Source organism: Henckelia pumila, chromosome 1 (genome assembly GCF_033568475.1).
Source record: "Henckelia pumila isolate YLH828 chromosome 1, ASM3356847v2, whole genome shotgun sequence".
Lineage (NCBI taxonomy): Eukaryota > Viridiplantae > Streptophyta > Magnoliopsida > Lamiales > Gesneriaceae > Henckelia > Henckelia pumila.
The window spans coordinates 98,571,609-98,707,659 of NC_133120.1; the positions used below are offsets into that span (position 1 = coordinate 98,571,609).

The 136,051-nt window shown below is 36.7% G+C and overlaps 8 protein-coding genes, 1 long non-coding RNA gene and 1 other non-coding gene across 16 annotated transcripts; 7 read left to right on the forward strand and 3 right to left on the reverse strand.

Moving 5' to 3' along the window:
- Positions 1–8,409: 8,409 nt before the first annotated feature.
- LOC140889533 (thiamine thiazole synthase 2, chloroplastic-like) lies at positions 8,410–9,688 on the forward strand. The gene is made up of 2 exons (XM_073297250.1): positions 8,410–9,368; positions 9,471–9,688. Exons 1-2 carry the CDS (start codon positions 8,472–8,474, stop codon positions 9,627–9,629), a joined length of 1,056 nt encoding a protein of 351 aa, XP_073153351.1. The 5' UTR covers positions 8,410–8,471; the 3' UTR covers positions 9,630–9,688.
- A 7,448-nt stretch (positions 9,689–17,136) lies between these two features.
- On the forward strand, positions 17,137–20,470 carry LOC140875717 (CRIB domain-containing protein RIC1-like). 2 transcript variants are annotated; one of them, XM_073279486.1, is made up of 6 exons: positions 17,137–17,382; positions 17,476–17,576; positions 18,069–18,229; positions 18,608–18,705; positions 18,803–18,887; positions 20,021–20,470. In XM_073279486.1, exons 3-6 carry the CDS (start codon positions 18,169–18,171, stop codon positions 20,242–20,244), a joined length of 468 nt encoding a protein of 155 aa, XP_073135587.1. In that variant the 5' UTR covers positions 17,137–17,382; positions 17,476–17,576; positions 18,069–18,168; the 3' UTR covers positions 20,245–20,470. The 2 variants fall into 2 exon arrangements, with proteins under 2 accessions (XP_073135587.1, XP_073135589.1); XM_073279488.1 differs by having other exon boundaries at positions 17,137–17,378.
- Positions 20,471–28,951: 8,481 nt separating this feature from the next.
- On the forward strand, positions 28,952–34,034 carry LOC140884514 (homeobox-leucine zipper protein MERISTEM L1-like). 3 transcript variants are annotated; one of them, XM_073291298.1, is made up of 13 exons: positions 28,952–29,245; positions 29,336–29,430; positions 30,176–30,426; positions 30,498–30,615; positions 30,715–30,903; positions 31,064–31,507; positions 31,610–31,711; positions 31,864–32,064; positions 32,154–32,328; positions 32,529–32,800; positions 32,900–32,995; positions 33,088–33,475; positions 33,717–34,034. In XM_073291298.1, exons 3-12 carry the CDS (start codon positions 30,194–30,196, stop codon positions 33,454–33,456), a joined length of 2,199 nt encoding a protein of 732 aa, XP_073147399.1. In that variant the 5' UTR covers positions 28,952–29,245; positions 29,336–29,430; positions 30,176–30,193; the 3' UTR covers positions 33,457–33,475; positions 33,717–34,034. The 3 variants fall into 3 exon arrangements, with proteins under 3 accessions (XP_073147399.1, XP_073147392.1, XP_073147407.1); XM_073291291.1 differs by having other exon boundaries at positions 29,336–29,425; XM_073291306.1 differs by lacking the exons at positions 28,952–29,245; positions 29,336–29,430 and adding an exon at positions 29,760–29,784.
- An 18,976-nt stretch (positions 34,035–53,010) lies between these two features.
- Positions 53,011–56,075, reverse strand: LOC140881785 (vacuolar protein sorting-associated protein 28 homolog 2-like). 3 transcript variants are annotated; one of them, XM_073287378.1, is made up of 3 exons: positions 55,917–56,059; positions 55,255–55,804; positions 53,011–53,909 (listed from the first exon to the last, which is right to left on the reverse strand). In XM_073287378.1, the coding sequence occupies exon 3, from the start codon at positions 53,826–53,828 to the stop codon at positions 53,199–53,201; it is 630 nt and encodes a 209-aa protein (XP_073143479.1). In that variant the 5' UTR covers positions 53,829–53,909; positions 55,255–55,804; positions 55,917–56,059; the 3' UTR covers positions 53,011–53,198. The 3 variants fall into 3 exon arrangements, with proteins under 3 accessions (XP_073143479.1, XP_073143487.1, XP_073143470.1); XM_073287386.1 differs by having other exon boundaries at positions 55,781–55,804; positions 55,917–56,050; XM_073287369.1 differs by lacking the exon at positions 55,255–55,804 and having other exon boundaries at positions 55,917–56,075.
- Positions 56,076–58,018: 1,943 nt separating this feature from the next.
- LOC140874485 (phospholipase A I) lies at positions 58,019–65,994 on the forward strand. Its single transcript, XM_073277780.1, has 18 exons — positions 58,019–59,013; positions 59,470–59,617; positions 59,751–59,829; positions 59,938–60,091; positions 60,188–60,397; positions 60,476–60,721; positions 60,807–60,969; positions 61,054–61,314; positions 61,427–61,548; positions 61,819–61,980; positions 62,087–62,279; positions 62,371–62,507; positions 63,094–63,232; positions 63,462–63,653; positions 63,770–64,247; positions 64,341–64,557; positions 64,634–64,723; positions 65,293–65,994. The coding sequence occupies exons 1-18, from the start codon at positions 58,336–58,338 to the stop codon at positions 65,737–65,739; spliced, it is 4,116 nt and encodes a 1,371-aa protein (XP_073133881.1). The 5' UTR covers positions 58,019–58,335; the 3' UTR covers positions 65,740–65,994.
- Positions 65,995–68,372: 2,378 nt separating this feature from the next.
- On the reverse strand, positions 68,373–70,727 carry LOC140874948 (uncharacterized). Of its 2 annotated transcripts, none has more exons than XR_012148265.1 (3): positions 69,801–70,590; positions 69,509–69,721; positions 68,373–69,404 (listed from the first exon to the last, which is right to left on the reverse strand). It is a non-coding gene; the product is annotated as an uncharacterized lncRNA (long non-coding RNA). The 2 variants fall into 2 exon arrangements; XR_012148264.1 differs by adding an exon at positions 70,604–70,727 and having other exon boundaries at positions 68,374–69,404; positions 69,509–70,525.
- On the reverse strand, positions 70,576–70,647 carry TRNAW-CCA (transfer RNA tryptophan (anticodon CCA)). Its single transcript has one exon. It is a non-coding gene; the product is annotated as a tRNA-Trp (tRNA).
- Positions 70,728–86,736: 16,009 nt separating the features above from the next.
- On the forward strand, positions 86,737–100,679 carry LOC140870345 (uncharacterized). Its single transcript, XM_073273003.1, has 3 exons — positions 86,737–87,358; positions 94,313–96,540; positions 100,020–100,679. The coding sequence occupies exons 1-3, from the start codon at positions 86,737–86,739 to the stop codon at positions 100,677–100,679; spliced, it is 3,510 nt and encodes a 1,169-aa protein (XP_073129104.1).
- Positions 100,680–126,227: 25,548 nt separating this feature from the next.
- Positions 126,228–130,862, forward strand: LOC140876378 (polyadenylate-binding protein RBP45-like). Its single transcript, XM_073280335.1, has 7 exons — positions 126,228–126,655; positions 127,286–127,751; positions 129,370–129,425; positions 129,514–129,644; positions 129,739–129,835; positions 129,918–130,075; positions 130,544–130,862. The coding sequence occupies exons 1-6, from the start codon at positions 126,356–126,358 to the stop codon at positions 130,068–130,070; spliced, it is 1,203 nt and encodes a 400-aa protein (XP_073136436.1). The 5' UTR covers positions 126,228–126,355; the 3' UTR covers positions 130,071–130,075; positions 130,544–130,862.
- Positions 130,863–132,248: 1,386 nt separating this feature from the next.
- On the forward strand, positions 132,249–134,986 carry LOC140887806 (iron-sulfur cluster assembly SufBD family protein ABCI8, chloroplastic). The gene is made up of 2 exons (XM_073295300.1): positions 132,249–133,743; positions 134,550–134,986. The coding sequence occupies exons 1-2, from the start codon at positions 132,334–132,336 to the stop codon at positions 134,766–134,768; spliced, it is 1,629 nt and encodes a 542-aa protein (XP_073151401.1). The 5' UTR covers positions 132,249–132,333; the 3' UTR covers positions 134,769–134,986.
- The last annotated feature ends 1,065 nt before the right edge of the window (positions 134,987–136,051 follow it).

The window sequence follows — 136,051 nt, forward strand, 5'->3', positions numbered from 1 at the left end:
TTATTAACAAAAAAAATTAAAAATAATGTATTTTTATATTAAAAATATTACAATAAAATAAATTCATTTCAATTCAAAAATATTATAAACTCAAATTATAGGTAATTATTAATTTTTAATATAAAAATATAATTATATATTATTTAGTTTACATATATATTTTATATTTTTTTTACGGGACAGGTCTGGGATTGGTTTAGCCAAAACCAAGACCCGTCCCTTATCTAGGAATGACATACCGTACCGTAAAGAAAATTGCATACCGTATATTGTATCGAAAATTATGGTATAAAAAATGTATATCGATACCGTACCAAAAATTTCGGTATACCAAAAATCGGTATACCGAAATTTTCGATACTTAATAGCATATCGATTATATCGAAATTTTACGGTATACCGATATACCGTTTTATACCGAAAAAAATTATTATATTTTTTAAAAAAATTAAATTTATTGTTTATAAATATTATATATTTTTATTTTTTAAAAATAATTTTCGGTATTTCGGTATACCGTTATATACCGAAATTTTGAAATGTCATACCGTTACCGTACCGAAAAATTCGGCATCGATACAGTACCGTATACCGAAAATTCGGTAAATTCGGTATTTTTTCGGTACGATATCTTCGGTATTTCGACATTTCGATATTTTTTCCCATCTCTACCTTTATCCTCTTGGGAACCCGCTAATCCGGATCTAAAACCGTCTCAACGGGACGAATTTAGTACGAGATCGGGCTTAGACCCGACCCATTGTCATCTCTATTTATTAAAGTTCATATTGAACCCAAGTTTATCCTACATATATATATTGTATCTTTTAATTATTATTAATAATAATTACCTCTCCGGGATTCTCAAAAGAAAATAAAAATTACATCAATGGATCGGACCTGATGAGGGGTTTTTTTCAAATTTAATTTTTTTAAAAAATTAAATTGCAAAATTAATGTAAAATGTGGAGGATTGCAACTTTTTCTTTTTTTAAAATTTTTTTAAAATTAATTATATAATTAATTTTTTAAGGGAATTATATAATTAATTTTATGTATTAATAATAGTGAAGTATGGTAATTTGTTTATCTAAAAAAATATGGTAATTTGTTTATCAGCATATCAAATTTTTTATTTTATGTTGCCAATTTGGGTTTTTTTTTAATTTTAATTTTTTAAAATCTAATTTCAAAATTAATATAAAAGACGAAGGATTTTAAAAATACTACAATCCTCTGTCATTAAAAGCGAGTTTTTTATATCTTGTGTTTTTAATTAATTATATAATTAATAAATTTTTATAACAGTCTTATTTATGTATTAATAATATGGTAATTTTGTTTATCAATATGTCAAAAATACAAGTTCGAATTAACTGTCTATTTATGAAGCCTAAGTACCTTCACAAATCAAACGAATAATAAATAAATCAACAATGTGTTAACCAAATTTATATTTAAAAATACAATTTATATTAAAAATACATGATATAAAATAGATGTAATCAAAATATGTTTATTTAAGTAACCAAATATTTTTATAAATTGATCAGAAATAAATTAATTTTATCAATTTAATTTTTTAATTTATAAATACTTTATTTTTGTCTTCTTAATAATTTTTTGTAATTAATTATTAAAATTTCAACATAAATTAAAATTCTGACATGTTGATAAACAAAATTACCATATTATTAATACATAAATAAGAATGTTATAAAAATTTATTAATTATATAATTAATTAAAAACACAAGATATAAAAAAACTCGCTTTTAATGACAGAGGATTGTTGTATTTTTTAAATCCTTCGTCTTTTACATTAATTTTGAAATTAAATTTTAAAAAATTAAAATTTAAAAAAAACCCAAATTGGCAACATAAAATAAAAAATTTGATATGCTGATAAACAAATTACCATATTTTTTTGAGATAAACAAATTACCATATTATTAATACATAAAATTAATTATATAATTCACTTAAACATTAATTATATAATTAATTTTAAAAAATTTAAAAAGAAAAAGAAAAAATTGGTATGGGGACTTGCATGTCGCAAGTCCCCATAAGTGCTGACAGCGGACACAGCGTCCGCTGTCAGCACAAGCGGAAAATGCAGCGTCCGCTGTTCATAGTGGAGGATTGCAGTATTTATGCAATCCTCCACATTTTACATTAATTTTGTAATTTAATTTTTTAAAAAATTTAAATTTGAAAAAAACTCACCTGATGAGGCTTCTGCCTCAGTCGGGATATAAAGGGCCCACAAATTATATAGGTTACTAGTTATATAAAGTGGTCCAAATTCTTGGCCCAGTAATATAAACAACCCATTTAGAAATCTTAAAAGTTATACTCTCTCCGTCCCATACATATTGTCCTTTTTGAATTTTCACACAGATTAAGAAAAATGTATTGGAAAAACAAATTTTATATAAACTTTCTATTTTATCTCTATTCAATATATTAAAAAATAATTGCACAATTTTCAAGATGTAATTAATAGGGATATAAGTAAAGAAGTATAAAAAATATTACTAAATATGATATATGACTATATATTTGGGACAAACAAAAAAAGAAAAGTGAACAATATAATTGGGACGGAGGGAGTATTTCTGATTTGAAAATTGAAATATCGTAAATCACGCAAGGAATGGAATGTTTCAAGGATGTTGGTTCATTTTCAGTCCTATAACTTGTATAGTGTTTTCATTTTGATCATTTAACTTATATTTTATTTCATTTTTTATCATTTTATGACCGATAAAAAATGATCAAAAATGAAAGTAACTATAAGTTAAAAGACCAAAAATGAAAACAATGCAAATTACATGATTAAAGTCTAAAGATGAAAATTCACCATCAGATGACCTAATATGAAAAAAAAAATTATGCAAGTTACAGGATTTAAAATGCAAATTCACCGTTAGGAACAAAATTAAAAAAAATTGCAAATAACAAGATAAAAAAATGCAATTCTACCAGTTTTATTTTGAATTGAATAAATTAATATATTATATCATTATAATGTTTATTTTATATGAGTTCATTTATCCCTGGCATACAGAAAAGTGTTAAATTCTCGTGTAAACTTTCTTTACATATATAGAATTTACAGATAAGAATATTTTGTAGAAAATAGTTTAATTAATTTCAATGATTTATATAAATATATTCCATGACAATTTAAATTAATATACAAATTATTTGAGATCGAAATGATATAATCATTAATGTGTTTTTGCTATTATGCAAAATGATGATTATTTGGAACTACAAATTGTTGAAATTTTCAATAACAATGATATGTGACAATATGAGCAAATTTTAACAAATATCTAAAAATATTTCAAGCGGATTATGAAAAAATATTTGCACTTGTCATGAATGCACATTTTGACTGTGATATATATATATAGAGAGAGAGAGACATCCTCGAAGAATTTGATGCTCAAAATATTATTTTTGCCAACTTGAAGAAGAATAAAATATATTTGGTCTTAAAGTACCATATGGTAAAATCATCATCTGAATCAATTTTGGCAAACAATCACACAAGATTAAAATATTAAAAGTTAATAATTTCAAGTGATGCATGCAGAGGGGGATCAATCAAAGTTGTACTCTTTTCTCTTGTTTATGATTTTTCTCACATGATTTTTCATAACAAAGTTTTTAATGAGACAATTAACAAGTATCGCGAGATGTCGTACTCTTTTTCCTTCATTAGGATTTTGTCTCATTGGGTTTTTCCCGATAAGGTTTTAACGAGGCGTGTTTATCGTCGGGAATACATCCAAAGAAAGTATATGTTGTTGTATTTTTTTTTCTTCGTTCAGATTTTTCCTACGAAATTTTACTGTCAAAGTTTAATGAGGCAGCACTCGAGTCTTGATGAAGTTCCCAAACATACATCTTGCCAAATGGAGATTTTGAAGAATCGATTGCTTGTGCAAATAATTATCTAAGGGTGTAGTGTTATAAATATATTATTATTGTAGATGATTATCTTATTAAAGATATGTGATCAAGATAAATATGTAAAAATAATATTTGTAAAGATTTGTATCTTGTAATATTTCCTTATCAATATGGGTGATTGAGTTCAATAAAATTTGCACCTGAGTCATATGAATTCTCTTTTCTATCATAAATTTTCTCTACTCATCTCTCTATTTCTATTATGATTTATAACAGTTTCATCGTATTATTCTTCTAGATTTTAAACCATTTTTCAAAATTATATTAATTGGTTTATTTGTTTTCAGTTTTCTAAATATTCATAATTTTCTTCTAACGATATATTGATAAATTATTGATTTAATAATATGGTTCAAGTTAGGATTTGTAACGCCCGAAATTATTTAATTTTAATCCGAGAATAATTAATTTGGGAATATTTGGAGTTTTGATTTAAATTCTAATATTCTTAAATTGATTAGGATTGAAAATTGAATCAATGAGAAGCTGAGGACCAAATTGCAATTTTTGAATAGTTGAGGGGCTAAAGTGCAAATTCCATTACACTTATCAGAATTTGGTTGAAGATTCAGCATGTACACGTGTGGTTCACCACTTCTTCATCAAAGTATTCAGAAAACAAGAAAGGAAACCGAGAGCAAAGATTTTCATATTTCAATCTTCATCTTCAAATTCACATATCTTGAGCTACGGACATCCGATTTCGATTTCGAAAGATGTTTTGGAATCCTCTCGACAAGACCTTCGATTTGATGTAAGTTTCTTCTTTGCTCATCAAGGTTGGAGAAGTCGAATTTGACAGATATCAGATATTGATATGAAGTGTTGTTGTTAAGCTTCGATCTTTTGTGTTCTTGAGATTGGATTGAAGATTGATTGTTATATCTTGTTCTTATGATCTCCAGCTATGATTCGATTGTTTTACCTGCTGTTATCTTGAAGATTATGTTGGTTTTGAATCGTATATAGCTGTTATTGGTATTGAGATGTTCGGAATCGCCGAAATAATACCGATATGCCGTCGAACTCTTGATTTGAAGTGATTTGCTATTGTTTTTGGATTCCGGAGTTGCTGAACTATTGATTGATGATTCCTTGATTGTTATGCTATTGTTTCAGTGCATAAATAGAGTATATAAACTCAAGAAGTCTACTCCGAAACCGATAGAAGATAGAACAAGGTTGGTAGAGTTTGCTTTGAAGTCTTGTTGAAGTTTGGATTGAATTTGAGCAGATTTTGAGATGAGTTTGACGATTGATTTTGTACAGAGTTGGACAAGCTAGACGACATTCTATACATCACGTTTGAAAGGTAAAAGTGGACTATTATTTGATTGGGAATACAACTCGAGATGGTTTGTATCGAGTTCCCCTAAATCACATACTTGTTTGATTATTTGCTCTTATGTATTTTACTTTGAGTTATTGAATAAGTATTGATATAATGAATGCCTTGATGATGATATATACGTTGCATTCATCTTGAAAACTTAGTCTTTGATTTTGAAATGAACGGAAACGTTCGAATAGACGATTTGAGGAATTGTATATGTATGGCCTGGGTGTTTGTTTTAGCCTAGCGTCTGATTTGCATATATGATTGCTTCAAAGTCTAGAGAAGAAAGATAAGTAACCCCACCTCGATCGGGAGAGTCGATGGATTAGTTATGATATCTACTTCTCGGGATCCCAACTGATGAATGATGAGACGAGCCTTGTTTTGAAAACATGCATTGTATTTACTTTTATATCATGATCTTGATATATGTCGTTATGCATGTTTAGTTGCTTTTACTGGAAAATCTATTTCTCACCGGAGTTATCCGGCTATTTGTTGGGTTGTATGTGTCATGACGATAGGCGGAAGTGGATCCGGGCAAAAGCGGAATTGAAGAACAAGGGATGAGAGATTAGCGTGATGATCCGGTATAGAACTGAAGTTGCTGTCTTTTATGTTTAGAATAAGAGTTAAGGCTTTGAATTAGTAGACTTGAACTTTAGTTAAAGTGTTGATAGTTGATCTTGTACAAACACTTGAAATGGATGTTCTACTCTTGCCTTGAGTTGTTAATGTATATATATGTTGTTGACTTGATATGATTTATATACCAGGATGATGCTTTCGGGAGTTGATACAACCTGTTTAGAACTTGATTCTTACTTTATGCATGTTTTAGTAGATTAAAGGTTCAAGTTGGACAACAAGTTTTAAAGCTGGTTTTGAGCTGCGTTTTGTGGGCAGGAAACTGCCCAGGGCCGCGCCCGAGCTGCAGAAAACAGCAGCCCGAGCGCAGCCAGGGCAGTTGGCTACTGTTTTGACACCAACAGGGTGCGCCCGAGCGGCGCATTTCAGCCGCTCGAGCGCAGCCCATTAAAAAAAAAAAATTCCAGCTTTGAATGCTTGGTGTTAGCTTATCTTTACTTCATGATCTTGGATTAATTTTGTGAATTTGAGAGATTAAGAACCGGGTCGTCACAGGATTGAAAAAAATATCATTTTAGAGAGATTATTAATTTATTGGGTACTCTTTAGGGAGATTTTACTATAGTCAACCTGAATGAATTGAAAAAAGAGATATTGATATTTTTCATTTGATATTTTAGTTTATAATATTCTATGATACCGTTTGGTATCATGGATGGAATTAACTATCATGAATAAAAATATGATAAGATATGGATAAACAAGACATAGATATGAATAATATATTGTTTTGTATGTTTTTTATTTTGTAGGATTATTATGTTTATTCTTTTAATTACCATAGTCAATTTCACATAATTTCACTTATATGACACTTATCCTCCACTAATACCATGAGTTAAGAGGTATTTGTCATCAAACCTACATCTAATGTTATACCGGGCCATGAGATATCATTGGGTTAACAAAAAAATGAGAGAAACATTAGATGAGTAAATATTTGTGTCTCATCCCACTTTCATCTCATATACCAAACGGTACCTATATGTTTTGTTTTAAAACATATTTCATAAAAAAAGAAAGTGTTTTAGGAATGACCCTGAATCCGAGTAGAGTCATCAAAGTAAATTGAGTCTATCGGGTCATCTCATCTCTTGCATGAACGAGATGGATTGATAATTTCTCAATCCGTTCAAATGGACAACTCATCCTGTCAAAACTAAAAACAAGACGAGATGAATTAGTAATTTCCCAACTCACTCCAGCAAAGGATAGATTTTGACAAATTATTAGACCGTTCTGTCTCGTTGAACCATTTTGACGGAGCGAAAAACTATTAAACTATTATATTGATGAATCAATGATGCAAAAAACCGCGGTCAATAAGAAACAAAAAACGCAAGTTGAGCATCTTAATTTAATAATAACAGTTGCATATGATAGTGATATTTTATTTAGATATATATACAATAAAAAAATCAATTTGTTTTTGTATTATTAACATATACTACTAAAAGTTAATTTTAGATTTTCCTCCAAAAAAACAAAAAGGTTAATTTTAGATTGCGAGCTCATAAATATCAGCTTTCGAGGTTCGGACATTTTTTCGAGTGCATCAAAAATTTTAAAATTGATAGGGTTCAATTTCCTCAAAAAAACAAAAAACAAAAAACAAAAAAATTGTTCAATTTCCTCAAATCGAACCGACTTATCTTGCGTCGGTGTTTAAATAATTTATTAGTAGCCAAATGTCAGATATTTTTCCATTCTCCATATATATATATATATATATATATATATATGTATGTGCACACTTAAAAAAAATTATATAAAATCATCTTTATGAGTCAATTTTTTTTTTATGTGTATTTGACCTATAGAAAATATTATTTTTTTGTGTCAAAAATATTAATTTTTAATATAGATGATGAGATCGACTCATTTTATGGATATATATATGCAAGATTGTTTCATTGTGACATACTCTTGTTACATTATTTTACTTGTTTTTTTAGTGTATGATTTATAGTCAAGAACTGAGCCAAAACATGAGACATAAAATAAAGGTTATATGATTTGACATGTAAAAGTATTGGGTAATGTTATATGTTTACAAAGTGTTATACGTTGGGTTACACATTAGATTTAAAATTAAATGATTAGCCCTGCATTTTATTTGAATTTTTTTAAAAAAAAAATGCATATAGGATAATCATGTAATTTCAAATGCAATATGTAATTCAACGAATAACATATATGTACATGAAACATTACTAAAAAATATGCAAGGAAAGAAAGTAGAAAACATTAGTAGAAGAAAGCAAAATCATATCTTTGATTTTTATTGGGATATAATAATTATGAATATCTGAAATATATTATAGTCCCAACAATTCTCCATCGTTCAAATTCTATCTTATTAACAACTCGAAAGATCTTCAGATATTTCCTCGCTTTTTGCTCTCCTTATTTATATACAAATTTTCCTCCCAATTATTATCCCACTCTCCACTGACTCTACACACCCAATAATCTTCTCTCCGGAGATTTCACTTTCATCAATGGCGGCCATGGCCACAACCATCACCACTTCCATCTCTAAATCCTCCTCCTTCTTCGACAACAAATCCACCTTCTATGGCTCCCCAATCACCCAACGCGCCGCTCAGCCCTTTAAATCCGCCGCACAGAACTCTCCGATCACCATGTCCGCCGTTCCGTACAACCTCGACAGCTTCACCTTCCAACCCATCAAAGAATCCATCGTTTCCCGTGAAATGACTCGCCGCTACATGATGGATATGATCACCTACGCCGACACCGACGTCGTCATCGTCGGCGCCGGATCCGCCGGTCTCTCCTGCGCGTACGAGCTGAGCAAGAACCCCGACATCAACATCGCCATAATCGAGCAATCGGTCAGCCCCGGCGGCGGTGCGTGGCTGGGGGGACAGCTCTTCTCCGCCATGGTCGTCCGCAAGCCGGCGCACAAGTTCCTCGACGAACTCGAGATCGAGTACGATGAGGCGGACGACTACGTGGTGATCAAGCACGCGGCCCTCTTCACCTCCACCATCATGAGCAAGCTGCTGGCCAAGCCCAACGTGAAGCTGTTCAACGCCGTGGCGGCGGAGGACCTGATCGTGAAGGGAGGCAGAGTGGGCGGCGTGGTGACGAACTGGGCTCTGGTTTCGATGAACCACGACACGCAGTCGTGCATGGACCCGAACGTGATGGAGGCGAAAGTGGTGGTGAGCTCCTGCGGCCACGACGGACCCTTCGGTGCGACGGGAGTGAAGCGGCTGAAGAGCATCGGAATGATCGACAGCGTGCCCGGAATGAAAGCCCTCGACATGAACGCCGCCGAAGACGCCATTGTCAAGCTCACCAGAGAGATCGTGCCTGGAATGATCGTCACCGGCATGGAAGTCGCAGAAATCGACGGATCTCCGAGAATGGTAAACTAATTCTCCTCCCAAATCGACTCGTCCCCCAACAACTTTCAAATCCATATATATAATACAATAGATTGATTCTTAAATAATCTTGATTTGGTGCAGGGTCCAACATTCGGGGCGATGATGATTTCGGGGCAGAAAGCAGCGCACTTGGCATTAAGGGCATTGGGACTGCCAAATGCATTGGATGCCGATTACAGCTCTGTCAAATCTGAATTCGTTCTGGCATCTCTCGAATCTGATGAAATTGTTGATGCGTAGATTTGCAGTTTTAAATTAAATAAATTGATGAATAAAAATTGAATGAATTTGGTGATCGATTCGATGGTGTATGGGTTTGTTTTGCTTGGGAAATATCCATCTTTCTTGGTTTTTGCCCATTTGCTGGTGTCTGATCTTCAATTTTCATTTGTTAATTAGATTTGTCTTCCCTTATCATTTATTTATCACCCTCGATTATCACTGGAGTACAAAAGATACTCTTTGTTTTTTTTGCCTGAAGAAAAACAAACTATTGATTAGATGAATCAATAGTAGCTATACATCTATGGACTAAGATGAGTAAACTCTTTCAATTCAAGAAAGACGAAACAAATTGTGCTCAACAATGAGTTACAGAGATTGTTTTCTTTTGTGTGTTAGAGATACTAGGAAGTTTTTATGAGTTTTTTTCTTAGCAAAAATGCACAAAATTTCAAAATTACTAATATTACTTTATTAATAGACGCATAAGCCTTGTGTTTGTGAACTAATTGTAACGCACAATGAGAAAATGAAAAATCATTATGTCAAATGTATAAAACTCTGCCCCTCTTGGTTTTGGATTTTAGGTCAACAAACTTTGTCAAAAGTATAATTTTAATTTTGTGTAATCAAGTCGGATTGAATTCAGTTTATAAATGAAGCACAAGTTGTATTACATATTTACATGGCATAGATAAAAATGGTGTGTGTATATATATTGGACCACTAACAATTATTGCCTAAAACCAGGCCGAAAGATTTCACTAAGGAAAGCCCAAATCTTTAAATGTCCAGTGAAACCATATCTGAGCCTCTTATCCTTATCTATACTCTATATACACTATACTATTATTAGTGACCGCAGCACACGTTTTGTGTGTGCAATATAATATATATTAATGACCGTGATATATGATTTTTACGTGTTTGATAATTTGATATATAAAATAGAGATAAGTTGTAAAACAATTTTGTAAATAATTTAATAGGAATTGATAAATGATGATTTTTTTTTTTAAAAAAAAGATAAAGATAAAAGGAAATAAGGTTGTTAGAAAAAAGAGAGTATAATTTAGTCATTTAAGATCTAACATAAAATAGATGTGTGTTAAATTTAAGGGTAAAATAGAAAAAAAAAATTGGTGTGATTTTGTCACGCCTCGGGTCCAAGCCCGCGCCTGCGCGACTACGCACAATGAGCCCTTATAGCAACTACTTAATATTCGTTCTCGCTTTACGAAAATGATTAACTCAAGTTGCTATAGAAGTCCATTGTAGTTCATTATAAATTAATTTTAAATCTTTGATTTTTTCACATGTGGGACAGATGTATCACAATTACCCCTCCTTCAACTCCTTCAGAATGCGACGTCCTCGTCGCGACCTGATCCCTCGATCCACCAGCACCAAAAATCTAGAGGTGGCTCATACGGGTTCAAGAGGTGGCTTCCATCATATAGCACTTTGCCCAGCAGGTTCAAGAGGTGGCTCACACGGACGTAGTACTTTGCCCCGCATAGCAATTATTTCCTTGGGTCATCCAGTTGGTGACCGTCTCTGATATCATTCTGTCACGCCTCGGGCCCAGGCCCGCGACTGCACACATGAGCCCCTATAGCAACTATAGTATTCATTCTCGTTTTACGAAAATGATTAACTCAAGTTGCTATAGAAGTCCATTGTAACTCATTATAAACTCATTTTAAATCCTTGATTTTTCTCATGTGGGACAGAAATATCATAGATTTGACACACCAAAATCGGTTAGTCTAAAAGGTTAAACTATTATAACATATTATAAATATAAAAGTTGAGTGTCATGTGCTTTATAGTAACTCTTTTGGTGTATTATGAGTCTTATCTGAAACATCCTAGAACTTCTAGTGATTTTTTTTTTTTTTAAATAACTCTCTAACTATAAAATAATAAATATAAATATATATATGCCCATACATATATATATTGTACTTTAAGAAAATACTTTACTTAATTTAAAATACATATACACAATAAATACAATAAAAAGTACTCGCATGCAATTAAATACTTAAAATTAATTACTAAATAATCATTCATAAGATTGCCATAATAAAATTCCTAAATAATATTTCTTTCACCAAGATTAATGAAAACTTAGAAAATAAATACTTAAATCTAAAATCCATGCAGGTACGGAAAATCTATAATAATAAAACATATGCGGAAATAAATGTTCTAGTCTCAACATAAAATTCATCTTAGAGCAATGGTCACGGGTTCTAGCCGCTGGATACTCATACGCCCTCGCCGCCAGTCGGAAACACATTAACTTCATTAATATTCTGCTCACCTGCACCATTTAAATCTAGTGAGCCTAGAGGCTCAGCACGTTCTATCCTTATATAACAAAATGAAACCACACACAAGCACACATCATATAAAATACGTGAATATAAATATACGTGCATGATCTTAAAAATATATGCATATAGACATGAATAAATAATTATAATGCTTCATCATCATGCTAAACATAAACATCACATTTAATAAATCTCATAAAATGTCTTATCATAATTTCTTAGTTCTCAACAGGTCGTATCCATGTCGGTGGCATCATACTGAGCGATTGATCAATCTATAAACCAACGTACGCGGCGGTGGGGTTTCCACCTCTGTGCTGCCACTTCACCAGCCCTCTCAGCTGGATCCATAAGCTCATCATACTTATACATCATTAGGAAGGTCACCGGGCCCAGGTATCCCGGCCTCCAACCACATCACTTTCCACCTTCACTTCAACTTCCATAAAAATATTTTTTTCTTAACATGCAATTAAACTTATCATAAAAATTGTTACATAATGCATGAACATAAAAATTCTCATTTATTTCTTTATTTTCATGAAAATTTGTCCGTAAATATATATTTAATTTATTTTCTTAAAAATCAAACTTATATATTTAATAAAATGCATGCATGAATTAAATATATATTTACGGATGTTTATTTTTCCATGGACTTGTTCGAGCTGCTGACCACTTAACTTAAACTCATCAATTTCTAGACTGACTCAAAAACCCAAAAGCCCAACCTAAACTGGCCCATTAAGTTTCATGGCCCCCAGGCCCATGAAAAACTAATGGGCTCACTTAAAAACGTAATTTAAGTTCATTAACTAATTAACTTAAAATTAAAATTAATAAAGTTAATAATTAACCGTTAACTTATAAATTAGACCGCTAAAATTTCTCAACCCGACACACTTGGCCCAATAATTCTCATGGATCACACGGCCCATGACAAATTAGAGGGCTCGCCTCATTATTTATTAAAGCCCATTAAATTAGTCCAAGTAATTAATCAACCCAACCCATTAATTTACTAGCTTAAACTCTTAATTAATTAAAATAAAATACTCATGATAATAAAAATCTAGACCCGGACTAAAAATATTTGACCCATCATTTTAGACCCGAACCGGACCCGGATCCAAGGACCCAAGCCCGGCCCAAGAACACCCCAAACCCACGGCCCACTCACCCAAGACCCAACGTGACCTCCCATTCTCCCCTCTTAACTCCTCACGGCCGAGCTCCCCTTTCCCCCTTGCTACAACCCAGCTCCGGCCACCCCTGGCCGGAGCGCCGCCGGCAGGACCTCCCCAGGGTCTTGCCGGTCCACCTAGACCAAGCCAAACCCAACCTCAATCTAAGCAAGAACCCAGCCGTCCCCTACTTCCCGGACCTGCTGCACAGATTGCACAGCCACGCCCCTTAGCCTTTTCTGCCCCGCTCCGGCCACCACCGGCCGGAGCTCCGACCCGTGAACCATCCCATGATTTCGGGGTGACCCTAGGACCAAGCCTGGCTCGAGCCCAGATCCTGCAAGAAGAGACCGAACCCCTTCTTCCCCTTACCATCCTGCACGCACGGCTCCCGTACCAGCGGCTCTTAATCCCGAGTCCGGCCCGTTCAGACTCTTTCCACCCACATCAACTGACCCTATGGGACCCTATGACGACCCCAATACATACACCAGCAGCTTCGATTTGTCCATGAATCAAAAACGACGTGAAACGTGAAACTCATGCAGAAAACGTGAAACCCATGCATGATCTTGTAAGATTTTTCATTCAAGCATAATATACATGAATCAACATATCAATCAGATAAAAATCAGTGTACTACGATTTAAACGGTGAGCAAGTAGGGAATCGAAACGTGCCTTGAGAATTATTTAGACGAAACGACGTAAACGACACGTATCGGGCCCGCCGGGACGAACGGATCTTCCAAAAACTCCAAAAACTTTTAACGATCGGCTATGGGGTGGGTTTTCTGTTGAAGGAACGATGAAGGGAGTGGGAGAAGATTGAGGAGGCGGCTAGCAAGAAAACGTGAATGGAGGTAGGAGGATTAGGGTAGATTTTTAAGATAATCTAGGTTTAATAAATAAATAGATAATTAGGATAATTAAATACTCAAATTTTAAATTTTAAAAAAATACATTCTAATTTGCTAAAACTAAGTAAATCCCGAAATTATAAATAATTGGATTTTTAAAGCTTAATAAAAGTCATTAAAATGACTTATTTTGGGTAAAAACGGACATATAAATATACATATATATAAATACCATAATTTTCTTAAAATCTTACCTTAAAATAATATTTTAAGGCTCCTAAAAATCTCATAAAATATTTTGGGTGAAAACTAACATCTCGTCCGTCCACGGTCCCGCCTACGCGATCATAAAATAAGATTTCTCAAATAAATTCATAAATCACATCAAACAGATTTAAATGCCGAAAGAAATTATTTAAAACATGCAAATAAATCACATAATTTAAATAATCATTCATAAAAATAATTTAACACATTTTTACATTATTTTAAAATTATTAAATTCCCTAATTATGCATGCGGATTTACGTGACGAATTTTTAGGCGTTACATTATCACATGTCAAAAATCAGCATCCAATTTCACTTTTTTTGTCCACCTTTTTTCGGATCAGAATCCCCTATTGTGGGGATCCCACATTAGGGGGTGCTGACAGCACACCTCTCCATTTTTTTTTTTTTCTTTTTCGTTTGTTTTTGTTTTTCAAATATTTCTATTGTTTTTAATATTTTAAATTACATCAACGTGTTTCTTTTTCTTTCTTTTTTTTATTTTTTTAAAACAAAATTGGCTTTTATTATTTTCTAATCTATCCAATTTTATTTTTTTTAAAAAAATATATTTTGTTATATGAGAAAGATTTTTACTTTTCATTTTTACTGGTTTTCTTTTGCCTCCTATTTTTTTTCTCCCTATTTCTGCATGATCAACTCAACTGTTTATTTTGTCTTTTTAATTTAAGTTTTTAAAAATTTTTAATAGAGAATGATGTTCGAATATATAAGGTTCGATTTTTTTATCTTTTATTTGTCTGATTTTCTTCTAATTGTTTGGCTGCTGATTTTTTATTAATAAAATGTTATGTTAAAAATTACTAGATAAATTTTGATAAATATATTGTCAAATTGCACTTCTTATTTTAAATATTTGTTCTAATTAGATAATTTTAAATATGAATTAATTAAATTATTAAATAATTTTTTAAAAATACTCTAAAGTAAAATGTCATTTCATGATTGTACTATACGATCATTTTAATAATAAACAATTATGTAAATTCGACAATTAATTGTTATCTGGATTGAAAGACAATAATATTTTGCTCAATCTATTAATAAAATATATTATAACCTTATTTCATGGAGTGTCGAGAATCTCGTCGGGATCATGTTTTATTATCGATCTCTCTCTCGATATTAATTGGAACGGAAAAAATCCCAAAAACTCGGGTAAAAAAAATATCGGATTGAGATTTTTTCGGAACGAGGATGTGATCAGATTCGGTAAGGGTCAGTATTTCAAAAATATTTGTCACACTTACAATATTTTTAAAAAGAAATAACATTGGATAAATTAGAAATAATAAAAGCCAATTTTGAATAGTGGAGATTTTACGTAATATAATTGTAAATGATGTCCGAAATTTATGGAGAGCAAGCTTGTCCATAGCAAAGTTCTAATATTTTACTCTCTTGCTACACTATCTCATTAAAGTAGAACTTCAGTGAAATCTAACTTAAATTTACAATTATGTTTATATCGTATCATTTTAAGTGAATGTTTTTTTGTTTAATAATTTTTTAAATAAATTTAATTATATTATTAAGGGATTTTTTTTACATATTTTAATTCTATTAAGAAAATGATATTAAATTATATTTTAAGTTTTTATAATTTTTTTATATAAAAATAATGACGTTTATTTGTATGTGCTCAAGTGCTAATTGATAATATCTACAAAAGATATAAATTACAAATTAAAAATAAAGATGTCGGGGAGTGAGAGGGAGAGAGGGAACATTTTAGGAATTCCACAATTAATATTTGTATTGATAAGATGAATGCATTGCTTTCTATATTTAAGTTTAAATAATTAATGCTATGCCGTAAATATGGCAAACTTAATTCGAGCCACATGTAATATAATAAAGGGGAGATTTTGAAAAATGACATTGGTCAACCAAATTTTTTGATTTATGACCTTCTTTCAAAAAAAAATTTGCAAAATGACCTTCAAATACAAAGAAAATGCAAAAACAAAATAAAAAAAAAATTAAGAAGGTTATATTTCCAAATCATGGTCAAACGGAAGTTATTTAGTTAAATAAATCCTATAATAAAGCATATTAGAAATTTTGATGGGAGAGCACAAGTCATCTTTCACAGCTAATTCATCACTGTCTAGTGCTTTTGTTAATACCAAAATTCATCAAGAAATAATTCAAGAAAGAATTTATATGACTAGGTTTTCAATCTTTATTGAATATATATTTTATTTTATGGAACTTAAATCCAAATTATCTCATTCTATATTTCGCAAATCTAATGAATAAATTTTGAACCCCGATTTAACTTGAGTTTTAAAACTTCTATCCAAATTAGTTCATTCTTAGAGAGTTAGAGTACTTTCAAGCTGGGCGCTGGCTACAAAATTATACCTCGAACGCAGCATTTTAATCTGCAATCTACGAGGTACAAAAACGTGCTTCCAACAATGAAACAAATCTTATAATGTATTATTATATTATTAGCAATAATAGGACTGCATAGCTGGCATATGCGCTGTATTTCTATATATGCGATATCGAAGAATATTTTTTTGGTTTATTTATTATTATTGAATTGAATTCAATTTTCTTAATGATAATAATGTTCGCTGTGGTTTAACAATTTTCTTAATAGAAAATCTAACAACTAAGAAATGATTATTGCGGTGGATGTACTATTCTTGGTAATGACTATACTCGAAAATCTACATATCATACATATAGTATCATAATTTATATATAAACCCAAAATTTTAACGCAATAACATGTAAATCACGTATAAATCCCGTATTTCATAAATCATGGAGAATTACTGTCATTTGATTATACTTGCTCGATGTATTATCATTGTCTCTGGTTTTGCGATAATTTTTTGATCTGCAAAATTTCTCTTTCCCCGTCTCCTTCAATTCAACCCCCACCCATTTTGAGGGAGATTCGGTGGTGCTCTTTCTCTCTCTCTCTTCTTATTCTTCATCGGTTTCTTGTTTCTCTCTCCTTTCCATCCCCTCCAAACAACCCCTTGATGCATATCACAGTTGAATCTCGCCGCTGAAATTACCAAGAATCCACATTTTCTTGCGTTTTCATTACATACCCGTATCCTTTTTTGTGTGTGTGTATGTGTGTGTGTGTGTAAATCCTCGTTTTTTTTTAATTGAATTTGGCCTGAAACTGCATGCATGCTTATCAAGATATGCATATGTCTACAGTATTGGAAGAGTTATGGGGATTGTGAGCAGGAGGAGAGGAGAAGAAGCTTCCCTGTTGAATCTCCTTTCTCCCTGTGTCATTTCTGTTGCTTGATCATAAGGTACATGTTTTATTTCATGATCCTGTTCTGTTTTTCATTCGGTAAACTGAAAACAACAAATCATATTGCATGTATATTATGCAATCATTTTATGTTTATGTTCATCAAATTCTTGATTTTTAATGTTGAAAGGTGAATCTTTTGTTTGTTAACATAATGACGACGGCATACGAAGATTACAGTTTGATTTGTGAATGTAAAACTTGGATTTGCTTCTTGTGAAAAATGTTCATAATGCGAGAATGCAATCTGGGCGAGTTTTGGGGGGGGGGGGGGGGGTTGGGTTGGTGGGGTGGGGTGGGTTTGAATTAATCTATTTGGGAGCAAATTTAGCCTTTCTTTAAGAAGATGGAGTGCCGATTTCCAAAAAGCTAATCTCTTGTGCACTTTGATGTGAAATCCATTTCTTTTTTTGCTCTTTCAAATTTCTAGATGAGAAGAAATGGGGAATGATTGTTTATGATCCCGCGATGCGTTTGCTTTTGTCAATAGGCAAAGGAACAGTTCTTGCATTTGGTGGTTCTTTCTTCTGCATTGTGCTCCATATCTTTAAAGAGAGCAGCTTTGTTGGAGGAGTTTCACACTGAACATTATGGGAACAAAAATTAAAGGGATTTACAAAGGATTCAAATATGGCCTTTCTCAAATCTTTGGTATGCCCCCCCAAATCCTTTTGTGCATATTCTTTCAAATATTTTCTACACATCTTGTGTTGGTTGAATTTTGCTTACAATTTCCATAGTCGAGGTGGACCCGGTAGAGAAAGGGGGAATGAGCTAGGGTCACTCGACTCACTCCTAAGTAAAACAAAATTTGATCTTTATTCATAGGCTGATGTGTTTCGATCACTGAAGAAATCGTCACCTGGCCTTCCCTCATATACCCTGGATATGTGTGGGTTCGAGTTGGAAGGCTTTGCATTTCAACTTGCTAATAGTTAGAGCTATTGGATCTTTTTGCCACTAAGACCTATGTTTTGTGATTTTTCTCATAATTTAACAAAAAAACAACATGGTTTATTGGTTTTGAAGTTGTGAAGGAGCGGGAGATTGAGATCGGGTACCCCACAGACGTTAAGCATGTGGCACACATTGGGTGGGATGGCCCTTCTGGGAATGCACCTACTTGGGTATGTTGATCCGTTGATTTGGTCTTGTTCGCTCGTGCGTAGCTTTCTATTCCGAATTGAAAAGCTTTGACTCGTTTGTTTGTTTGTCGATCTGTAGATGAATGAATTCAGGACTGTGCCTGATTTCACGACAACGTCGATTGGTAATTCGGGATCTGCACTTTCTCCATGGTCATCTCAAGGTTAGTTGTTGACACTAAGTGCTCTTGTATGGTTTCTTTAAATACAAGATTGAGTTGTTTGAGTAATTACATGTAGTGTTCCATAATTCAAGAAACGAGCACAGTTGATCTGTAGATCTATTCATCAAGAACAGAGTCCCTGTTCTAGCATGAATAAGAATATATCACGGGTTGCACTTCTGAATGGAAAATGATAAAATTGTCCTATGTATTTGTTGTACTTCTAGTCTTATTTATTTTTTTTTAACAAGAAAGATGAAGTTAAAAAAGATTCTTTTACTGAGCTTTTTGGCTGATTGTTCACGAGATGTTTTAATATTGATAGGTTCTGTCAAAGCTTTGGCCATTGAATTTCTCCTTTTTTTTTCCATTGGCCAAGCATATGGGACGAACCACTTGGCCTTTTTAAACATAAAACTATAGATGTCCCACTTTTTACAAGAGCGAGTTTGGGATTTAGTGGTATTCTAATATGATCAGAACAGAAGGTTTATAAGTTATAACTCCTGCAAGCTCTACTGTTTTTATATCTGGTTCAATCGGTTCGTGGATCTTAGTTAATGGCTTGTCGCATCGGGCGCACGACCAACATTTGTACACCTTGAAACTCCCTTGAGCCTTTCCAACACGACATGCTACTAATTCCTTTGATCTGGCCTAAGATTTGTATCGGCTACCATGTCGAATTATGTGGGGGATGATCTATTCTATGCATATTTCGAAGTGAGATTAATTTGGACCAAGTACTCTTGTGATGGATTCTTTATTCATTTATAAGAGAATGTTTGTAATCACTAAAAAAAAAAGTGATTGTTAGCTTTTGACTTAAAAAAATATTTTTGTGTGTTTCTTAAATCTAGATTATGTGTTAGCTTATGTTTAACTTAATTGAAATCCAAAAGCTATTCATATGGTGATTATGATTCTCCAAAAGTGATTCTAACAAGAAGGTCATTGCTAAAATCATTCTAATCACTTATTTATCAAACACTACCAAACCTTGATTTTTAGATTTTCACATTTATTTCCAAACACTACCAACTTTTGATTTTTCTTAACTTTTTTATAATCTATAAATTAATCACTTTTACAAAATCACAATCTATTGCAAACACTCCTTAATTTGTGGACAGATTATGGAGAATCCGGGAGGCAGCAATCAGGTTTCGAGGCGTTAAAAGAACCGTCCGCGGAACTGCCTGGCATCAAGAAAAAGCAGAAACGGAAGAAATCAAAATCTACTTCATCGCCAAAGTCTAGTTCATCTCATTCGTCGAGAACATCGAGAGCAGCAAAATCGAAATCCAAACTCGTGGGAGAAGGCGGCACAAAACCAGTTAACATGGAAGTTGCGTAGGTACTTACTTGAAGCAAATTCAAGAATCTGAATCGAAACAAGAATCCTCGTGCCAACCGAATGTCGTTCCGATGCTACGAAAGTATGTAGAAACTTTGTGTATTAATGTAGCAGAGTGCGTTGTGAAGATGATCTGAGATCAGACTCAAATTTTTATCTTTTTTTTTTTTTTTTTTTCAAATTTAATTATATGTTTGTGTTGTTTCCTTCGAGGAAAGGCCATGTAAAGAGGTAACAGTTGTTAGTTTTGGCTTGCTTCAGTTATTACATTTCGTTATTATCGTATGATCAATGAGGATAGAAATTATGCATAAATCGTAATATTAATTTGGTTCTAACATTTAACAAATAATTAGGGTGATCAAGGTGCGTTTTTTAGGCTTTTTGAAAAAATAATTAAACCGAATTTTCCTTTGTGATACGGTTATATATATTTTTTAATTGCAGATTTACTTTACATATAAAATTGGCTTCGCAGTTTCAAGGGGTTGCTGGCCGTTTACGGTTTAAATTCAAGGGTTGTGGGCGGGTGGTTTACGGTTTTTTTATAGTTTTTTTAAATGAGAAGTAGAATGAGAAAATTAAAAAAATATTCAAATTATTTAAAATAATAGTATAAGAAAAATAATAAATAACGTCTTTAACCACACATAATACAAAATATAATTATATAAAATAGATCAAATAAAAAATCAAAATGTTAAAATAGATGCTTTAAGATTCATTTCTAGTCATGATTATCAAAATGTTAAAATAGGTGCTTTAAGATTTATTTCCAGTCATGATTATAAACCATTTTGAATAATGTTTGTTGTATTAATAAAGAAAGAAAGAATGAAAGAATGAATGAAGGCAAAATATTGGAGGGTAGCAAAGAAATTTAACGGAGAGCAAGTTATAAATAAAAAAATATCGTTAATAACATTATTTAAAATAACTATACAAAAAAAAGCGGTGCAGGTGGTTTTGGGTAAAAATAATAACCGCACCATGGTGGCGGTGCGGTTTCATTATTTTTTTTAAAAATCTGCAGTTATATTAAAAAAAATAAAAAAAACTTGTTACGTTGCAGTGCGATATGGTATGGTCGGTTCGGACGGTTCTTGAAATTTTTTGATCAGACCTAATAAAAATAAGGGGATAAAAAATTAAAAATATAAATAATTGAGAGAAAAATGAAACTAAAAATATTTGGAATATGAGAGAATGGTTTTGAAATGGTTGTGGGCCTGAACATGATGATTTGAGTTATGGACTGTTGAATAGAATTGGGCTAGTAACTTGAACTGGTCAAAATTAATGGGCCGTGTACAGAAGCTATTTCAATCCCAAATAAAAATCTTGTAAATAAATGCTTTTTAAATTTTATCTCATATTTTACCTGTCGCCTGCAATCTGCAATCTGCATGTTGATTTAATCATACAAGTCTCTTTTGCATGCTTTTTGTGTGTTTTATATAGTTGGAATATTTATCATAAACACCATAATTTCTGTTATTCTCATGTTAATGATTTTTTTAATATAAAAGTTTAAAGTTATAGCTAAATATATGCATTTTTGAATTAAAAAATTTAAATATATATATATATATATATATGATTGCAAATTAATTAAAGTAGATTTTAAATTCTGTGATAAAAAAATTTTCACATGTCAACAAAATAAGTTGATTGCCCAAGATTTTTTAAAAAGGGTTGGACCGATGGAGTAAAAGAACAAAGGAATTAGCTTGCACCAAAAAAGGAAGTTGTTACATCAATCTTTAAATGGTGATATATATTGAGACAATGACGAAGATGTCTCACGTTATACTTTATTATGTCATCCAACCTGAAAATGGAAAAATAATTGCATGAACTAGCTAATTTGGTTATGGGGATATTTGGCATTGAAGTAACAACAATGTTGTAGGCTAAAGGATGGTGAGTTGTTTGACTTTACTCATGAATGTGGACCACGAGATTATGAAATAACTGCCTTTCACAAATTGAATATATCTTATTATAATAATAATAATAATAATTATATTAGTGTTAACTATATAATGATAATTTTATAAAAATTAATATATCAAAAATAATAATAATAATAATAATAATAATAATAATAATAATAATAATAATTAACAACACATAAATAACTATTATTTTGATATATGTAGTTAAAATATGATTTTATTATTCAAAATAATTTAATTCCATTATTTTTTTTTTCATTTTTACTGGTATCAATAGTTGGAATGAAATTTAACAACCATTTCATTCTTTCATTCCAAAGTTGATTTAATTTCATTCCTATCTTATTCATTTTCAACGTACCAATCATGCCCTTAGAGTTACTCAATTCAAAAAATAAACAAAACATCAATCCGTAAAAAAACAAAACAAAAAAAAACATTCTTATTCGGTAGTGAGTTCAATTTCCAACAAGGTGGGTTGTTAAATATTCCCTCCGTCCCAATTATATTGTCCACGTTTTCTTTTTTGTTTGTCCCAAATATATAGTCATATACCATATTTATAATATTTTTTTACACTTCTTTACTAATATACCCCTATTAACTACACCTTGAAAATTGTGCAATCATTTTTTAATACATTAAATAGGGATAAAATAGGAAGTTCATATAAATTTTGCTTTCCCAATACATTTTTCTTAATCTATGTGAAAATCCAAAGAGGACAATATATATGGGATGGAGGGAGTAGTATTTTTCCTCCTCATTTGTGTGTGTGTATATATATAGACCTGGCCACGGTCCGGGTCCGGGTTGGCATTTAGCCAACCCTTAACCAGACCGGCTATGGCCGGTTCCGGTCCGGGTTGGTGAACCGGCGGTTTCGGTCTGGGTCCGGGTTCGGTTAAACGCCGGTTTAGGGTCCGGGTTAACCCGTGAAATTTTTAAAAAAAATATATTGCAACGCTCCAGCACTGATTTTGCAGCGCTGGGGCGCTGCCCCTTCGAATTAAATTCGAAGGGGCAAGACCCCAACTCCGCAAGTGAGCAACTTCAATTTTTTTTTTAATTTTTAAACAAATGTTTAATAATACATATTCTTTAAATAATCTCAATCAAATATTTCATATCTCCATAATAAAAATCTATTACATTTATTAAATAAATAATATATTAGAATTTCAACATCTTATGACTTATATTACAAATCTATTACATTTTATTCTACTTCACTCGCATTTTCTCCCGTCGTAGTTCCGGATGTTCATTCGGTATCATCTTGGTCTTCTTCATCACTTTGAATATGTTGTGTTCGAGTAGCGGCTTTTGACCAATCATTGAGCAAACATTGGGCTTCCAAATTTTTCGGCCTTAAGCTAGAACGTCTCTCGTTCAATGTATTTCCTCCAATACTAAATGCTTGCTCCACTGCAACTGTTGAAACCGGACAAGCTAGAATTTCTTTTGCCATTATAGCCAAAATTTGATATATTTGTGTTTTTTGCGACCACCATCTCAAAATGTCGAAGTTTTTCTCATTTGTATCACTAAAATCAAAAATAGTGGTAAAATAATTCTTAAGTTCCTGACTGGAACTTGAGGATCCTCGTGGACGTTTCGTCCGTTTCCTTAATAAAAGTTGTGCTTTAGTAAGTTTAGAAGTAACATTACTAGTTGCAGTGGATTGTGTTTCATGTGAAACAATTTGTCCACCATATTTGATGTTATATTCATTATAAATATCAAGTAAATGAGTTTTAATATTAAACAAAATCAATGAGATAGAAGGAATCGTTTCCGCAATATGCTCCAAAGATTCATAATATAATGTTAACATGTCGCTTAAGCAATCTAATTTAAGTCTAGGATCTAAAACAAAAGCACATAAAAAAATTTCAGGAATGAGCAAAAAATATTTTTCCCATTTTTCTTTCATGACGAGAATACATTGAGATAAATCACTATCATTAGATTTAACATGTTAATGAAAAATACAAGCAATGTTGCAACAATGTGTTAAAACTAAATGTGAAGTAGGGTAATAAACACCGGATAATTGGTCACTAGCATCTAGGGGTGTTCACGGTTCGGATAACCGCCCGATACGAACCGAAACCGAAAATTCGGTTCGGTTTTCGGTTTTCGGATTTCTGGATTTTTGGTTTTTCGGTTCGGTTCGGTTTTTTTTCGCGGTTAACCGAATCGAACCGAAAAACCGTTATTTTTTTTTGTTTTTTTTTGTTTTTTTTTGTTTTTGAATTTGAATTTTTTTACCAATCAATTAATATGTATATCAATATTGTGTGCTCATAAAATTAATTTTATTGAAAAATTGAAATAACAAAAGTCATCCTTCGTTCTTTTTTTAAAAAAACATAAATGTTTTAATTAGTTATCTAATTATTCAAACATACTTGAATTGTGGATTCAACTTGAAAAATGTATTGGTTTAGTAATTTGAAAAAATATTGATTTTTGAAATAGAAATAATTAAAAATTAATGAAGTTATTTTATTATATTATATATACACATATTTGCATTATATATTACATTATTTTTATAAATTCAAAAATTATTATTATTGAAATTAAAAACGTTAGCAATTTTTTTTGTTTTAAATGCAGTTATTTTCAAATATATTTTTCGAAGTATTAAATCACAAATATTTGATTTAACCATTAATTTTTTCCAAAAAATTATTCGAATAACTAAAAATATTTAGTTTTTTTTTTAAAAAATTATTTTAATATTTTTTTCAAAAAACCGATTTTTAGAAAAAAAAAAGTTCAAAAATTTTTTTATTTTTAAAAACCGAAAAACCGAACTGAAAAACCAAAATAATTTCGGTTAAAAACCGAACCGAACCGCCCAGTTCGGTTCGGTTTTCGGTTTGGTTTTTCGGTGAACCGAAATTTTGGTTTAACCGAAATTTCGGTTCGGTTCGGTCCAAACCGCCCAAATGAACACCCCTACTAGCATCATTAAAAACTTTTAAAATTTCACAAATACTAGTGCATATGTTCCATTAATTTGAAAACAAATAAATATCACGAGCTTGAACAAATTGATGAAAAATTGTACATAATAAATCTTTATATTCAAAAGAGGATAATAACAATTTATATGTTGAATTCCAACGAGTTGGAACATCTCGTGCAAACCGCTTAGGCTTCCTACCATTTACTCTACAAAAATTTCCTCATTGCTTCATAACTTGAGGATGCGTCCATAAATAATGAATAGCGTTCCTAATTGGTTGAATATGTATGCCTAAAATTTTTAGCCCGTCTTGAACACACAAATTTAAAATATGACATGTGCATCTAATATGAAAAAATTTGTCACATAGTGATGGTTTACATATTTCAATAAGCTCACTAATACTAGAAGTATTTGCACTAGCATTATCAAAATACATTGAAAAAACTTTGGTAGTTAGACCTATTTTTCTAAAATAACAAATATAAGTTGCGAAATATTTTGTGTCGTGTGTGATTCGTTGAAACATCTATATGCAAGCAACCTTTTTTGAATGTTCCAATCATTATCAATCCAATGACATGTAATACCCATATATGAACAACCTTTTGCCAATGATCACTCCAAATATCGGAACACAAAGAAACTTTATTATTCAAACTATAAAATTCCTTAATTAATTCTTTCTTTTGATCAACGACTAACTTTTTCATTGTGCGTTTGAGACTATTCTTGGAATACGTCTAATAGAAGGATTTGCACTTGTAGAAAGCCAATTTTTAAAAGATAATTTATCGCTAAAACTAAAAGAAAGTTGTTCAACCGCACAAAATTTAGCCGTTTCTTCTCTAAATCTAGCTTCGTTATATTTAAATAGTTGAGATTCATTACCCGATTGAGAAGAGAATGCCGGAATTTGAGTTTGACCACGATCAATACCAATTTCCATCAGATGATTTTTATCGATATGCCGCGTCAAAGTTTTATAACCACCTCCTTGTTTAAATTTGTAACATTTTGAACAATATTTGCATTTGGCTTGCAAATCACCGGAGGGAAGCGTCACCTTGTCGAAATGTTTGGTGAAGATATCGGATGTTGGGCGAGACACCGCTCGAGTTTGTCTTTGAGAGGCCGCTGGATCGTTCATACTTTCTTGACTTGCATGATGACGTGGTGGTGGTGGTTGTTCAATTTGTTGTCTTTGTTGCGCCTCTTGTCGAATTTCTTGAATTTCATCATCGGAATATTCAAGATCAAAGTCATCGACATTGAATTGAGGATACTCGACCTCGGGTGGTATGATGCTCTTTTCCTTTGTCACCCCTACGACTTGATCCCGCTCCAGACATTTGTAATTGTATAAATATGAAAATAAATCAACAATTGACAATAAACCAATAATCGAAACATGATATTTTTGATAATTTAAGAAACTAAACGGAATTGAGAATAGAGAGAATGAAGAGAGAATTGTGTAAACAAAATGAAATGAGGTTGGGGATATTTATAGATAAAATCATAAAAAGTAGGTTTAAAAAAAAAATAAATCCGGTAGATCCGGCGGGTCGGCCGGGTTTCAACGGCCACGAAATTGTGGCCGTTGAGTGATCCAACGGCCACTTGCTAGTGGTCTTTGGATCATCTGGGCGCCCCCATGGGCGCCACGTGTCCTACCCGCCGGGTTGGACGGTTCCAACCCGGCGGGTCAGACCCGTTCAACCCGGCGGGTCCAACCCGCCGGGTTGACGGGTTTTCCTTTGGAAAACCGGGACCGGACCGCCTAGTGGCCGGTCCAGTCCCGGTTCCGGGTTGGACCCGTTGACCACGGGCCGGTTTTGGGCCGGGTCTGGGCCCAACCCGGCCCTTGGCCAGGTCTATATATATATATAATTAAAATGTTCAGCTAAACATGATCGTATGGAAATCGTGAAATGTCATTAGGGGTGAGAAAAATACCAAATTTTCGTATTCCGAGGTTGATGTTGAACTGAAAAATAAATCGAATTTACTAAATTTTTGGCATACCGAAAATATATAAAAATTTAAAAACATATAATAGTTTTAAATATATATATATATATATAAATGTAAAAAAAAATTATGAGGTTTTTTTTGGGTATGAAACGGTATATATATCGACATCCTACCGAAATTTTGATATACCGTAAAATTTTGATATAATCGGTATGCTAGTTATATGTATAGAAAATTTCGGTATGATATTGGTATAAAAACTTTTATACCATAATTTTCGATACGATATATAATTTTGGATGTTCAGCTGAAAATCTTTACTTTTAAAAAAAATTGGATGTCAACTCAGTTAGCATCCATATTACCAGTACATTGTACACTAGTATCCAGGGTAACAAAACTGTCGATATAAATTGATGTACAAAATGGGTGCCAACTGCCTTGTCCATGATTGACTAGGGTAAATTAACCTTAATTTCTTCAGTGGTGATTTGTGAAGACAAAGATATTTATCATTTTTATCCTAGAATTTTTAAGACATGTTATTAAATTAAATTGGAATTATTTCTCCAACTGATTTTTTTTTTTTAAAAAACTAAATATAAGGGGGTTGAAATTTAATTAAAAGATAATAAAAATAAAATCTACATGGTAATTAATTGAAGTCAAGCTTATAATATTTTTCAAAAAAACTGTATACTATTTATATTTATTATTGGATCATAAGATCGATAAATGTTGGGTTAAGCGTAGTGAGATAATTGCTAGGAAATTAGCCAGATGGGTTACAAAATTTCTTGATGCTTTAATAGTGAGCTATATATATACTGATATACTATTTCAGTATTTTGTTGATAAAATAAGGATGCAATGAATTTGAAAGGGTGGAAGCATTTATGGTAAAGGTGAAGAAGAATCGTGATACATACTTTTTAGATATTACATTAAATGCGTGTGTACAGTGCCTTTTATGTTTATCAGGTGATTGATTTAACTTTCAACTTTGGCAAAGTTATGATTTTACCAATCGAAATTATTATACACTACTGGGAAAAAACAAACAGGATCACAGAATATATAAATAGATACATTCAAATTACTGTAGTTAACATGTGTATTTATACACATGGGCCATGATAAAAAACAAGAGAAATCGTTCCATAAATGTAAATTACATTTAATATCAGCAAATCAAGATTTCAGATACCATCATAGACCACACAAAAAAAACAAAGTATATTCATGGTCGTGAATGCTAAATTGTTCCATCATCACTTCCAAAACATAAACGATCAAAACTCGAAGATCCAAAAATCCATTCCGATCGATGTCTCAATCAACTTGAAGTACACCCCTTTAAGAGCTAAGATGATGATGTTTTTGTTATAATTAGGCCTCGAGCTAGCTAGAAATCTAAATCTCTAATAACTAACATGTCATGGCATGAACAACTTTTTGTTTTGAGTTAGTTTTGAATCATGCTAAAGATACGTTCAATATATTATGAGACATCGATATTTAGTTTAATCTAAGCATATGAGAGAATTTTTATTGATGAGATTTCGACAACAAATGAAATTTATTGGACCTTAAAAAGATTAGAACCGATGGAGCGGCTCGACCGTTCAGAATCCCATGCAGGAAATTTGAACAACCCGGCCCATCCCACATGGCCCGCCCGCCGTTAATGCAATTTGCATTAACTCTATTTCTGCCATCGCTTCTCCACCTGTTTCTCTTCTTCTTCTTCCTTCTCCTTCTCTTTCTCACCACCAATTATTCAGAGCTTTCTCGTTAAATTTGATATGTCGCTTATCATGTCTTTTCTTCTTCCTCCTCCCATTCTTCAATCCATGTATACTTTCACATGATCCCATCCGTTATCAATTCTTAAATAAAGGTTCTTGCAAGAAACCAAAGTAGCATCATACTATATATCAATCTACTTCACAATCCAAATGCTTCTTTAATTTCCCGGCATTATTCCTTTTACTTGAAATAATAAAAAGATCCCCACTTCTTCTATATCCCTTCCCCGAACTTGATTCTGTAAAGGGTTCGTTTTCCCCGTCACAGTTTCTTGAACGTAAGTTTCTGCTGTGAAAATGTTAATTAAGCTTCATTTTCTGTTGCTGAGGTTTTAACATAATTATTTATTCTTTTTGTTGGCATGCAGAGAGAAAAGATTTGAGATTTACTCCACCAAGTTTGTGGTGAAAAAACACGGCGGTGTACTGAAAGAGTGCCATTATATTTCAGATTTTGTGTAAGGTTTTTTTTTTTTTTTTTGGAAAAAAATTGTATAATTTTAGTCTTTCGGCATGTCGGGACCAGGAAATTAAACAAATGTCTTGTTTGGAGAAATCAAAGTTAATGCAGATTAAGATACTGCCAGATCAGCAATCACTTTCAACCCAACGTACTATATATCTCCAAGAAACCAAAAAAGTGGAGAAAAAAAATAAAAAAACTAGCCAAAGCCATTTCATGAGTGAGCCAGTGAGCAATTTTTTAGGGTTTCTTGGTTGAGATGTGGATCCGAATTTTCAGGCCAGTGAGAAAAACGCCACCATTCTTGGGCAGAAGAGAAGGTTCCATGAATTCTGGTTTTCAGAATTAATTAAAGTACTAAATCATGACTTCTCTGGTGTACTACATTAAATTCATTTATCCACCCTTCATTTCAACGTGCAACTAGCACGAACATCGCCATTTATTATCTTTAATGAACACTTATGGCGACTATCAAATTAAATTTTATATCACGTCAATTAGATTTTCTATATTATATTTTTTTGTCATGAGTAAACCGTCAACAAGTCTTTGGTTTCATGTTTTAAACTCCTTCGGAGATCTTATCATGAGATAGACCATTCTTTTTACTTTTCTTTTAACGGATCATGTATATATATATATATATATTCTTCGTACGTGTTCTCATTGTAATTCTTTTACATTTCAGTTTCAAGACTTGAGCTTTTATATATCTATATTTCTCTGCGTACGTGGATTACAGGGTAAGTAGTAGTTGAAGATGTTTCCGCAAAACATGTTTGACGGGCACCAATTTTTACTGGACATGGAGCACAAAACACCAGAAAATGATCAAATGGACGACTTAATCCGAGGTGATGATCTGAATGAAACAAAATCTGGCACTAATATCATGGAAACTCCGGGCTCCATTGATGATCAAGACCCCAGCGAAAGACCCAAGAAGAAGCGGTACCATCGCCACACGCAGCATCAAATCCAAGAAATGGAATTGTTAGTACTACACTTGCCTTAATATCAACACATTTGTGAAAAGATTCTTCATTTTTTGAACATTGTAACAGATATTTCAAGGAATGCCCGCATCCTGATGACAAGCAAAGAAAGGAACTTGGCCGGAGATTAACGCTGGAGCCTCTGCAAGTGAAGTTTTGGTTCCAAAACAAGCGCACCCAGATGAAGGTGCATGAAGAGATCTCTGTTTCTTTGCTCAACTTGTTTTGAAGCTTTGTTTGATGTAGTTAATTTCACTGACGATGAATAAATATTGACATTGTGCAGGCTCAACATGAACGCCATGAGAACACGAGTCTGAAAACCGAGAATGATAAGCTTCGCGCAGAGAACTTACAATACAAGGAAGCTCTCAGTAATGCTACTTGTCCCAACTGTGGGGGACCTTCTGCCATTGGAGAAATGTCCTTTGATGAGCAGCAACTCAGGATAGAAAATAGCCGCTTGAGAGAAGAGGTAACTGCAAGAGGACTTAGGCAGTGTTTGGTAGAGTTCGTAGGAACCACTTAATTCTAAGCGTGTTTCCTAGAAACTTTCCCAAATATTACCTTAATCAATCGTCGGTATCTTGTAAAAATATGATTGAGTAATGGCTATATATGTATTTCGTTTCCAGATTGATAGGATATTCGGGATAGCTGCAAAGTATGTAGGCAAACCTATGCTCACATCTCCTCATCTTCCTGAAGGAGCGGCTCGTTCGCTTGATCTTGGAACAGGGAGTTTCGTGCCACAAGCAGGAAATATTGCTGGAGAGCTTTTTGGAGCTCCGGACCTTCTTAGGTCGATTTCTGGCCCTACCGAAGCCGACAAGCCGGTGATCATCGAGCTGGCAGTGGCAGCTATGGAGGAACTCATACGAATGGCGCAAACTGGAGAGCCCTTGTGGGTTCGGAGTGCTGAGACGGGTTCTGTTCAGATTTTGAATGAAGATGAATATATTCGAACTTTTCCTCGTGGGATTGGACCAAAGCCATTGGGAATGAAATCCGAAGCCTCCCGGGAGTCGTCTGTCGTCATTATGAACCATGTTAATCTAGTGGAGATCTTGATGGATGTGGTATGTTCATTTCGCTAGCTCATTATATAAAGCTTGTCTTGGATTCATTTGAAAAACCGAATATATAATCGATTATTCAATGCGATGTAACTGTAATTGTAGAATCAATGGTCGAGTGTGTTCTCCAGCATTGTTTCCAGAGCAACGACCGTGGAAGTATTATCTACCGGCGTTGCAGGCAACTATAATGGAGCTCTTCAAGTGGTATATATATATTTTTTTATAGTATTTGATTATTTCATACATCAAAATTAAGTTCACTGAATGATATATGGTGACCGGATTCTTGCTGAAGTAGTTCATATACTGCAGCTAGCTAATTGTTTTACTGATATGTTCTCATGTTGTGATTTCAGATGACAGCCGAGTTCCAGGTCCCGTCTCCATTAGTTCCAACCCGCGAAATCTATTTCGTCAGATACTGCAAACAACATACGGAAGGCATTTGGGCTGTTGTTGATGTTTCTTTAGACAACCTCAGAGCTACATCTATAACAAGATGTAGAAGAAGGCCATCAGGTTGTTTTATTCAAGAACTTCCCAATGGTTACTCCAAGGTATTAAACCATATTCAGATCTTACCCTGATTCTAGCCCGAATAGTCCTACTCGGGTTCGTAAAATTGTATCTAACCTTAATATGTCAGGTTACATGGGTTGAAAATGTGGAGGTGGATGACAGATCTGTTCATAGTATCTATAAACCTCTAGTTGAATCAGGAATGGCATTCGGGGCAAGACGATGGGTAGCAACACTTGACCGACAATGTGAACGATTAGCAAGTGCAATGGCAAACAACATCGCAGCTGGTGACATTGGAGGTAAATTATAAGGTACTGTTTGCAACCTAAAAAAGTAAGTGATTATGAAGATTCTCTTAACAAATTTGCTAAGAGAATCTCCATAATCACTTATTTGTAGAGGTTGCAAACACTACCTAATTATGCTTTGATTATTAATTTAATGTCCTTTTTCGCAACACTGGTCTAGAAAAGAAAAGCTAAATGAAATTATCATGAAGTGATATCGTCCCCCGGGGGTAGAAAGAGCATGCTGAATCTGGCTGAAAGAATGGTGATGAGTTTCTGCACCGGTGTTGGTGCTTCAACCGCGCATACATGGACTACTCTTTCTGGAAGCGGTGCCGATGATGTTAGAGTCATGACTCGAAAAAGCACGGATGAGCCCGGCAGGCCGCCTGGAATTGTGCTGAGTGCCGCAACTTCATTCTGGCTTCCAGTTTCACCAAAGAGAGTTTTTGATTTCTTGAGGGATGAGAATTCGAGAAGTGAGGTATACATGAAAGGTTCCATCAAGCATTGAACATTGTTTGGTATGAATATTTAACTTGTCTGATTTTGTATCTTGTGCTTCATGTATGATAAATTAAAGTGGGATATTCTTTCGAATGGCGGCCTCGTTCAAGAAATGGCACATATTGCCAATGGTCGTGATCCTGGAAACTCCGTTTCTTTACTCCGTGTTAATGTAAGTTTTTAATTAGTTCCATTACCTTGGAAAGTTTGATTTGCCTGTTATTATTTAAATCAAGGCCATCACATTTTAATATAATAATGCAGAGTGCAAATTCAAGCCAAAGCAACATGCTGATCCTACAGGAGAGTTGCACAGATTCGACGGGCTCATATGTCATTTATGCACCAGTCGACATTGTGGCCATGAACGTCGTCTTAAGCGGTGGGGACCCGGATTATGTTGCCCTCTTGCCATCGGGCTTTGCTATACTTCCCGACGGGCCGAATACTCATCAGGCAGGAGGAGGCCTGGAGATTGGTACCGGCGGATCTTTACTGACGGTCGCATTTCAGATATTGGTTGATTCGGTCCCGACCGCGAAGCTTTCGTTAGGATCCGTGGCAACGGTCAATAGCCTGATCAAGTGCACTATTGAAAGGATAAAAGACGCTGTTCTAGGCGACGGTGCATGAGTACTCAAAATCATCACAGGTAAAAATTGTAAATACACTTTATGTTTCATGCATGCATGTGAGTTTGTTTTGGACTTGATAACTCACTACTAGCTCAGATATGATCATATCGTAGATATCAGTTAATTATCTAAACAACTCTGATTAATTAAAACGAAGTTTAATTTGCTGTATTTATCATATTATAAAATGATTATCCGAAGTTGCTATTATCAGCTACAAAACCCATTCCCCATTCGTAACATCTTTAATTATTACAGCTCCATTGTCTCATTTTGTTGCTGCGGTAGTTGACGCCTCCATGCATGAATGGGAATAACAGACGATATTGAAATGTGGTGTTGTCTTGTCTGAAAAGGTTTCTCCATGCCTGAAAGGTTAACGGGTTCGGGTATTGACTGAAGGATCCACAAATAAACAATTATGGAGAAAACCTTTGTTTTGCCGTAAAGTTACTTGACTAGTTAGCTATAGAGGTTTATTTTCTTGTACTACTTGTATGTTGTCAGTAATATTGTAATAAATTGCATTGTATTTTGTAAGAAATTAAATATGATTCAGTAAATTATAATAATTTATTCATGAATTCGGTTACTTTCATGTTGAGTTTTGATTTAGTTTGTTACGGTGGAGCGAGGTTTTTAATTTAAGTTTTTTGACCTTTTCTTCTTGGATCATGCTACGACTGACTACCTGTACAATGAAGCTTAACATTAGGTTATAAAGTGTATTTAAAATTACAAAATTATACTAAATGCATTTTTGAAAGATTTTTTCCAAATTAAGCGTAGGAATAATTTTGTAATTTCAATTACAATGTAACCCAATTTGTAAGCCTTATTGTACATATAGCATTATCATTCCTTTTTTATGGTGTTGATTATTTTATTTTGAAAATTAAGTCACTTGACTACTGATCAATTGAACCCAATTTAATGATAAAAAAAATGGAGAGGGGTTGTAATTTAAATATAAAATAAAAGATATATTAATTTAATTCATAACAAAAATTTCTAACCACTGCCTAAACGTCTGTTGTATTTGGCTCTCTGTCCCTGCTCAACAAAATTTTTAAAAATCGGCTCTTGTAATCTATAATGACGACAGTAGGGGCAGGGCGGGATGGGTTTGTCATCTTCTTCATCACTATATCCATCTCCGTCCTTGAATTATATCTCCGCTCCCGCCCCAATTCTTGTCCATTACTCGATTCTATCTAACCGGAGAATCCTCATTCCCAATCACTACTCAGGGATAAATCTCCATCTTTGTCTTAAAAACCAATTGAGTTGGCCAAATAATCTAAAGTGATTAATCTCAAGCGAGTTTCAAAAACAAAACTCTGATGGGCGATAAGAGGAAACAAAGATTGGATTAATGGATTCCCATATAATAATGATATAAATCACAAGTTTCCTATCTGCTTTGTAAACTGTGTCAGAGTTCGGGTTTAATGCATACGGCCCCCTTCTAAATGTTCTAATTGGCTCATAACCCCTCGTATTATTTTAAGTGGCTCCACGGTCCTCGCGTATTTGAAATATTAGCTCACGTGCCCCATGCTCAATTATAATATGTTTTTAATATATCTTAATTATGAATTGACAAATATACCCCAGTAACATAATGTGTATATGCTTTAATATTCAGGCATTAATTACCCTTATTCAATCTCTTCCCTAATTTCACCCGACAAATTCTCACGCAGAAACCCTAAACTCGAACCAGATCTTGGAACAAAGATATTCGTTGATGGGATTCTGAATTTGAAGTTGGAAGTGTGCTGGACTAGGTAATCTTCCATTTCTTATTCTTACAAACAGTACATTATGGAGGCATCAGTTAATTTTGAGATGTGGGTTGGTGGTTTGTTTAAGATCCAAAGCGAGCCCGGAAAGCCAAAAATAGTTTATGTTGGGGGGCTTAAGCATGAATTTAAAAAGGTTGACTTTGATAGGTTTAACTACAGTAATTTATATGATATGTACCGTTTGTGTGGTGAAAACAAGTTGAATGTGCATTTTTTTTTAGAATTCCTGGGTATGTAATAGAATATGGGCTTACAGAGATATCTGCAGACAAGGAAGTTACTGAAATGTATGATTTTTACAAGAACTTAGAAACAGTTCCAATTTGGGTTGAGGAGACCATGCCAGTTCCAGAAATGGTGATGGATCCTGATGGGAATGTTGTTCCTGCTAGTGAATTCATTCATTCAGGTCCAGTAGGCTACATTGAATATAGAAAAGAGTCTTCTAGTGGTCATTCATTCCATTCTCATGATGAAAATCATTCTAGGTCTTGTCATGTGTCACCAGAACCTTAACCAAACTCCCCTGTTTTTATCACAACCTCAACCAAACTCTCATGCTTTTGATTTAAATGCTCATGAAATACCCGAGGTGAATACATGCTCTGGTCCTGCTCTTTCACCTCATAACTCTAGCCATGTAGAACATGAATTTGATTCATGTGATCAAGAAGATCATACAGATGTATCCCATAAAAATGGATTTAGTAACATTGATGAAGGTATTAGTGAGAGAAGTGAGTTTGATGACTCATCAGATGGAAATTACTCTATGTCAACTGAATATTTTGAATCTTCTTACTCTTTTGAATCTGATGTAGAAATTAATAACATTGGAGTTGAAATTAATGATGTAAGAGAGGGAGGGACTATGGAAAAAAGTAATGACAAAGGTAAGAGTAAGGTTTGTGAAAAAACAAATGATAAAGGCAAGAGTAAGGTAGGGAAAAAAAGGAAGGTGGGTGAGTGTCATAATGATTGGGATAGTGATGATGGTGAGGATGATGAGTTGGTAAGTCTTGATGGATCAGGAGATGAAGGCCCTAGGCATCCTACATACAGGGAGGGTCAAGATATGGAGAGATTTCAGCTTGTGGTTGGTATGAAGTTCAAGAATGCAAGTGAATTCAGAGAGGTTTTGAGGGACTACATGGTGAGACATGGATTTCTATTGAATTTTTAGAAAAATGAGTCCAAAAGAATAACTGCTGTGTGCAAAAATGAATGTAGTTGGAGAATTCATGCTTCTTTAGTTATGGGTGGGCCTACATTTCAAATAAAAACAATTACTGGGGAACATTCATGTGCTAGAGTCCGGGAAAACAAGTTTGCAAACTACAATTACTTGAGCAAAAGGATTGAAAAATTTGTCCAAGACAATCCTGACATAAATATTGAACAACTTAGCAATTTGATAGTAAGAGAGTGTGGGGTTGAGGTTAGCTACTGGAAGGTGTTGAGGGCAAAGAAAGCTGCCATGAAAAGAATTAGAGGGGTGGACAGTATACAATACCAGCTGCTGTGGGATTACTTGGAGACAGTGTTGAGATTCAATCCGGGCAGTAAGTTAATGATTAAGAGGAAGGAAGATGTGGAACCACCTACATTTGATAGGCTATATTACAGCTTGCAAGGCATGAAAGCTAGTTTTTTAACAGCATGTAGGCCTATTATGGGATTGGATGGTTTTTTTCTTAAGACAGTTCATGGAGGGCAGCTTCTAGTGGCTATTGGTAGAGATGGCAATGATAACATGGTCCCCATCGCCTTGGCAGTTGTCCAGGTAGAAAACAGAGAGAATTGGACATGGTTCCTTAGAGAGCTATTGGATGATATAGGAGGTTTGGGTGAAAATAAGTGGACATTTATTAGTGATAGACAGAAGGGACTTATTGAAGCATTAAAAGAACTTGTACCTGATTCAGAGCATAGGTACTGCTTGCGACACATGTACCAAAACTTCAAGAAGAAGTATAGGGGAGTGGAATTGAAAGGATTGTTTTGGAAGGCTGGATGTACAACAAATAAGTTTGATTTTGAGAATTACATGAAACTTATTGCTGAGGCAGATCCTAAAGTGAATTCCACTTATGAGACAGCTAGTGAATGACTACAAAAAATTCCAGCAGAGCATTGGGCTAGAAGTCACTTCAAAACAGATTGTTTGAGTGATGTGGTGGTGAACAATCTTTGTGAGTCATTCAACAGCTACATCTTGGGTGCAAGAGATAAGCCAATCATCAAAATGCTGAAATGCATACGAAACAAATTGATGAAGAGAATACAACAGAAGAAGGCTGGAAATTGAAGATTTTGTCCACAAGTACTACAGCAAGATGGAGTACTTGAGGACATACTCTCATGTCATTCATGTTGTTCCTGGACAAGAACACTATTTCAAAACTCAATACCAGCCTTTAAATGCTCCACTTTATAGGAAACAAAAGGGAAGACCACAAAGATTGAGAAGAAAAGAAGCAGATGAAGGTGGTAGCATTTCAACAAGGAAAGGACTGAAGCATGCTTGCTTAAGATGCTTGGAACTTGGTCATAATGTAGCAACATGTACCAATGAAGTTCATCCAAAATCAAAGTTGTTTAAGGTAATAAAAATGTAATTGTTAAGTTCTTTTCACATTGATATTGACAGTGTTTTGTGTGTTAGGTGCACGAAAACCCAGGGCAATCTCAGACTGCCTCTTCTAGGCCATCAAAGCAACATCCATCGTCTAGGAGACCACCAACAAGGGAGAAAAGTAGAGGTTCACAGCCTTCATCAGCTCAAGCATCTCATCACTCAAGACATCCAAAGGTAGAAACAAATTAATTTGGAATTATAATGCTTCAATTTACTAATGTCGAACAATTCTTCACAGGATAACCTTCAACAGATGGATACACAATCAAATTCTGAGCCACAAGCAGACAATGCACCATCAAATACTTCTGCAAATGGATCAACTGCTTCTGTGAAGGTGTATTCACATATGCTCAAAATTCGATTTCCATTTTGGATTCTTATCTTCTCATGTTCTATCTTCTAAAGCACTTTTTGTACATTAAAAAATGCAGAATTTTAATAGAAGAGTGCAAATGAGTCACTACAGCAGAGCAATGGCCAATGCAAGTGCAAATGCAAGTGCAAGGATCAGGACAAGTGCAAGTGCTTTGGGAGGGGCAAGTGCAAGTGCAAGGGCAGGTGCTAGTTCAATTGCAGGTGCAGGTGCAGCTGCCAATGCAGGAACTCAAGCAACAAGTGCAAATGTTGATGCACATGTTAGGACAAGTTCCAGTGCACATTCTGCAGAAAAATAGGGCTTTTAGTTTGGTGTTTATCAGGAAATTTAGAGAAAATGTCCTCTAATTTAATGTTTTGTATTTTGGTTTAATGGAAATTGTTGAAAACTTTGACTCTAATGATAAAAAAACTTGAATATGATGTCTTTTGGTTTTGTTAAGTGTAATTGAGCTTGTGGTTTCTGAATTGTATTGAGATTGTATTGAGCTTCAGTCCTTTATTTTATATTGATAACACTAATGCAGTAAACAAAAACTTATCAACACAATAAACATAATCTTGATCTCATTCATAACCAAATACAGGAGCAAACAATTCATGACCAAATGCATACGATACTGGAATTCTCCCATACTACACCAAAATTCTACCATAACTAAAACTCCAGTACTTAATACATCAAAGCACATGATAACTACCAATTACATGAACACACTATCACTTAGAAAGAAGGCCGATGAGCACAAGGAAAAGCAAGGCACAGGCAACCCAGGAAACATGCACATAACCAATGACCGATGGATCTTGCATCAATGCTGGCTCCTTGGAGTTAGCTTCGCCATCTTCAGGAGCCTTGACTCTAGTTTCAGGACAACTGAAACTGCTGCAATTAGTCTCCCTTGATTCTTCTTCGCCCCTATTTGGTACCAACGTGTGTGTCTCGGGCTTATACCATCCAAAGAACCAACAATTGTTCAATGTACAACTATAATACAACATACCTTTTGATTTTTTTCTCTCGGACATCACAACCTTAATTTCTGCTCTCTTGTTGCAGGCATACAGTGGAGGAATCGGATACCTTAAGTCCAACATGGGCTTCTTGGTTGAATTAAATGGAGCTATGGATTCCATGGCTTTGACTGGTAAAGTGAGAATGAAGAAGACAACGAAGGGAGATAAGAATAAAACCGAATAATTGATTAAAATAAATGAGGGGAGGGGCATTTTAGGAATTGAATATAAAAATATGGGTAACATACAAGCACCACCTGCATCTTACGCGTGTGCAAAACAAAAATGATGGATCGGGGACACGTGAGCTAATATTTCAAATACGCGAGGACCGTGGAGCCACTTAAAATAATACGAGGGGTTATGAGCCAATTAAAACATTTACAAAGGGGCCGTATGCATTAAACCAGTCAGAGTTCTGAGTAATGGTTAATTTTCCTTCTTATATGGAGTTGAGACTTGAGAGAGACGGGGGTTTTATTTATTCATATTTCTTTATGCTTTTTTTCCACGTTCTCAAAACTGGATCGGATCGATCGGTAGAATTGGTCATTGGTTTGATCCGGATTGCTCTTAAAGCCGTTTTTACGGTCAGAAAAGGTCAAGAATCGATTCAACCGGTTTTCCGAATTTTTTTTTAAAATTTTTTTTAAAAAAATTTAAATTTTAATTTAATATTTATATATATATATATATAAAGGTTATTTAAAATTTGTACTTCATTGAAAATATTATTTTAGTAATATTAGAGTTTTTTTAATTAATTAATTAATTTTTTAAAAAATATAACTAAAATTAATATTTTGAATATATTTATATGATTATTTAATTTTCATACTATGATAAATCTATATATTTTTTTATTTATATACATCTTTTAGGTTTTAAAATTTTAAAATATATTATTAATTATATTATATTATATAAACAGTTTTTCGGTCCGATCGTACGGTTAAAACGGTTCGATCGATTAGACCATTTTTTTAGATAAACCAGTTCGATCACCGGCCCAATTATAAAACATTGTTTTTTTATTTATCTTCTCCGAACTCAGACAAACAATAGGACGTTTAATATAAATTTCAATGGGAGTTGTCGAAATTAAAAACACAATAATATTTTATTAGTATATATATATATATATATATATATATATATATATATATATATATATATAAATACACAACTAATACAGTAATACTTGAGGTGTTACATTATTATTAGTACAATTTTTATAATTATTAATATTATTGGGCTAGAATTGTGGATGGGGATCGATAACATCCCCCCACCTATAGGGATTTGATAAAATTTTATCTTGGTTTTTTTTTAGCGAATAAAATTTTCATCTTTAACTTTAATCTTAATTTATTTTCTATAGATTTTTTTTTTGGACCGTTTTTTTAATTTAGGTTTTGTATAAATTTATTCAATTGTTGGAGTGTATTTCATTTTGGGGGAGATTTAAGTGTGTAGGCTTGGTCAATATTTTTTTTAAAAAAAAATACACTTTGGAGAGGTTAAATTTACAAAATAAAAATGACCAGGCTCATTTAACCAAATGGCCCTGATTTTGACTATTTTGAAATAGTTAAAATGTTATTACTTCCGTCTCAATCATATAAACTTATTTATTTTTCACACAGATTAATAAATTAATTTGAAAAATCTATTAACAAACAACTTTCAAATTTTAATCTTAATTAGCGAGTACTTATATAATTTTTTGGTTTCTTTCTGATAGTTAATTAATTACATGATCCCAAATTAAATAGTGGTTTGGCCGTATAGTAAGAATGGATATATGTCTATATACTTTTCGTAATTAGATAATCGGAAAACGTGCAACCATTTCTTAAATAGATTAAATAAAAACAAATATTTATATGTATTTGGGATATATCGAGAGAGTATTTTTCTAATTCATCGCGGATATTTTTTTCCTTTCATTCATCTAAACTTGTATGTATTTTTACAATTCACAAAAATGTTTGAAAATGTAAATTTTATAAAAACAAATTCTCGTTTTGTCCTTAATTAATGAAGATTCTAATAGAGTTAAAAAAAATTTATAATTAATTAATAATATTAAATTAATAAGATCAAATTAGTAAAAAAAAAATTGGAAAGAAAACACTAATTGGAACAAATGAAAAATACAACCTAAATAAGTGTAACCCGAGTATCAAACTATACTGTAAAGTACTAAATGATTTTTTTTTCCCGCAATAAATATGAGTGTACCCGATCTTCCCTTCCCTTGGATAAGAATGTTGACATTACATAACTCGAATTAATTAAATATCTATCATGTATTATTAATAATAAATAGCATAGGGGGGAGAATCAATCTGGGATATTGAAATCATTATTTCCCTTGCATAAACGTGAGGTGACATTACCAACCAAAACTTAATGCAATAAAACAATGAGTCGTTGAAATTATAAATGACTTCAACTCATGGCAGCTGCCCTTTCTGTCAACTCATTTTTGTCATAATTTTTACTATACAACATTTATTACCTTCTTGTCTTCTCTTCGATCAAATTATCAATTGTCTTGAAATAAATGTTCTTTCATCCTTTAATTTTGGAATGGCATAAGGAATCATTAGAAAATACGCCTCCACATAAAAATAACCCCTATAGTTTAGTTTTTAATACTTATTTTATTTTAGAAAAAGAAAGCAAAAGAATTTTACATAAGTGTGTGTCCGTTTAAAGCATGGAAATTGTATATACATGTATAGATTTATTATTATTGTAAAGGAGACTGGAGAGTTGATAAAATTTATAAAGAAGCAATAAATTCGTTATTAAAATCATACCTACGAACGGTTGCAATTCGTACAAAAGGCAGCAGCCATTTAAGTTGAAAAATATTACTGCATATTATATGGTCAGAAAATGATGACTGCGAGAGATGATGTCAATTAGTCGGAAGTGATGTAACAAAGTATCTATATCTGAAACTTTAATAATTAAGATCTCCAGGGAGCCTAGAAAATTACATAATTAGATTAATTAATATGGTCAATAGGGAAAACATAATAATAACTAGTTACGGTAGCATACGCGATGCTTATACATAAAATAAATGATATGATTTTGTTATAATTATAAATATAACAGTAAAATACATTATACAATATTATCAACATTCTCCAAAGAATAATACAGAAATTGATAGTTTTTAAATTTGAAATGTGACACACTAACATACTAAATACAGTTATCATCACTCTCTCACAAGTTTAATATAATAAAAAAAGATAATAATAATAATAATAATAATAATAATAATAATAATAATAATAATAATAATACGATTAATTCAATTCAATTCATTCATGAAAATTAAATAACTTTGCTGCATCCCCATCCTCTAATGTATTTTGTTAATAGGAAACTTAATTGTAATAATACGATTAATTCAATTCAATTCATTCATGAAAATTAAATAACTTTGCTGCATCCCCATCCTCTAATGTATTTTTCTAATAGGAAACTTAATTATATTTTTTAAAATGTAACCAAAATAATAAAAAATTACACTAGTTAATAAAATAGGAAATTTTCATTTTTCATCACATACATTTATCTGATTTTGGTTAAATTTTAATCATAGTGTGCTACGTTTATATATATATTCTATAGTTTTTTTTTTTCCTTTATCTTATCTTATGTCATGTTAATGTGGTGTTGGCCTAAAATGTGCAATTATGATCAACTCTTCCGATAAACGAAAAAGGAACGAAGCTATCAAAAATTGAAAACAAAATTGATGGTGTAGATAACTAAAATCATAAAAAGACAACGGACAAAAGAATTGCAAATTTTCCTTGACAAACTTGATGTAGGGATCGGGCCTCATTAAATTGAATCGATGTATGACCAAAAATTTGTGAGTTGTCGCAAGAAAATTAATGAATAATAGAGCGAGATATTAATATCATTACTGGGAATGCACGAGACTACGTGTGTAAGGGAATGCATCATATTTGGTGCCACATTTAATTTATACCAAAACCTCTACAAAATACTAAATGCTCCAAAAATATACGCGAAAGTTTGTTTTATTTGAATATTGGGTTAGATGAACCAAAGAAACAAGTAGTGTAAATTTGTTGGGGGTGTGTGTTAACTTTGTTCGCTAAAGTTTAATCAAATAAATCTCTATCCCTATTACTATATTCATTTTTTAAAAAAAACGGTGGACGGTAGATGGAAGATCATGTAGTGATTAGACAAATTTTTTTACTTAATTAACATAAATTTAAATTCTTTTAGTTCATCTTAACATTTCTCTGATAGTTTCTTTTTATCAAGGTTGTGGACAATCGTTTAACGCCTAAATATCGCATCGTGTAGGCGGTCTTAGGCGACACATTTCAATACACTTATTATATTATATATATATATAGTATTATATCATATATCTATACTATTATCTATTGTATCTATTCTATATTATAAAAGATGAGTAGATTATAATAACTATTTTGAGGACACCAAAATAATTTATTCCAAAATTACCCTTTTCTATCCAATATTTTACTTAAAAACTTTTCACTAACTTCTTGATTTGCTTTAAAAAAAACTTTTCTTTTACACACGCAAAGCGTGTGCATTTTTTACTAGTATATATAAAGGTTGAAAGCATTAAAAAAATTATTTTTTGGTGTGGCATGAACACACCAACATTTTTTTTCTATTTTGCCCTTCTTTGATGTAAATTTATACAGAACTTTCACACTAAAAAAAACTCAACCACCTTTAAAATAATTGTGTATATATATTATGTTGCACAAACAACACGTGTGCTGCAACACCATTTATACTAATCGTTCGGTGTGTCAAGTCGCACCGAAATTTCTTTTATTTTATCCCTACATTTAACACATTTATTTCATGTTAGTTGTAAATGAATAAATTATCTGTATTTTTCTCTAACATATATCTCAATCAACTTTGTTTTTTATCTTCTTTTCAAATTTCATCATTTATCAATTCTTATTAATTTATCAATACAATTTTTGACAAATTCTCTCTCTTACTTCATCTTAAAGCCCACATGTTTTTTTTCTCTTTGTTTTTTTAAAAAATATTCTTCTAGAGAGCCTCTTACTAACTTCTTTGGTTCAGTCTAACTATGGTCCAGTCTAACTACACTAGTCTAATTATACATAAATATCTCAAACACCATTATGAGATTCACATATTTTAGAACCAAAATGATAATAAAAAAACTCTCACCTTTCTTGTCTTATTCTTCTAGGTAAATCTGTCAAAAAAGGTCGGCGGGGCATCCCGCAACCTGCCAAAACCCGCCAGTCGACAAGAAGGGGCGGCCCACCATTTAGAAGGGTTGAGAAATTATCAACTTCAGCCGTCTAATTGGCGGTGCAGGGCGGGTCGAACCACCAATTTTTAGTTATATTTGGTAGGTCGGGCGCAACTCACAACAACCCACAATTTGGTGTGTTGGGACGGGTCAGCCCACCATTTAGGCAGATTAAAAATTTGTCAATCCAACCGCCTATATAATGGGGCGGGGCGGGCCAACCCAACGAACCAAATCCACTTTGACAACTCTACTTTTAGAAAAAAAATGCAATTTTCTTTCCCGTGAAAGATAAAACTCTCTCATCTTCTATTTTCACGTGTTTGTTTATCCCTTTTAAGTCTCTTAATTTGTTCTAATTTTACAAAAATATTATAGTTACCCTTCTCATGATTTTGCAAAAATTGTAGAATGCAAATATTTTATTTTATTTGGATTGTATGCACACGCATTGTGCGTACTCAGGGACAGGTCCAAGAATTAGAGTTAGGAAGGGCTTGAACTTAATGTAATAAATTATATATTATTACAAAAAATAATAAATTATATATATGTATAACAAAAAAAGACATTATATTATCCGTTTTCTTTCCAAAAAAAATTTAAAAAAATATGATTTTTTAAGTTGTCTTTTTAAAAGACTTTTGTTTTTTTAAAAATAAAGCTGAAATAATTTTTGTTTGGATAATTAGATCAAAAATTTTTTTAAAGTCGAGTCATAAAAAAACATTTGAAAATTTATAAATTTGAATTTTTTTTTAACAAAAACACTTATTTTGGCTTAATTACGTGATTTTAAAAGCACTTCAAATTCATCCAAACACATTTGAAACAATAAAAACAATTTTTTTTTAAAAAAACCCATTTTTTTCTCTCGGATTCTTAAACCAAATTTATATTGTACAACGAAGTTGTGCCCTATGAGAAATTTGAAACATAAAATTATCTATAATAGAAATTATATCTACATCTTTAGTTATATACGTCACAATTACTACTGCAAATGTTTAACTAAGGGTTTTTTAAATAAATATAATAAATTTTAAAAAGACTTAAACAAACATAACAAATTTTAAAACTTTTAAAAAATATAATAACATGGGGTTTGAAACCCCACTTCCTTGAAGAGTTGGGGTTTGAGACCCCGACTCCTCATTTGTTATTTTCGAGGAGTCGAGGTTTGAAACCTCTACTCCTCATAGCCAATTATATATATATATATATATATATATATATATATATATATGTTAATTCTTTTCATTAGTATTTTTTAGTTTTATATTTACAGATTTAATTGTTTTTGCATGTTAAAAAAACGATTATTATGATTAAAAAAATTTTAGTTGTTTAAAATTTTTATAATACAGTTGAACTTTTATAAATTAATAATATAACGACGATGATATTTTATTAATTTAAAAATGCATTAATTAATTGATAAATTAATAAATTATTATTTATAGAGTATTGTTGATTAAAAATGAATATAGAGATTAATTATATAAGAAAATTGTGTTTTATTAATTTTCATAGATTTATATAAGAGTTTTCTAAATCGAGTTTGAAAAAATTAATATTTTCATAATTAATAATTATAAAAAGTATTTTTAAAGTTTTATATGCATATATGTTTTTCCTATTATAAATTTAGAATGAAATAAAACGATAAAATAAACTTTCATAAATTTAATTTTTATAAAAGATAAATTTGTTCAATCTCGACTTGATTTGATATGTTAAATTAATAGTTTTAATAAATTAATAAGATTATAATTTTTTAAAAAAAACTATTATAAAAATCTATGAAAATAAACATATATAACCAAAACCACGTTCATTCAATCAAAAAATAATTTTTAAAATAATAATTTATTAATTTAGCGGTTAATTGATATCTTTCTAAAATTGAATATCATTGATCAAAATATTATTAATTTATAGAAGTTCTACATTATGATAAAATTTCAAACATCTAAAATATTACTAACTTTCATTTCTTAAAAAATACTATTAACCATACTCGTCACTTTTCAAACATTTAATTAATAAATTGAAAAAAAAATAAACAAATGTCTATCTACCAATTCCAGGAGTAACAAAATATATTTTTTAAAATAATAATTTATTAATTCATCGATTAATTAAAACTTCTCTAAATTATTATTATTATTATTATTATTATTATTATTATTATTATTATTATTATTATTATTATTATTATTATTATTATTATTATTATTATATATAAAAAATTTCCCCGTAGACGTCATATTTTCATTTACCGAGATTGATCTTATGTGTTATAAATATTACATTTTTATTTTTATTAGTTTTTTTCTAAAATTTTGATATTTCAAATTTTTATATTTTTCTCAACTAAACACTATAGATAAGATAAATTGATAAATAAATTTTAAATTTATTTTTTATATTATTTTATAAAAAAAAAATAAATTTAAATATTATCAAAAAAAGAATATTTATACATAACATATAGTATTAAATATATTATATGATTTTATACACACACAACGTGTGTGTGCGATTATGTTAATTATTTTATAAAGAGAATATAGTCAAAATGTTCCTGTATATTTACTCATTTTGTGTTTTGGTCATTTAAGTATTTAATTTTGGATATGGTCCTATAAGTTAAATTATATTTTGGTTTTTAGTATTTTCTTCATGGATTATCGACGTGAAATCAGAAAATGATGACGTGCGAAATAAAAAATTTTCACGACATTGAAAAATGATGATGTATTTGTTGTGACGTCAATACTTGAATGTCATGTTTTCAAAATCAGATTGGACCGATCGGTTCAACCGGTTTGACCAGGAATCGGTCACCAGTGTGGTCTAAAACACTCCAAAAAACCGTTTTAACCGTTCAACAGACCAGAATCGGTCAAGAATCGACTAACAACCAAAAAATCGATTTTTTGATTTTTTTTTAAAAAATAGTTTTTTTATTTTAAAACCTTAATTTAATATTTTATTATATATACATGGTTATTTGAAATTTTTTCTTCGTTAAAAACATTATTAAATTAATATTAGAGTTTTTTAATTAATTTATTTATTTTATAAAAAATATATAATTATAACTAATATTTTGAATATATTTATATAGTTATTTATTTTTCAAACGACGATAAATACATTTTTTTCTATTTATATAATTTTTTTGGTTTTTATAATTTAAAATATATTATTAATTATATTAAATTATATAAACGGTTTTTTGGTCCGACTATGCGGTAAAAAAAATTGACCGATTAGATCGTTTTTTAAGTTAGACCGGTTCGATCACTGACTTGGTTATAAAAATATTGTTTAAATTAAAAAGGACTAAATACCAAAACATAACTTAACTTACAAGACCAAAATCCAAAATTGAATACTTACATGACCAAATCACAAAACAAAAAAACTTACAAGACTATTCTGACTATTATTCCTTTTATAAAAGTTCGATTATATTACAAACTTTTTCCAAACATGTAGAACAACTATAGATGCAAATATAAAACCAAAAAATAATAATAGTAAAATTGAATATATATATATATATATAAATATATAAATAAAATATAAATATATATACAATGAAGAGTTGGAGTTTCAAACCCCGACTCCTCGAAAATAACAAATGAGGAGTCGGGGTCTCAAACCCCAACTCCTCAATGAAGCGGGGTCTAAAACCCCATGTTATTATATTTTTTTAAAATTTTAAAATTTTTTATATTTGTTAAAAAAAATTAAATTTATTATATTTATTTAAATAACCCGTTTAACTAGATATGAGGTTAATTTGAAATTGTATCAAATAAGTCAAAGGAATTAAAAATCACGGATTTCAAAGGATGGCCGAATATGAATTGAGACCAACTATAAAGCTGTGGCGCAAATGTGTAACAACATGGAAACATGAGTCGTAACAATAGATGAAAAATCGTTACTCAAGTGACTTGTGGTTTGTTTGGAAACCCAGTTGTGAAAAATGGGCCCAATCCATCCACCCGGCCCCATTTGTTGGGGCAATCCCAGCACAAAGCACACCCTAATGTTTTTAAATTCAGCCCACACAGGGAAATCGACCACTTCGTCGTCTTTAGACTCTTTATTTTGTCGACAATTTTTTATTCATTTGATCTGTACAACACGATTTCACTGGGAAAACTTTGCATTTGTGCAACTCTCAATTTCAAACGCCAACTTATGAATGATTCCACACCCGCGGGGATGAAATAAAACGCTTTAGTGCAGTGTATGAGTGTTGTTCGATCTCAAAAAGATTAACCCAACTTTTAGGTCCCATTTGGTCGGAATGATTATCGACGGATTAGCTAATAGTGTTACGTTTGTTTGACTAACCTGAATCCGGTGACTAAGAATGATCAATTAGCTAATACTCACGTTGGTTTGATTAACCTGAAGCCATCGACTAAGGCTGTTTCCAACCCATTACGTCATTTTAGCACAACACTAACTTCAAAACAGTGTAATTTTTACACCAAATACAAAATGCATCTTCAACTCCTCAACACTAAACTCTACACTAAAAAAATATTCTCATAATATTATCTATTATTTTATTTATAACTGACAATTTATTCCACAAATTATTTATTAACTTAATTAAATATCAATAAATTAATGATATATTTAATTAATTTCTATAATTATAATGATGTAAACACTTTATTAATTTAAATTACTAATTAAATTTTAAAAATATTACTGTAAGAAATTTATATAATAATTTTAAAAATTACATGGTTTGTATAATTTTTGTTATAACTTTCATTTTTATATAACATATTAACTAATAAAATTTGATTATTTTAAGCAAATAAATATGAAATTATAAAACAATACTTTATTTATTTAAAAAATAAATAAAATTAATTTAAATAAAAGGTTAAATTTACGAAATAAAATAATGAAATTATTATAATAAAATCATTATTAAACTTAAAATATAAACAAATTATAATAATTAAATAAATAAAACAAAAGTATAACAATTATAATTGTTAATTAATAATGAAAACAAATTTTTTTAGAAAAACCTCAAGATGACGTTGCTACAGTGTTGCACCAAGATAACATTACACCGTCCCAGCTAGGGGTGATCACATTTTTTCAAAAACCGCCCGAACCGACCACCCCGAACCGCCCCGCACCGTCGTATCTCATTTTTTGAAATAACCGCGGTTTTAAAAAAAATGCAAACCGCCCCGCCGCCATGGTTCGGTTATAATTTTTGGCTCAAATCGCCCCGCCCTGCCCCGCCGTGTATAGTGATATTTAGCTAGAGTTATATTTATAGCACATTTTATATACATTATACACAATAGATTCGATCATATGCCGCCTCCACTCTCTTCTCTCCCAACACTTATTCAAAAAAATTCCCCTCTTTCTCTCTTCATAATCTATTCACTACTTCTCTATACAAATATTAATCTTTAACCTTGCCTAAACATATTATAGTTGATTAATTTTATTTTGTCGCTTGATTCTTATTTTATTTAGTTTATTATAGTTTTCATTCATTATTCTAATAATTTGAATAGTTTTATTTTTTTTTTCATTTCACCTATCATTAAAAAAAACCGCGAACCGACCGCAACCGCTTAAAACCGCCGAAAACCGCGAAAACGATTTTACATATAAAACCGCAACAAAAAAAAAAATATAACTGAACCGCAATTGGCAATTCGATTTGAATTTCTTATGAAAAACCGTCAAACCGCACCGTGATCACCTCTAGTCCCAGCGTCAAGAATAGTGCTGAGTTGGAGCTCCAATTTAGGCACCAATTTAGCGTTTTGATTGGAGATGACCTAAGAGCATCCGCAATGCTCTTGTGTTATTAACACAATAATCCTCTCCACATCATCAAAAGTCGTGGCCCCTACTGTTAATAACGCATACATCTTTTCACCCACAATCCTATTAACATTAACATTCATTATTTATGGGTCACAAATTCCACTCAATAATATAAAACTATTTTATATTAAATAAATAAATTTTATATATTTTAAAATATTAAAAATTATATTTATTTTTTTATAAATAATAATCTTATTTTTTAGTATTAATTATATTAAATTAAAAAAAATAAAATTATTTAATATTGTATCTTTCACCTACATACCTACGTTCCTTTTAACATTAACACTCATTATTTTTTAGTTCAACTAATCACTCAATCATTTTAAAATTATTTTATATGTTTTAAAATATTTAAATTATTATTTTTCTAAAAAAAATAATCTTACTGTTTAACCAAATAATTTTATTAATTTTAAAAAATAATATTAATATTTTTATTTTTATTAAATATTTGAATTTTTAAAAAATTAATTCGGATTTAAATAAAGAATAAAAAAAACTTAAAAAGAAAAGAAATGACATTTACCGTTTTCAAAACAAAAAATATTTAAAAAAAAAAGAAGTAAAAGGAGTGTAGATGACGTGGGGGTAAACACAAGTACACATAGGGTGTTTATTCGGGCGGTTTGGACCGAACCGAAACCGAAATTTCGGTTCTCCGAAAAGCCAAACTGAAAACCGAACCGAACTGGGCTGTTCGATTCGGTTTTTAACCCAAATTATTTTGGTTTTTCGGTTCGATTTTTCGGTTTTTAAAAAAAAATAAAAATTTTTGAACTTTTTTTTTTCTTTCTAAAAATCGGGTTTTTAAAAAAATATTAAAATAATTTTTTTTTTAAAAAAACTAAATATTTTTAGTTATTCGAATAATTTTTTGGAAAAAATTAATGGTTAAATCAAATATTTGTGATTTAATACTTCGAAAAATATATTTGAAAATAATTGCATTTAAAACAAAAAAAATTGCTAATGGTTTTAATTTCAATAATAATAATTTTTGAATTTATAAAAATAATGTAATATATAATGCAAATATGTGTATATATAATATAATAAAATAACTTAATTAATTTTTAATTATTTCTCTTTCAAAAATCAATATTTTTTAAAATTACTAAATCAATACATTTTTCAAGTTGAATCCACAATTCAAGTATGTTTGAATAATTAGATAACTAATTAAAACATTTATGTTTTTTTTAAAAAAAGAACGAAGGATGACTTTTGTTATTTCAGTTTTTTAATAAAATTAATTTTATGGACACACAATATTGATATACATATTAATTGATTGGTAAAAAAATTCAAATTCAAAAACAAAAAAAAACAAAAAAAAGCAAAAAAAAAAAAACGGTTTTTCGGTTAGGATTGGTTAACCGCGAAAAAAACCGAACCGAACCGAACCGAAAAACCGAAAATCCAGAAATCTGAAAACCGAAAACCAAACCGAATTTTCGGTTCGAACCGAATTTTCGGTTTCGGTTCGAATCGGGCGGTTATCCGAACCGTGAACACCCCTAAGTACACAACCAAAAAAATAAAAATAAAAATAAAAATATGGATGAACGCCACATTCATAGTCCTGAACGCGTTCATCCACGTGGCTAGGGTGGGTAATTATAATACCCACCCACATCGCTTTGAACACCCATTGGGTGTTAATAATGCATTATTAACATAGCGATGCAGATGCTCAAAGACACTGTATAGGCTTGTAATCGTCAGATAGTAATTTCTCATTTTCTCTATTGTATTCTCAATCCTCACTTGTACAATACACAATATTATGCTACCCCGTTACCCTTGTGCCCTTTGAAAATATCAATTACAGGTGGGTCGATGGAGTACTTTGTAGCCAGTTGTTCCTCCCACACCGCTGCCAACGTGGCTGATGTTGCCCCGGAGGGTCGATGGAGTACTTCGTAGACAGTTCATTCCGCACTGCTGCCAACGCAACTGATACTGTCCAGATCAGCGTAGTTGAAGCCACCAACGGAGCCCGAGGAAGCGGCGGAGGCGAGTGGGAGAGGCACGGCAAAGGAAAAGTCTCGTTGGGGCAAAAGGAGGGTAAGGTCAGGGAGGATGCACGGGGAAATCAACAAACTGTTCGAATACAAAAAAAAGATTGCATGCCAAGGAAATCAACAGACTCCATGGAAAACGAACGGAGAAGAGGGGAGGAAAAAGGGGTATTTTCTGTGAAGTTTGAACATAAAATTAAATAAGGGATATTTTGGTTAACAGAATAAGTGTTCGCAATATTATCCGAGCACAAAAAACCAACCAAACAAAACCCATTTTATTAAATATTTTTATTAAAATACTTAATTATCCCTCATTTTATTTTTCCTTCCTAATCCCATCATAATTAACAATCAGCGAAAAGAAAATATAGATCTGTTCTTTTTTTCATTAGAAATCATTTTCTCCACACAATCCCATTCACCTGAGACACAAATCGAAGCTTGAAATTCGCAACTCCCATAAATCTTAACCGCGCGTAACATTCAACATGCAGGCAATTACGTGTCCAACAATATCAAGATTCCACCAAGTTCTAAAATCGAGAGACAGTTCATATGTTACAAAACCCTGCAGAGACAAAACAAATGTACCCACTTATTTACAGCCTTACCGGGAAGCAGCATCTACGTTCCTGCAGATGGTAATGCAGCCATAAAGGAGTTGTAAGAGGACTCCAGATCAAAGTGTAACTGCCGTGCCTGCTGCTCCGTCAGCTCATCAGCAGCACCCATTTTCGACAGTCTTGAGATCCATTCCTTCATCTTCGTCTTGCCCTCAAAATCTGGTGGCAGTATGGACAACTTATTGAGAGAAGCTGCTAAGTCAGACAACAATGGGTGGACCTGATCAACAGCAACCATGTTCAGTTTTAAGGAATCCATAGCCGTAATGAAATTTTGTACACACTCTGCAACAATGGCAGCAGAGGTTGTGGCTGATAGAGCTGAAGCTGTCCGGTGCTCAATAGTGGCGGGAACACCTGAAATCACAAGGCGATTCAGGGCAGCGGGGCAGTCCACTTTGTATGTATCATGGAACCGCTCAATACTTGGTACGATGTCTTTTACAGTGGATGATAGAGTCTTAAAGTGGGTTATCAATTTTTGGCATTCAGTTTCGTACTCAGCTGGAGAAATTATGTCGCGCACATAAGCCTTCTCAAGCTTCTCAGTAGCTTTGATGATTGCGAAGAGCTCAGCAAAGTTATCGTACATCTCTCTTTCACGCTTGTCGTTCCATAGTTTAACCTCCATGTGCAATATATTAAGTTAATAATGAGACTACAGTTTGGAGAAGAGAACGGGACACGCGCAAACAGAAGCAAGACCCTATCACTGAACATATTCAACATGACAATAGTCAGATCCACGATATAAAAATCTAATGCCAAGTATTGATACAAAAATTGCAGCTCCAAGACACAGCATTGACGTGATGCAGCAATTTCAAAAACATCAAGTAATAACAAACAAAGATATGAATCAAGTCAAAGCCCTCAAATGAGACTCTCAAGAACATAATCCTGATGTCTAAATAACTTGTCAACAAGTGGATAATAATCTCAGACTCTCAGTAATAAGAGGATAATTGCTCAATATGAATGCAATGAATCAGCGAGCATAAAAAGCATATAACACGTATAAAGTAAGTCAAACACCTCAATTTAGCAATAGTCACGTTCATAGTTGTCAAAAGCGCTCAAGTGTCCTCGGGCTTTAAGCGCAAAGCGCAAAGCGAAGCGCGTGCTTTACGGAAGTAAAGCGCAATAAAAAATTATTCTTGAAAAATAGAATAAAAATCACTTTTTAAATAAAATTTATGAAACATAAGACATCAAATTTGAAATTCATCATAATCTTCATCTTTTGAATATCAAATATTAAAATGCAAAGGGCAAATGACAAGATGACACAATGGCAGAGGCGTTGGGGAGGAAAGGCAATGTGATGTTGGGGTTTCTGTGTTTTTTTAGGGTAAATCGAGGGTAAATTGCACTTTAAAAGGCAATTTCACATCTCTCAAAAAAAATTAAAAAAAAAGTTTGTTCTTCGGAGCAAAAAAAAGCGCAAAAAAGCGCACGCTTCATAGAAGTCATGCGCTTTGAAGCACACTGAAGCACAGGCCTTGCGCCTCGTTGCGCTTTGCGCTTAAAGCGAACGCTTCTACGCTTTTGACAACTATGGTCACGTTACACATCGTTATAAAGGCCGTAACAAAGTGATCAATCCGTAACTCACAGTCAAACAAATTACCACAATAATTATTACAAAACTCCGGATGTTCTTGGTTATCCAAACCCGTGACAATTATTATTTCCCATCAAATTCTAGAGTATCGAACTTCCAAACAATACCAATATACGATCCTAATGTCGAAATACCCAACGTTTATAAACCTGAATTTTTCGATAAATTATGGAATATTCCAAAATTAGTATCTAACAATTCTAAGGCATTTAGATAACCAACTATCAATACATTCATCTCCAAAATTTCGAAATCCTTAGATAATTAATTCTGAAATTTCGAAATAAATTCTAGAAAATTCGGCCTACAACCAACAAATAATCACATATCAATTATAGAAATTCGAATAACCAACAAATAATAACATATCAATTATAGAAATTCGAAAGAACCAAAAGGCCCAAATTTTGAAACCCTAATTTTCGAATTATACCTTCTAGGCTACGAAAACAATCTCCAAACGAACGGCAGCCGGAGACGGCAGGGGGCGGTGGCTGAAAAAACTGGTTCGACGGAACGAGTTTAAAACTAAAAAAAATGCGTAGTGACGAATAGCCCTCGTCCAGAGGATTCCAAATCTATGCTCAAATCTTATTTTCAAGCAGCAAGGCAGCGTAGATCGGAGCTCAAAGTTTCGAAATGGTGATGAGGTTTTGGGAGAGATAAAGCGGCCGAGAGAGAGAATGGAGAGGTGAGCGAAAAGTTTACTTATTAAATCTTGCCAAATAAGAGGGTAATTAGAATCGAGTCCTTGTACTTCCTCCTCTTTTAAATGCCAATAAAACATAAATCCAAGACATCTACTCCGAAATATCCAATCTTTTCATGGTTTTCAAAACATATCATTCAGAATCAACCATGAATCAAGAACATATGCAAAACGATACCCAACCCTTATTCCAAACTAGCCGGGTAGCCTAAAATCAAGAATAAAAATCAAACGCTTTAACCTAGGACACCTTCATAACAGCAAAGATAGATTCCTGTGCGCCAAACACCATAATTCAAACAAAAATAAAATCGGGTTTCAGAAACATTTCATTGATATAAAAACAAAACAAGGAAAGCACGGCACTCAATCTAGATCCATCGTACCTCGAGAGATCGGTAGCGTTGCAAAAACCGAAAAATAACAAGTGAAAAAGGAATCCGGAGAATGAGAGATAGAGACGCGGCCTTGAACAACGGGAAGAGTGTTGCAGAGAAGAGGCGAGAGCAGGTTGTGGCCGCTCTGAGCTTGCGTGTTGCATCCTAATAAACGCGTAGATTATACGATAAATATATATATATATCCAGTTTTGCTATCCTGCACATCCACCATGCCCACCTAATGATTGTAGCTTTCGATGTCAAGAAATTACAGGGATAAAGAACGATTTTTAATAAGCAGGCTTGTAAGAAAAAAAATCATAAAAACGACTTACATGATACCTGATACTTATTTGATTTTTTTGTAGCATATAATTCATGGTATATATTTTTGCAAGAAAAACAATTCATGGTATATTGGAAATCAATTCAATTGTGAGTTATTGCATTTTGAAAGTAGTCGAGTTTAAATGTTTAATTCATTAACCGTGTAACAGATTCAATGTAACATATAATTTTTTTAATCAATATAACATATAATTGTTATTCATCCAAACCAGTGTTTTTATAAGTTAAGTGAATTGTGTTTAAATGAAATACCATTTTAACATAAACAACAGTTTAGGAGATTTTTATCTATGTATTTCTGAAATTTTTTCCTTATTTTTAGACGCGTGATGATTGTGTTACAGTTAGGTCTTAAAACTCAATTTCAAAATTAGAATATGTTTCCATTTCAAAATTAAAATATGTTTCCAGGTAGATTATAAGTTAAGATTTTCTTTAGTTTACGTGTTTAGAATCAAAATCGACTCAAATATTAATCTTTATGTATATATATTCATACAAAAATATACAGTACAATGAATATAGCTTTAGTGATATGTAAATGCATAAAGGGTTGTTAAACTTGATACTATATGGAATACTTCAATGATATTTATTCAAATTTTTAGTATAATCTTTGTAATATGACATCTCAATGGGCATATATGTTATGTCACAACATGTTAAATACAATATATAGTACTAAATGTGGTAAAAATATGAGCAAATAGTTTGGCTTCTTTTATGGATTGTTACATAGACTGTGAATATGATCACTATATTTTATTAATATCTATACCATTTGATATAATGTCCAGAAAAAATTCAATATATAATTTCGATTGTTAAAAGGAAACATCCTGGAAATTTATATGTAATTTAAAGATAGAGCATGTTTTTCTTCAGTATTTACCATGTTTGTGATATTCTCATGGCAACATTTATGGATTTGTTTTTTGCGGGAATTGCAATATTAATGCTATAATCTGGTTTCCTGTAGTCTTATAATTTGATGAAAGCAAAACTTCAACACATTAATTGGTTAAAATCCAAAGAAAGTCAAATTTGGAATTAAAATTGTGGAGTAATTTTATTTCGCTGGGCAAGACCGCAATCTATTCTCATATAGTCATTTATTATGAATTTGGTGTCCTTTTTTTCCTACAAAAACTAATGGCATATTTAGGTCATTATTATTATTGTCTAGAAAGTAAACGGAGACTATCATTAAATGAAACAATAACATAATTGAATGTCTTTGATGAAAAGTCTTGGGATCATTTTCTACGTCCAAATTGAAATCGAACACTACACACTCAAAACTTATGTTTTCTTAGGTTAGACTTCTAAAATGCCACCCGAATTTACATATATTTTTTGTTTCAATATTAATTAATTTTGTTTTACGGAATGTGTATGAAGTATTATGGGCTAATTACATCCACGCCCCTCTGAAAAGTCTAAAAGACATAAAACACCATGTGTAAAACTAATAGCATGTTAGACCCTATGTTTTAAAAAAATTAGCATAAAAACCCCTATGAGAGGGTATAAATGTGCCCGAGTTTGTATAACATAAGGGTGAAATGTGCTACATTTTAAAAAACTGAGGGATGCATTAGCCTATTAATATTTTTTAGGGGTTTTATGATTATTAGACTTTTGAGATTAATGCAATTAGCCCGAAGTATTATCTATCTAATACGGCGTCGTATTATCCGTCTGTTTCCCGTCGAGACGTAGAAACAAGTTTATAAGAACTCCAAAACCACCAAATCCACACAACAGATGCATTACACCCAACGAAGATGGCAGCAGTTCACATTCCACTCTACGCGTAAACACTTCCTTTATTAGTAATTAATCAATGACTTTCGGTTACGCTTCGATCGAATCCACACAAAATCAGGAATTTTGATTCATACTGAAACCGATATCTTTTTTTTTTTTTTTTTCATTATCATTTTGATTCTTGAATGCGGAGTCATTTGATTCGCATTCTTGATTTCAATCTGATCGTTCGATGTTGCATCAGTCGAATAAGTTCAAGAAAATAGAGAAGAAGGAGATTAATAAACCCTGATCTGATTTGGGATCGATGTCGTGGGGACTGGGTTGGAAGCGCCCATCGGAAGTCTTCCACTTGACGTTGAGTTATGGCGCAGATGCGGATACGCTTGATGACGTCACCCCAACGTCGTCTCGGTCGTCATCTTCCGCTTCTCCGTTCTCTGGGTCCTCCCCGACGTCGTCGGTACAGGACGCCGCAGCCATAGCCGCCAACGTCGATAGCGATCAAGATAAACTGGGGTTTAGGATTGACCTTGAATGGAACGCCGGGGATGACGAGGATCAAGTCGCGTTGAAACTCCAGTCACAGGTCATGGTCGCTTTGCCCTCACCCCAAGACTTCGTGGAAATTGAGTTGAGGGAGAAGGGGGGAGTTCCGGCGGCTAAGAATGAGGCGGACAGTTTAGAGAATGGAGGAGGTGATTTGGGAAGTAATGGTCAGCTAAATTCGGAAAAGTACACCCAGGAGGAAGATGGTGTAGGGGTGGAGATGAGGGTTGTCAAGAAAAGGGAGCCGCTGAAGGGTATTATACTTTGGAGGGCAGGGGGTTCTGGGCAGCAGAATGATGGTGGAATAGGGGTCTTGCTGAAGTTGATGAAGTCCAATTTCGCCAATGGGATTGCTGATGGAGTGGTTATTGGGTCAAGTTGCCTGGAACATTGGCGAAATGTTGCTGTTGTTAGCCTGTGCGGTCTTGGATTAAATGTGAGTCATATCTATTGCCAAAATCACGTTGGACCATTTTCTGTAACCAAAAATTACATTGTTTATCAAGCTCATGCTGGCATGTGTTTTCTTTAACAGTAATGATCAGCACTTCTTTACATAGTTGGGTGTTATAGAGTAGATCAAATAAAGAGAGTTTGAGTACGTTCTGTGTTCTGTGTTACTTATGTTCTCCATACGAGAGGTAGCGTACTGCAAAAGATTCTTTCTCTATGGACTGTACTGGCTGATTCATGTATGCCAATTAATTCCAATTAGAGATCGGCTAAGTTTGTATCTCTTAATGTTGTCCTAACTCTAATCTTGAAATGCTAGATATACAGCTAATTGATCTGTTGTCACAAACTAGGGGAACCTGTTTTTCTTCATCAAAACTAAACATTAGTATCAAAAGAACCTGAATTTATGTTTGTGTTTGTGTTTGTGTTTCCTCAGACATTGCCAGTGGAGATAACTCGGCTCCCACTTCTTGAGAAACTGTACCTTGATAATAACAGGCTCTCTACTTTGCCACCTGAGCTTGGTGAGCTGAAAAACTTGAAAGTTCTTGCCATAGACTACAACACGCTTGTCTCCGTCCCTGGTAGGCTTTTAAAGCTTTGTTGTGGTTTTATTTTCTGTATCAACTGAAAGGACATCTTTCACCATATGATAATGTTAATATCTATCTAATTTTGCAATTACCTGTTATTGTCTATGTCGACAACTATAAGCAGTGGAATTGAGACAGTGTGCTGGTCTTGTTGAATTGTCACTGGAACATAACAAGCTGGTCAGGCCCCTTCTTGACTTCAGGTCATTGAATTGTTATCTTATAGTATTTGATGGTCTCTATACTTGTGTTTCTGGTTATCTCTGCAGAAATGTTTTCAAATCTTAATCGTTGTCTCCAGCTTTTGACAGGGCTATGGCAGAGTTACGTGTTTTAAGACTTTTTGGCAATCCCCTTGAATTTCTTCCTGACATTTTACCATTGCAAGAACTTCGCCACTTGTCTCTTGCAAACATAAGAATTGTGGCTGATGATAATTTAAGATCAGTCAGCGTACAGATTGAGGTGTGTGGTGATGTTGTCTTTTGGTTATTTGGTTGAGTTGCACTCTAGATTTTGTCTTTTCAAGTTGGATCACACACTTCTCTGGTTTGGTCGCAGATGGAGAATAGTTCTTATTTTGTTGCATCCCGACATAAGCTGAGTGCATTCTTCTCTCTCATATTCCGTTTTTCTTCTTGTCATCACCCTCTACTGGCATCTGCTCTTGCAAAGATAATGCAAGATGATGGAAACCGGGTAGTTGTTGGAAAAGATGAGAATGCAGTGCGGCAGCTTATAAGTATGATAAGCAGTGATAACCAGCATGTGGTATGCTACAGTTTATCACAATTAACTATTTTTTATTTCATGATATTTTTTTTCTCATTACTTGTGGTTTTTTATCAGGTTGAGCAAGCTTGCTTTGCTCTCTCATCTCTTGCATCAGATGGTCAGGTGGCAATGCAATTGATCAAATCTGACATTATGCAACCTATTGAAAGAGTGTTAAAATCTGCAAGGGCCCAAGAAGTAATCTCCGTTTTGCAAGTCGTGGTCAAGTTGGCTTTTACATCTGACATTGTAGCTCAGAAAATGTTGACCAGAGATGTATTGAAATCAATTAAGTTATTATGTGGCAATAAAAACCCAGAGGCAAGTTCACCTTACTCACGACTTAAAATGTTCTATTGATTTTTGCCCTTTATATATGCTCAAAATGAATGTTTTTGGGTCATAGGTACAAATATCAGCTCTATTCGCCCTTGGAAATTTAGCTTTCTGTCTGGAAAACCGTCGTACCCTAGTCACGTCAGAAAGTCTGCGGGAACTTCTTTTGCGGCTTACAGCTGCTTCTGAGCCTCGAGTGTGTAAAGCTGCAGCACGTGTTCTGGCTGTATTAGGTGGGTTTTCTCTAAGATATATTTCCTATGATAACGTATTTGTTGTGCGCATGATTTTGACAGGGATATGTTATACCATCGTAGGGGAGAATGAGATTCTGCGCCGCGCTACTAAAGGAAGGCAAGTTCCTAAAAGAGGATTACGTATACTTGCAATGGATGGCGGCGGCATGAAAGGACTGGCAACTGTCAAGATTTTGAGAGAAATTGAGAAGGGTAGTGGAAAGCAAATTCATGAACTGTTTGACCTTATCTGTGGAACATCTACTGGTGGCATGCTTGCTGTAGCTCTTGGAATTAAATCGATGTCCTTGGAAAAATGTGAAGAAATTTACAAAGAACTTGGTAATGTGCTGCCTTATAAGGAGACTTGTGCTCATGGTTTCATTCATATTTATTATCTGATTTTATGCCTTTAGTTTACTACTTTACTTAGGTTTTGTTTTGATTTTTCCAGGGAAGCTTGTTTTTGCTGAACCAGTTCCGAAGGACAATGAAGCAGCAACATGGAGAGAAAAGTTAGATCAACTCTACAAGAGCTCATCACAGAGTTTTCGAGTTGTTGTACATGGATCTAAAGTATGTTCTCCTTCTAGTCTTCGGTTTTATTTCATTGTTATTATCTAATACTGAAAAGAAAGAAGCAAATTGTTCTTCTGAACAAATGTATTTTGATCTTAGTTGCCCATTTCTCGCCATTTCCTCGCATTTCCTGTTTTCTTCACCTGTAACATAACTTCTTACACTCTGCCTTTCTATTTCAAATTGATTTCGGACAAATTTTGTGAAAATGTTCTGGAAACTCATCATTCTTTTTGAGAATAGAGGATGACTTGAGCCTTCTTCCAGCACAGTGCAGATCAGTTTGAGAAGCTATTGAAGGAGATTTGTGCTGATGACGAAGGAGATCTCTTAATTGAATCTGCAGTTAAGAGAATCCCGAAAGTTTTTGTTGTTTCAACCCTTGTCAGTGTTGCACCAGCACAGCCATATATATTTCGAAATTATCAGGTTGGACCAAAAAATTTATATATAGTTTTTAATGTTGCATCATTGTCAACTTGAAGGATTTTTTTCTGTTGCTAATTGCGTAATTTTTTGTCCTCGTGAATATCAGTATCCTCCTGGAACGCCTGAAATTTCTTCTGCAGTTGCTGAAAACTTGACAACTGGTGGGCAAGGAGCCGCTACTACTGGAGCTCAAGTTGGATACAAGCGCCATGCTTTTATTGGAAGTTGTAAGCATCACATCTGGCAAGCTATAAGAGCATCATCTGCAGCACCATATTATCTAGATGATTTCTCTGATGGTAACTTTTCTTATGGCCCTGAATTTATTTTCACCATTACAGAGGTTATCAGGAGAAATCTTTGCCTTCTTTTTCTGAACGTCATATGCAGGTGTATATCGTTGGCAAGATGGTGCCATCGTGGCTAACAATCCTACTATTTTTGCCGTACGAGAAGCGCAACTGTTATGGCCTGATGCTAAAATAGACTGCTTAGTCTCCATTGGTTGCGGATCCGTTCCAACAAAGGTATCAATTTCTCAGCATTGTTCTTCTGTTTTTATGGGTTTTTGTAATTTGGACATACCGAACCCGAGGAGACGCCCAAGAGTCGGCTGCCTTAAGCCTAATATGGAGAGGCGCCAAAAAATTATTTACTGTTTATCGATAAAACAATTACACTCAACACAATTTGTATATCGACTTAAACTTTAAAAAAGAGTGAAGAATTTCTTTTGAATTCAGGTTAATCCTTTCGATTAAGTGAAACATTTTTTGGACAATCTAGAAAATCCTCTGAAACTTGGAAAATGATTATGAAAATCGGAGACTCTACTATGACATTTTTCCACTTATTTTTGTATCTTTATTTTTTGAAAATTTCCATTAGAAGTTAAGCGATTGCATAAATATTTCTTGAATTACCGTTTCCCTTTGCCGCTTGATAGTAAATTTCTTGTTTGGACCTTTATTTTATTCTTAGCATGTTAAAACGGCAAAACAAGTACTATATAAATGACTAAACGAGTATTCAAACTCTTTTAAGCTTATTATTTGATTACATTAAAAAAATTGATTCTTATATTTTATTTACTTTCTGCATTTGATTTGTCAGGTTCGTAAGGGTGGCTGGCGTTATTTGGACACTGGACAAGTTCTGATCGAGAGTGCTTGTTCTGTTGATCGTGTGGAAGAAGCGTTGAGTACATTGCTTCCCATGCTTCCTGATGTACAGTATTTTCGATTTAATCCAGGTGGTTATACATAGATAATTTGCCATGCATCTTATCAGTTTGCAAAATGCAGTGATTTTAATCTCATTTGTTGGGTACATGGGCTTGCACTGACATTACACATGAAATTGAATTCATTTTCGGAAAGTGTGTTGGTTGTCACAGACTTCATCTGATGCATGATATCAAACTGAAACCGTTAGACATCTATTTATATTCATAAAAGTTCTAATTATTATCGCATGGGCAGTTGACGAACGTTGTGATATGGAGCTGGATGAAACTGATCCTGCTAATTGGTTAAAATTAGAAGGTGCAACTGAAGAGTACATTCTGAATAATTCCATTGCTTTCAAAAATCTAGCTGAAAGATTACTCGAGAATCCGCATGATGAGAAATTTTCAGACAGTTTGAAGTCTCAAAAACTCTCCAATATAAAGGGTATTAAACAAAATCTCCTTTTTGATTCTTTTTTTCCCGGCAATCAACCCTCCTTATTCATGCTGTAGTTTTTTCTCTCTTTTTCATATTTGAGCTTAGCATCTGTTAATGAACAGTGTCCAATGCGAATAGCCCACTTTTGGGCTGGAGACGTGGTGTTCTTCTTATAGAGGCTTCCAACAGTCCAGATTCTGGACGAGTTTTTCACCATACCCGTGCACTTGAGACTTTTTGTACGAATAATGGGATAAAGTTATCTCTTTCTAATGTGGGAACCACTAAGGTGGCTCCAGGATCCGCATTTCCGACACCATTTACGTCACCTTTGTTTACTGGAAGTTTTCCATCAAGTCCCCTACTTTATAGCCCTGATATTGGCCCCCCACGCATCGGTAGAATTGACCTTGTACCACCCCTAAGTTTGGATGGATTTCATTCTGCAAAAACAACTGGTTCACCACCCCCCGACTCTCCTCCCAAATGCCGGCAGCTTTCTGTTCCAGTAATATCTTTGCACGCGAAAATACAGAACTCACCCCAGGTTGGAATACTTCATATGGCACTGCAAAATGACACATGTGGCTCCATATTAAGGTCTTGTTTTTTTGAGCATTTACTTATCCTTCAGTTTTCTAAGACCTTGTTGTTGTAGCTTACATTCTTTAAAATGTTTCCATTTTGGTATAGTTGGCAGAATGATGTATTTGTGGTTGCTGAACCTGGAGAGTTAGCAGATAAATTTCTGCAGAATGTTAAATATAGCATGTTATCATTGATGAAGGGCCGAAGGAGGAAGCATGCATCACTCATTACTAACCTTTCAACTGTTGCTGATCTCGTGTTATGCAGACCATACTTCCATATTGGTGGTGTGGTCCACAGGTATATTGGACGTCAAACACAGGTACATTTTTTAAAATTAGGTCGTATTTGGGGGCAGTTATTGAGGGAATATTGCTCTTATATGTTGTCCTCTGAAGGTCATGGAAGATGATCGTGAAATTGCTGCTTATATGTTCCGTAGAACAGTACCTCTGGTTCACTTGACCCCTGAAGATGTCCGGTGTATGGTACGTCCGTTGACAATGGGTTGCCTTTTATTATATCAGTACCAAAGATACTGCTTTTTTACCATTAAGTTGAAACTGAAAGCGAGCGATGAATTCAGGAAGTATTACTGCCAGTCCAATTTTATTGTCATTAATCATCTGTATGCTTATTGACTGATACGCTGGATCCCCTTCCATCAACTCCAAAATAAAGAATCTTGTGCAAAGGAACTTTTCTCCTTAGGTTTCTTCATTTTGTACAAACCTTTACAGGAAAGTGGAAGCAGTTGATAATTAAGAACTTGTCTGTAGACCAGTTCACGAGGAAAACAGTGTTTCTTAGACATTAAAGACAGACCAGCGTGTTCAAATTTGAGAAGAATCTTGGTGTTCTCTCTAATGTTCGAATTACAATCTTCCTTGTTAATTTTTTATTATTACTTTGTTTTTTCACATAAAAGTTTTACAATTTTCGAACAGTTGTCTTTTCTACAGCGAACTTCTCTACTCGACCTAATCGTTTTGCAAACTGTTCAGAAAATTTGGGTTGATCTGTCACTAGAACATATCTGTATACGTTCTGTTTGCAGATTGGAGCTTGGAGGGACAGGATTATAATCTTCACAGGAATATATGGGCCTATCCGAGCTTTAACCAAAGCATTTCTAGATTCTGGTGCTAAAGCTGTTATATGCCCTTCATCAGAGCCTGAAGAAACTCCGTTAACATCATTCCACGGATCAGGCGAGTTTAGTACATTTGAAAATGGGAAGTTTGAGATTGGAGAAGAGGAAGCAGATGAAGAAGATTCTGAACCACCCAGTCCAGCTAGTGATTGGGAGGATAGTGAAACTGAAAAAAATGGAACGCAGTCGTTGCGTTTTTTGGATGATGATGAGAAAGAATTGTCTCAGTTTGTTTGTGAATTGTATGATTCACTGTTTCAAGGTGGCGGAAGTTTGGAAGTGGCGCTGAAAAATGCTCTTGCTTCTCATCGTAGCCTGAGATATATGTGCCATGCCCCCGGTATGCCGTAGCTTTTGAGGCAACTGCAGATGATTTCAGGGAAGGTCGAGGTATTTGCACCATCTTCCCTTTACACCATTGTAGAGAAAGAGTTGAGTAAATGTATAGTAAAACGGGGTAATGGAAAAACGAATAAGAAAAGGAAAATTTTAGCACAAATTGAATTCATGTACTTTATATTGCATCAGGAAATAACAGTAACATCAAAAATATTTATTGGGCTTTGCCATTTTCTGGTATTTAATAAAATTATATCAGAGCATCATTTGTCATCATATCTACGGTCTGTTTTTTTTTTAAATTTATTTACGGTCTGGTTGGGTACGGTCCGTGTCTAAAGTGTCAAATCAGAATTTCGTAGTTTTTTTTTTTTTTTTTTACATAGAATTTCGTGGTTTTAAAACAAGCTTTTGTTACAGCGCTGTCACAAGACTCAATTCAAGCCCTGTAATCCTTAAATTTAAGTAAGTGATTGAGATTGTTTCTGTAAAGCATTAAAAACTCAAAATTGTTTCTTAAAAATAATCTCAAACACTACCTAAATATCGAACAAGTGTCTGAATTGTAGCTCAAATCTGTGTACTCTTTTGAGTATGACCGTAAAATATCTCTCAATGGATTAAAAATATCGTTGGTGGTTTACGTCGTGTTCAAATATTTTTTACTTCGGCTTAATTTCGAATACAAGGGAAACTTATGTTCAAGTTACCTCTAGAAGTATGGAAAACGGAATTTAAACAACAGCCGGCTTTAAACATCATCATGTGGTTAAAGGGTCGCCTTTTATACATTAACTCCGCCATAACTCTAAACATTTACGACATTTTGACTTTGAGTTCCCTCTTTTTCCAATTCGTAATTAAGAGATAATGAAAAGCAACGAAATTAATAGTCGAGCCACTCATATCATAAACCACTTCTTAATTACTTTGCCCCCAAGCTAAACAAATAAAGGAGCTTGAATGATGATACGGATATCGAGAAATCCAATATTTCTTTTGATTAAATAAGGGTGATTTTGACTGGAAAAATAAAAAGCCACTTTAAGGAACATAATTATTTGGTCCATTTGTAAATACTCCCATATATAAGGTGATGCCTATTTTAATCAATAGTAGGTAACTTGCCAGATGATTTTATATCCGTGAGATATGTCAAATCTATCTATATTTATAATTAAAAAAAATAATGCTTTTATATAAAAATAAAAAATAAAAAATTAAGCCTCCTTCATGAGTGCTCCAAATAAGATATTCGTCTAACAAAATTGAACCGCATGAGTTTTGTGTTTAATTAAAGTTAATGTTATATAGCCTCTACAAATTATAAACACTAGTAATCGATGTACACGTGTATGTAATTTTTTTAAAAATTATAATAAATATAAAATCTTAATGATTTGCAAAAAAAATACGTTTTTTTAACATAAAACATAATTCAATTAAAACTTCAACAAGTCTCACATTACAAAGTTGATGAGAAATAACGGGATAGCATCCGAGTAGGCTAAATTGTTTTCCAACAAACAACATTTACGGGCTAATTCGTGAGTCACTTGGTTGGCTGATATCGGACAATATTGAATGAAATTCTCCGGTACACTAGAGCAGAGTCTGCGAATATCACTAACAAACGGCTCATCCATGGAGAATGGAGAAATATTGTGAATGACATGTGTTTATGTTAGAGCATCCGATGCAATAATCCAGTTGGTCTAACCGGAAGTTAAAGCCATCTTAATTCCTTCTTTAACAACAAACAATTAGGCCAAATGTGGAGAAAAACAACCAGAAAGAAATTTACCTTCAGCAAAAATCACAAGTCCATGAGTATCACGTCTGACAATCCCCACTCCGTAGTGATCTTTGGAATTCAATGAGATAGGAGATGGTTTTTCATAGTGTAGGTGAGGAATGCAGTTATGTTCTCTTCATTTTTGTCCAATAATACTTATAAAGTACAGTGTATGCGTAAGAGTTGCATCTATAAATTTACATTAGTGTAATGGGACTGACCAAAACAGTTTCTAAACAGATGATCTCATCCTTTATGGATAGTATAGATAAAGGGTTGAATTTGTAAATTTACATTAGCGTAATTAACCGGACCAAGACAGTTTCTAAAAAAATCTCATTCTTTATAAATAATATAGATACCGGACAACGTATACTTGATCTCTATGCGTTACTAATCACATTCTTTCAATTGTTCATTATTTTTATCAACAGACTTTTTATTTATCTATCTACCAAACTGTGAATCTATAATATATAATGTAACTTCCTTTATATTTTCATAATTGCCTTAACAATAAATATTAGAAACTCATAGAACAAAAAAGCTAAGCTAAAAGAGAAAGCGAGAGAGAAAGGAAACGAGGCGCATTGATTTAGATCTTCGAAAGTTGAGCAATGCTACATGTACAACAAATTTTGTACAACAAATCTTACAACACAATGTAAAAATTATATATATCAAAATCTCACGATAAATTGAATACAAAATCTCACGATAAAATAGCAAATCTTAAGATATAATTGTTGTAAATATCATTGTACACGATATTTGTTGTACCTTTAGCATTATCCTCGAAAGTTTCTTTATAAGTCTATTAGTTTCGAGATATCAATGATGAGTTGGCCCTTGTCAAACAATTGCAATCATGCAAAACCTCATGCTCTTAACTTTTAAGCGAAAAAATGTGAGCGACCCTATTACTACAGTCAATTGATTCGAGTAAAAAATGCACAATTTTGGATATAATTAGCACTTGAAACTACATTCATTATTATAATATTTTAATAAATTACTTAAAATGCAATTGCATGACTTAACAATTTAACACTATTCAAGACAAGTAGGGGTAACATCTAGCTTAATAATTGCTAGCTACTAAGGGTGCTCCAAATTCAAAGTATCGTATTCAAATTAATAAACAGAGACAGTTAGACATAAATCACCACCCCTTCTTATGATACATAAAGCTAACCGCACATCAAGAAAATTGCATGAAGAAATGGCAGGAAAGGTTCCAGCGGCGATTGGCACATGCGGCACCATTGGATCACTTCTGAAAAAGGAGATCGAGTACTTCAAAGGGTTGGAATTGGAGTGTGTCGAGAGCCGGAGACAATCTGAGAGAAACAACGAAGAAATGGCTTCGAGAAAATGCAATTCCTGGCCTGGTTTCAGGTTCTTAACTGATTCTTGGAGGAAGAAGAAGAAGAGAAGGAGCAGCGGGATACAACCCAGATTTTGTTCTATGGTGGAAGTTGCACACTTGGACTTAGAGGAACTGAATGGAATTCCTGGATTCACTTATCATAATCTCAAAGGCGATGCAATAGTAATCCATGCCTGAGCATGACTGTTGTTGCCTAAATGTGCTTCTTTTGAAAATCAATTAATTGTGTGGTTTGCATTTGTAAGCTGTATGTTACTGGAATATGTATATGTTTGCACACATGCAATATAGGAGAGTAAGATACCTGTGGAGATCATTTGTGTTTGGTGATGTAATAATCTTTTCCAGATTGCATAAAGCAATGCACATAGTTTCTGTCAAATCTTTTTAAGCTTTCTTTCTTTACCCAGAACAAGCTTTGGCAGATGAGAAACAACTGTCTACACATTTAAGCCGCAATGGCGGCATTATGGCTTCCACTAAAGAGGCATGCTGATGCAACAGCAAGAGTTTTCAGAGGATATTTCTACTTCTCATTTTGCAAAGAAATGCAACACTTGATCTGATGTTTTAAGTTTTCGGAGATGATAGCTTACCAAAACAGCTACATCTTCCAAGTCAGGCGACGCCTAAAGGAAATGGCCTAGCAGCATGGAATCTTTCACCAAGTAATGAATTAGGGGTCTTAAAGCCTCGCCATACAATGCCAGAGTCAGCAATACCATGCAAGTGTTAAGAGTCCTTGTGCAGTCCTTTTAGCAATCTACACCCTCGCATACCAATCTAGAGGCTTTTGTTTGGAGGTAAATCTGAAAGTATAAAATAATATAATTAATGGTGACTTAAAAATAATCATGACAAAAAGATCCCATTTCACTTTTACTATGCCTGCAAAATTCTCCTGACAGGAAGGATAAAGATCACGCATAAAGATGATATTCCTAAATTTCTAGGATGCATCACTCGTGAACCGGTTTCATTTGGCACCCATCCAAGCAGCAACACATGAGATAAACGAGATTCAAGAAAATATATGGATCCTAGAAACAGCTTAAATAGAGACCGCTAAAAAATATAGCAGAGCCGGGAAATAGGCATTCTTTGGCATGATGTATGAGGCTAAAAAGAATTTGACGAGGAGTGGCATATAGTTGATTTTTGGCATACACTCCAAAATCATTAATTCTTCACTCACAAGCCTATCAAGATTGACATTAATGGTAGCATTTGATGTTCTCCACTGGAGAAGTAAAATAATCTGGGCAACCCCAGACACCTACGCAAAGCAAACTACAATACACTTAACCTACATAGAATGCTTCAAAGGTCAAAAACATATAGTGAAACTATGAGAAATAAAGCACAGCTAGCAACAACATTTCCTAGGGCCACCACGATCATACAGATGGACCTATATATTGGTGTCCGTCCCGATCGACAAATACGGTATAAATATAATAATTTCCTCCCTCGGCAATATTGCCAATCCATCAACAAGAGACTTCAAAGTGGTAAAATTAGGCACCCAACCATATTCCTTAGCCAGATAGCCTCCTCACAGATTTTTTTGGAGCTTCTTAACAAATTTTTAGAAGGATCCAACTTTGCCTTCCCTGCAAAAGGGGAAAAAAATAAATAAATCCGATGAGAATCTTGAGGGAATTGAACCCGACGTGAATCGAACACGCAACCTTCTGATCTGGAGTCAGACGCGCTACCATTGCGCCACGGATCCTCGATTGGCAGATATTTGATATTTATTATATATTAAATATCGTCCTCCCTCTGAGACGCCACGTGCCAGAACTCAAACTGTCTTTCGAGTATCCAATGATATAATAAGAACTATCACATATCTAATGTGGTAATAGAATTATAAACTCACTTGAAGAACCGGAGGTGTTTTTGAAGTTGAAAGGAATATTTTATTTTTTAAAATCGTTTTATTTTAAAAAAAAATTTATTTAATATCTTTTGCTCTTTTTGGATATGAAATAATTTTATATAAGTTATTTATTTCATTGAATAACTTAATTTGAGATATGATTAAGTTTATCATAATATTTATTATCTTATCTCTAATGATTTAATTTCTTTATTATGTAAATTTGACTTGATCAAAAAGAAACAAGATCTAGAATCCTATGTCTACAAGAAAACATATTGAAAAAGGATTATTGGTCTATTTATTTTGAGATAGGCGTACACAAGGGAGAGAGATTAATAGAGAGAAAAACGTGATAACCTGAAGATCTCTCTGAAGCTTAGTTGAAGCTGTGACAACTTGAAGCCGTGTAGAACACTTGAAGATTGGAGATCAAGAAGAGTGCTGCTCGTGTGATTTTGGCTTCAATATTGTTTTTCTCCTTACTGTGTTTTCGTTATTCTATTTCATATAGAATGCTTTTAGGAGAACGTTTACTATTTATTTTCTCACTTGGTTTGAGAAATTAAATTTTACAATAATCACTAGTGTTAGGGTTTGTAAAACTCTTTGAAAGTTTTCTAGTGAAGTTTTGCCCTGAGGCACTGCAAGAGTATTTTATACTCTTGCTTAAATCATTGAGTCTATTTATATGGTTGCTTGTTTATTTTATTTACGCTTTAATTATATTTTGCTGCAAATTACTCAAGGTGTTATTGTAGGTGCTGTCAACACCTTGTGACAACACCTCAAACTGTTTATGTGCAACCCATTTTTCCTTACAAGTGGCATCAGAGCCATCTTCTTGATACAATAAGAACTGATCTTGGTTTGTTTATTTTATTACAGGGAATAAGATGGACTTATCGTCTGTTGCGAACTCGTTCCTGAAACCTCCGGTCCTTGATGGCACGAATTACGCACTATGGAAAAATAGGATGCGATATACTATTAAAGCAATGGATGTTCGTGCTTGGCAAAGTATTCTGACTGGTTGGACTCCTCCAAAGACGCTAGATGAAGATGGAGACTACATCATCAAGCAAGAAGAAACTTGGACTGCCGAGGAAACACAAAGTTCAAGCTACAATGTTAAAGCACTCAATGCAATTTTTGCAATTGTTGATATGAGAATGTATGAAATCATAGCTGATTGCACTGTTGCTAAGGATACATGGGATGCTCTTCAAGAACACTGTGAAGGAACTGATAGCGTGAGAAGAACAAGATTGAGATTGTTAAACGCAAGATTTGAGAATATCAGGATGAATGAGAATGAATCTATTGCTAATTATGATAAAAAAACTTAGGGAGATAGCTACAGAGGCACATGCTCTTGGAGGACCTATTGCTAGTGAAACTATGGTGAACAAGGTTCTTCGATCCTTGCCTAAAAGATTTAATGGGAAGATTTGGGCGCTTGAAAAAATTAAAGACACTTCAAAGATGAAGATGACTGAACTGATTAGCATCCTTCAAGTTTTTGAGATGAACAATTCAGAACAAGAGAAGGATAAAGAAAAATCAATAGCCCTTCAAGCCTCGAAACCCTCATATGAGGAGTATGTTCAATTTCATCAAGAAGTTCATTAATCTGACTTGGAAGATGATTCGATCTCTCTTATGACTAAAAAATTCAATGATTATCTGAAAAAGATGAAAGAGTCAAGAAAGACGGATCAAAAACTCAAGGCTCCAATGTTCTCTAACAAGCCTTTAAGGATTACTGGACCAGAACAATCACCAAGGAAACCTGTTGATACTCCTAAGCCTCGACTGATGTTGGAAGGGAAGAAGAAGTTTGTGTCAAAGAAGTTGGACACTGTTCAATGTCATGCTTGTCAAGGTTTTGGACACTATGCAAATGAGTGTGCCAACACGCTTAGAAAAGGGATGAACACGTCCTTGATTGATGGAGAGTCTGAAGAAGAAGAACAAGAAGATGAAGAAAGTCATACTGCCTTATCTGCCCTACTGAAGAGCAAGAAAAAGTTTCAAGTCAATCCTTTAGGTGTTGCCACACATGGCCGCAACATCTCCCAAAGGTCAGTTTGTTTGAATTCCTTCATTACTGATAATATGTGTGATAATGATACAGGTGAAGAGACAATGTCCATGGAAGAAGCTCGGATGATGTTTGAAGAGTTACATACTGATTGGGTTGAAAGAAATAAGATGAATACTATTCTTTCAAAGGAAAATTCTGATCTAAAGGCTGATGTGTCAAGACTAGAAGTCATGCTGAGTAAGAAAGACATGAAATTAAGCCAAGTGAAGAAAGAACTCGAAAAATCAAATGCTACTTTGGCCAATTTTAATTCAAGCACTTCCAAGCTTGATTCGCTACTCATGATGGAAAGAGATGGTACGGCTGGTTTAGGTTTTGAAAACAACATATTTGAGGTTGGTGAAAGTTTGAAAGGCCCTGTGTTTGTCAAGGAAAGAAGCAGTACAGAAAGCTCAAGCAAAAATGCCTTACCTATTGATCCTCCAAAACCAAAGCCACAACCTGTTGCTCCTTCAATGTCTAGAAGGAAACGTAGGTACATATATCACTACTGTCATAAACATGGTCATATTAAACCGTACTGTTTTAAGCTGCAGGAAGACTACAGGTATAGATCTGCATCGAAGGTGTTGCCTAAGGTGTTGCCAACACCTCCCCACAACATCCCTAGAAACAGATCTTATGTACGAAAGATTTTGGTACCAAAAACTGATATTCAATGTCATATGATTTATACTACTTTAAGAACTAATGTGTCAGGTGCATGGTACTTTGATAGCGGTAGCTCTCGTCACATGAGAAGTTCCAAAAAGTTTCTCACTGACTATGTTGAACAAAAAAGTGGAAAAGTAACCTATGGTGGAGGTTCAAAAGGAAACATTGTTGGAAAGGGAACTCTGAATATTGCTGGTCTGCCCAAGCTTTGCAATGTGCTTCATGTTGAAAGATTAACCTCAAATCTAATAAGCATAAGCCAACTTTGTGATGATAATCTGCATGTGCAATTTGATAAGAAATTATGCAAAGTTTTTGATGATTCAAATCTCTGTGTCATGACAGGTACTAGGTCATCTGACAACTGATATCAACTCGGAGCAGAGATGGCATGTAGACATACCAAAGTTAATGAGTTTGATCTATGGCATAAAAAATTGGGTCATGAAAATTTCAAGACATTAAAGAACTTAAGTAAGTTACATGCTGTAAGAGGTATGCCTAACTTAAAATTTGATATTCCATTTGTGTGTGAAACATGTCAGAAAGGGAAGCAGACTAGGGTGTCACACGAGGTGTTGCCAACATTTATGACAACACGCTGCCTTGAACTTTTACATATGGACTTGATGGGTCCAATGGATGTTGAAAGCTTTGGAGGTAAGAAATATTCTTTTGTTTGTGTGGATGATTTCTCACGATATACTTGGGTAAATTTTCTGAGAGAAAAGTCGGACACATTTGATGCCTTCAAAAAACTGCTCACTAAGATTTCGAACCTATACAATCTGAAGGTAATCAGAATTCGTACTGACCATGGTAAGGAATTCAAAAATTTTTCTTTTGCAAGTTTGTGTGATAAGAAAGGTATTTCTCATGAATTTTCTGCTCCTAAAACTCCACAACAAAATGGAATTGCTGAAAGAAAAAATAGGACTTTGCAAGAGATGGCAAAAGTGATGTTAAGTTCGAAAAATATTTCAAAACATTTTTGGGCTGAAGCCTTGAATACTGCATGTCATATTTCAAATAGAGTTTATTTGAGGAATGGTACTACTATGACATCCTATGAAATTCTCATGGGAAAGAGGCCAAACCTTAAATATTTTCATGTTTTTGGATGTGTATGTCACGTTTTGAATGATAGGGATCATCTTGCTAAATTTGATGCAAAAAGTGATAAGTGTATGTTCTTGGGATATTCATCAAATAGCCGAGCCTATAGAATGTATAACTTGAGAACAAGGACTATTTTTGAGTCAATTAATGTTGTTTTTGATGACTTTGCAGATCTAAAGAAGAAAACAGTTGAGGATGAAGTTAATGATCTGCTGGATAATTATGGAAATTTAGATGTTGTCAAAGGAGTGTTGCCAACACCTTCGACAACACCTCCTACAGAAAATCAAGAATCAAAGGTTGAAAAGCCTACTGATGAGAACATTGATGAGAACAATAAGGTAAATGAAGCTGAAAAGAATGTTCCAAGCAGAATTCAGAAGAATCACCCAACCTCATAGGTCATTGGAGATGTGCATGGAGACTTGCAAACTCGAAGGAAAGAGAAAGTGGATTATCGAAAGATGGCAGGTTTGTTGTGCATGAGTTCTACATATTCTCAGGTAAGATTCTCTTGTTTCGTGTCAAACATTGAACCCAAAAAGATTGAAGAGGCTTTAAAATATGAGTTTTGGGTCAATGCTATGCATGAAGAATTAGAACAATTTGTTAGGAATGATGTTTGGTACTTAGTACCATGTCCTGCTCATGGTAATGTCATAGGAACTAAGTGGATTTTCAAGAATAAAACTGATGAGTCGGGAAACATCATTAGAAATAAAGCTAGGTTGGTAGCTCAAGGGTAAACACGGGTTGAAGGGGTGGATTTTGATGAAACCTTTGCTCCTGTAGCCCGCATTGAGTATGTTCGACTTTTGCTTGCTATTTCATGCAACATGGGAATGAAACTTTTTCAAATGGATGTAAAGAGTGCCTTTTTGAATGGGATCCTAAATGAAGAAGTCTATGTGAAACAACCTAAAGGGTTTGAGGATCCAAATCATATTGATTATGTGTATAAGTTAAAAAAGACATTGTATGGATTGAAGCAAGCACCACGTGCATGGTATGGGAGACTTACTGAGTACTTGCTCAATATTGGCTTTAAAAGAGGTGAAGTTGATAAGAAAAGTTTGTTTGTGCAAAAGTCTCAAGGTAATATCTTAATTTGCCAAATTTATGTGGATGATATAATTTTTTGTGCTTCAAATAATAAACTTGTTGATGATTTTGTGAAGTGTATGTCTTCTACATTTGAGATGAGCATGGTTGGTGAGTTAACATATTTCTTGGGCTTGCAAGTGAAACAAATGCATGATGGTATATTTTTGTGTCAAAGTAAGTATGCTAAAAATCTTGTAAAGAAGTTTCTGAATGACAACACTAAATACATGCGCACACCTATGGGGTCTAATGAAAAATTGTCTAGGGAGGATGTTGCCGAAGGTGTTGAAAACACCCTCTACAGAAGCATGATTGGTAGTCTTTTGTATTTAAGTGCTACTAGACCTGATATCATGTATAGTGTTTGTTTGTGTGCTAGATACCAGTCTAACCTAAAAATTACTCACTTGAAGGCCGTAAAACGTATACTGAAATATGTGGCTGGAACTTTGAATTTGGGTTTGTGATACACTAAAGAAACCAATTCGAATTTGGTAGGGTTTAGTGATGCTGATTGGGCTGGGGATTTAGATGAGAGAAAGAGCACTTCGGGATGATGTTTCTACTTGGGGAATAACTTAGTATCTTGGTATAGTAAGAAACAAAATTTTGTCTCATTGTCTACTGCCGAGTCTGAGTATGTTGCGGTTGGTAGTTGTTGCTCACAACTTCTTTGGATGAATCAAATGCTAAATGATTATGGTGTTAAGAGTGATACTCCTATTGTGTACTGTGATAATTCTAGTGTCATTGATATATCCAAAAATCCAGTACAACACTCTCGAACCAAACACATTGACATTAGACATCACTTCATTTGAGATTTGGTCGAGAAAAGCATGATCTTAATTGAGTTTGTTGGAACTAATAACCAATTAGCTGATATATTCACAAAAACTTTGGATTTCGAGAGATTTTCCAGTCTAAGGAATTCTCTCAGTATGTGTGCATTATAGACAGAACCGAGATGTTGTCAGGAGTGTTGCCAACACCCTGTGACAACACCTTTTCATGCATGTGAATTTTTAAGATTCTAGGCATACTGCATTCATGCATTCATTCTGTTTTGTGATGTGTTTGATACTTTGTAACCATTGACTAGTTTTCACTCAGGATTCTTTGCAAAATAGTTTTTAGTTTAATTGGATTAATTGAAGAAGAGTTTTGACTAAGTCACAAAGTAGTGGAGGGACGTTCGTGTATTCCATGATCTTGTCCCAAGTGAAAAGTGACTTTGTAAATTCAGAATAACAAAAAAACAAAAAATGATGAAGCTTGAATTGAATCAATCATCAAATTTGATTGATAATCAGAAGCAAATGGAAAAAGCTACCTAAAGGGGTCCATTTGAAGATCGTTCCTTTAGTGTGCAGGCTATCACTTCTGCAAAAATAATGAATTGGATATAGTAATTTTTCTGAATCCTGAAGTGTTGCTGGGAGATGTTGCCAACATCGTGGATAACATATTTGTGCATAAAATTGCATTTTATTTTTATGTCACACTCTGCTTTTAGACATAATTAGGGCATGCATATTTGTGAATATATTTGGCCGAAAGGTTACAGATTCTGATCAAATAAAAATTTCGATTTTTGCCCTATCATATGAATCTTTGAATTTGAAAGTGATTGGATTTTGTTACAGTGGTGTTATATTCTGATGAGGAGTTAATTTTGGTAATATTTGGTGAAATATTTGGGCCTAGATTATCGGTGAAAATCAAGGAATTTATTGCCTATTTTAAATCGGATTTGTTACCATTTTTGAAGAGTTACCGTTGGGGATTTTGTTACCATTGGGGCCTACTCAGAATCCGAGCTAGAATAGGAAAATATTTGGTGCCTAATATATCTGTGTTCTTATATGTTTAAGGAAATATTCTACTTCCTTGTTTCGTATCGCTCTAGTAATTTTTTGTTCTCCCGTTTTTCAAAATTGCTCAAAATTTCTGTGTCCTTCATTCTTTCATATTCTAATGGCAGGAAAGAATTTTGATCCACAAGATATTCGATCGGAGATGGGCTATACAGAGGATGGTGCGGAAGGTGTTCCAACACCTATGTTACCACACCCCGTGGTTGAACAAGCCCTGATTCCTGTTGCTGAAGAACCAGTGCCCCTAGATTACATCGCTCCAGGAGAGCCAGGCAATGAGATCGATGTGGAAAATTTGCCTGATATGTCCGTGCTAAACAAGGTGTTTCCCACGAAACTCTTGACTCGCCGATCCAAGAGGCAAGCTGGATACAATCCTGATTATACAGCATCGAAGAGATTTCGAGGAAAGGGTCAATCCTCTAGACCATCGTTGGTGGATACTGAGTTTACTTCTGGAGATGAAAGCTTAGATGAAGATTTCAAGCTGGTGCATCGAAAAAGAGGGAAAGCCAGTGCGATGGAACCATTTATTCCAACTATCCCTGTTCCATTTGAATCAGAAGAAAAATCATCAAAGAAAGATTTGTCTTCTGAGGATGAATCCACAGAGCCAGAAACTCAATCTGTTGCTGCTGATGAAGAGAGAGATGCATCTGCATCAATTCCTACTATTGAGAAACCATCATCTGCTGCTCCTCCTGCTATGTCCGATGATGAGGAGATGTCGATAGCCCAGTTCATGGCAAAGATGAAGAAGTCAAAAGGAAAGAAAGTAGCTATGCCTACTAATGAATCGGATGAAGAACCCGATAAAGAGATGCTTCAGGAATACACTGATAACCGCCCACAACCCTCTGATAGTTCCAGCTCTGATTCAAGTGAAGGTTCAGATGATGAGAGAGAATTGGAAGAAGAGTCAATTTCTAATGACTCTGATGAAGAAGTAGAAGGTGCTGAGGAAGGTGTTGCCGACACCTTAGACAACACCTTGGGTGAAGAATATCGGGTAAACTCATCCTACTCATCTACTTTTTATTCCAAGGAAATTGCTGACTGCTGGGATAAGTATTCTGATCGTGAGTTCCTTGAGGAACGTAATATTGATGTGGAGAGCTATGGAGCTCAAAATTTGGTCAGATTCTTTGAGGTGAGAAATCTGCTGACCACCGTCTCTACTACTGGTCCATATTGCAGGGAAATTATTCGAGAATTCTACTGTAATTTGACTGAATCTGTGAAGGATCCGCGATATGTAAAGTATGGGAAGGTGTATGTGCGTGGAAAATTTTTTGCCTTCAGTCCTGCGATGATAAATGGATTCCTCCATACTCTTACCTGTGATGATGCTGCACTACCTTCTATGGATGAGATGACCTCTGTCATTACAGGTGGTCAAGTCATTGTTTTTCCCTCACACCCTAAGAAGTTGCAGGCTGCCAAACTCACCTCCTTCTACTCTGTTCTACACAAGACCGCTGTCAAGACATGGACTCCATCTGGGAATTCCACTGTTGTTACCAAGCATCAGGTTCCAGTCTTGTACGCCATTGGCACAGGAAGCAATTTCAACTATGGTCGACTTATGTTTGACACAGCCATGGCCTTTGCAGACTGTGCACAACCAACATTGAAGCTGCCTTATCCATCCCTCATATATTCTATGTTGCTGTCTCAAGAGATTGAGAAAGATGATGATGAGGATCTTATTGAACCAGGAGAACTGCTGAAGATAGCACCTGCATTACTCAGAGGCAACAGAAAGTTAGACCTACCTTGGTCTGAATCAGGTGTTGCTGCAGGTGTTGTGGCAGGTGTTGCCAACACCCCCTCTGCCACTGAAATTTTTGTACCCCCCATTGCTGCGCAGAACATTGATTCTAATTTTGTTCAAGCCCAATTGGTGCATGCTGAGCAGAAGATTGCACAGGATAAGACTGATCTAACCTATTACGAAGGGTTAAAGGCTCACTATGAGTCTCTTTTAAGTGAAGATGGCCCTTCTGAACAAAAAAAGGGAGAAGGAAATGAAACAGAAGAAGCTGAATCCGAGATCAATCAATTTTAATCTTCGTTTTTAGTTTTTTTTTTTGTTTTGCTAGTTTAGTTTGATTTTTTTGTTTTTTTGTTTATGTTTTTGTTCTCTGATCCTAATAAAAACTGTCTTTTTCTGGTGTTAACTCTGATATGATTTCTTGTTTGTGTTTCTCCTTGCTCTTATTGTTTCTGATTTAAGGTGTCATAGCTAGATGTTGCCAACATCTTGCGACAACACCTCTGGATATACTTAGGGGGAGAATCTATTAAGGGGGAGTTTTGATTAAGGGGGAGTTTAGTTGATCTGTTTATGAATTAAATGTGTTTTGTCCAGAAAGGCAAAAATGGGGAGATTGAAAGGAATATTTTATTCCTTAAAAATTGAAAAAGATTTTATTTAATATCTTTTACCTTTCTTGGACATGAAATAATTTTATATTAGTTATTTATTTCATTGAATAACTTGATTTGAGATATGATTAAGTTTATCATAATATTTATTATCTTATCTCTAATGATTTAATTTCTTTACTATGTAGATTTGACTTGATAAAAAAGGAACAAGATCTAGAATCCTATGTCTACAAGGAAACATATTGAAGAAGGATTTTTGGTCTATTTATTTTTAGATAGGCTTACACAAGGGAGAGAGATTAATAGAGAGAAAAACGTAAGAACCTAAGTACGTACATTGTGTGAAAGCCGAAGATCTCTCTGAAGCTTAGTTGAAGCTGTGACAACTTGAAGCCGTGTAGAACACTTGAAGATTGGAGATCAAGAAGAGTGCTACTCGTGTGATTTTGGCTTCAACATTGTTTTTCTCCTTAATGTGTTTTCGTTATTCTATTTCATATAGAATGCTTTTAGGAGAACGTTTACTATTTATTTTCTCACTTGGTTTGAGAAATTGAATTTTACAATAATCACTAGTGTTAAAGTTTGTAAAACTCTTTGAAATTTTTCTAGTGAAGTTTTGCCCTGAGGCGCTGCAATAATATTTTATACTCTTGCTTAAATCATTGAGTCTATTTATATGGTTGCTTGTTTATTTTATTTATGCTTTAATTATATTCCGCTGCAAATTACTCAAGGTGTTATTGTAGGTATTGTCAACACCTTGTGACAACACCTCAAACTGTTTATGTGCAACCCCTTTTCCCTTACAGAAGTTGTCCAGAGATTCGTCAAAAACGGGTCATTATCGTTAAGTCAACCAGCTTCTTCATGAAAAAATAGTTGGTTCTCTCGTAGTTTAAGGTTACGCTTGGATTGAAATATTTCAAATTCATGGATTTCGATTATAATTTTAGTGTTAACAATGAAACATAGAGAAATCTCAAATTAATAACTTAATTATTTACACATTACTTAGATGGATTAAAAAAGATTCTAAATCACCACTTTATTGGATGAACTTAAAATTCATCCTAACTACCATAAATTACTATATAAACATAAAAAAAGTGGATTTGATGTTTGTGGTACTCTAAACAACAAAAATGCATTTGAAATTCATGTATTTGAAATATTTCTGTCCAAGCGGAGCCTTTCGTTTAGTGAACTTGAACGGATCAAATCATAAGAATCGTGGGTTGTGACCCACCAGCTTTTAGAAAATATAACTTATAATTTTTCATTAATTTGTTGTGAAATGTTGTATTAAACATTTATTTTTAAGATATGTTTTATCTTGAACATTTAAAATAGTATTCAATGTCTTATATTATTATTTTTTGTAACTAAAATTCTATATATGTTATTCATATTGTTTGGATATGCGAAAACATTTGCTTTGTGGCGTTTATTATATACTAATAAAAGTCACGTGCGATGCACGTGAGAATATCTTTTGTTATCGATAAGCATTGTTAAATAAATTAATTGAGATAACTAGATGAGAAGATATTAACACGCTGTTAATTGATGATTTTCATGGTAATAATATATAGTACTCTTGAAAGAAAAAACTATTAAATGTCTTAGTGATGAAATCAATATAATCTTCAACATTGCAACTAATAAAAATATTTGCAACATTTTTTAACAATGTAACACTTGCAGTTTCAACGTTTGTATCATTTACGATTATCATTATTCTATATCTAAATTAACAGTTTAGAATAAGACATTATCAATAACTCATGTAAGCTTATAAAAATAGTGTTTAATGTAGTTTACATTGACACAATATTGATATTGAAATTATGCAATTATTACGGCTCGGGTTTTTCATTGTTTTTTTATTAATCTCGAGAAACTATGACATGCTTCGTACCATAAATTCGTCGTATTTTCTATCTAATTTATGTATGTCTTGAATATTAATATGGTTTATTATTTATTTGTTAGTAAGTGAGATATGTTAATCAAATTAACATGAGTCTGTCTCGTCAATTGCAGCTCCTGCTCCAACTTCTTGTTCAGCTCTAAGATAGCCCGGGACCTCTCAGCCTCCACATGCGCCCGGTCTGTTTCAATCCGGCCAAACCGGGTCGCATCTTCATAGCTGTCCACTAGCATATGCAGCCCCTGTAAACACAGGTGTTAAAAAGAAATGCAATGTCAGAAAACCATTCAATCCAAAAAAATTAGACTTACAGATATAATCTGGTTGGTGCCCTCGAAGTATTTGACATCAGGTCCTTGATGACAAAGATAGTGTTGCTCCGCAGGAGTTAGGAGATCTTTCAATATCCGTACTCCCCGACCAGAGGACCCTGCCTGAAATATATTCTCCCTCGCACCCAAGGGGCTACAACCCGGTGCAGCTTCATAAAATGGTGTCAGGGGTTGGAAAGAAGGAGACAGGGGAGCCACCTCTTCGGGGTCACTTAAAATGACCATGTCTGGTTCCCCCACAGCTTTTCTTTTATGGATCAGAAACGAGGAGGGTTCAGCAACAGGGGAACTAGACTCATTTTCTACCCCGGTTTCCATTAAAGGAATCATGGGCGTTACAACAAAAGACGGGGGGGGGGGGGGTGGCAGGACCAGGATCAGTTGGGGAGCATAGACGCTCTTGGACCTGGCTCCCTTGTGCTCGCCATTCCTCAGCTAGTTGAAGGACTCTGGCTTTCCTGGCCGCCTCCGCAGCTTTGGTTTCCTCTCTTTTTTGAGCAGCTGCCTTCTCAGCTGCCCGTTTCTTGGCAAAGGCCTGCTTCATTAGTCGAGATTTTTTCTTTTTCTTGGTGGCCGGTTCTGCTGCACAAAATGTGAATGAAAAGAATTGGTACATTAGAAACAGTATGAAAGAGAAGCAAGCACATAATAGCAGTAAAGCATACAGAGGCCGGGGTCGGGGCATCATACTCATCAATAATCCGGTCTACGGATCAACTACCCGGGCACCCAACCCATAATCATTCAAGCTTTTCTCCTCCAGGAGAGGGCCTGAAGGAAACTTCTGGTTTTCCACCAGCTCTTGAGAGCGAAGATATGGTTCTTCTAGCTTATAATTCTTAGGGAGTTCGGGCTGGGGAGGAAGGGCAGTCAAGAATTCGGTGGGTCTGGTTCGGTCACTAGGTAGCTGAACATAAAAGAATCTTTCTTTCCACCCCTTCCAAGAGGAGGGGGTGTCGTCTAGGAACTGGGCATTTTGTCAGGCGTTCAAAGATAAGGTCATCTCAGTGAAACGGCAGGCATAGTTATAGTGAAAAACAAGAGGGGTGATGGCCAAATTGTTTGCTTTGAAAGGGACGTAAGTGGTGACCATCATACGGAAAGCATTTGGATGAAATTGGTTCGGGGAAACCTTGTAAAAAGCAGCAATTTTATAATAGAAAGGATGAACAGGGAAACGAAGCCCATTCCTGAGCTGTTCCCTGAAGAAGGTATAAAACCCCTCGGGCAGCTGGTCAGCCCGGCCAAGGGACCCGGGAATGAGAATAGAATACGCAGGAGGGATGTTACCCATAACTCGAAGCTCCTCTTTGGATTCTGGGCGTAGGGTACTGGTAAATTGGGAGAACCAGGGACCTTCAGGGTTTGGTTTGGGCAAAGGAAGAAGAGGGTTAGAAGCAGAAGCTTTAGCCTTGCCTTTATCCTTAGAAGTCCCAGTTTGGGCCTTCTTTGGACGAGAGGAGGAAGGGGCTAATCTCGGTTGGACATCGGAAGTGACAGGGGGTGGAGAATCATGGCGTAGGGCCGCAGACTCTACACTAGCAGAGCCACGAGCATTGGCACCAGATGTAGAAGAGGCAGATTCTGACATTTTTTAGGAAGACGACAAGGTAAAAGAAGGGGACACTGAGCATAAGGTAGAGTAAAAACTTACAGAAGAAGGACGGAGCACGAACAAGGGCTGTAAGAAATAAGCTTGAAATACAGAATCGCCGGAGTCGAAGAAACTTAGAAGCAGGGAAGGAATGCATGAACAGAGAAAGTAAAAAAATGAAGGAAGGGGTTTAGTATTTATAGGTGAAGAACTTACATCTAGGCCGTAGATTTAAAGATGATCGGAGGGTAAGGATGAGCTTGGGAAGTTGAACCGGGAAGCGTAATGATCATACGAGCAGTTGAAAGGACAAGTAACGTCCACTGACACCTGCCCGTCACTTCAAATTCTAGGGCTGACGTCAGCCCTACAGCATTTAACAAAATTTCACAATTTGTTTAAAGCCCCACGGAATGGTGATACCCCGGGAAGTCAGGGGTTTCAGGGCTAAGAAGAAGCAGAAGCATCAGGGATGTTAGTCAGGACAGCGAACAGGGTTCTAGCCCGACTATTTTTAGGGAGGAGTGGTGATATCCCGGGAAGTCAGGGGTATCAGGGCTAAGAAGAATCAGAAGCATCAGGGATGTTAGTCAGGACAGCGAACAGGGTTCTAGCCCGACTATTTTTAGGGAGGGGTGGTGATATCCCGGGAAGCCAGGGGTATCAGGGCTAAGGAGAAGCAGAAGCATCAGGGATGCTAGTCAGGACAGCGAACAGGGTTCTAGTCCCACTATTTTTAGGGAGGAGTGGTGATATCCCGGGAAGCCAGGGGTATCAGGGCTAAGGAGAAGCAGAAGCATCAGGGATGCTAGTCAGGACAGCGAATATGGTTCTAGCCCGACTATTTTTAGGGAGAAGTGGTGATATCCCGGGAAGCCAGGGGTATCAGGGCTAAGGAGAAGCAGAAGCATCAGGGATGCTAGTCAGGGCAGTGAACAGAGCTATACCGAGTCAGGGATGTTAGGGATGTATAAAGGCAGACCTGGAGCTCCAGGATCCCGGGAGGACCAGGTCTTCATGACTTAGACAAAGCCCATTTCTCCAGGGCATGATCCCCACGATTGCCATAATCCCAAGCCTTCCGGCTTCATCGTGTGTGACAGGTAAACGTGGGCAACTCTTGCACCCACGATCCAGATCGTGGCCAATACCCTGGAAATGCGGAGTGACTCTCTCACTCCAAGGCTTATAAATACCTCGCCTTAGGTGTTTGTAGAGGTATGTTCATAAAAAATTCCAAAGCTATATTCATTTTTCTTGAAGCCCACTCTATTTCTGAGTCTGACTTAAGCATCGGAGTGGCTCCGCCGGAAAACCTTCCGGCATCCCACTAACGTGCTTTCATTTCTTTCCCTTGTGTACAGATCATCTCGATCAAGGAGGGACAAACCACACTTCATCTATACTAGCCCGGTCAGCTCGTCAAGCCCACTATACTACCCTTGATAGCTCGGGCACTCGTTTTTATCAAACATCATCATTGGCGCCGTCTGTGGGAAACTTGTTCTATAAGACGTAGATATGGTTTCTCATGAACAAACATCACCAGAAGGCCTCTAGCAGGGCCGGAACATTATTATTCCTATGGATCAACTCGAATCATATGTTCAGAATATGATACAGAAGTCGTTAGCAGCTACAAAGAAACCACAATCAAAGGAAATAACAATGGAGGAAGAGGGGAATCGGGGTAATCCGCACCCTAATGCCCGAACCAAAGAAGGAGAAGAAGAGGAAAGTTCTTGGATGCACTCAATCCAGCCTTCTGTGGCGGATGAGCTGCAGGAACTCAGGAAGAAAATACAAAAGTTAGAAGAAGAGGTTCCCAAAATGGCCTGGTCTATCAAGATTCCGGGTTGCCCTTTATCACAGGAGGTGATAGAGGAGCCCTTGCCATCCCATTATAAGTCGGCTAAAATCCGAGAATATGATGGGAGCACTGACCCAGAAGAGCACTTGGCTCGGTTTGAGAATGTGGCTATGCTACATTGCTACGGAGACAAGATTAAGTGCAAAGTCTTCTTAACCACTTTGGTGGATTCTGCCCAAAGATGGTTTGAAAAGTTGGAGCCGCAGAGCATTCGATCATTTGCAGATTTCAAGCAAGTGTTCTTGCAACACTTTAGCAGCAGCAAAAGGTATAAGAAAACGGCCTATAGCTTATTTGAAGCAAAGCAAGCAGGAGAAGAGTCTTTGAGAGCCTACATTAAAAGGTTCAATAAGACTGCTCTAGAGGTCCCGACCTGTGCCCAGGAGACTAAGATCACTGCCTTTACTCAAGGTCTTCGGGAGGGGGAATTTTTCAAATCATTAGTAAAAAAAGCACCTCGAACTTTTGAAGACTTATTGGCTCGGGCCGAGAAATACATTAATATGGAGGAGGCCCAGAGGCAAAAGAAGGAGGTGACTCGAAGAGAGGGAGGTCGGGAACATGGAAAAAGCAGAGAAAGTCAGGACCGCATGGGGCGTTTGTCCCGGTATGCACCACACAGAGTAATCCAGGACAGAGCTGTGCATTATGCGAAGTAGGTACTGAATCTCAGACTCTTGTCTTTAGGGACAAATCTTTGAAGTATTGTGCTTTTCATCAGGAAGGCACACATGATACCAATGAATGACGAACGCTATAGCAGAGACAGCAGCAACCCTATATCCGGGATGGCAAGCCAGTTCAAAAAAGGCCTCGGGGTCCGCCTTGGATCCAGGGGTCCCAGGCGCAGGTTCCCCCCAGAACTGGCGTTGTTTCCCGAGAGGGAGGGAAACAAGAGACAGGTTCTCGCACAGAGGATAGAAAATCAGGAGAGGGACCATCTAAAGGGGTTATCAACATGATTTCTGGGGGATCTACTGACGGAGATTCAAACAGAGCCAGAAAGTCTTGGACCCGGAGGGAAAGTTTGGGGGTGGAGGAAGGAAAGCCGGGTGCAGGGCCAGCCATCACGTTTGGACCCAGGGATCTGGAGGGGGTGAACCTGCCACATAACGACGCCTTGCTTATACAGGCCCGAATTGCTAACTACGATGTACGAAGGGTGTTTGTAGACTCAGGAAGCTCGGTGAATGTCCTTTTTCAGGACGCCTTCGAGCAGATGGATTTGCAGGGGTATGAGTTGAGCCCCGTAAAAACTGCCTTATACGGATTTGCTGGGCACACAGTACAGCCTCAAGGGGAAATGTTACTACCCATAACCTTGGGAGCTGGAGATGTGAAGAAGACGATCATGACAAAGTTCACGCTGGTGGAAGCACCCTCCTCTTGCAACGTCATCTTGGGGCGACCGGCTATGAATGCCCTCAGAGCTGTGGCCTCAGCTTATCATCAAAAGATTAAATTTCCCGTGGGAGATAAGGTAGGAGAAGTCCGAGGAGATCAACCTTCTTCCCAAAAATGTTATGCCGAGACAGTTAGAGTCGATTACAAAAGAGCCAGGCAGATCGGGAAGGAGGGAGGTGTAGCGACCCATCGCGGATCCACTACCTAATCAGAGTTAAGAGCATAATTAAGCATGCATTAAATAAAATCGCTGCGGAAGACTTAAATACAAGCAGGCTGGCAGAATACAACCGGCTAACAAACTCGATTTATACAACCCAATCGAATTTCTTAGATAAAAATCTACAGCTAAATACTGCTGTCTTCAAGGTCGCTGGCTCCTCTAGGCTCCTGGTGCTCAATCCTGCACCTACACCTGCCCCGTCGAAATAGGGTATCCAGATACACAGAAAATACTGGACGTGAGCTATAAGCTCAATACGAAAGCACGGATAAACATACAAATATGATGCATGCAAATGATCGGGTATCCATATCTGGGATAACGGTATACGAACTGCTCAGACTGGCGCCTGGGATATAAGCTCGTCACATCGAGGTAGCTAACCACTGTGTGCGACCACTCATTCCCGAATCACGGATGCGGAACACGGAGTCCTTCAGGTATCAGTACCTAAGGGTACTCGATATCAAACGTCCTAACAGGGCTGAGCAACCCTAACTGGCTCATCTCGAAAGATATACAGATGTATAGGCACAAGATGATATGCACATGCCGCATAACAATAATAACATGCAAACACATAAATGCAACATATAAGCATGCATATCCGCTGGCAATCTCAGTCAGTACTTACGTACCTTTCTAAGGCAGTCCTAGTAGTCCCACTCTAGGTTCCAAGCCTATCATCAAGTCTACAATGCAAATACCCATGCATCAAACAATAAGCTCTAAAAGCCTTAACTAAGCTATTGCATACTTCTAAATAATTTAAGAAGACCATAGCTATACCTGCGTCCATCGTCAGCCCACTAATGGAGACTATCCTGAAACTAGGGGCACACCCCTGCTGCAGCTCCACAGCCTCGAGCATTGCTCCGCTATACGAGTACTGCTCAGCTACTATGTCAAACACTGTCTGACTATACTAAAAATATGTTCCCTACTCCAACTCTAAATAAGAGTACCCAAAGCACTAAAATAGAGCCACGTGGGCAAAGGAGAGGAACTCGGAATTCGCACCAAATGAGGAGCTCGGACCTCATATTTATAGAGCACGTTCGGATCGTCCGATCTTGACTTTGGATCGTCCGAACTGCTTTGGGCCGTCCGATCGTCTCATCGAATCGTCCGATCTCTGCCACACGTCCAACCATTCGCATGCAACCATACACCTGTCCAATACACTGTTCGGGTCGTCCGAACTGGCTCTTCGGATCATCCGAACATCTCCCGGATGACGTCACCAATGACGTATTATTTTGGGAAAGTTGGCCGCATGAGTTCGGATCGTCCGAACCCACTTCGGACCGTCCGAAGTCTTCAGAGCCTCCGAAGCCTGGCTCCGTCCATGTTCGAATCGTCCGAACTCAAGTTCGGAGCGTCCGAACCTGCCGAACCATATCCATCATTTTTGAGTGTCCTGGATTCATTTCTGGACTCCGTTAATGCATCTGAAATTTCCTTAATCATGTTTTACTTAATCTCAACATGAATATACGATTAATTACTCATTAATCGTTAGTTTTGGATACGGGCTACTACATTCCCACCACCTTAAAAGGATTTCGTCCTCGAAATCTAGAGTAAACCCCGGGAACATAGTATAAACCATTCGTCCAATTCATTAATAGTTCCGGTTCAAAACATTGGGTTGAATAACCTTCGACAACCCAAATCCTTGCTAAAATTGTGTCACACTACTGACTACCGTCAGTTATCCATCGTTAACCGCAATGACACGGCACATTCGGTCCAAATTACCCATTGAATCAGTCACACTGCCTACAGATCTTAGCGATGACACTCATGCTAAGATTGTAACTAGTTATCAGATATCTCTGGACACGCATGAAATCTATCGCTGCCCATTGAGAAAACAAGATACAACTCATTGTATCTCACTAGTGTAACGATAACATCGCATCCCTTGACATTATCGCAAAGCTCTAAACAAATCGATCTAGATTCGAATCTCGGTCAAATCCTAGATATCCCTTTTTCAAGAACTCGTGTGGGTTAATTTTTATCACGAAGGATAAAATGTATCTTCCAAAACAGTACCTTATGCGAATAGAAATGGCAACTATCGGCCATCAGCTCGCAGAGCAATCGCACCACTGCACACGACTCTAACCATCTGAAACCCTCAGACTGATTGCAATAAACCTTGATCCGAATCTCGCTATCGTAGATGGTATCTAATTTATCATCTTAGTCATCCTATCCTGGATAACCACCAAATCCTGACAATTCCTGGCGTCATAGTACGTTTTCAGAACTTACTTTTCCCAATGAATGTTTCCCAAAGAGTACCAACTAAGTAAACAGATGACAAAATCTCTGCTTATTAACCCCAATTGCTACAAAATCCTTGTACACAATTTCTTGTTTTAATGCACCCTGCGAGGTCGTCGCCTCGAAATTCACTATCATCCTGCTGAAACTCCCAGATGGACCAATCCCATCCTCAGCAGTAGTCTATATCAGATGCTTACTTCTATCTCGGAACTAGAGATAGTATCGACGAAAATGATTCCGGTTAATCCTGTTCCAGATAACCAAATCCTTGGCTCCCTAGTGGGGATAACCAAACGGATTCAACTAGATCCCGCACAAAATCTATCAATACTAGCGGCAATCCCGCTATCTCAACCTCTCAATGACACAGCATATCAGAACGCACTGGGATATCAGTGACAACAACCCTGCCAGACTCAGAAAAACAAGTCTCAGCTGCTGTCTCATCCCATGAAACGACTAATGCTAACTTTCTAATGCTCATTGAAATCCATAAGCACTTGTCGAATCGCCTCTCAAGAACAACTCTTGAGACATATATTGGAAGCACCCCAAGCAAAACACTCTGACCAACAGTCCCCAAAATTTGTCCACTGACAATCCTGGGACAATCACTGAATCCTATTTCCTCAAACTGGATCAATAATTGCTAACACCAAGCAATGCTCAGATCAAAATCTGTCACTGGTAGCCAAAGCAACGTTACCAACAACTACGATCACAAGAGCCAACTAATGACCACTTTCGTGATCCGCAGAATCCAAAAGTCTCAATTCCCGCATTCCTGGAGATTCCTAGCGACTAAAGAATTTCCTAAATGCACTTGAATCGTTATATCAAAGCATACCATACTTAAAGTACCATTCCCAGTACTTCTTGATTCACTATATCCCATCTGTACCGATTGGAATAATCTGATCAATCAAATCGATATACTGTAGCTCTCGCCATGCCTGACGATATCAACCCTAATCAGACAATCACTGATCAATGAAACTCTCATGGCTCGATCAATATCGATGATCTCACTGCCACACGTCTGCATATCCCAAATACTTGGAATCAAAAGAATCACAGCTAATTCAATCACTCATCTTTGACAGAGTCAGACAACAGTTACAAGTAGTCACTAGTGCTAAACCTGCACCAGTTTAGACATACTATCACTGTCTATCTTCATCCAAGATGATCATAAGGACTTGTTCAACCCAAGCCGCAATACAAGTCCGAAATATTTCAACTATCGTTGAACATGCTCCTGATAACTATATCTCTTGCTAAGACTGCAACAAATCGAGGCTGAGGTTACTTGCCGCGGTGTCCCACCTAAAATCACCACCAAGTGTGCACTGGCATAAATCACGCTATCCTCACGTCTCAAATAGTCATGTACAATCCTTAGCATCAGATATAATCTATCACTGAAGGAAACCATCAATGCTGAAAACTACTCATCCCCGAGTCAAATGTTTCAGGAATTTCACAAACCCATCTCCTGGATAGCCCCTATCACAAGAGTATCCAAACCCCGACTAGATCCACTAGTCTAGCAGTATCCAATAGACTAAAACTATCTGCTTAGAGTATGCACTCGTCAAGGAAAATCCCTCCAAGACTGGTCCTTATGACAAAACTGCAAACCAATATCTCTGACGATAGTCAGACGATATCTAAACCGCCGATACCTAACCTAGGCATCCAATCCAATGTCATACCCCATCGTGACTGTTACCAAAACTCTAGACTAAGTAGCCTTTCCACCGCCAAATCCTGAAGCACGAAGGCTTCCAGGCATTCTCCGAAGTACGAAAGACTCCCAGAGTAACACTGGCATAGGGTCGCGCTCCATCATGTCTAGTCATGGTCATAGTCCACAACTCTCGGCATGTACTAAACGGGTTCCTGATGAAATCTCATCATCACGAATTCCCAACCTATGAAGGTCAATCAGGCTACTGTTCTATGGAAACAACCTAGAACGAAACTCAAAATTCCAAACAAGATCAATATTTCCATGCCCCCAGATGAATTACCTCAACAATGGCACTAACCCTAGTCAAACGACTAATTAGGTCAGCCCTAGGAAGACACCTAGACTAACCCCATGTCAATTCGTTACCGCTGGCTTACCCAAAATCCATGAGTTAACATAGTTGATCACCAATCAACTAATTCCAAGCCAAACTTAGTAAAATTACTTGTAATCAAACACGAATCTTTGAATAAGTAAAACATGTATCATTACTTCAAGTTATGTACAATTTCCTTTATTACAATCCCATGTAATACATACAGTATTCAAAATACAACAAAATGTACATCCAATAACTTGAACTGATACAACCAAATTCTGATGATTCATTACAACTGAAATACTGTTTACAACTACAACAATACAGTATTTAAAATCATCGAATCCTGTCTTCGTCCCTTGAGCATGAAGCTTCCCATCGACACACGCATCGATACAAGCATACTCCCGTCCAAGTCTCTCTACATGTCCTCCCGCGAAGAACTCCGGAGAAATGGCACGTGATAGCTAACCAGCTATGCTCTGCGTCAGTGCATGTCGGTCTACTTCTTTTGCTCGCGATCTACCATCAGCGTTCTTCTTGTATCCAAATCATGCTTTTGAACATGAAGTTTCCCATATGCCTACCAAAAGCATCGATACAAGCATACCGGTAAAACCATGTTCTACACGAGTTTACAGACGCTAGAAACCTGTCATGATTTAGGCACTCGAAGCATTCCCTGGTAAAGGTCTATCTGGCAATCTCTCCAACTATGAGTGGAGAATCTCTTCGGACTGAAACCACATGGATTACTAAACACCATTCGTTCCAAAAAGCCCTAGAGGTATCTGACGCGATATACTCGATCTTCTCTTCCAATCTTCCCTGGTTGGAATCCATATATTCTTCGATCAGCATTCCAATGCATCGAATGATGAACTGTCCACAGCAGTCAGTCTATCTATCGATATGCTACTACTGGTGTTCTCATCACTGCTGCATTCCTTATAGTAAAGAATTATGTCGCAAACCTCGGCAATGAAGAACCAAATCTTCTTTCGCTAGGCCTCAATCAATCCTACAAGGATAATCAAGAAGTCTTATTATCAATTTCCTAAGTCCCTTGCATGCAGCTCTGATACCATAAATATAGCGACCCACCCTGGATCCACTACCTAATCAGAGTTAAGAGCATAATTAAGCATGCATTAAATAAAATCGCTGCGGAAGACTTAAATACAAGCAGACCGGCAGAATACAACCGGCTAACAAACTCGATTTATACAACCCAATCGAATTTCTTAGATAAAAACCTACTGCTAAATACTGTTGTCTTCAAGGTCGCTGGCTCCTCCAGGCTCCTGATGCTCAATCCTGCACCTACACCTGCCCCGTCGAAATAGGGTATCCAGATACACAGAAAATACTGGACGTGAGCTCTAAGCTCAATACAAAAGCACGGATAAACATACAAATATGATGCATGCAAATGACCGGGTATCCATATCTGGGATAACTGTATACGAACTGCTTAGACTGGCGCCTGGGATATAAGCTCGTCACATCGGGGTAGCTAACCACTGTGTGCGACCACTCATTCCCGAATCATAGACGCGGACCACGAAGTCCTTCAGGTATCAGTACCTAAGGGTACTCGATATCAAACGTCCTAACAAGGCTGAGCAACCCTAACTGGCTCATCTCAAAAGATATACAGATGTACAGACACAAGATGATATGCACATGCCGCATAACAATAATAACATGCAAACACATAAATGCAATATATAAGCATGCATATCCGCTGGCAATCTCAGTCAGTACTTACGTACCTTTCTAAGGCAGTCCTAGTAGTCCCACTGATGGCGACTATCCTGCAACTAGGGGCACACCCCTGCTGCAGCTCCACAGCCTCGAGCACTGCTCCGCTATACGAGTACTGCTCAGCTACTATGTCAAACACTATCTGACTATACTAAAAATATGTTCCCTACTCCAACTCTAAATAAGAGTACCCAAAGCACTAAAATAGAGCCACGTGGGCAAAGAAGAGGAACTCGGAATTCGCACCAAATGAGGAGCTCGGACCTTATATTTATAGAGCACGTTTGGATCGTCCGATCCTGACTTCGGATCGTCCGAACTGCTTCGGGCCGTCCAATCGTCTCATCGGATCATACTATCTCTGCCACGCGTCCAACCAATCGCATGCAACCATACACCTGTCCAATACACTGTTCGGGTCATTCTAACTGGCTCTTCGGATCATCCGAACATCTCCCGGATGACATCACCAATGACGTATTATTTTGGGACAGCTGGCCGCATGAGTTCGGATCGTTCGAACCCACTTCGGACCGTCCGAAGTCTTCAGAGCCTCCGAAGCCTGGCTCCGTCCATGTTCGGATCGTCCAAACTCATGTTCGGAGCGTCCGAACCTGCCGAACCATATCCATCATTTTTTAGTGTCCTGGATCCATTTCTAGACTCCGTTAATGCATTTGGAATTTCCTTAATCATGTTTTACTTAATCTCAACATGAATATACGATTAATTACTCATTAATTGTTAGTTTTGGATACGGGCTACTACAGGAGGCCAGGGGGGAAGAGAAGTCTGTTCTGTGGAGGAGTCTAAAGGCGAATATGAAGAGGTGGAGCTGGTACTCGGGCAGTCTGGGAAGTTTGCTAGGATTGCCCGGAACATGGAAACAAATTTGGCCGAGTCACTGAAAAGCTGTCTCATCCGGAACAAGGACATATTCTCATGGGTTCAGGGCGATTTGATAGGAGTTTCATCTCATGTTGCGGAGCATAAACTTAATATCACCCCTGGATCCCGGCTTGTGATACAAAAGAAAAGACATTTCGGAGCCGAGAAGGATAAAGTGATCGCGGAGCAGGTTCAAGAGCTACTATGGGCCGGGCACATCAAGGAGGTACAATTTCCTACTTGGTTGTCCAATGTAGTACTAGTACCAAAGGCCACAGGGAAGTGGCGAATGTGTGTGGATTTCTGGGACTTAAATAAAGCCTATTCCAAGGATTGTTATCCTTTACCCCGGATTGACCAATTGGTAGACTTCACATCCGGTTGTGAATTGTTGTGCTTTATGGATGCATATCAGGGCTATCATCAAATTCCTTTAGCCCGGAAAGATCAATACAAAGTTAGCTTCATCACATCGGAAGGTACTTTTTGTTACGTGGTTATGCCATTTGGTCTAAAAAATGCAGGGGCTACGTATCAGAGGATGATGGACAAAGTGTTCCGGGAGCAGGTGGGTCGGAACGTGGAGGTATATGTGGATGATATATTGGTGAAATCTAAGACCCGAGATTGCTTTATACCCGACCTGGAAGAAACTTTTGCCACCGTTCGGCGGTACGGGATTAAGTTGAATCCAGTCAAGTGTATGTTCAGGGTGAAAAGTGGCAAATTTCTGGGGTTCATGGTGACTGAACGAGGGATAGAAGTCAACCCGGAGAAGGTAAAGCTGTTGCAGGAAATTCCTTCACCCACATCAATCAAGGAGGTACATCGGCTGACTGGGCGAATCACAGCCCTGGCCCGATTTATCGCTCAGTCAGCTCATCGTAGTTATCCCTTTTTCCAAGTGTTGCGCACAGCCCAGAGGTTTGGCTGGACTGAGCAGTGCGAGCAATCCTTTCAGGAATTGAAGGAGCATCTAGCTAGCTTGCCTATCCTGGTTAAGCTAGAGCCAGGAGAAAAATTGTGGGTATATCTATCTACTACTGAGAGGGCGGTCAGCACCGTTTTGATAAAGGAGGAAAGAGGATATCAGAGGCCCGTATACTATGTCAGTCATGCTTTGAAGGGGGCAGAGGTCAGATATGCGGAGATTGAGAAAATGACCCTGGCGTTGGTAATAACAGCCCGGAAATTGAGACCTTATTTTTTGTCTCACCCGATAACTGTCCTTACTAATAGCCTTTTAGGGCGGATCCTGACTCATCCAGATGCCTCGGGGAGGCTTGTAAAATGGTCAGTAGAGTTGGGAGAATATGACATTGAATACCAGCCGCGTAAGGCCATTAAAGCCCAGGCTCTGTCCGATTTCTTGACAGAGGTGGCCACTTTTGGTCAGGAAGAGGTATGGAGAATATTTGTAGATGGAGCCAGTGGTGTTGGAGGCAGTGGCGTAGGAGTCATCTTGGTTTCACCCACCCAGGAGAAAATCAAAATCGCCATGAGGTTGGATTTCCAGGCCTCCAATAACGAAGCCAAATATGAAGCTGTGATAGCTGGGATGCGACAGGCTCGGGAAGTCGGGGTAAGTCATATTATAATATATTCTGACTCACAATTGGTTGTCCAGCAAGTAAAGAGGATCTTCTGTACCCGAGAGGAGAAATTGATAAAATATAGTAAGGTAATTGAAGAGCTTGGGGCCAGTTTCATTACTTGGACTATAGAGCAGATACCCCGGGAAGAAAATATGGAAGCAGATGCCTTGGCTAAAAGAGCTGTAACTGGGGAAAATGGTGATAAAGAATCTCTGGTACAGAGGGAGATGGTGGCTACTATAGAATCCCGAGAGCCGGTCATCCGGGAAGATACATGGATGATCCCTCTGGTCAGATATCTTACCAATGGGGATCTCCCAGCAGACAAAGGACAAGCCCAGGTCATACGAAGACAGATAGCCAGATTTTCTATCCTCGGAGGTAGGCTATACAGGCGTTCATATCAGGGTCCTTTGCTCAAATGCTTGGGGGAAGGGGAAACAGAATATGTCTTGAGGGAAGTGCACGAGGGATGCCGTGGAAACCATGGAGGGTCTATGAGTCTGGCCCGAAGGGTATTGTTGGCAGGATACTGGTGGCCCACTTTGCAGGCTGATGTGTAACGCCCAGAAATTCGTCACGTAAATTCGCATGCATAACTAGGGGATTTTAATAATTTTAAAAATAAAGTGAAAATGTGTTAAATTGTTTTATGAGTTATTATGTGAATTATGTGATTTATTGACATGTTTTAAATATTGTTTCGGCATTTAAATCGGTATGATATGATTTATGAATTTATTTGAGAAAGTCTATTTTATGATCGCGTAGGCGAGATCGTGGACGGACGAGATGTTTGTTTTCACCCAAAATATTTTATGATATTTTTAGGAGCCTTAAAATATTATTTTAAGGTATAATTGGAAGAAAATTATTGTATTTACATATATATTTATTTATGTGCTAGTTTTTACCCAAAATAAGTTATTTTAATTACTTTTATTAACCTTTAAAAATCTCCTATTTTATTATTTCGAGATTATTAAGTTCTTAGCAAATTATCATGTATTTTTTTAAAGGTTAAATTATAGTAATTATCTATCGAAAGTATTTATTTAAATATTTAACCTAGATTACCCAAAATATTATCCTAAGATATTCTACCCTAATCCACCTACCCCTTACCTTACGTAAACTCACCTTTGAGCCGCCTCCATCATCCATCAGAAACCTCCTCCACTTCACAGCACACACAACACGATTAACTTGAAGAAAAATCAAAAGTTTGACGTATCGTTCATCCCGGAGATCAATCTACGCGTCGATAACGTATATTCGAGCGATTAAATCGCAAAGGCATGTTTTGAATCCATTCTTGGCCACCATTTGAATCATATAAACTGTTTTTAAGCATGAATGATTTGTTAATGCACGTGTTTTCAGAATTTAAGGATAATATTTGTGATTCATGCATGAAATCCCGTTTTTATTGTATAAGGCACATGATGATGATTTTCTGACCATGGCTTGATCGGGACTGCTGCACCTTTGTTAGGGGTCTGATCTAGGGTCCTTAGGGTCGGTTTTGGTAGGGTGGTTCAGGGCTGGAAGTGGCTGGAACCATGCTAAATGGGCTAGGACAGAAGTTGGGCGAGTGCAGATTTCTGGAGGAGGATGGGATCGGATTCTGCATGGGGGGCTTTTGGCTGAGCCAAGCTTGGTCCTTAGGTTCCGTCTGAACCCTGGGATGGTCCAGGTGTCGGAGCTCCAGCCGGTGGTGGCCGAAGCAGGTTCGAAAAGGTCAAGGGCGTGGGCTGTGCAGATCGCACAGCAGGCTTGGTTTCAAAGGGGTCAGTTCAGCCATAGGGGGGCTTGGATGGGCCAGGGCGGGTTTGTTGGAACCGGCAGGACCCTTGGTTGGTCCTGCCGGCGGCTCTCCGGCCAGGGGTGGCCGGAGCTGGGCTGTAGCAAGGGGGAAAGGGGGGACTGCCGTAAGGGAGTTAAGAGGTGAGAATGGGGAGAAGGTCACGTACAGTGAGCTTTTGGGTTTAGGCGGGCCGAGCTTGGGTCCATGGGTCTGAGTCTGTGTCGGGTCATGTTATAATGGGCCAATTTAGTTTTAGTCCGGGTCTAGATTTTATTATTTTGGGCTCGGGTATTTTATTCTAATTAATTAAGAGTTTAAGTAATTAATTAATGGCTTGGGCTTGATTAATTAATTAATTGGATAAGATTAATGGGCTTTAATAATTAATGAATTTAGCCCACTAATTTGTCATGGGCCGTGTGATCCATGAGAATTATTGAGTCATGTTGTGTCGGGATTAGTATTTTTATCGGTCAAATTTATAAGTTAATGACTAGTTAATAAATTGTATTAATTAAATTTTAAGTTAATTAGTTAATAGGCCTAAATTATGTTTTTAGTTAGCCCATTAGTTTCTCATGGGCCTGAAGGCCCATGAAGCTTAATGGGCCATGTCAGATTGGGCTTTTGGGTTTTTGAGTTAGTCTAGGTTTTTTTTTTAAGTTTAAGTCTAGTGGCCAGCAGCTCGAACAAGTTCTTGGAAAAATAAATATTCGTAAATATATATTTAATTCATGCATGCATTTTTATTAGATATATAAGTATGATTTTTAAGAAAATAAATTAAATATATATTTACGGACAAATTTTCATGAAATAAAGAAATAAATGAGATTTTTTTTTAAGTTCATGCATCATGTAAGAATTTTTATGATAAGTTTAAATGTATGTTAAGAAAAATATATTTTTATGGAAGTTGAAGTGAAGGTGGAAAGTGATGTGGTTGGAGGCCGGGATACCTGGGCCCGGTGACCTTTCTAATGATGTATAAGTATGATGAGCTTATGGATCCAGCTGAGAGGGCTGGTGAAGTGGCAGCACAGAGGTGGAAACCCCACCGCCATGTACGTTGGTTTATAGATTGATCAATCGTTTAGTATGATGCCACCGACATAGATACGACCTGTTGAGAACTAAGAAATCATGATAAGTTATTTTATGAGATTTATTAAGTATGATGATATATATTTAGCATGATGATGAAGCAGTATGATTATTTATTTATGTTTATATGCATATAATTTTAAGATCATGCACGTATAATTATTATTCACGTATTTTATATGATGTGTGCTTGTGTGTGGTTTCATTTTGTTATGTAAGGATAGAACGTGCTGAGCCTCTAGGCTCACTAGATTTAAATGGTGCAGGTGAGCAAAATGTCAATAAGGATAATGTGTTCCTGACTGGCGGCGAGGGCGTATGAGTATCCAGGCAGCTAGTACCCGTGACCATCGCTCTATTATGAATTTTATGTTGAGACTAAAACATTTATTTCCGCATAGGTTTTATTATTATAGTTTTTTAGTATATGCATGGATTTTAGATTTAAGTATTTATTTTCTAAGTTTTCCTGAATTTTTGTGAAAGAAATATTTTTTAGGAATTTTATTATGGCATTCTTATAAATTATTATTTAGTAATTAATTTTAAGTATTTAATTGCATGCGTGTACTTTTATTGTATCTTTTGTGTATTTGTATTTTAAATTAAGTAAAGTTATTTTTATGTATGATATATATATGTATGGGCATATATATATTTATATTCATTATTTTATTATCAGAGAGTTTTGTTAAAAAAAAAAATTCAGTAGGAGTTTTAGGATGTTTCATTTGGTATCAGAGTCATGGTCCTTGGAGGGTGACTAGCTTGCTGCTCGGAGCTCAAAAACCGCACTGCCAGTCTGTAAGTTTTAATTGTTTTAAATTATGATTTATGCACGGGACACAAGAGTTATGTTTTTAATGATTTGTGAAAATGAGAATTTAGAGTTACGACAGTCTTAAAGTCAATAATATTAGCTATGCATAGTGATTTACGTGGGGAAATATGTGGTGGTGCAATATGCCTCCTAGACAGATGAACCGACGCAAGAATCCTCCACCTCCGCAAAACCCGCTCACAGCACTGGAGCAAGCCAATGCTAATATGATGACAGGAATCAATGCATTGCTGGAGCAATAGGCAGCACGACCCCGACTTTCACACGACGAAGACGTTGCGGAACGATTCCAGAAGAAGGGACCGAAGGAGTTTTCTGGTGTCACTGATCCACTCGTGGCTGAGGGGTGGATCCGTTACTTGGAGAACATATTTGCTTATATGGGACTCACTGATGCCGATAAAATAAAGTGCGCGGTGTACATGATGAAAGACGATGCAGCCCTTTGGTGGGAGGGCGCAGTTCGAGGTGTGAACCCACAGACTTTGACGTGGGAGGAGTTCAAGAGGATGTTCTTCGCCAAATATTTTACTGAGGATGTGCGCAGCCGAATGATTCGGGAGTTCATGAGTCTCCGGCAGGGGGACAAGACGGTGGTTGAGTATATCAAGCAGTTCGAGAGGGGGTGTCATTTTGTGCCCCTGATTGCTGATAATGCGCAGGAGAAGATGAGACAGTTCGTCGATGGACTTAGGGCGGACATCAAGCATGATGTACGCATGATGGATGTCACCACTTATGAGGCAGCGGTGAGTAGGGCACTACGATCCGAGGATGGTAGGAAGGAGATCTTGAGGGAGCAGAGAGGAAGAGGCAATTCCAACCATCGTACCACGAGTCGTATCCACAGCAAGATGCAAAGAAGCAGGCCACTGGGCCGTCAAAGGGCCCAAATCCACTGAGACAGCAAGGAGCTATCGTTCCTCGTGCAGAAACACTACCTCTCTGCCAGAAATGCCAGAAGCCCCATCCAGGGCCGTGCATGAAGGGATCAGACATGTGCTACCATTGCAAGGAACCGGGACACATTATGCTGCACTGTCCCAAGAAGAATGCTGCGGGATGAGTCTATGTGATGCAGGCGGAGGAAGCAGTACCGGATACTTTGCGCATCACGGGTAATTATATTTAACGCATTAAATTTGTCACATTTGGAGGGCTTGATTCGGAACTACACGAGGAAACTTGTTCTTGCCTAGAGTTCGTTTCAATTTCGAGGACGAAATTTCATTTAAGGGGGAGAGAATTGTAACGCCCAGAAATTCGTCACGTAAATTCGCATGTATAACTAGGGGATTTTAATAATTTTAAAAAAAAAGTGAAAATGTGTTAAATTGTTTTATGAGTTATTATGTGAATTATGTGATTTATTGACATGTTTTAAATATTGTTTTGGCATTTAAATCGGTATGATATGATTTATGAATTTATTTGAGAAAGTTGATTTTATGATCGCGTAGGCGAGACCGTGGACGGACGAGATGTTTGTTTTCACCCAAAATATTTTATGATATTTTTAGGAGCCTTAAAATATTATTTTAAGGTAAAATTGGAAGAAAATTATGGTATTTACATATATATTTATTTATGTGCTAGTTTTTACCCAAAATAAGTTATTTTAATTACTTTTATTAACCTTTAAAAATCTCCTATTTTATTATTTCGAGATTATTAAGTTCTTAGCAAATTATCATGTATTTTTTTAAAAGGTTAAATTATAGTTATTATCTATCGAAAGTATTTATTTAAATATTTAACCTAGATTACCCAAAATATTATCCTAAGATATTCTACCCTAATCCACCTACCCCTTACCTTACGTAAACTCACCTTTGAGCCACCTCCATCATCCATCAGAAACCTCCTCCACTTCATAGCACACACAACACGATTAACTTGAAGAAAAATCAAGAATTTGACGTATCGTTCATCCCGGAGATCAATCTACGCGTCGATAACGTATATTCGAGCGATTAAATCACAAAGGCACGTTTTGAATCCATTCTTGGCCACCATTTGAATCATATAAACTATTTTTAAGCATGAATGATTTGTTAATGCATGTGTTTTCAGAATTTAAGGATAATATTTGTGATTCATGCATGAAATCCCGTTTTTTGTTGTATAAGGCACATGATGATGATTTTCTGACCATGGCTTGATCGGGACTGCTGCACCTTTGTTAGGGGTCTGATCTAGGGTCCTTAGGGTCGGTTTTGGTAGGGTGTTTCAGGGCTGGAAGTGGCTGGAACCATGCTAAATGGGCTAGGACAGAAGTTGGGCGAGTGCAGATTTCTGGAGGAAGATGGGATAGGATTCTGCATAGGGGGGCTTTTGGCTGAGCCAAGCTTGGTCCTTAGGTTCCGTCTGAACCCTGGGATGGTCCAGGTGTCGGAGCTCCGGTCGGTGGTGGCCGGAGCAGGTTCAAAAAGGTCAAGGGCGTGGGCTGTGCAGATCGCACAGCAGGTTTGGTTTCAAAGGGGCCGGTTCAGCCATAGTGGGGGTTGGCTGGGCCAGGGCGGGTTTGTTGGAACTGGCAGGACCCTTGGTTGGTCCTGCCGGCGGCTCTCCGGCCAGGGGTGGCCGGAGCTGGGCTGTAGCAAGGGGGAAAGGGGGGACTGCCGTAAGGGAGTTAAGAGGTTTGAATGGGGAGAAGGTCACGTACAATGAGCTTTTGGGTTTAAGCGGGCCGGCCTTGGGTCCATGGGTCCGGATCTGTGTCGGGTCATGTTATGATGGGCCAATTTAGTTTTAGTCCGGGTCTAGATTTTATTATTTTGGGCTCGGGTATTTTATTCTAATTAATTAAGAGTTTAAGTAATTAATTAATGGCTTGGGCTTGATTAATTAATTAATTGGATAAGATTAATGGGATTTAATAATTAATGAATTTAGCCCACTAATTTGTCATGAGCCGTGTGATCCATGAGAATTATTGGGTCATGTTGTGTCGGGATTAGTATTTTTATCGGTCAAATTTATAAGTTAATGACTAGTTAATAAATTATATTAATTAAATTTTAAGTTAATTAGTTAATAGGCCTAAATTATGTTTATAGTTAGCCCATTAGTTTCTCATGGGCCTGAAGGCCCATGAAGCTTAATGGGCCATGTCAGATTGGGCTTTTGGGTTTTTGAGTCAGTCTAGGTTTTTTTTTTAAGTTTAAGTCTAGTGGCCAGCAGCTCGAACAAGTTCTTGGAAAAATAAATGTTCATAAATATATATTTAATTCATGCATTCATTTTTATTAGATATATAAGTATGATTTTTAAGAAAATAAATTAAATATATATTTACGGACAAATTTTCATGAAATAAAGAAATAAATGAGATTTTTTTTTAAGTTCATGCATCATGTAAGAATTTTTATGATAAGTTTAAATGTATGTTAAGAAAAATATATTTTTATGGAAGTTGAAGTGAAGGTGGAAAGTGATGTGGTTGGAGGCCGGGATACCTGGGCCCGGTGACCTTCCTAATGATGTATAAGTATGATGAGCTTATGGATCCAGCTGAGAGGGCTGGTGAAGTGGCAGCACAGAGGTGAAAACCCCACCGCCACGTACGTTGGTTTATAGATTGATCAATCGTTTAGTATGATGCCACCTACATGGATACGACCTGTTGAGAACTAAGAAATCATGATAAGTTATTTTATGAGATTTATTAAGTATGATGATATATATTTAGCATGATGATAAAGCGGTATGATTATTTATTTATGTTTATATGCATATAATTTTAAGATCATGCACGTATAATTATTATTCACGTATTTTATATGATGTGTGCTTGTGTGTGATTTCATTTTGTTATGTAAGGATAGAACGTGCTGAGCCTCTAGGCTCACTAGATTTAAATGGTGCAGGTGAGCAAAATGTCAATAAGGATAATGTGTTCCCGACTGGCGGCGAGGGCGTATGAGTATCCAAGCAGCTAGTACCCGTGACCATCGCTCTATTATGAATTTTATGTTGAGACTAAAATATTTATTTCCACATAGGTTTTATTATTATAGATTTTTAGTATATGCATGGATTTTAGATTTAAGTATTTATTTTCTAAGTTTTCCTGAATTTTTGTGAAAGAAATATTATTTAGGAATTTTATTATGGCATTCTTATAAATTATTATTTAGTAATTAATTTTAAGTATTTAATTGCATGCGTGTACTTTTATTGTATCTTTTGTGTATTTGTATTTTAAATTAAGTAAAGTTATTTTTATGTATGATATATATATGTATGGACATATATATATTTATATTCATTATTTTATTATCAGAGAGTTTTGTTAAAAAAAAAAAATTCAGTAGGAGTTTTAGGATGTTTCATGATGCATCTAAGATTGCCCGGTCTTGTGAAGGCTGTCAGAGGTTTGGTAATGTGCAGCATAGCCCGGCAAGTAATTTAAATCCGGTATGGGCCTCATGCCCCTTTGATCAATGGGGTCTGGACATAGTTGGGCCTTTTTCGCAAGCCCGGGCACAGAAGAAATTCTTGTCGGTAGCCGTGGATTATTTTTCCAAGTGGGTGGAGGCAGAGCCTTTGGCAAAAATAACAGAAGCTGAAGTAATGAAGTTTTTGTGGAAGAACATAGTATGCCGATTTGGGCTCCCAAGGAAGTTGGTCTCGGATAATGGCAGGCAGTTTCAGGGGCAGAAATTGGCAGATTTGTGTGCCGAGATGGACATTAAACAGGCCTTCACCTCGGTAGCCTATCCTCAAAGTAATGGTCAAACGAAGGTAACCAACCGTACTATTGTTCGATCTTTACAGGCTCGGTTGCATGGAATGGGAAAAGACTGGGTAGTGGAGATCCCGAGTGTGTTGTGGGCCTATCGCACCACTCCGCATACTGCCACACAAGAATCACCTTTTAGCCTGGTATATGGTTCGAAGGCTATTCTGCCAGTAGAGATTGGACAGACTTCAGCTCGGATTAGGGCATATGATGATACAGAAGAAGGAGCCCGGACACAAGAATTGGATCTCATTGAAGAACGAAGGGAGAAAGCGGCTCACAGAATGGAAGCCTATAGAGCTCGGGTGATGAGAGCTTATAATCAAAAAGTCAAGTCTCGGGAATTCAAAGAAGGAGAATTTGTGTTGAAGAGGGTTAATCCAGCAGGGGAAGTTGGGAAGTTAGATGCCCGATGGGAGGGGCCATACAAGCTTATCAGAAGGGTCGGTGCTAATACTTGGTACCTACAAGATAGTCAGGGACGCCTCCTTAAACGACCATGGAATGCTTTGCATTTGAAAAAATATTTTGTTTTTTGATTGTAATTAATGTCTATTAATGAAGGGGTTTATTCATTCAAGAATGTTTTATAAGCCCGGGAGGTTCCAGGCCCCGGCACCCATCTTAAGCCCAAGACATATATAAGACCTTGGCACTATATAAGCCCGGGAGATTCCAGGCCCTGACACCCATCTTAAGCCCAAGGCATATATAAGCCCTTGGTATTATATAAGCCCGGGAGGTTCCAGGCCCCGGCACCCATCTTAAGCCCAAGGCATATATAAGCCCTTGGCATTATATAAGCCCAGGAGGATCCAGGCCCCGGCACCCATCTTAAGCCCAAGGCATATATAAGCCCTTGGCATTATATAAGCCCGAGAGGTTCCAGGCCCCGGCACCCATCTTAAGCCCAAGGCATATATAAGCCCTTAGCACTATATAAGCCCGAGAGGTTCCAGGCCCCGGCACCCATCTTAAGCCCAAGGCATATATAAGCCCTTGGAATTATATAAGCCCGGGAGGTTCCAGGCCCCGGCACCCATCTTAAGCCCAAGGCATATATAAGTCATTGTCATTATATAAGCCCGTGAGGATCCAGGCCTCGGCACCCATCTTAAGCCCAAGGCATATATAAGCCCTTGGCACTATATAAGCCCGGGAGGTTCCAGGCCCAGGCACTCATCTTAAGCCCAAGGCATATATAAGCCCGGGAGGATCCAGGCCCCGGCACCCATATTAAGCCCAAGGCATATATAAGCCCTTGGCATTGTATAAGTCCGGGAGGTTCTAGGCCCCGGCACCCATCTTCAGCCCCAGGGCATCTATAATCCCTTGGCACTATCTACTCTTTTATAAGTAAAGCATTAAAATAAAGAGAACAGACGAATTGCATTACGAATAAAGGAGTACAGGAGGAGGGGCTTCTACGGCCCAATTACAAAAATTAATTCAAAATACTGGGGTTGTCAGAGGGGCCCCCGTCTTCAATTGTCGGAGCTCCTTTAGGGAGGGCAGCCTCTGCACCTTCAGTTTCTTTGGCACTAGGGAGGAAGTCAATGGCCTTGTCCAAATCGGGGAAATATTTTTGCTCAGTAGACCATAGCCCAGCCTCCTCAAATTGATCTCGGTACTTGTAAAAGCTAGTCTGGAAGAAGGCGTAGGATTTGTCCACTACAGCCTCTTGAAACTCCGCTGAGGTCAGGACAGCGGCCTTGATCTCTTCTTCAGATTTTAACCGGGTCTCCAGGGCTGACACCGCTTTTTCGGCCTTATCCTTGGCCGCTGCCACCTCCGCCTGAGCCTTAGAAGCTTCCTGTTAGGCTGCCTCCATTTGAGCCATGACCGCCATAAGACGATCTTGACTCTGTCCCGCAGTAGCCCGAGCTTGAGCAAGATCAGCCTGCGCAGATTGCACGGCATTTTCAGCTCTATCTAAGGAGGACCGAAGGCTTGACACCACTTGGTCATGAGTTTGCCTCGTCATTTGCAGCTCCTGCTCCAACTTCTTGTTCAGCTCTAAGATAGTCCGGGACCTCTCAGCCTCCACATGCGCCCGGTCTGTTTCAATCCGGCCAAACCGGGTCGCATCTTCATAGCTGTCCACCAGCATATGCAGCCCCTATAAACACAGGTGTTAAAAAGAAGTGCAATGTCAGAAAACCATTCAATCCAGAAAAATAGACTTACAGATATAATCCGCTTGGTGCCCTCGAAGTATTTGACATCAGGGCCTTGATGACAAAGATAGTGTTGCTCCGCAGGAGTTATGAGATCTTTCAATATCCGTACTCCCCGACCGGAGGACCCTGCCTGAAATATATTCTCCCTCGCACCCAGGGGGCTATAACCCGGTGCAGCTTCATAAAATGGTGTCAGGGGTTGGAAAGAAGGAGACAGGGGAGCCACCTCTTCGGGGTCACTTAGAATGACCATGTCTGGTTCCCCCACAGCTTTTCTTTTACGGATCAGAAACGAGGAGGGTTCAGCAACAGGGGAACTAGACTCATTTTCTACCCCGGTTTCCATTAAAGGAATCATGGGCGTTACAACAAAAGATGGGGGGGGGGGGGGGAAGCAGGACCAGGACCAGTGGAGGAGCATAGACGCTCTTGGACCTAGCTCCCTTGTGCCCGCCGTTCCTCAGCTAGTTGAAGGACTCTGGCTTTCCTGGCCGCCTCCGCAGCTTTGGTTTCCTCTCTTTTTTGAGCAGCCGCCTTCTCAGCTGCCCGTTTCTTGGCAAAGGCCTGCTTCATTAGTCGAGATTTTTTCTTTTTCTTGGTGGCCGGTTCTGCTGCACAAAATGTGAATGAAAAGAATTGGTACATTAGAAACAGTATGGAAGAGAAGCAAGTACATAATAGCAGTAAAACATACCAGAGGCCGGGGCCGGGGCATCATAATCATCAATAATCCGGTCTACCGGATCAACTACCCGGTCACCCAACCCATAATCATTCAAGATTTTCTCCTCCAGGAGAGGGGCTGAAGGAAACTTTTGGTTTTCCACCAGCTCTTGAGAGCGAAGATATGGTTCTTCTAGCTTATAATTCTTAGGGAGTTCGGGCTGGGGAGGAAGGGCAGTCAAGAATTCGGTGGGTCTGGTTCGGTCACTAGGTAGCTGAACATAAAAGAATCTTTCTTTCCACCCCTTCCAAGAGGATGGGGTGTCGTCTAGGAACCGGGCATTTTGCCTGGCGTTCAAAGAAAAGGCCATCTCAGTAAAACGGCAGGCATAGTAATAGTGAAAAACAAGAGGGGTGATGGCCAAATTGTTAGCTTTGAAAAGGACGTAAGTGGCGGCCATCATACGGAAAGCATTTGGATGAAATTGGTTCAGGGGAACCTTGTAAAAAGCAGCAATTTTATAATAGAAAGGATGAACAGGGAAACTGTAGTAACCCAGAACTCATTTTAAGATAATAATATGTTAAACATAATTAAGGGTTGGTAATTAATCAATTTCGGAGTGTTATTGGACTTCAGAAGAGAATTTGGGCTTTTGACTTTGGGCCGGATCGGAAGCTCCGAACCCAGATCGAAAGCTCCGATCCCAACCACTTCGGAAGCTCAGCGGAAGCACCGAGATCAAAAGCTCCGATCCTGGAACGGACGTTCTGATCTCCGGCTGCCAGCTTTACCCGATGACTCAGCCACGAGTTTTGACAAGTGTTGATCGGAGGCGAGATCGGAAGCTCCGATCGTCGGATCGGACGTTTCGATCCCGGCGTGTCATGCATGCAAGGCGTGAGCTGGATCGGAAGCTCCGATCCCGAGATCGGTGGTTCCGATCCTGGCCGGGAATTTTGCCTATAAATAGGGCTTGGTTGATTTCATTTGAATTACGAATTCCCGAGTATCCTTCTTCAGTTATATAGTGTGAGATATACACTTGAGGGCCCTATTGGTTATAATAGAGGTTCTGGAATAACCAAGGAGTGGTTATAGTCATCCGGGACTAGCGACTTCAAAGGGCTATCTACGGACGAAGGTATGGTCCGGGAATCTATTTAAGTTTTGGGAGTACTTATTAGCATAGTTAAGGCTTATAGAATTTATGTAGTGATACGGTGAACTTTTGAATATAGGCTTGGAACCTAGGATCCTACTATACTTGAACTAGCCTAGAGGTACGTACACATTGACTGAGATTGCCAGCGAGTATACATGTTTATATGTTGCATTTATTTGGCATTATTATATGGCATGATATATGATTTACCGCTTTCTATATTCATATGTCATGTGCATATACACGTTGAGCCTATACCTTGTTATACCTAAATATAGAGCCGCTCAGCTCTATATTCGATAGTCTGTCACTGAGAGTACCGCGACGGCGGGGGCATTTTATGTTTGACTACTCTGGTGTACTAGACGAGTGTGGTTGCACCCAGAGGTTGATCCGTGCGGTGGCAGCACTCATGTGGCGCCGGTACTGAGCATGACTTTTCGGATGACCCTTTACCAGTCATCATGTTGCATGCATTATATACATATGTTTACTCATGTCTATGTACTGGGCGTTAGCGCTCACGTCCTAGTTGTTATCTTGGACACCCTATTCCATGGGGCAGGTCACAGGATGGACGGAGCTGGTAGTTCAAAGCAGGACTAGAGAGCAGGAGCCTTGAGGAGTTTATTATACAGCAGGATTCGATATAGCTGTATAATGTTTACTTTTAAGTTTTCGATATGGTTGTATCACTATAGATTTAAGCTTGGATTATGTTACTAAGCTGATATGTAAATTATGGTTATGTTTCCGCACGTTTTTACTCTGTTAAGTATTTTGTTGTATTAAGTTTAATGCATGCTATTAGTTGCCAGTTAGTAGGTGATTCCATGCAGGGTCACTACATTTTTGGTATCAGAGCATGCTTAGATTTTGGGATTAGTACTTGGGATTTAGAATTAGTTTTGAGTAATTCTTGCGCATTTGGGATTTTAATGTGCAATTCTTTTCAGGATATGGCTGACGAGAGTCACGGTAGTGTTGGCCAGGGAGGTGGTCATCATCATCGTCATCACCGCCATCATGATGATCAACATCGTCATCATGAGGGTATACGTCGCTACTCTATCAATAAATTCATGCAAGTAGGACCGAAACCTTTGGTGGGAGGCGAGAATCCTGAACAAGCAAGAAGTTGGATGTCTAAACTCGAGAGTACTTTTCGTGCTTTCGATTGTACTGAGGATCAGAAATTGGAAGTTCTAGAATTTGTTATAGAGGATCGAGCACGTTTTTGGTAGGATGCCAAAGCTGCTCACGCACGTACTGAGAGAGGACAGGTGACTTGGGGAGATTTCTTTCAGCAGTTCCAGAAACTGTATTTTCCTCCAGCTGTTCGCCAAGCACGATCGGTGGAGTTGCTTACTCTGAGGCAAGGATCAATGACTTTTGATCAATATCAGCAATGATTTCTTGATCTGCTACCTTTCAGTCCTCATATTAATGAGAGTGATGCATCGAAGTATGATCTCTTTCTACAAGGCCTGAACCAAGATATCTACTCACAGGTTATTGTCTGTGATGACCCACTATCTTATGAGACTTTGGTGAACCGTTGCCGTCTTGTGGAGACCAGCAACAGGCGTGCACAGTTGTTGATGCCAGCACAGCTTAGTGGATCATTTGAGCCTAGAGCTCAATCTGTTGTGCAATCTGGACCTACGTCTTCTTCTACTCCTACTACTTCATCTGGATCTCGTGGTTCACGAGGTATGTTCCGTTTTGGGAAGAAGAAGAAGAAGGAGGAGTTTTGTAGTCACTGTGGAGGGAAGCATCCTGCAGCTTCATGTCGGAGAGCTACTGATGCTTGTTATATTTGCGGTCAGCAGGGACATCTGCGGAGAGATTGTCCTCAGCGCATGGGTTCTGCTAGTGGATCGGGATCACAGGTTGGATCTCAGGCTTCTACTTTTCCACGACAGCAGCCAGCACCATAGAGTTTTTCTGGTTACCGTCCCCAGACTCAAGGGAAAGTATTTGCTTTGTCTCAAGAACAGGCTACAGAGGGAAGCGATCGCATGTTGGCAGGTACCTTTTTGTTATGTGGTATTCCTGCACTTGTTTTAATTGATACTGGAGCATCGCTTTCCTTTATTTCTAGTCGCTTTGTTAAGAGACATAGATTACCTTATGTATCATTAGATATGGATTTAGATGTATCTACTCCGCTGGAGCAGGAGATAGTAACTAAGCGTCTAGTGATGGGTTGCCTTCTAGAGTTTGAGGGTAATACGTTATCGGCTAATTTGATGATATTAGCGATGACAGATTTTGATTGTATTTTGGGAATAGATATACTGACTTTGTATCATGCTACTGTGGATTGTTATCAGCGTCTGGTACAGTTTCATCCTGCTAAGGGTAATAGCTGGTATTTTTATGGTGAGGGTGCGCGACCTTCGATGCCACTTGTTTCGGCTCTGAAGGCATGTCATGTCTTGGAGTCAGGTGGGGAGGGCTACCTTATCTATGCAGTTGATATGTCCATGAGTAGTACGGGTATTGATCAGTTACCGGTAGTTAGTGAGTTTCCTGATGTATTCCCTGATGAGATTCCTGGTTTTCCTCTGGTGCGAGAGGTTGAATTTGGTATTGATTTAGTACCAGGAACTACGCCTATATCCCGAGCGCCTTATCGTCTAGCACCATCAGAGATGAGGGAATTGAAACAGCAGTTACAGGATCTGCTTGATAAGGGATATATTCGTCCGAGTGTTTCTCCGTGGGGAGCACCTGTTTTGTTCGTTAAGAAGAAAGATGGATCGATGCGATTGTGTATTGATTACAGGCAGTTGAATCGTGTCACCATCACGAATAAGTATCCTTTGCTGCAGATTGATGATCTATTCGATCAACTAAATGGTACTTCTATTTACTCCAAGATAGATATGAGATCTGGATACCACCAGATGCGGGTACGAGACTCAGATATTTCTACGACTGCTTTTAGGACCAGATACGGGCATTATGAATTTCTGGTTATGCCATTTGGTTTGACGAATGCACCGGCAATCTTTATGAATCTGATAAATCAGGTATTTCGAGAATATCTGGATAGATTTGTCATCGTCTTCATTGATGATATTCTTGTCTATTCTCGTGACAAGGATGAGCATGCACAGCATTAGAGGATTGTTTTACAGACGTTACGAGATAAGCAACTATATGCGAAATTGAGCAAGTGTGAATTCTGGCTTGATCGTGTAGTGTTTCTCGGTCATGTGATTTCTATTGAAGGGATATCTGTTGATCCTAGTAAGATAGAGGCAGTGCTGAACTGGTCTCGTCCGACGACGGTTGCTGAGATTCGTAGTTTCTTGGGTCTAGCTGGATATTACCGTCAGTTCATCGAGAATTTTGCACAGTTGGCAAGGCCTTTGACACAGCTTACATGGAAAGATGTTGCCTTCATATGGTCCTTGGATTGTGAGGAGTCATTTCATGAGCTGCGTAGACATCTTACTACTGCACCTGTGCTAGCTCTACCTTCTAGATCAGGAGGATATGTTGTTTTCACTGATGCCTCTGGTCAGGGGTTAGGATGTGTTCTGACACAGCATGGACATGTTATTGCCTATGCTTCTCGACAGTTGAAGACGCATGAGAATAATTATCCAGTACATGATCTCGAGTTAGCCGCCATTGTATTTGCACTCAAGATCTGGAGGCATTATCTTTATGGCGAGAAATTTGAGATATTCACGGATCACAAGAGTTTGAAGTATTTATTCACTTAGGTGAAGTTGAATATGCGACAGAGACGCTGGATGGATTTTCTGAAGGATTATGATTGTGAAATCAAATATCATCCAGGTTCTGTTAATCTTACTGCTGATGCCTTGAGTCAGCAGGTGAGACTTTCTGCACTTCAGACTAGTGAAGTATCTCATATGATTCAAGAGTGCTGTTCATTGAGTTTTACGCTCAAACACAAGAAATGGAGAAATGGGATTCGATTATATACTATTTTGTCTGAGCCAGCATTGTATTCTCGGATCAGAGATGCTCAGATATTTGATGTTAAGACTCAGCGTTTGGCACGTTTAGCCAATGGAGTTAATACATCTGGATTTCATTTTCAAGCAGATGGTTTATTGTGCTTATCTAATCGAGTGGTTGTACCTAATGTTGCGGAGCTCAGGAACGATATTCTATCTCAAGCTCACAGGAGTCGATTATCAGTTCATCCTGGAAGCATGAAAATGTATAAGGACTTGCGAACTAGATTCTGGTGGAAAGGGATGAAGAGGATTGTGTATCAATTTGTTTCGAGATGTTTGGTTTGTCAACAGGTCAAGGCTGAACATCGACGACCAGGTGGATTATTGCATAATCTTGAGATTCCTGAATGGAAATGGGAGCACGTAACTATGGATTTTTTTACTCACTTACCTATGACTTCACGTCAGTGTGATGCTATCTTGGTCGTTGTTGACCGTTTGACAAAATCAACACACTTTATTCCTTATAACCGGGAGTATTCTTATGATCGCATGGCACGTTTATACATCCAGGAGATAGTGTGATTGCATGGGATTCCAGTGAGCATAGTTAGTGATAGAGACCCGCGATTTACCTCACATTTTTGGGGTGGTTTTCAGGAGGCGTTGGGTACCACTCTGAGTTTGAGCACTGCATATCATTCGGAGACTGACGGACAGTCAGAGCGGACGATTCGTACATTGGAGGATATTCTACGTTCTTCTGTCATGGACTTTGGCTTATCTTGGCAGGATCAGTTACCTTTGATCGAATTTTCCTACAATAACAGTTATCATCGTAGTATTGATATGGCACCTTTCGAGGCATTGTATGGTCGACGGTGTCGTACTCCGTTATTCTGGGATGAAGTCGGGGAACGGCAAGTCGAGGGTTCTGAATTGGTGCAGCAAATTGTAGACAAGGTAGATTTGATCAAGCATAGGATCAAAGTTGCTCAAGATAGACAAGCCAGTTATGCTAATATTCGTCGCAGGCCACTTCAGTTTGAGCCTGGTGAATATGTGTTTCTACGAGTATCACCTTTCAGGAAGGTGATGAGATTCGGCGTGAAAGGCAAGTTGTCTCCTCGTTTTATTGGACCTTTCCAGATACTGGAGAAGATCGGAGATGTTGCATATCGTTTGGCTTTACCGCCAAATCTTTCCAGTATATATAATGTTTTTCATGTGTCGTTACTTCGACAGTATATAGCTGATGAATCTCATGTGATTCAGTCTACTGATATTCAGCTAGAGCCAGATCTGTCTTTTGTTGAACGACCAATCCGTATCTTAGACAGAAAGGAGAAAGTTCTTCGGAACAAGACTATACCACTTGTGATGGTACAGTGGCAGCGCCGAGGCATTGAAGAAGCAACTTGGGAAACTGAGAGTCGTATGCAAGCAGAATATCCTGAGTTATTTGCTTTGTATTTTTTATTACCATGTAGTTGTAATTACAGTTGTTGTAATAAAACGTGGTTTGATAATTCATATTGTTATCTTGATTTGTCTTTAGATGTTATTTCGCGGACGAAATATCTAAAGGTGGGGAGAATGTAGTAACCCAGAACTCATTTTAAGATAATAATATGTTAAACATGATTAAGGGTTGGTAATTAATCAATTTCGGAGTGTTATTGGACTTCGGAAGAGAATTTGGGCTTTTGACTTTGGGCCGGATCGGAAGCTCCGAACCCAGATCGGAAGCTCCAATCCCAGCCACTTCGGAAGCTCAGCGGAAGCACCGAGATCGGAAGCTCCGATCCTGGAACGGACGTTCCGATCTCCGGCTGCCAGCTTTACCCGATGACTCAGCCACAAGTTTTGACAAGTGTTGATCGGAGGCAAGATCGGAAGCTCCGATCGTCGGATCGGACGTTCCGATCCCGGCGTGTCATGCATGCAAGGCGTGAGCTGGATCGGAAGCTCCGATCCCAAGATCTGTGGTTCCGATCCTGGCCGGGAATTTTGCCTATAAATAGGGCTTGGCTGATTTCATTTGAATTACGAATTCCCGAGTTTCCTTCTTCAGTTATATAGTGTGAGATATACACTTGAGGGCCCTATCGGTTATAATAGAGGTTCTGGAATAACCAAGGAGTGGTTATAGTGATCCGGGACTAGCGACTTCAAAGGGCTATCTACGGACGAAGGTATGATCCGGGAATCTATTTAAGTTTTGGGAGTACTTATTAGCTTAGTTAAGGCTTATAGAATTTATGTAGTAATATGGTGAACTTTTGAATATAGGCTTGGAACCTAGGATCCTACTATACTTGAACTAGCCTAGAGGTACGTACACATTGACTGAGATTGCCAGCGAGTATACATGTTTATATGTTGCATTTATTTGGCATTATTATATGGCATGATATATGATTTACCGCTTTTTATATTCATATGTCATGTGCATATACACGTTGAGCCTATACCTTGTTATACCTAACTATAGAGCCGCTCAGCTCTATATTCAATAGTCTGTCACTGAGAGTACCGCGACGGCGGGGGCATTTTATGTCTGACTACTCTGGTGTACTAGACGAGTGTGGTTGCACCCAAAGGTTGATCCGTGCAGTGGTAGCACTCATGTGGCGCCGGTACTGAGCATGACTTTTTGGATGACCCTTTACCAGTCATCATGTTGCATGCATTATATACATATGTTTACTCATGTCTATGTACTGGACGTTAGCGCTCACGTCCTAATTGTTATCTTGGACACCCTATTCCATGGGGCAGGTCACAGGATGGACGGAGCTGGTAGTTCAAGGCAGGACTAGAGAGCAGGAGCCTTAAGGAGTTTATTATACAGCAGGATTCGATATAGCTGTATAATGTTTACTTTTAAGTTTTCGATATGGTTGTATCACTATAGATTTAAGCCTGGATTATGTTACTAAGCTGATATGTAAATTATGGTTATGTTTCCGCACGTTTTTACTCTGTTAAGTATTTTGCTGTATTAAGTTTAATGTGTAACGTCCCACTGTATCAAGACGGGTCTTTTCAGCGTGCTTATGTCCTCACTCACACGCACCCTGAGAAACTTTCCAGGGGGTCACCCATCCTATAATTGCCCCAAGTCAAGCACGCTTAACTTTAGAGTTCTTATGTGATGAGCTCCCGAAAAGAAGATGCACCTTCTTGATATGAGCAGTACATATGAAATCTTTTTAATCCCTCCTCAACTATATAGTCCCATACCTACACAGTCTCAGAATCCCCTCTCATTCCGGCACGGGATCGGTTCATTCATGTCTCCCTCCGCCTAGAAGCCTACCAGGAGCCGCTCATTGTCCGTGCAACCTCTTGGTACCGGCGATCACTCCCTGCCTCTTCAGCCCCGGGCGTCACATGCCCACAAGCTTCCGCTTGGTTCGTCCCCGAACCATACCGTACTAAGAGAGGTCGGCTCTGATACCAAATGAAACATCCTAGAACTTCTAGTGAAATTTTTTTTTTTTTAAATAACTCTCTAACTATAAAATAATAAATATAAATATATATATGCCCATACATATATATATTGTACTTTAAAAAAAATACTTTACTTAATTTAAAATACATATACACAATAAATACAATAAAAAGTACTCGCATGCAATTAAATACTTAAAATTAATTACTAAATAATCATTCATAAGATTGCCATAATAAAATTCCTAAATAATATTTCTTTCACCAAGATTAATGAAAACTTAGAAAATAAATACTTAAATCTAAAATCCATGCAGGTACGGAAAATCTATAATAATAAAACATATGCGGAAATAAATGTTCTAGTCTCAACATAAAATTCATCTTAGAGCAATGGTCACGGGTTCTAGCCGCTGGATACTCATACGCCCTCGCCGTCAGTCGGAAACACATTAACTTCATTAATATTCTGCTCACCTGCACCATTTAAATCTAGTGAGCCTAGAGGCTCAGCACGTTCTATCCTTATATAACAAAATGAAACCACACACAAGCACACATCATATAAAATACGTGAATATAAATATACGTGCATGATCTTAAAAATATATGCATATAGACATGAATAAAAAATTATAATGCTTCATCATCATGCTAAACATAAACATCACATTTAATAAATCTCATAAAATGTCTTATCATAATTTCTTAGTTCTCAACAGGTCGTATCCATGTCGGTGACATCATACTGAGCGATTGATCAATCTATAAACCAACGTACGCGGCGGTGGGGTTTCCACCTCTGTGCTGCCACTTCACCAGCCCTCTCAGCTGGATCCATAAGCTCATCATACTTATACATCATTAGGAAGGTCACCGGGCCCAGGTATCCCGGCCTCCAACCACATCACTTTCCACCTTCACTTCAACTTCCATAAAAATATTTTTTTCTTAACATGCAATTAAACTTATCATAAAAATTGTTACATGATGCATGAACATAAAAATTCTCATTTATTTCTTTATTTTCATGAAAATTTGTCCGTAAATATATATTTAATTTATTTTCTTAAAAATCAAACTTATATATTTAATAAAATGCATGCATGAATTAAATATATATTTACGGATGTTTATTTTTCCATGGACTTGTTCGAGCTGCTGACCACTTAACTTAAACCCATAAATTTCTAGACTGACTCAAAAACCCAAAAGCCCAACCTGACCTGGCCCATTAAGTTCATGGGCCCCCAGGCCCATGAAAAACTAATGGGCTCACTAAAAACATAATTTAGGCCCATCAACTTATTAACTTAAAGTTAAATTAATAAAATTATTAACTAACCATTAACTTATAAATTTGACTGATAAAATTACTAAACCCGACACAACTTGGCCCAATAATTCTCATGAATCACACGGCCCATGAAAAATTAGTGGGCTCACTTCATTAATTATTTAAGCCCAAAATTAATATTAAATTAGTGTAATTAATTAATTAAGTCAAGCCCAAACCCATTAATTATTAACTAAATCTCTTATTTAATTTAAAATAAAAATACCCGAGTTCAACTAATATAACCCAGACCCGGACCAAACTAACTCAACCCATTATATTTTAGACCCGACCCGGACTCGAAAAGCGGAGCCCGGCCTGTCAAAACACAAGACACAACCCTAGCTTACCTCCCCCTAAGCCCAACTCGAGGCAGCCCTGAGCGGCTTCAGAAAATCTGATAGTGCCGCCTGCTCAGGCCACCTTTGGCCGTGAAACCACCTCTCATACTTAGCCAACACCCAGACGGTTCTAACCCAACAACTTTTACCTCAAACCGTGGTCTGTGGAAGAAGAACGAACCAAAACACTCTAGACCTAGTTTCTGCTCGCGTGCAGAACGCGAGCAGCCACTTCCGGCCGTTTGGCCGCCAATATCCGGCAAGAACTGGCCGGAGAACCACCTGAAAAATCTTCCCCAAGGTCTTGGGGTTCTAACCTAACTGGAATCACCCTAAAATACGCTCTGTGGACCGAGAACGAGCAAATCTCCCAACCTCGCTCAACCTGCGCGACCTGCTGCGCATCAGAAGATATGGCCGGTTCCAGCCCTTTCCAGCCATGAACCAGCCCTCCAAACCGACCCTAAGGACCCTAGATCAGACCCCTAACAAAGGTGCAGCAGTCCCGATCAAGCCGTGGTCAGAAAACTCGTCAACATGAGCCATATGCATAAAAAACGTGATTACATGCATGAATCATGAATAATATCCTTAAATTCTGAAAACACGTGCATTAACAAATCATTCATAGTAAAAATCAGTGTATATGATTTAAATGGTGGCCAAGAATGGATTCGAGACGTGCCTTGATGATTATTTGCAAGAAATAGCGTTTATATCGCGCGTACGGTTCCTCCGGGACGAACGAATCTCCAAACCAATATAAAATATTAAAAGCTCGGCTATGGGGCTGTGAAAATCTTGCTGGAACGATGAAGACGATGGAGAAAGGTTGAGGGAGGCGGCTAGGGAGTTGAGGCGTGAGAAAGGGTAGAAAATCTTAGGATAACTAGGTTAATTAGTTAATAAATAATTAGGATAGATAAATACTATAATTTAAACTTAAAATAAATACATGATAATTTTCTAAAAACTTAATAATCTCGAAATAATAAAATAGGATATTTTTAAAGGTTAATAAAAGTAATTAAAATAACTTATTTTGGATAAAAACTAGCACATAAATAAATATATATAAATACCATAATTTTCTTCAAATTATACCTTAAAATAATATTTTAAGGCTCTTAAAAATCCCATAAAATATTTTGGGTGAAAATAACATCTCGTCCGTCCACGGCCCCGCCTACGCGATCATAAAAATAAGATTTCTCAAATAAATTCATAAATCACATCAAACAGATTTAAATGCCGAAAGAAATTATTTTAAAACATGCAAATAAATCACATAATTTAAATAATCATTCATAAAAACAATTTAACACATTTTTACATTATTTTAAAATTATTAAATTCCCTAGTTATGCATGCGGATTTACGTGACGAATTTCTGGGCGTTACAATTCTCTCCCCCTTAAATGGAATTTCGTCCTCGAAATTGAAACGAACTCCAGGCAATAACAAGTTTCTTTGCGTAGTCCCGAATAGAGCAAATCCAAAAACGACAAATTTTAATGCGTTAAGAAAAATTACCCGTGATGCGCAAAGTATCCGGCACTGCTTCCTCCGCCTGCATCACATAAACACGTCCGATAGCATTCTTCTTGGGACAGTGCAGCATGATGTGTCCTGGTTCCTTGCAATGATAGCACATGCCTGATCCCTTCATGCACGGCCCTGGATGGGGCTTCTGGCATTTCTGGCAAAGAGGTAGTGCTTCTGCACGAGGAACGATAGCTCCCTGCTGTCTCGGTGGATTTGGGCCCTTCAACGGCCCAATGGACTGCTTCTTTGCATCCTGCTGTGGATACGACTCGTGATACGATGGTTGGAACTGCCTTTTCCTCTGCTGCTCCCTCAAGATCTCCTTCCTACCATCCTCGGATCTCAATGCCCTACTAACCTCTGCCTCATAAGTGGTGACGTCCATCATTCGTACATCATGCTTGATCTCCGCCCTAAGCCCATCGATGAACTGTCTCATCTTCTCCTCGGCACTATCAGCAATCAGGGGCACAAAATGACACCCCCTCTCGAACTGCTTGATGTACTCAACCACTGTCTTGTCCCCCTGTCGGAGACTCATAAACTCCCGGATCATGCGACTGCGCACATCCTCCGTGAAATACTTGGCGTAGAAGATACGCCTAAACTCCGCCCAAGTCAATGTAGGAAGATGTACTCCCCTGGCAGCACCCTCCCACCAAAGAGCTGCATCTCCCCTCATCATATAAGTCGCACAGTTCACCCTGTCGGCGTCAGTAATCCCCATGTATGCAAAGATGGACTCCAAAGAACGAATCCACCCCTCAGCCACCAATGGATCGGTGGTACCAGTGAACTCCTTCGGCCCCTTCTTATGGAACCGCTCAGCAACGTCCTCCTCGTGGGACAGTCTAGGACGTGCAGCCTGCTGCTCCAACAGAGCAGTAGTCCCTGCCATCATATTAGCATTGGCCTGCTCCAATGCTGCAAGAGGATTCTGCGGAGGTGGAGGTGGAGGTTCCCCACGTCGATTCATAGGTCTCGGAGGCATTCTGCACCACCACATATTTCTTTACGTAAATCGCCATGCATAACTAATATTTTTTTATTTTTATTTTTTGACTTTAAGACTGTCATAACTTTAAATTCTCATTTTCATAAATCATTGAAAATATAAACTCCTGTGTCCCATGTATAAATCATAATTTAAAACACTTAAAACTTACAGACTGGCAGTGCGGTTTCTGAGCTCCGTGTAGCAGGCTAGTCACCCTCCAAGGACCATGGCTCTGATACCATTTGTAACGTCCCACTGTATAAAGACGGGTCTTTTCAGCGTGCTTATGTCCTCACTCACACGCACCCTGAGAAACTTTCCAGGGGGTCACCCATCCTATAATTGCCCCAAGTCAAGCACGCTTAACCTTAGAGTTCTTATGTGATGAGCTCCCGAAAAGAAGATGCACCTTCTTGATATGAGCAGTACATATGAAATCTTTTTAATCCCTCCTCAACTATGTAGTCCCATACCTACACAGTCTCAGAATCCCCTCTCATTCCGGCACGAGATCGGTTCATTCATGTCTCCCTCCGCCTAGAAGCCTACCAGGAGCCGCTCATTGTCCGTGCAACCTCTTGGCACCGGCGATCACTCCCTGCCTCTTCAGCCCCGGGCGTCACATAATGCATGCTATTAGTTGCCAGTTAGTAGGTGATTCCATGCAGGGTCACTACAGAAATGAAGCCCATTCCTGAGCTGTTCCCTGAAGAAGGTATAAAACCCCTCGGGCGGCTGGTCAGCCCGGCCAAGGGACCCGGGAATGAGAATAGAATATGCAGGAGGGATGTTACCCATAACTCGAAGCTCCTCTATGGATTCTGGGCGTAGGGTACTGGTAAATTGGGAGAACCAGGGACCTTCAGGGTTTGGTTTGGGCAAAGGAAGAAGAGGGTTAGAAGCAGAAGCTTTAGCTTTGCATTTATCCTTAGAAGTCCCAGTTTGGGCCTTCTTTGGACGAGAGGAGGAAGGGGCTAATCTCGGTTGGACACCGGAAATGACAGGGGGTGGAGAATCATGGCGTAGGGCCGCGGACTCTACACTAGCAGAGCCACGAGCATTGGCACCAGATGTAGAAGAGGCAGATTCCGACATTTTTAGGAAGACGACAAGGTAAAAGAAGGGGACACTGAGTATAAGGTAGAGTAAAAACTTACAGAAGAAGGACGGAGCACGAACAAGGGCTATAAGAACCAAGCTTGAAATACAGAATCGCCAAAGCCGGAGAAACTTAGAAGCAGGGAAGGAATGCATGAACAGATAAAGTAAAAAATGAAGGAAGGGGTTTAGTATTTATAGGTGAAGAACTTACATCTAGGCTGTAGATTTAAAGATGATCGGAGGGTAAGGATGAGCTTGGGAAGTTGAACCGGGCAGCGTAATGATCATACGGGTAGTTGAAAGGACAAGTAACGTCCACTGACACCTGCCCGTCACTTCAAATTCTAGGGCTGACGTCAGCCCTACAGCATTTAACAAAATTTCACAATTTGTTTAAAGCCCCACGGAATGGTGATACCCCGGGAAGTCAGGGGTATCAGGGCTAAGAAAAAGCATAAGCATCAGGGATGTTAGTCAGGACAGCGAACAGGGTTCTAGCCCGACTATTTTTAGGGAGGAGTGGTGATATCCCGGGAAGTCAGGGGTATCAGGGCTAAGAAGAATCAGAAGCATCAGGGATGTTAGTCAGGACAGCGAACATGGTTCTAGCCCGACTATTTTTAGGGAGGAGTGATGATATCCCGGGAATCCAGGGGTATCAGGGCTAAGGAGAAGCAGAACATCAGGGATACTAGTCAGGACAGCGAACAGGGTTCTAGCCCGACTATTTTTAGGGAGGAGTGGTGATATCCCGGGAAGCCAGGGGTATCAGGGCTAAGGAGAAGCAAAAGCATCAGAGATGCTAGTCAGGACAGCGAACAGGGTTCTAGCCCGATTATTTTTAGGGAAGAGTGGTGATATCCCAGGAAGCCAGGGGTATCAGGGCTAAGGAGAAGCAGAAGCACCAAGGATGCTAGTCAGGGCAGTGAACAAAGCTATACCGAGTCAAGGACGTTAGGGATGTATAAAGGCAAACCTGGAGCTCCAGGATCCCGGGAGGATCAGGTCTTCATGACTTAGGCAAAGCCCATTTCTCCAGGGCATGATCCCCACGATTGCCATAATCTCAAGCCTTCCGGCTTCATCGTGTGTGACAGGTAAACGTGGGCAACTCTTGCACCCACGACCCAGATCGTGGCCAATACCCTGGAAATGCGGAATGACTCTCTCACTCCAAGGCTTATAAATACCTTGCCTCAGGTGTTTGTAGAGGTATGTTCATCAAAAATTCCAAAGCACTATATTCATTTTTCTTGAAGCCCACTCTATTTCTGAGTCTGACTTAAGCATCGGAGTGGCCCCGCCGGAAAACCTTCCGGCGTCCCACTAACGTGCTTTCATTTCTTTCCCTTGTGTACAGATCATCTTGATCAAGGAGGGACAAACCACACTTCATCTCTACTAGCCCGGTCAGCTCGTCAAGCCCACTATACTACCCTTGATAGCTCGGGCACTCGTTTTTATCAAACATCATCAATGATGTTTTAGTAATTTATCTTATTTGTGTTGATTAATATTAGAGTTAATTGTTAAAAATTCCCCCATCACATGTTTCATTATAATTCAGTCCCTGTCAGATTTTTTCTTTTTCTGCACTCCCTGATCCATTAAAAGTTTGTTTCTACTACCTGGGCCTACAAATAATTTTCAAAGTGAAAAATAAGTATAAATAATTGAAAATCTAGTACAAATATATGAAATTTGAGTACTAATTATTTCGAATCTGGTACAAAAACTTGTTTTCTTGGTATAAAACATTTTGTATTATATTTCATCTCTTTAAAACTGAAAATATAAATCATGATTCTGTACTCAATTTGAGATAATTAATGCTAGAAATATATAAATCAATACGTAAATTAAATATTTTTGTACTCAAATTTCTTAAATTAATACAATAAAAATTGTTAATTTTCGTGATTTTCAAAATACTAATATATATGTCAAAAAAATAATGAACAGATGCTTTAATATAAATATTTTGTACATAAACATGTATGTACAATAAGCTTTTGGTAGTAATAAAGTAGTTTCAATGTTATACTCAAAATCTTAATTTTTATACCAGATCTGAAACTGTGAGTACTCAAACAAAGATTTAACCTTTTGTACCGATTTTTATCAATGAAAAGAAAAGTGAGATCAGAGAGTTCAAACAAAGATTCTTGACATAGGGACTGATTCTTAGTCTCACATTTGTATCAAATATTAAAAAATATTACTTTTTACGACAAAAATATTCATTTTTATTATATCTATTACTTTAATATTATTATTTAATAAAGTAAGAGGGTTGTATTGTAACTATTTTTTGGTATTTTTATGCGAACTTTCAAAAATAACTCTATCCAATAAATAAATAAAAAATTATTTAACAATTTCAATTTATTTTCATAAACTTTCTCACCATTTCATACTTCACGTTTCACATATTTTAATTTTAAAAATTTTAAAACTAACTCTCACGTATGTTTACTTGCTTAAGATTGGTTTTTTATTTTTTTTAAAACAACTTTTATTCATAAATTATTTTTTAATGCGATAATTTGATAAACTAAGAAGCTAGTATATATATATATATATATATATATATATATATATATATATATATATGTAAGATTGATCACGAATCCATAAGATCGTCTCACAAGAGATCTATTCATCTATTAATGTAAGCAAAATAAGATATCAGAACATATTTAAAAACACAAAACTTGGACTACTTGATCGATCGATAACATTTGTTACATATATGTTAAAAATTAAAATAATGTTCCCAAATATTTATATATATATATATATATATATTTAAAAGGGTAAAAATTTTAAGCTGTCCAACAAATAATGTTCACTCCGTGCTCGACCACTAAAACCTGGTGTCGTGTTTTAATGGTGCGAAAAATAAAAAAACAAAAACAACTAAAACCCGGCACCAGATTTTAATGGTCGGACATGAAATGAGCAAAAATTTATTGGGCTACTTAAAACTTCACTTTAAAAAGGTAACCTCGATATACTTATAATTTTTTGGAATATAACAAAATATGCAGTCCATATAACTTTAAATGGAAGCAAGAAAAAAACTTTTTAATAATTTTGAAATTATGCAGTCATTTTAAAATGTTTTTTTTGGGAACTATATTAAAAAAATGGTATATTTTAATTTAACTTTTTTATTTGATAATTCAGTAATGATGAAATATATATATATATATATATATATATATATATATATATATATTTATATAATATGTGGCACTATTCTATTGGACCACATCTTTATCACATCCAATAAAATAGTATCACATCATTGGTGGACATGGTAGTGGGCATGATGGGTGGGCACTTGAAAGAAACTATATATATATATATATAGAGTCTTGTTCCCCTGCACCCAAGGGTGCAGGAATTGTGGGCGCCAGCTGAGCTGGCAGCCCAGCTGGCGCCCACTTTTTTTTTATTATTATTTTATAAAATAAAAAAAACAGAGCGTAGTGCTTCCTTCACTTTTCTTCCCTTTCACTTCTACGCGCCATGTCGTCGACAACTCGCCTGGAGGGAAAGACACCATCCGCCGCACGGCCGCACCATAGACCAATCTCTGCCGCCCCAACCTCCGGTGAACGTTTGACCAAGATGTTGGGTTTTTACTTTTTATTCCCAAGAACACCAAGCATTCATTCCGTTCTTGAACACCCCTGCCACCCAAACCCATACCCTGGGCACAATTTTCACCTCTGCACCACCATTTTCCAGATCTCTTGCTCACCAAACACACGCACCTCCATTTCAATCAACAACATCGATCTCTCACCATCTCCCCCTCCTTGCAAACACCCCCCCAATCATTCATCGACCTCCAAATAAGTTTCACTCTCAACAGATCCATTTCACTTTCCGATTCCCTTGGCGATGAAGGTGATGGGTCGGGACTTGGTGTTGGTGATGGGTAGGGAATTGAGTGGAGATGAAGGATGGCATCTAAATTTATTCTTATTTGTAGGAAGACTATTTCTAGCTGGCGAAGGAGGCGGCGGAGCGTTATCTCCCGAGAGAAGCCGAGAGAAGAAGACACTGAGCGTTCGCGAGAGAAGACGTTGTTCTTCATCAAGTGGGCCAAGATTGGGCCCAATTAAAAAAAAAAAAAAAAAAAAAGTGATCTGGCGCCCACAATTCCCCCTCACCCTAAGGTGCAGGGAACAAGATTATATATATTTGATCCCCGTGCGGTGAATTCGTGCACACCCGTACTCAAAATAATTCTGATTGACTTGAAATTTTTACGGTAGGATCGTTTCAAAAATACGAATCAAACGATATATTATATGCTACAAATTTCAATCTCGATGGCCGAAATCGTGAATATGACAAAAAACTGCACATTTAACCCTATTTCCGGCCATCTTCACGATTTCGGCCATCGAGATTGAAATTTGTAGCACATGATATATCGTTGGATTCGTATTTTTGAAACGATCTTACCGTAAAAATTTCAAGTCAATCGAAATTTTTTTGAGCACGAGTGTGCAAGGATTCCCCGCACCCTAGGGTGCGGGGATCGAATATATATATATATATATATATATATATATATATATACACACACACAGTTTTGATATGATGAGCATCCATCGTGAGCACCGCTGATGTGGCATGTTATGCATCCAATAGGTGAATGCCATGTGGGTAGGTGCTCACAGAAGTGCTCACGGTGGTTGCTCACCATAGCAAAACTCTATATATATATATATATGAGGACTTTTCAACTGTCCAACAATATTTTCTCACCTCGTTTTCGACCTCGGGTTTTAGTTGTTTTTTTTATTTTTATTTTTCGCATAATTAAAATACGGTATCGAGTTTTAGTACTCGAAAATAAGTTGAATATCATTTATTGGGTTGATAAAATTTCTATATATACAAAATACTATACAAAACATATGTATATGTTGGAATATTTATATGTATATCTTTGTGGTGGAGGAATTGCCAAAAAGCCTCGGCCATTAACTAGGGTTCTCTCTCCAGTGCCCCTCATCCGCAGATCCAATTAGGGTTTCGCTCCAATCCTTTTTCTCTCAAGCACGCACACGTCCGCAACGATGATGCAGCCAGGAAACACCATGGTCCCGCCGCAATACCAGCAGCAGCCACCACAGCCGTGGATGACTCAGCCGTCTCAACAACCACAGTACCAGGTTCCCCCGCCCCAACAGCCACCGGCTTCGGCATACTACTATCAACAGCAGCCTCCACAGGCCACCGCGCCACCTCAAATGCCCCAGCAATTTTCCACTGCTCAACCTGTAGCGGACGATGGAATACGTAGCCTCTGGATTGGAGATCTGCAGAACTGGATGGATGAGCAGTTCATATATAGCTGTTTCGCATCCTCTGGCGAGGTATGTCCCCTTATTCCACAGAAAACGAAATACCCGTATAAGAAATGTTTGTTTGTAGATTTACTTGTTAATTATGAAATATCAAGATTCATGCGTTTGTAAGATATTTTCGAAGAAGACGAAGTCTTTTTTCTTATCTAGTGTGCTGCGTTCATGCTCGATTTATACTATAAGAAATGAATGTGTGAAAAATTATCTAGCGAGAAAGATTTAAGTTTTAGGATGCGTCAGTTGGATTAAGCAGTGAAGTTTCTAGTTGAATTTATTTCTCTTAATTGTTCTTTGTTTCTTTTGTTAAAGTATCCTTATGTTATTGCATGGTTGAATGTAAAGTGTGTTCATTATTGGGACATTGGTCAGGGTTAAAATTTTGGCCAATGCCTGTGTGTCCTTCAGGTTTTTTACATCTGCACCCCTATTTACCTTTCTTGTTGACTCTTCATAAGTTTCCTCTATGTTTCACTCTTATTTTGACCTTATAATATATGCACGGATGGCATTTCTATCTTGAAAAGGAGTTATTTTTCAGCATAACATTATAATTTTGTTTGTTGAGGCTGGTTAAACTTTATGTTCCGTTTTATTTTATTCATTTTGTGTGTAAACCTAATGTATATTTTTATCCTTCAGGTAGCCTCTGTCAAAATCATTCGCAACAAGCAAACTGGACAATCAGAAGGTTATGGATTTATTGAATTTGTTAGTCACGCTGCTGCAGAGAAAAACCTGCATATGTATAATGGAACCCTAATCCCAAATGTTGAGCAAACGTTTAGGATGAACTGGGCCTCCATGGGTGCGGGTGAAAAGCATGACGATTCTCCTGAATATACCATTTTTATTGGAGATTTGGCAGCTGATGTTACTGATTTCATGCTTCAAGAAACTTTTAGGGCCAATTATCCTTCAGTTAAGGGTGCAAAGATTGTCACAGATAGGACTACAGGACGTACAAAGGGTTATGGATTCGTGAGGTTTAGTGATGAAAGTGAACAACTTCGTGCTATGACTGAGATGAATGGAAGGTTTTGTTCCACTAGACCCATGCGGATTGGTCCAGCTGCTAACAAACAGAAAGTGGGTGTCCAGACGAAAGGTGTGCACCATGTTTTTATCATTGACTTTAGTTTGGATTGACCAGTGGATCATTGAATTCTCGTGCAATTTTTGAGTTTGATATTAATTTCTCTTTCATTTGATTTGATCTCTGAATTTTCGCAGTTTCAATGAATTGGTGGCATTATAGTTTTGGAATTCTCCAATAATGATGTGTCTTTGTTGAGCAGTGCTATTAAGTTGCTTTCTTTGAGTTTGAATTCTTGAAGATAAGCGCGGATAATGTCATTTCCTTCCAGTACTTTAGATTTTAGGTTCAGAAGTGTTAAAAACTTGCATAATCTTATGAAAAACTCCCATTGTCTCAAAGCAGGGTGTCAGGAGGCTCTATCATATAGGGGCCTGGAGACAATATCAGCTGAAATGATAACCTTTTTAGTGCCTGGTTTTTTGTAGGTCAGTTTTATTATAACGTTCACTTACTTTTGGCTTTTTGAGGCTTTAATTATACCGCGATTCTACTTTATTTTCCGTCAGTCCTTTATTATCCAAGCTCTCAGACAAATTAAGTTACTCTTAACATTTGAAGCCCATCTATTTTTCAAACTTTAAACTCAGCTGCTACAACAACTCAAGATATCCATGTACCACTTTCCTTCGTGCCATTAGTAATTATTAGATTTTTTTTTTTATCTTCCCACCCTTTATTCTTTATTGAATTGAGGCTGGAGATACTTCATTTAGAAAAGGCTGACCATGAAGAGTGGGCAAATGACAAAGGTCAGTGAATTTGCTTACATCATGGAGTTTTTTAGTTCTCTCAGTGTACCCAATGCTTCCCATTCTGTAAGTTGTACTCTATTTGGTTTAGTTATAATGTTCTATTTTGGTGTTCCCCTTTAAAGTCTTCAAAAATTTGGAGTGTGGTTAATTATATTCCAGTGTGCATCGAATTGTTTCTAGCTAAATTTAGTTACCAAACAATTTCCAGATACTATTTCTTATTTTGATATTGGTGCTGGTTTGCCAGCCAATTCTTGAAGGGTTGACTGGTTTGTTTGCATTTGATGCACAACAGTGGTATCGGTTCGTAAATTTTCCTGTTGAAGATGTGTAATGTCAAATGTGTAAGATGTTTCAAATTGTGTTTCTGGGGCATGATATTGAACTGGAAAATATAATTGCAATATTGAAAATGACTTGGTTCTATTATTTTGCCATTACTTATCATGTCGTTGCGCAATAGTCTTCAACACTTGTGCTTGGTAAGTTGACTGAATGACCAGTTCCTGTCTCATCAATGATTGTTTTCCTTGTAACATTCTGTTTTTATTTTTTTCCATGTGCAGTACCATTTTTTTTCCGCCTTCTATTTGAATTTATCTCTCATATTGTTAGCATTCTGTTTGAAATTATCTTCTTCTCTCTCTAATTTGTGTTGAAAATATTCTGAATTGCCTATAGTTTTGTATTAATTTGTATCCAAGGTTTTGGATTATGATAATGCATACAACATCCATTTGGATTTTCTCACGAGAATGTGACCTGCAGTTTTTCGAAAAAGCTGAAATCTAGCATCAAATTTGTTTTACTTCTCCGCTGTTCCCCTTCCTGTCATCCTGTGGCTTTCCCTCACTTGCATTTTCTCATGATTACAGCCTCATACCAGACTTCTCAGGGAACAGCAAGTGAGGATGATCCGACTAACACAACTGTCAGTAAATTTATTGACTACTGTTCATACATGCTAAATTTTAAAAAAACATTTGTTCACAGTTTGAGTTTTGGTTTTTTCACATCAGATCTTTGTTGGGAATTTGGATCCTAATGTCACAGATGACCACTTGAGGCAGGTTTTTGGACAATATGGACAATTGATTCATGTAAAAATTCCTGTAGGCAAACGATGTGGGTTTGTTCAATTTGCTGATAGGTAAATTGATTGTGCCTGCAGTTATTTTTTCTCCCTTTAATATATGTAAAAAAATATTACATGATTTTTTTTAATCTTTTACTTATATGTGTAGAAGCTGTGCTGAAGAAGCTATACGTATTCTAAGTGGAACACAGCTGGGAGGACAGACCATTCGACTCTCATGGGGCCGTAGTCCTTCAAACAAACAGGTTACTTTACCCATTTTGTAACTTTTCAATTTCAAATCTTGCATTCTCATGGTATTCATCTATTTGAATCTTACATTGTCAGGTTGATGCCAACCAGTCGAACGGTGGATATTATGGATATACCCCTGGATACGAAACTTATGGATACGCACAAGCCCCACAGGACACAAATATGTACTATTCAGGTTACCCTGGATATGGTAACTATCCAGCCCCTACCCAACAGCAGCAGTAGCCTCGGTAATGCATATGCTGATGAATTCTATAACTAAATGGAAAGTCTGATTTCTTCATTTCATCCCCGCTTTCTGTTCTGTTTTTTGCTTGTGGTATTTTAATTCAGTCATTGCATTTCACAATGCGGGTAATTTTTCTTGTATTTTCTCTCGTTTTGTCTGCCTCATCAGTTGCATAACATTTTTGCTCGTGAAGCTAAATTTTTCTCCAAGCTCTGTTTATATGTGTGCTTGTTTAGTCTTCAGTCTAAAATTTATTCAGAGTAAACTTTATTTACTCATGGCATCAAGAGTTGGTTTTAGACCAAAATGAAACCCATTGTCTTTTGCAAGAAGCTAAAGTTAAGCGAGTATTTCATGAATCAAGACATTTATTCTGTAAAAAGATGATTTGATTCCCATGTATTTGTTAACAGTATGGTACTGTATCTTGTCGTAACATAATCAAAACCTAGTTTTCCATCGTCTACAGGCATGGAAGGGTGACTTACAGCTCAACTATCGTGTCCTATCAAAGAAAAAGACAGCTCCGTAACGAGGTTGCTGGTAAGAAGATGGGAGCTGTTTACTCTTTCAGTGAAATGCTGCTGTTGAAGGATCTTTAAACTATTGTTAGGTGCATAGCCGTTTTAGTTCCTTCTGTGCTTCTGTTTTGAACTAAATTTATGTCGCGTTGAAGTCTTTCACTGTCATTAGAAACTGAGAGTGGAGATCATGTCTCGTTTCAATGTTATACCTGTTTGTTCTTTTGTCCTTGAGATGGTTCTATGTGATTCTGAATTCGATCTTTACTATCTTATTATTGTAGTTGAAACGGTATTTTGGTAGCCGCTTTTATTTCTGTGGTTAAATCGAGCCAATTCTTCACAGGAGCCGAAATCTTGGTGATTGACAAATGGTGATTGACAAATCTTAAATTGGGATTAACCGGCATTATTGTGGTTGATAAATGATACTTATTCTTGCCAAAGCTAAACTAAATGACATAAATTTTGCACATCCTAGCATATTTTGACGACTTTGTAGGATTGCGGGGATTTTTGGACGCTCGGTCCAAAATGTCGCAGTCAAGTTATTTGATTGTTATCTTAGTGATTGGTCTCATCTTCCAGCTGTGCCTGATGTACGCTCTATACCATAGAGTGGACATTAAGATTTTAAAAAATTGTACAAGTCCGTTGAAGGATGTTATACATGATTTTTAAACTTTCAAAACTATCTTTGATGGAGAGATCTTTTCGTTTTATTTGGCGTATTTTTAACGTGTAATCGCGTTACTTTCATTGTATATACAATAAGATGACTCATTATGATACTACAAAGTTAGCCAAGCATCGATTTTTCTGTTTTTCTCACTCTAGCGTGTTTAAATAATTTCATCCAAGAAATTTTTTTCAGGAAATGTGTTCTGTCTGGTGAAACAATTCAATATATTAACAGCTTAATTGACATGGTAACCACAGTAATGCGGGTGAATGGTGATACTGAGAGTTTAATTAATTTATTTTTTTTGAAGTAATACTGAAAGTTTAATTTAATGTTGAAACATATACATTATTTTTTTATGATTGTCTTATTCTTAATTGAAAAGTATTCATAATTGAATTTATTCGACAAATAAGTTTCTAGCTTTGATACCAAAAATTCGACTACATTATGAGTGGGAAAAAAAGATAGCTGGAACATTTCCTGCAATAATATCAAATATGATATGTTTACATTAATAATTAATTGCCACATATTTAGATTTTTGTGGTATGTATATGAAATATTTATTAATGAAATTCTATTTTGCCTAAAAATTGATACACGTAGTAATTAATTGAGGAGTTAACGTTTACGTGACATTGGAAGGATCTTTTTTCCGATAGGTTAGATCCTACCCCATGGGTATTATCCTATCATGATGTTAATCACTTATTGGTTCAAATCATGTGGATCTCACTAAATTATATGGGGCCCCGTGATTTGAATAAATAAGATACATACACCTGTCTCATAGAGGTAATACCCAGGGGCTTGATTGTAATTTTCCCTTTTTTTCCTACATTTCTAATACAGTATAGTCAAGATTTGTATGGCTCGTGGTCATCGCACGACATATTTGAAAAATCCCTTTCAGTTTTATTTTTTAAAAAAAAAGAAAAAGAAAAAGAATAAAAAACCCCATCGGTTTTTGGTGGCCTCACCCTCCCCTCACAGCATAACGAAGTAACGAACGATTTCCCATTTGCAGAAAGTGTTGGCCGCCACAACCCGCGAATGGCTGCTCTTCTCTCCAACGGAATTTCACCCTTCTCTCCACAACCCATACCGGAACTCTGCAAAGGAACTCTATTTCACCCCAGCTTCAAATCTCCCATCACCAGAAGCTCTAATTCAAGAGGTGTTCTCAAGATTAGGGCTGATTCCTCAGGTAAGAATACATCAACTGCAGATGTCGTTGACGTTGACCCACTTCAAAAATTCTTGAAAAGAGACTATAAATGGGGCTTCACGCAGGAGATTGATTCATTTTCCATCCCCAAGGGGCTTTCTGAGGAAACTGTGAGGTTCATTTCTTCTAGAAAGGGTGAACCCGATTGGATGTTGAAGTTTAGATTGAAATCTTACGAGAGATTTTGCAATATGAAAGAGCCTAAATGGTCTGATAATCAGTACCCTAGGATTGATTTTCAAGATATTTGTTATTATTCTGAGCCAAAAAAGAAGCCAACTTTGAATAGTCTTGATGAGGCTGCCCCTGAGCTTATTAGATACTTTGATAAGCTCGGGATTCCTTTGAATGAAAGGAATCGGTTGGCTAATGTTAAGCCAATGGCGCTTGATGTGGTTTTTGACAGTGTTTCCATTGCCACTTCGCATAGGAAGACTTTAGAGGAGGCTGGCGTGATCTTTTGCTCTATTTCTGAAGCTGTCAGAGAGTATCCAGATTTGGTTAGGAAGTATTTTGGGAGAGTTGTCCCTGCAGATGATAACTTTTATGCAGCTTTGAATTCAGCAGTATTTAGTGATGGTTCGTTTGTTTACATACCTAAGAACACAAAGTGTCCTATGCAAATTTCAACATATTTTAGGATAAATGCCATGGAAACTGGGCAGTTTGAGAGGACCTTGATAGTTGCAGATGAAGGAAGTTCAGTGGAGTACTTGGAGGGATGCACTGCTCCTTCGTATGATACTAATCAGTTACATGCAGCAGTGGTGGAGTTGTATTGCCACACAGGTGCCGAGATCAAGTATTCCACGGTTCAGAATTGGTATGCCGGTGATGCTCAAGGGAAAGGAGGGATCTTTAATTTTGTGACCAAGAGAGGTTTGTGTGCTGGAGCTCGATCAAGGATATCGTGGACACAAGTTGAGACGGGTTCCGCTATTACTTGGAAGTACCCTAGTGTTGTTTTAGAGGGTGATGAATCTGTTGGTGAATTTTATTCTGTGGCACTGACCAATAACTACCAACAGGCTGACACGGGGACAAAGATGATACACAAGGGGAAGAATACTAAGAGTAGAATTATTTCGAAAGGAATTTCTGCTGGGCATTCAAGGAACTGTTACAGAGGTCTAGTCCAAGTATTGTCCAATTCAGATAATGCTCGGAATTCCTCTCAATGCGACTCTATGCTTATTGGAAATAATGCAGCTGCCAATACCTATCCATATATTCAGGTTTTTATTTGAAACTCTGCATTTTTTGTATGGTTTTGTTGGTTTGATCTGTGATTCATCAAACCGATCTCATTGGTTTTGTGTTTATGAGATTGACACGTATCATTGCACCCTTGGCCCCTCTCTTTTGTCAGTTGGCTTCTGTTTCGTGATCCGTGTTAGTTGTTTCCAGATGTTGGAGAGATGTGGTCGAAATTAAACTTCAAAATTATAAGTTCCTGCATAATTTCTGATGTGGTTTGACTTTAAAACCCAAAATCATAAGCTCCTACAGATTTTCTTTGTGTTTCTCCTTGGCCTTTTTTTAAAAAAAAAAAAATTATTTTATTATTATTATTATTATTATTATTATTATTATTATAAGCTTATTTTGAGGGACTCACTTGGTATATCTTTGCCATTTTAATTTGAATAGTTCGGGAATTTTGTGGAATAAATTTTACCTGATGCTCATGTCGAGTCTGGTAAGGTGATAATAGTAATCTCAGCATGTCACGTGTTGAGGGGGCAATAGTCCTGGTGACAGCCAGCAAGATACAGCTCTAAGCTTCTCGGATTTTAGTTATCTTAGGTTTACATGTCTAGAGAAGGAGATTGAATTCGTTCATATATTCTTGGTCTTTGAAGATATTGTAGGTCCGGTGCTCGTTTATGTGATTTCCAAAAGTTTGATGGTATAATTAGCTTTTACCCCTCAAATTTAGAAGCTGGAACCATCACAAAACGAATCCAGAAGTTCTTACTTGTAGCATAAAAATCTTTTAGACTAGAGGGTTCTCTATCAACTCAACTTGTTCTCTTAACAGACAAAAAACCCCTCGGCTCGTGTGGAACATGAAGCCACCACCTCGAAGATTGGCGATGACCAGTTATTTTACTTCCAACAAAGAGGTATTGATTATGAGAAAGCAATGGCTTCCATGATCTCTGGGTTCTGCCGGGATGTCTTCAATGAACTTCCGGATGAATTTGGCGCCGAGGTGAACCAGCTCATGAGCTTGAAGTTGGAAGGATCAGTTGGTTAAGCTGCAAATAACAGTAAAGAAATGACACTCATATGTTGCTTAAACTCCTAGATATGTTAGATTATTAGTTTTGGTCTGTAAAATTGTGTCCAGTCTGAGACTCTGAGTCCATTTCAAAAGAGCTTGCTGTAAATGCATCATATGTATTTGTTTCTGTCTTGTAAAAATGAAGATGACTCAAACGAGTTTTGGTGAATAAAATCGCTATTTCCTGTTAACGGCGTTTGTTTTCAGGGTTGCTGTTGCTCGTGTCGGACTCGAGAATCTTTCGGAGTCCACTGGCAAGTGCTAACCGGAAAAGCTTGCCCATATCGGCGAGTCTCGAGCCTTCTTAAGTAGTGTTTGGGGAGAGCTTTTGGTGTTACACTTTTCAGCTTTTCTTTTAACCAAATTTTGAAGGTCTCTCAAACACTACTTTAACTTGCCTTTCCTCCATGAGAACTGAGGAGCATCCCGATATTGCAAAGAAATAATATGCACTGTTCTATTATACGTTAAACATTTATTTATATTTTATTAGATCGCAAAATATCTATACATATATATCAATATTAGGAGTCAAAACTCCAAAAGCACATAGCCGGCTCCTCCAAAAAACAAAACAAATTAAAGTCCAACTTGTTGAATCACGTACACGCCGGCTTTCGCATTCCACAACACGGTTCAGTCACATGAATATCCCCTGCTTAATTCGTTGTATATAATATAATATAAATTTAAATACACACAAAATCTCGCATGAGAGTGAGACCGTCTCACGGAATCTCTGATCGGTCTTCGTGAAAAATATATTTTTTATGTCAAATATCGTTTTTCACTGTAAATATAAACTCAGTCGATCTGTCTCAAAGATATAAATCCGTCGTGCCGTCTCACAAAAACCTACTGTGTTTTTAATATAGAGTAGATGAAAAACTCGGTTATCTTTGATATGCAGGCCAATGACTTCTCATTAATTCTCAATCTTTGGTTAAAATTAATTAAAATAAATGAAACCTCAGCTTCCAGTGGGTATTTCTAATTCCAGTACAATGTCTTCCATCAGGGACACAATAAGACTTCACTCTGCAGGCTACGGAAATTAAAATAGAGCCCAAATTATTACTTATTATCAAAACAGAGAGAATCCAACGGACCGATCGAGCTTCGGCAGGATTCTTTGTAACACTTACGAATATGGTTTGTGATACCCGGGAGGAGATTCGCTCAGCTCATCGATGACCCTAAGCTCCAAGAGCTATTATTTGGCAAGCTATGATAGAGATAGGGAACTCGGCCTCGGC

Bases quoted from the DNA above. Each gene is read 5' to 3' on its own strand.
- LOC140876378 (XM_073280335.1), top strand. From the start codon at position 126,356: ATGATGCAGCCAGGAAACACCATGGTCCCGCCGCAATACCAGCAGCAG. The intron at 127,752-129,369 runs GTGTGCACCATG...TCATGATTACAG, and splicing joins AGTGGGTGTCCAGACGAAAG to CCTCATACCAGACTTCTCAG. The intron at 129,426-129,513 runs GTCAGTAAATTT...TTTTCACATCAG, and splicing joins ATGATCCGACTAACACAACT to ATCTTTGTTGGGAATTTGGA.
- LOC140870345 (XM_073273003.1), top strand. From the start codon at position 86,737: ATGATTTCTGGGGGATCTACTGACGGAGATTCAAACAGAGCCAGAAAG. The intron at 87,359-94,312 runs GTGTAGCGACCC...GGGCTACTACAG, and splicing joins GCAGATCGGGAAGGAGGGAG to GAGGCCAGGGGGGAAGAGAA. The intron at 96,541-100,019 runs GTATTGTTGGCA...CTGGAGCAATAG, and splicing joins CTATGAGTCTGGCCCGAAGG to GCAGCACGACCCCGACTTTC.
- LOC140881785 (XM_073287369.1), bottom strand. From the start codon at position 53,828: ATGGAGGTTAAACTATGGAACGACAAGCGTGAAAGAGAGATGTACGAT.
- LOC140889533 (XM_073297250.1), top strand. From the start codon at position 8,472: ATGGCGGCCATGGCCACAACCATCACCACTTCCATCTCTAAATCCTCC. The intron at 9,369-9,470 runs GTAAACTAATTC...GATTTGGTGCAG, and splicing joins TCGACGGATCTCCGAGAATG to GGTCCAACATTCGGGGCGAT.
- LOC140874485 (XM_073277780.1), top strand. From the start codon at position 58,336: ATGTCGTGGGGACTGGGTTGGAAGCGCCCATCGGAAGTCTTCCACTTG. The intron at 63,654-63,769 runs GTATTAAACAAA...GTTAATGAACAG, and splicing joins AAAACTCTCCAATATAAAGG to TGTCCAATGCGAATAGCCCA. The intron at 64,248-64,340 runs GTCTTGTTTTTT...ATTTTGGTATAG, and splicing joins ACATGTGGCTCCATATTAAG to TTGGCAGAATGATGTATTTG.
- LOC140887806 (XM_073295300.1), top strand. From the start codon at position 132,334: ATGGCTGCTCTTCTCTCCAACGGAATTTCACCCTTCTCTCCACAACCC. The intron at 133,744-134,549 runs GTTTTTATTTGA...TTCTCTTAACAG, and splicing joins ATACCTATCCATATATTCAG to ACAAAAAACCCCTCGGCTCG.
- LOC140884514 (XM_073291298.1), top strand. From the start codon at position 30,194: ATGTTTCCGCAAAACATGTTTGACGGGCACCAATTTTTACTGGACATG. The intron at 30,427-30,497 runs GTTAGTACTACA...ACATTGTAACAG, and splicing joins CAAATCCAAGAAATGGAATT to ATATTTCAAGGAATGCCCGC. The intron at 31,508-31,609 runs GTATGTTCATTT...CTGTAATTGTAG, and splicing joins TGGAGATCTTGATGGATGTG to AATCAATGGTCGAGTGTGTT.
- LOC140875717 (XM_073279486.1), top strand. From the start codon at position 18,169: ATGGGAACAAAAATTAAAGGGATTTACAAAGGATTCAAATATGGCCTT. The intron at 18,230-18,607 runs GTATGCCCCCCC...TTGGTTTTGAAG, and splicing joins TGGCCTTTCTCAAATCTTTG to TTGTGAAGGAGCGGGAGATT. The intron at 18,706-18,802 runs GTATGTTGATCC...GTCGATCTGTAG, and splicing joins CTGGGAATGCACCTACTTGG to ATGAATGAATTCAGGACTGT.